Consider the following 144,179-nt stretch of genomic DNA (forward strand, 5'->3'; position numbering starts at 1 on the left):
AGATAACCACCCAGCAGTCACATAGCTAGATAACCACCCAGTAGTAACATAGCTAGATAACCACCCAGCAGTAACATAGCTAGATAACCACCCAGCAGTCACATAGCTAGATAACCACCCAGCAGTAACATAGCTAGATAACCACCCAGTAGTAACATAGCTAGATAACCACCCAGTAGTAACATAGCTAGATAACCACCCAGCAGTAACATAGCTAGATAACCACCCAGTAGTAACATACCTAGATAACCACCCAGTAGTAACATACCTAGATAACCACCCAGCAGTAACATAGCTAGATAACCACCCAGCAGTAACATACCTAGATAACCACCCAGTAGTAACATACCTAGATAACCACCCAGTAGTAACATACCTAGATAACCACCCAGTAGTAACATAGCTAGATAACCACCCAGTAGTAACATAGCTAGATAACCACCCAGTAGTAACATAGCTAGATAACCACCCAGTAGTAACATACCTAGATAACCACCCAGTAGTAACATACCTAGATAACCACCCAGCAGTAACATAGCTAGATAACCACCCAGCAGTAACATACCTAGATAACCACCCAGTAGTAACATAGCTAGATAACCACCCAGTAGTAACATACCTAGATAACCACCCAGTAGTAACATACCTAGATAACCACCCAGCAGTAACATAGCTAGATAACCACCCAGTAGTAACATACCTAGATAACCACCCAGTAGTAACATACCTAGATAACCACCCAGTAGTAACATAGCTAGATAACCACCCAGTAGTAACATAGCTAGATAACCACCCAGCAGTAACATAGCTAGCATACCTCTGCTCTGTAATAGCAGACAACACCTGTTTCTCTGACTCAGTCTCTGGCAGTGGACTGCTCTGTCACACCACTATATATTGCTCCACAATCCAGCCTCAGCGCCAGCCTGGACAGGCTGTCAGAGGCTATTCTGTATGTTTAACCATTTGTGTGTGCAAGAGTGTGTGTGTGTGTGTTTGTGTTTGTGTGTTTGTGTGTGTGAGAGTTCCTCTTCCCATCCCACTGCTCTAGTGGTCTCTGACAGTTCTCTACAGTGGCGAATCCCCCTCAACTCGCACACCCCTTCCGACACACACACAGCCATTGTTAGTCCATTGAGTTAAAACAGTGCTGGGGGGTTCACATACTGTGGGAAGTGATCTGTCTCAATCCTGTCACGTTTCCAATCAGACCGTACTACTAACTACAGCCTGATGCATTAATAATATATTTAATAATGTATTATTCCTCATTAATGATTAAAGTGCTAGCATTTAGCAGGTCCTACATGAACCATCCCAGTACTGAGAACCAGAGAATACTGCACAGGGCAGATGGTAGGATATGTTTGCTGGAGTACATAACTGTTGGTGAAGGTGTGACTGTTTCTGTAGAGAGTGTGTGTAGCTTCTGCAGCTGTTTGAATTCCCGTAGACAGAGAGACCGTCAGCTCTGATCCTCTCCTACACAGAGGCTTCAGGGCTTAGGAGGAACAGACACCTGTCCATCAACCCCATCCCACTGAGAGTGACAGAGACACTGGTTCTCTAGTCCTAACACACTGACTTGAGGAATCACCCGCTGCCACCTGCAATTCATTCCTGCTCTGCTCTCTGACCCTACACATTCAATTAGATTAAAAGGCAATCCTACCTGCTGCTACTGTTCCATACTGACCATACCATACATACCACAAGCCTATAAGGACATACCACAGGCAGTGACCCCTGTCCGCGACCTGTGTGTGTGTCTGTGTGTGTGTGTTGGTCAGCCAGCTGTGGGGTCATACACTCCCCACACTGTGATCCGGCCAACAGAGAGTGTAATCTTTCTGAGGAGAGAGGGATGAGAATATACAGGGGTAATATCCTTTATCACTCTGATCCTTCTCTCTCCTCAGAGTTCCTCTGAGGCCTGACAGGGTGCCTAACTGTAGCCTTAAGAAGTAACTCACACTAATTGACAGCTAATTCCTTACTCCCCTGGGCTAGTCTTTGTCCTCCTTACCCAGGAAAGTCCCTCTGAGGGAAGCTTGTCTTGGCCCTCTGAGGTCTACCCACTGGAGCCTGTCACTGAAGCCTCAACCTGGAGTTTGGAGCCCCCCCTCCCCTCACAGCAGACACCCTGCTGGGCACGTCTCTGCCAGAGCGGCCCCGAATCAGCCAGCCTGGCCCCCCTGTCACATAACCTTCCACTCTACTCACTCACACACACTCTACAAACATATAAATTCGCGCACTAATATATTCTCGACAAACACACACACACTCTAAAAAAAAATACTCTACACACATACTACACATACGCAAGCTCTCTATAAAGAGAGAGGCTGCCTCCTCTGGATGTCTCAATCCTGCCTCTCAGCGTCCATGCAGGCAGAAAGACAGGGAAAGAGAGGAATCTGGAGGGACAGAAGAGGGTGAGAAGAGTGGTTAGATGGGAGGAAGTGGTGTGTATTCTGTGTGAGGGGCAGTGTGTGTGTGGAATGTGTGTGTGATAAAGGGCCTTGGCAGCTCTCATCTGCTCGTCTGATGCTACAATGGTGTCATTGACAGGCAGGAGAACGGGCTATTGTGGGGTGCGGGTAGTGACACCACAAAGTGTTGTGAATGTTTGGCATAGCTGGCATTCTCCCTCTCGTGCCCTCCACAGGGCTTCAGGCTTATCACACATTCTTCTCCCCTTTCTCTGCCCCTCAACCTTTGTGTGGTTGTGTGTGTGTTCACTGTGCTGGCAGCCAAGGCTAATGCAAATGAGTAAAACGCTCTAATGTTGATCAATCTTATTCATTTCTTTATTGAGGAAGCACAGCATTTACGGTGTAGACATGGTTGGACATGACAACATAATACAACATAGCATAACCAGTGAAAGACAAAACAGAACAGGTATGCAGTGGGAATTCAAACAAGCATAACACAAGCATAACATCTCTCTGAGCTCTGAGGGTTGTTCTGCTATCAGAGTTGATTCTGAGATGGTAAGTTAAAAGACCTGTATGATAGATGATAGGTTAAAATACTAAATTAATCATCATCATGCTGTGTCCTGGCTTGACCCTGCTTGTACAGAGACAGAGAGAGGTTGAGATGGATAAGGGGATGGGGAGGAGGCACAGAGAGAGGTTGAGATGGATAAGGGGATGGGGAGGAGGCACAGAGAGAGGTTGAGATGGATAAGGGGATGGGGAGGAGGTACAGAGAGAGGTTGAGATGGATAAGGGGATGGGGAGGAGGTACAGAGAGAGGTTGAGATGGATAAGGGGATGGGGAGGAGGTACAGAGAGAGGTTGAGATGGATAAGGGGATGGGGAGGAGGTACAGAGAGAGGTTGAGATGGATAAGGAGATGGGGAGGAGGTACAGAGAGAGGTTGAGATGGATAAGGGGATGGGGAGGAGGCACAGAGAGAGGTTGAGATGGATAAGGGGATGGGGAGGAGGCACAGAGAGAGGTTGAGATGGATAAGGGGATGGGGAGGAGGTACAGAGAGAGAGAGGGAGAGGTTCTGTTACCGAAGCGTTCTGTAGAGTATTATATGCCCCGTTGTGTAGACAAAGAGCAATATGGTGCAGAGCTGTTATTGTGGGCAGATGATCCAGTCCTGGGGACAGGGGAGAATCGGCCTGGATCTGTTTCCTGCTACTTTTACTTTCCCTCACCCTTTACCCCTCCTCACCATCCTCACCCTTTACCCCTGCTTACCCCTCCTCACCATCCCACAGAAAACTACAGATTTTAGGAAGAGAAAACATCCATGCCTTCCCTGCCTCCCAACCCATAGCTCCCCCTTCTCTCCCCCTACCCTCCTTCACTTCTCTCAGGCAAACAACCCAGCCTGGTATGGTGCCCACATGTGGGCCATCACACACATACATACACAATTTTTTTATTTTTTTTTAAATTTCACCTTTATTTAACCAGGTAGGCTAGTTGAGAACAAGTTCTCATTTGCAACTGTGACCTGGCCAAGATAAAGCATAGCAGTGTGAACAGACAACAACACAGAGTTACATGCTTGAGAGCGCACCCACGTATACACACACACACAGTTGTTGCTTCACTAGTCCAGTGCCAGGGTTTTGTAAGTCAGTGTTTGATTTCCTGGCGTTGCAGCTGTAATATGACTCTGCTGTTGTTCAGAGAGAGAGTGTGTGTGTGTGCGCGTGTGTGTGCGTGTGCATGGTGCTCTTGTTTATCATGTTTACATCTCCTTACGCTCTCTTTCTTTCACATAGCAACAAGGGCACACACACTCACTACAAAGACTACAGTATCAAAATGGATGATGATTTTAATTAACAGTCATTTTGATCCGAATGTGGAAATTGTCCAAACAGATCCGCAAGGTAGATGGATGATTTTAAATGTGTTATTGGACCATACACAGATATGGCTCATTAACCTTTATAGACCAAATTATGATGATCCACATTTCTTTAAAAAATACACAGTATAAACTGGATGGAATATGGGATAAAATGCACCAAATTATTTTTTAACATTAAATCTAGAAATGCTACCAAAAATAATTCACTGAAACTTGTTACAAATGACAGAGTCACCCATGATTCACCAAATTATATTTTGAAAGAGGAAGCAAAGTACTTAAGCACATGTTTTTGTTTCAGTCTCCTCTATCTCCTCTAACCGAAGCTAATTGCATGGATTTTTAAAATATGAATAGTGTAAAATTAACAGCCGTACAAAAAGACTCATGAGAGGGCGCAATTATAGAGGAGGAACTTCTTGATGCAACTAAAGCCTTTAATTCCGGGAAAACTCCAGGGCTGGATGGAATATTAGTTGAGGTATACCAAACTTTATTTGATATACTCAGAGGACCGTTAATAGCATGTTTTAACCATATAAATGGTAGATTATCAGACACTCAACAAGAAGGTCTGATTTCATTATTACTAAAACAGATACAAGGAATAAATATAAAGATCCAGTCCATTTAAACAATTGGAGGCCCCTTACACTTCAGTGTTGTGATGCAAAAAATTATAGCAAAATGTATGGCGCATAAGATTAAAAAGGTATTGTCGGATGTTACTAATTCTAATTAGACAGGTTTTTTTTTACATGGACGGTACATTGGAGATAATAAAAGACAAGTACTGGAAACAATAGAACACTATGAAAAAGCTGTGGAAACCAGGCCTGCTATTCATAGCTGACTTTGAAAATGATTTTGATAAAGTATAACTGGAGTTTACATATAAATGCCTGGAACATTTACATTTTGGAGAATCTCTTATAAAATGGGTAAAAATCATGCATAGTAACCCTATGTGTACAATAGTAAATAATGGCTACTTCTCAGAAAGTTTTAAACTGTCAAGGGGAGTAAAACAAGGTTGTCCACTATCGGCATATCTATTTATTACCATCGAAATGTTAACTATTAAAATCAGATCCAACAGTAATATCAAGGGATTAGAAATCCAGGGTTTAAAAACAAAGGTGTCATTGTACGCTGATGATTCATGTTCTTTTTTAAATCCACAATGTTATCAGCCTCAGAGGATCTAGATACTTTTTCTAACCTCTCTGGATTACAACCAAATTATGATAAGTGTATGGTCCAATTTAAATTATTAGACCAATAGAATTTTATATATATGGGGGATACAACCTTCCCAACTCTGCAGATTTTGCTGTGAAGAGACAGAACCATTAGATCATTTGTTTTGCTACTGTCCATATGTAGCTTGTTTTTGGTCACAGTTCCAGGAATGGCTGGAACTGTTATCTATTTTGTGAAGTGCACCAGTCCTTCCTGCAGCAAAGCACCCCACAACATGATGCTGCCATCCCCCTTTTTCCTCCAAACATAACGATGGTCATTATGGCCGAACAGTTCTATTTTTGTTTCATCAGACAGAGGACATTTCTCCAAAATGTACGATCTTTGTCTACATGTGCAGTTGCAAACCATAGTCTGGCTTTTTTATGGCGGTTTTGGAGCAGTGGCTTCTTCCTTGCTGAGCGGCCTTTCAGGTTATGTCAATATTGGACTCGTTTTACTGTGGATATAGATACTTTTGTACCTGTTTCCTCCAGTAGCTTCACAAGGTCCTTTGCTGATGTACTGGGATTGATTTGCACTTTTTGCACCAAAGTACATTAATTTCTAGGTGACAGAACACGTCTTCTTCCTTGAGTAGTATGATGGCTGCGTGGTCCCATGGTGTTTATACTTGAGTACTATTGTTTGTACAGATGAACAAGACTGTTGGAAAAGCATGCCAGCATGCCAGCTGGTTGAGAGAATGCCAAGAGTGTACAAAGCTGTCATCAATGCAAAGGGTGGCTTCATTGTAAAATCTTAAATATAAAATATATTTCGATTTGTTTAACACTTTTTTGATTACTACATGATTCCATATGTGTTATTTTATAGTTTTGATGTCTTCACTATTATTCTACATGTAGAAAATCGTAAAAAAGAAGAGTAGGAGTGTCCAAAATTTTGACTGGTACTGTATGTACATATGTGTATGTATGTATGTATGTATGTATGTATGTATGTATGTATGTATGTATGTATGTATGTATGTATGTATGTATGTATGTATGTATGTATGTATGTATGTATGTATGTATGTATGTATGTATGTATGTATGTATGTATGTATGTATGTATATATATATATATATATATATATATATGGAGGATTTGAATTCATGCAGACAATTTAATTGAAGGACGCTACAATCTATCTGCAATATTAAAGCTGATCTACCTCCTAAAAAAGAATACAATAAAAAAGAATAAAGACAGTATTGCAGACTGTGTTGTACACTGTGAGACTTGGTGATTAGTTTCAGACTGCTGCATCAAAGCTCTGTTCTACAGCAAATCATCAGCAGCCCTGCATCTATTACATAGCCTTCATTGCCATACAAATAAAACAGTGGTATTCCCAGCAGTTGTCGTAAACACAGATACTTCTAAACTGCCGTATTGTGTCCTGAGTTCATAGTCTTTATGTCTTTCTGTTGTATCTGCTTTGGCCATAGAGGCTGGTGCAATCAAATATCCCTTTAGAGATTAATAAAGTTATTATATAGTATCTTATATCATGTTTCACACCTCCCAATTTTCCTCCATTACACTGCTACTCTATTCAGGATCAATAACAGCATCCATGGCCCATTATATATATATATACACACACACACACACACACACACACACACACACACACACACACACACACACACACACACACACACACACACACACACACACACACACACACACACACACACACACACACACACACACACACACACACACAGCCCATTAACTCCTAGGGTCTCCTGGGGTGTTCATAGAGCAGAATCAGAGCCATTCCATCAGTCTCATCAGCACCGCCCTGGGAATAACATTAACACAACAAATTAGCCCTCAACGATTCCTCACACACCTGGGAATACTGGATAATGGCCGTTGTGTGTGTGTGTGTCTGTCCGTGGCGTGTGTGTGTGTGTGTGTGTGTGTGTGTGTGTGTGTGTGTGTGTGTGTGTGTGTGTGTGTGTGTGTGTGTGTGTGTGTGTGTGTGTGTGTGTGTGTGTGTGTGTGTGTGTGTGTGTGTGTGTGTGTGTGTGTGTGTGCTTGTGTGTGTGCCCGCGGCACTTGTGTGTGTGTGTGTCTGTCCGTGGCGTGTGTGTGTGTGTGTGTGTGTGTGTGTGTGTGTGTGTGTGTGTGTGTGTGTGTGTGTGTGTGTGTGTGTGTGTGTGTGTGTGTGTGTGTGTGTGTGTGTGTGTGTGTGTGTGTGTGTGTGTGTGTGTGTGTGTGTGTGTGTGTGTGTGCGTGTGTGTGCTTGTGTGTGTGCCCGCGGCACTTGTGTGTGTGTGTTGTCTGTTTCTCCACTGCTGAGTTTTCACTTGCAGTAATGTGAGACTGTATATTAGCTGTTGTGAGTGATAAAGCAGAGAGATGGAGGAGATAAGAGGAAATAGTCCTGCTGTGAGTCCTGATACAGTCTTGTCTAACTCCTAATAAGTGCACATGAGATAATTAGTGTAAACTCTGTACAAGTGCACTGCAGTTGATTAGCACTAATTAAAATACACTCTCTTCATGTTCGGTTTTGGTACACACATTTAGGGCAGTGCCAAGCTACTAGGTACATCAGTAGCTGACCACACAATCTGTGAATGTAGTCTGTGGCCTTAGCAAGATACTGAGAGAAGAGTTTGGAAGGTTGCCCTCAGATCTAGTGTCAGCTTACCTTACACATTTCCCAACTTTAACTATTACATCTGCCCTTATATCAGTGTCTAGGGCAGGCAACTAGATTAGGGCAGGCCGGTTTTTGTCAGAGCAAATGGGGCCGGACCTAATTATAATAATTTGTACACTGCAAATTGACCATAACTAAGGCCAACTGAGCCCAAAAAGTGATTGTTTTTGAAAAGAACAATCATTTCATACCTTGATGACATTGAGACACGATCAAATGTCTATTTTCTTTGGGGGGGGGGAGCATGGACAGCCTATTGCGGATGGGTATTCTGCCTTGCAGTACCTGCAGTCTGCTGTGTGTCCCTGAGAACTCAGAGATGTAGCCTGGTTATTCCCAACCAGCCCTGGGCCCTCAGCCGACTCACATTCCATAACCTCCAAGCTTCCAGACAACTCTGACTTGATTTCTAGGGGAAAAGGCATCGAAGCACTCACATGACATTCCCAAAAAAGGCTGTTTAGCACGAAACTACCCAGCATGCTCTACATGACTTAACCAGACAGGAATTACAACTCTGAGACCGTCAGAGAGAGACCCAGAGTGACCAGAAACACGCAGGCGCATGCACACACATAGGCGCTTTCACACAGGCGGTTCTGTGAGTGTATTAGAGGTCTGGAGAGGGACAGAGCTTTGAACACACAGAGAGTGTGTAGTGTAGCCTAGTGTATGTAGCCTAGTGTGTTAATGTATTCTCCTCCTATAGAGGATAAGCAGTCTCTTTAACTGTAAAGACAGACAGAGACCAGTTGGCTATAAAGGGACTTTGACGCAAACTGAAATTACTTTTTCAAAGATGTTTGGATCCCTGTCATTTCCAGCCCTGACCATGGTCTCATATGGCTCACATCATCAGGGGTCAGAGTTGATATGAGCACTACACTACACAGCACACTACAGTATGGCTCTCTGTGCTACATGTGTCTGTCATCCAGCCTCTGGCTCTCTACTGCTGATATGGTGGGTGTTATGCAGGTGAATGAGGACCCAAAAGCGACTTGGCGAAAACAGAGTTTTTAATCCAGTAAAGTCACTTTACAAACAAAAGGCATAATACTACTCGTAATGACGAGAACAGACAGGAGACTTGATCAAGAACTGCAGGTTGCCTCGGGAAGGCACTTGAACCTAGCAGACTCAGACACCTGCTCACCACGCAGCATCTGAGGGAAACACGACACGACAGGGCAATACATAGACACAGCACGGTGAATATAGACAAGGATCCGACAGGGCAGGAACGGAAAACAAGGAGAGAAATAGGGACTCTAATCAGGGAAAAGGATCGGGAACAGGTGTGGGAAGACTAAATGATTGATTAGGGGAATAGGAACAGCTGGGAGCAGGAACGGAACGATAGAGAGAAGAGAGAGCGAGAGAGAGAGAGGGAGGGGGAGAGAGAGGGATAGAAAGAGGGAAAGAACCTAATAAGACCAGCAGAGGGAAACGAATAGAGGGAAAAAGCCAAAATGACAAGACAATCTAAGACAAAACATGACAGTACCCCCCCACTCACCGAGCGCCTCCTGGCGCACTCGAGGAGGAATCTTGGCAGCAACGGAGGAAATCATCAATGAGTGAACGGTCCAGCACGTCCCGAGACGGAACCCAACTCCTCTCCTCAGGACCGTAACCCTCCCAATCCACTAAGTATTGATGACCCCGTCCCCGAGAACGCATGTCCATGATCTTACGTACCTTGTAAATAGGTGCGCTCTCGACAAGGACGGGAGGGGGGGAGGGAAGACGAACGGGGGTGCGAAGAAAGGGCTTGACACAGGAGACATGGAAGACAGGATGGACGCGACGAAGATGTCGCGGAAGAAGCAGTCGCACAGCGACAGGATTGACGACCTGGGAGACACGGAACGGACCAATGAACCGCGGAGTCAACTTACGAGAAGCTGTCGTAAGAGGAAGGTTGCGAGTGGAAAGCCACACTCTCTGGCCGCAACAATACCTTGGACTCTTAATCCTGCGTTTATTGGCGGCTCTCACAGTCTGTGCCCTGTAACGGCAAAGTGCAGACCTCACCCTCCTCCAGGTGCGCTCACAACGTTGGACAAACGCTTGAGCGGAGGGAACGCTGGACTCGGCAAGCTGGGATGAGAACAGAGGAGGCTGGTAACCCAGACTACTCTGAAACGGAGATAACCCGGTAGCAGACGAAGGAAGCGAGTTGTGAGCGTATTCTGCCCAGGGGAGCTGTTCTGCCCAAGACGCGGGGGGAATGAAATGTTTAGCGAGGGGAATGAAATGTGCCGCCTTAGAGAACCTATCGACAACCGTAAGAATCACAGTCTTCCCCGCAGACAAAGGCAGACCGGTAATGAAGTCTAGGGCGATGTGAGACCATGGTCGAGAAGGAATGGGGAGCGGTCTGAGACGACCGGCAGGAGGAGAGTTACCCGACTTAGTCTGCGTGCAGTCCGAACAAGCAGCCACGAAACGGCGCGTGTCACGCTCCTGAGTCGGCCACCAAAAGCGCTGGCGAATAGACGCAAGAGTGCCTCGAACACCGGGATGACCAGCTAACTTGGCAGAGTGAGCCCACTGAAGAACAGCCAGACGAGTGGAAACAGGAACGAAAAGGAGGTTACTAGGACAAGCGCGCGGCGACGCAGTGTGCGTGAGTGCTTGCTTAACCTGTCTTTCAATTCCCCAGACTGTCAACCCGACAACACGCCCATAAGGAAGAATCCCCTCGGGATCAGTAGAAGCCACAGAAGAACTAAACAGACGGGATAAGGCATCAGGCTTGGTGTTCTTGCTACCCGGACGGTAAGAAATCACAAACTCGAAACGAGCGAAAAACAACGCCCAACGAGCTTGACGGGCATTAAGTCGTTTGGCAGAACGGATGTACTCAAGGTTCTTATGGTCTGTCCAAACGACAAAAGGAACGGTCGCCCCCTCCAACCACTGTCGCCATTCGCCTAGGGCTAAGCGGATGGCGAGCAGTTCACGGTTACCCACATCATAGTTGCGCTCAGATGGCGACAGGCGATGAGAAAAATAAGCGCAAGGATGAACCTTATCGTCAGACTGGAAGCGCTGGGATAGAATGGCTCCCACGCCTACCTCTGAAGCGTCAACCTCGACAATGAATTGTCTAGTGACGTCAGGAGTAACGAGGATAGGAGCGGACGTAAAACGTTCCTTTAGAAGATCAAAAGCTCCCTGGGCGGAACCGGACCACTTAAAACACGTCTTGACAGAAGTAAGAGCTGTGAGAGGGGCAGCAACTTGACCGAAATTACGAATGAAACGCCGATAGAAATTAGCGAAACCTAAAAAGCGCTGCAACTCGACACGTGACCTTGGAACGGGCCAATCACTGACAGCTTGGACCTTAGCGGAATCCATCTGAATGCCTTCAGCGGAAATAACGGAACCGAGAAAAGTAACGGAGGAGACATGAAAAGAGCACTTCTCAGCCTTTACGTAGAGACAATTCTCTAAAAGGCGCTGTAGAACACGTCGAACGTGCTGAACATGAATCTCGAGTGACGGTGAAAAAATCAGGATATCGTCAAGATAGACAAAAACAAAGATGTTCAGCATGTCTCTCAGAACATCATTAACTAATGCCTGAAAAACAGCTGGCGCATTGGCGAGACCAAACGGCAGAACCCGGTACTCAAAATGCCCTAACGGAGTGTTAAACGCCGTGTTCCACTCGTCCCCCTCTCTGATGCGCACGAGATGGTAAGCGTTACGAAGGTCCAACTTAGTAAAGCACCTGGCTCCCTGCAGAATCTCGAAGGCTGATGACATAAGGGGAAGCGGATAACGATTCTTAACCGTTATGTCATTCAGCCCTCGATAATCCACGCAGGGGCGCAGAGTACCGTCCTTCTTCTTAACAAAAAAGAACCCCGCCCCGGCCGGAGAGGAAGAAGGCACTATGGTACCGGCGTCAAGAGACACAGATAAATAATCCTCGAGAGCCTTACGTTCGGGAGCCGACAGAGAGTATAGTCTACCCCGAGGAGGAGTGGTCCCCGGAAGGAGATCAATACTACAATCATACGACCGGTGAGGAGGAAGGGAGTTGGCTCGGGACCGACTGAAGACCGTGCGCAGATCATGATATTCCTCCGGCACTCCTGTCAAATCGCCAGGTTCCTCCTGAGAAGTGGGGATAGAAGAAATGGGAGGGATGGCAGACATTAAACACTTCACATGACAAGAAACGTTCCAGGATAGGATAGAATTACTAGACCAATTAATAGAAGGATTATGACATACTAGCCAGGGATGACCCAAAACAACAGGTGTAAAAGGTGAACGAAAAATCAAAAAAGAAATAGTCTCACTGTGGTTACCAGATACTGTGAGAGTTAAAGGTAGTGTCTCAAATCTGATACTGGGAAGATGACTACCATCTAAGGCAAACATGGGCGTAGGCTTGTCTAACTGTCTGAAAGGAATGTCATGTTTCCGAGCCCATGCTTCGTCCATGAAACAACCCTCAGCCCCAGAGTCAATCAAGGCACTGCATGTAGCACCCGAACCGGTCCAGCGTAGATGGACCGACATAGTAGTACAGGATCTAGATGAAGAGACCTGAGTAGTAGCGCTCACCAGTAGCCCTCCGCTTACTGATGAGCTCTGGCCTTTACTGGACATGAATTGACAAAATGTCCATCAAATCCGCAATAGAGGCACAGGCGGTTGGTGATCCTCCGTTCCCTCTCCTTGGTCGAGATGCGAATACCTCCCAGCTGCATGGGCTCAGTCTCTGAGCCAGAGGAGGGAGATGGTTGCGATGCGGAGCAGGGAAACACTGTTGACGCGAGCTCTCTTCCACGAGCTTGGTGACGAAGATCTACCCGTCGTTCTATGCGGATGGCGAGAGCAATCAAAGAGTCCACACTGGAAGGAACCTCCCGAGAGAGAATCTCATCCTTGACCACTGCGTGGAGTCCCTCCAGAAAACGAGCGAGCAGCGCCGGCTCGTTCCAGTCACTAGAGGCAGCAAGAGTGCGAAACTCTATAGAGTAATCCGTTATGGATCGATCACCTTGGCATAGGGAAGCCAGGGCCCTAGAAGCCTCCCTACCAAAAACTGAACGGTCAAAAACCCGAATCATCTCCTCTTTAAAGTTCTGGTAATTGTTAGAACAATCAGCCCTTGCCTCCCAGATAGCTGTGCCCCACTCTCGAGCCCGGCCAGTAAGGAGTGAAATGACGTAAGCAACCCGAGCTCTCTCGCTAGAGTATGTGTTGGGTTGGAGAGAGAACACAATATCACACTGGGTGAGAAAGGAGCGGCACTCCGTGGGCTGCCCGGAGTAGCAAGGTGGGTTATTAACCCTAGGTTCCGGAGGCTCGGCAGGCCAGGAAGTAACAGGTGGCACGAGACGAAGATTCTGGAACTGTCCAGAGAGGTCGGAAACCTGAGCGGCCAGGTTCTCCACGGCATGGCGAGCAGCAGACAATTCCTGCTCGTGTCTGCCGAGCATGGCTCCTTGGATCTCGACGGCAGTGTTACGAGCCTCTGTAGTCGCTGGGTCCATTCCTTGGTCGGATCCTTCTGTTATGCAGGTGAATGAGGACCCAAAAGCGACTTGGCGAAAACAGAGTTTTTAATCCAGTAAAGTCACTTTACAAACAAAAGGCATAATACTACTCGTAATGACGAGAACAGACAGGAGACTTGATCAAGAACTGCAGGTTGCCTCGGGAAGGCACTTGAACCTAGCAGACTCAGACACCTGCTCACCACGCAGCATCTGAGGGAAACACGACACGACAGGGCAATACATAGACACAGCACGGTGAATATAGACAAGGATCCGACAGGGCAGGAACGGAAAACAAGGAGAGAAATAGGGACTCTAATCAGGGAAAAGGATCGGGAACAGGTGTGGGAAGACTAAATGATTGATTAGGGGAATAGGAACAGCTGGGAGCAGGAACGGAACGATAGAGAGAAGAGAGAGCGAGAGAGAGAGAGGGAGGGGGAGAGAGAGGGATAGAAAGAGGGAAAGAACCTAATAAGACCAGCAGAGGGAAACGAATAGAGGGAAAAAGCCAAAATGACAAGACAATCTAAGACAAAACATGACAGTGGGAGGACACTGGACAGTCCCTCACCATACCACACTACACATATCCTAACCTCAACCATCAGGAGGAGGAGGAAAGAGAAAGAGAGAGAGCTCAAACAATGGATCATTCTGAAGGCCATTGCTCTCTCTTTCTGCCAGTTGAACAGAAAATGACTCCTCATTAATTCTCACTGACAACTTTGTGAAAACAATGACAGAACAGACCTGTTGGCCAAACTAATCCAGGAGAGTGTGTGATTCCTATAGCAGAGGGATGGCAGGAAAATCTCCAGCAGAAGAAATAAAGTTCAGTTTTATAAGAATGAAATAAGTTCCAGACCTGTTAGTTTGATTTATGTTGATTACATAATGGATCCTAAATATCCAAAGGGAATACCATGTGGTGATTAGGCTAACATATCAAATGATACACGGAGGGTAAACACATTGGGATCACCTTCTTAATATTGAGTTGCACCCCCCTTTGCCCTCAGAACAGCCTCAATTTGTCGGGACACGGTCTCCAAGGTGTGGAAAGCGTTCCACAGGGATGCTGGCCCATGTTGACTCCAATGCTTCCCACAGTTTGTCAAGCTGGCTGGATGTCCATTGGGTGGTAGACCATTCTTGATACACATGGGAAACTGTTGAGCGTGAAAAACCCAGCAGCATTGTAGTTCTTGACACAAACCGGTGCGCCTGGCACCTACTACCACACCCTGTTCAAAGACACTTGAATCTTTTGTCTTTCCCTTTCACCCTCTGAATGGCACAAATGTCTCAATGCTTAAAAATCCTTCTTTAACCCGTCTCCTCCCCTTCTTCTTTAACCCGTCTCCTCCCCTTCATCTTTAACCTGTCTCCTCCCCTTCATCTACACTAATTGAAGTGGATTTAACAGGTGACATCAAGAAGGGATCATAGCTTTCACCTGGATTCACCTGGTCAGTCTGTCATGGAAAAAAACATGTGTTCCTAATATTTTGTACACTTAGTGCGTGCGTACCCTGTACAACCCCCCTATCATTGTCACGAGGATAAGTATAATGTGATATTAAACGGCTAATCTAAAAGTCTGAATAGAAATTGGGGTCATTCAATAATTCAGATATTTTCATAAATGTTTGCACGAACAGAGTTTAAAGGGTTTAAAACATTGATCAGGTTGACTCTACCATACTGATCCTGTATCTGTCCCTGGACGCTGCTACACTACAGTACAGCGGGTTAGAGGTAAACATTTAAATATTCATGCATCAATTAAACTTGATTAAATTAGTCTCATAAATATCACCCGACAAAGCTATTCTAACTGCTTTAACACCATTAATAAGCTATTACAATCATTACAACTCCAACTTTATGAGGATAAATCCTTTCCTGTGCTGCATGTGGTCTGTACTGTCTGTGATACTCAACATCACAATTTACCACAGCCAGTTGGATGTAAAACAAGGCCCTTCTAGTAGCATCCTCTAAGCCATAGGTTAGCTAAGGGGAGTTACAACCCCTGTCAGTCTCTCAGGAGGAACAGGCTGGAGGTGAGGGGCTGGCTGTGTGTGTTGGGGGTGGGGTACTGGGGCCATCCCTCCTCTTGGCCTTGGTCTGAACAGTGTAATTGCTTAGAGTCTCTCTGAACCTCTGCTCCCCCTTACATCTGTATTAGCATATTTAGCACCTCTCCCAGGACTCACTACCCTAAAAGCAATCATTTTCACAGCAGAACACTGGCATCACAGATTTAATTGTGTGTGTGTGTGTGTATGTGTGTGTATGTGTGTGTGTGCGTGCCTGCGTGCGTGTGTGTGTTGCTTTCTGGAGATAATTGCCTGAGCGGTAGTACGTGTTAAGATGTTGGTAATTCAGTGATTTGATTGCTTTTGTATGGTTATTTCCTCAGGCTGGCTGTGTGTCAGAAAACATACGGTAGACACACACACGCACAGCTCCAGAATCAATTGAGCAGTAGATCAGCTGAGAGGGCTAAGCAGAGCCACTCAGGGGATTCTGCACGGCCAAGCTATATTAAAAAGGGAATATGACATTACAGTCTGCTAACAGTCCTGGTGTTTAGTGATAATCACATTCCACCCCTCCAATGAATTTATGTGGCTTTCTCACATCCATACTCATACTCACAGCAGTGAAGTAGTAGGCCACACAAGCTCACAGAAAGGGACAGCTGAGTGCTGAATTGCGTAGCATGTAAAAATCGCCTGTCCTCGGTTGCAAAACTCACTACCGAGTTCCAAATTGCCTCTGGAAGCAACGTCAGCACAAGAACTGTACGTCGGGAGAAGGACGCAATGCCAAGTATGGTCAAGAGTGGTGTAAAGTTCGCCGCCATTGGACTCTGAAGCAGTGGAAATGTGGAAACGTGTTCTCTGGAGTGATGAATCACGCTTCACCATCTGGCAGTCCGACGGACAAAGAACTTGTTGAAGAACTTGACTGGCATGCACAGAACCGTGACCTCAACCCCATTGAACACCTTTGGGACGAATTGGAACGCCGACTGCGAGTCAGGCCTAATCGCCCAACATCAGTGCCTGACCTCACTAACGCTCTTGTGGCTGAATGGAAGCAAGTCCCTGCAGCAATGTTCCAACATCTAGTTGATAGCCTTCCCAAAAGAGTGAAGGCCATTATCGCAGCAAATGGGGGACCGACTCGATATTAATGCCCATGATTTTGGAATGAGATGTTTGATGAGCAGATGTCCACACACTTTTGGTCATGCAGTGTATAAGATGGCATGACTGGTCTTGGGGTGGTCAACTACCGCCCCCTTCTGGAAAAAATCTAACTTTACAGTCAAAGCTGTTAGGAAGAAGAGAATGGCATACATTTAGTCTCCTTTGTCTGATGAAAGAAAACATACTAATTTCACAGACTCAATTAATTGAGTCTTAATATTGCAATTTGAGTGATAAACTAGATGGGGATGGGGTTGGCTGAAAATGGTTCTAATGATGACTGCCTACTAATTACCCTAATCAAACTATCATTGTTTGCAGTCTCCACTATGTGGTTATGGTGCCCAGTATAGTTGCTTTGCATTCATTACTGCCCCTTGGACACCCAGGTCAGGTTCTGGGTCACCCTCTGTCTGCTATATTTATTTAGCTAAATGGCTAATGTATTTGTTTGAAAATGCCAGCTTTTTTGTTTCACCTGGCTGACAAATCCTGATATTCTGAGAACATAATTTGAGGAGTCGCCTGAAGCGTGAGAGGAATGGGAGCTGGAGGAATACAGCCCTGCTGAGGCAGAGGGCTCATTGTGAGGACAACTGGCTACTATTCTGAATTTTGTGTGGTGCCCCTTTCTGGCGCCCAGAGATGCTGAGACATCACCCAGGTGGTGTTACACAGAGCAGAAGAGGAGAAGTCCCATGGCTATAAGACTTAGGCTGGTTCCCAGACTTGCCCTCTACACTCCTAGAAAATGTAGAACTATATAGGGTTTTTCGGTTTGTCCCCATAGGGGAACCCTTTTTGGTGCTGGAAATCTATACTGAACAAAAATATAAACACAACATATAAAGTGTTGTCCAATGCTTCATGACCTGAAATAAAATATCCCAGGAATGTTCCATATGCACCAAACAACTTACTTCTCTCAAATTTTGTGCACAAATTTGTTTACATCCCTCTTAGTTTGCATTTCTTCTTTGCCAAGATAATCCATCCATCTGACAGGTGTGGCATATCAAGAAGCTGAATAAAAAGCATGATCATTACACAGGTGGAAAACAAAAAGGAAAACACCACACACTGCTGCTCATGCTCCCAGGTGATTTTATTATAGTAATTATTATGTTATATTATATATAGGTGCAGTACACAGTGACATCACTTCCTGAAACAGGAGATAAAAATATATAACATACAGTACCAGTCAAGAATTTGGACACACCTACTCATAAAAGGTTTATTTTTAATTTTTACTTATATTCCACATTGTAGAATAATAGTGAAGCCATCAAAACTATGAAATAACACATATGGAATCAGGTAGTAACCAAAACAGTGTTAAACAAATCATAATATATTCTATATTTGAGTTTCTTCAAACTAGCAACCCCTTGCCTTGATGACAGCTTTGCACACACTTGGCATTCTCTCAACCAGCTTCATGGGGTAGTCATCTCGAATGCATTTCAATTAACAGGTGTTCCTTGTTAAAAGTTAATTTGTGGAATTTCTTTCCTCCTAATTGCATTTAAGCTAATAAGTTGTGTTGTGACAAGATAGGGGTGGTATACAGAAGTTAGCCCTATTTGATAAAAGACCATGTTCGTAATTATGGCAAGAACAACTCAAATAAGCAAAGAGAAATTACAGTCCATCAGTCAATCTGTAAAACTTCAATAACTGAACGGTTTTTCAAGTGCAGTCGCAAAAAACATCAAACCTAAGATGAAACTGGCTCTCATAAGGACCGCCACAGGAAAGGAAGACCCAGAGATACCTCTGCTGCAGAGGATAAGCTCATTAGAGTTACCATGCTTCACAAGTAAGTTCGAGTAACAGAGTTCAAGTAACAGACACATCTCAACACATTCAAGTAACAGAGTTCAAGTAACAGACACATCTCAACATCAACTGTTCAGAGGAGACTGTGTGAATCAGTCCTTCATGTTTGAATTGCTGCAAAGAAACCACTACTAAAAGGACACCAATAATAATAAGAGACTTGCTTGGGCCAAGAAACACGAGCAATGGATATTAGACCGGTAGAAATCTGTCCTTTAGTCTGATAAGTCCAAATGTGAGATTTTTGGTTCCAACCGCCGTGTCTTTGTGAGATGCAGAGTAGGTGAACGGATGATCTTCGCATTTGTGTGGGGGTGCTTTGATGGTGACACTGCATTTGTGTGGGGGTGCTTTGATGGTGACACTGTTCGTGATTTATTTACAATTCAAGGCACACTTAACAAGCATGGCTACAGTACCACAGCATTCTGCAGTGATACGCCATCCCACCTGGTTTGCGCTTAGTGGGATTATTATTTGTTTTGGAGAGCTGCATCAGATGACCTGTCCTCCACAATCACCCAACCTCAACCCAATTTGAGATGGTTTGGGATGAGTTGGACCGCAAAGTGAAGGAAAAGCAGCCAACAAGTGCTCAGTATATGTGGGAACTCCTTCAATACTGTTGGGAAAGCATTCCAGGTGAAGCTGGTTGAGAGAATGCCAGGAGCGTGCAAAGGCGAAGGGTGGCTACTTTGAAGAATCTAAAATCTAAAATATATTGTTTAACACTTTTTGGGTTACTACATGATTCCATATATGTTATTTCCTAGTTTTGATGTCTTCACTATTATTCTACAATGTAGAAAATAGTAAAAATAAAGAAAATCCCTTGAATGAGTAGGTGTGTCCAAACCTTTGACTGGTACTTTAGGTTCACAATATTACCATTCAATGTATCGCTGTTGGAACTAAACGCTAGATCCACACCTCCTGGTACAGAATCTGACTCAGGCGGATATTTCCATTCCTCAGCACACTCAGCTTGGAACATTGATTGATTACTCCTTCCATGATTTTGAACTTATTGTTCCCGTGATTGGGCCTCTTCCATCCTCCCTAGACCTATGTGGCAAGGAAGGTAGGCTGTTTACTTGTCCGTCAAAAGCAATCACAATAACTCTTGAATTGCCACTTGACCACACATCGATGTTCAGGCAGGATGTCGATTCCGACAACGACCTGTTAATATACTCCATCGTCACGGAGGACAATACCGCATCTCCTCCTGCATGAGAGATACACTCTTGTGAAGTAACAGCCTATGAATCTCCCACCATTGAATTGCCTTCACCACCCGATGAAGATCTGTAAAATGTCGCCGAACCATATTCTGGTTTCCAGGTAGTACAGCTACTGTCAGAGGCTGACGCACTTGTCAATGACACTGAATGACATCAGTTGAGGGAATTGTTTAACAAACACAGTGAGATCTGGTCAGGAAACTGGCAGGTTTGCGGTGTTACGGGCATTCATGTGGTGCATATTCCTACGTCACACAGAGCTGCTCCTACGTTTGCGAGACAATACAAAATTCCGCTTGCAGCATACGCAGAGGAACAATAGGTTATCAACTCCCTATTAGATAAACAGATAATCAGGAAATGTAACAGTACGTACAGCGCTCCCGTGTGGCCTGATCTGAAAATAACGGGTAAATGGTGTCTTACCATTGACTATAGACAACTCAACAAACTGGTTCCGTTGTATCGTTGGCCAATGACACAGCTCGCCCAAGAGTTGCCAAAGGTGGCAAACGCCAAGTACTTCTCCACCGTCGATGTGGCGAATCGTTTCTGTTCCTTGGCAGTTGACCCTCGTGACCAACACAAGTTGGCTTTCTCTTTCACGAACGAGCTCTTCACGTTCAATCGTTGCCCGTATGGGTATGAAAACTCCCCCTCAGAGTTCAACATCTTCCTGCACAAGGCAATGCCAGACGCAGCCTCCAGGGGGACGATAATCTACATAGACAATGTTCTCATGAGAAGTGAGACGGTCACATCACCTCAATGAGATGGACCACGTTCCTACCCAACTCGGGGAGGCAGGTGCTAAGTTGGCCATCATGAAAGGACAATGGCGCAGGACCAAGGTAAACTACGTTGGGCTTCTGGTGGGTGCCGAGGGTATCCTGCCACAGTCTAACAGAATCCAAGAAGTCTGTAACTTCAAATCACCTACAACCCTTCATGAGGTACGCAGTTTCTTGGGAGTATGTAATTACTCACGTCAATTCATCGAAAACTACGCCGACTTGTCAAAGCCTTTGACCCGTATTTTTCAGAAAGACACCCCATTCATTTTGGATGTTACTCATGACGAAGCTCTGACTTCCTTGAAAACCTTGTTTTGCGAGTCACCCTGTTTGATACACCCCAACAAAGACAGCATGTCATTTTTGGAAGTCAGTTTCTCAGAGTACTGCCTTAGTGCTGGGTTGTACCAAAAACACAACCAAGACAAACGTGTGGTTGCTTATGCAAACGAAACACTCAACCCTGCTGAACACAAGTGCTCAGACTGCGAAAATAAACTCTGCTGTTGACAGTCTGGGCGGTCAAACACTTTACCAGTTATGTCGGCGGACAAAAGGGGATCATAGAAACATGTCACCAGCCTGTGACTCTTCTGAAAAGCCAGCAAATCCATGAGGGCTTGGCGCAGACAGTGATGGACGTCTCGCTTAGCGTTCTTAGGAAACTATGCAGTATTTAGTTTTTTTACATATTATTTCTTACACTGTTACCCCAGGAAATCTTAAGTGTTATTACATACAGCTAGGAGGAACTATTGGATATAAGAGCAACGTCAACTTACCAACATTACGACCAGGAATACGACTTTCCGGTAGCGGATCATCTGTTTGGACCACCACCCAGGACAATGGATCGGATCCCAGAAGGCGACCTAAAACAACGGCGCCACAGAAGGGGCAGATGGAGCAGTTTTCTGATCAGGCTCCGTAGACGGGCACACAGCCCACCGCTCCCGAGTTCTCTGTTTCACGGAAACATGGCTCACTCGGGATACGTTATCAGAGTCGGTACAGCCACCCGGTTTCTTCACGCATGGCGCTGACAGAAACAAACATCTCTCTGGTAAGAAGAAGGGTGGGGGTGTATGCCTTCTGATTAAGGAGTCACGGTGTGATCATAACAACATACAGGAACTCAAGTGCTTTTGTTCACCTGACCTAGAATTCCTTACGATCAAATGCCGACCGCATTATCTACCAAGAGACTTCTCTTTGATTTTAATCACAGCCGTGTATATCCCATCCCAAGCAGACACCTCGACAGCCCCGAAAGAACTTCATTGGATTCTATGTAAACTGAAAACCACATATCCTGAGGCTGCATTCATTGTAGCTGAGGATTTTATCAAGGCTAATCTGAAAACAAGGCTCCCTAAATTTGATCAGCATATCGAATGCACGACCTGGGCTGGCAACACCCTGGATCATTGCTACTCTAATTTCCACGATGTATACGAAGAGCCCTTCCTCGCCCTCCTTTCGGCAAATCTGACCACGACTCCATTTTGTTGCTCCCAGCCTATAGACAGAAACTAAAACAGGAAACACCCGTGCTTAGGTCTGGTCAATGCTAGTCCGACCAATCTGATTCCACGCTTCGAGATTGCTTCGATCATGTAGACTGGGATATGTTCCGGATAGTATTGGACAATAACCTTGATGTATACGCTGATGCGGTGAGCGAGTTTACTAGCAAGTGCATCGGTGATGTGATACCCACAGTGACCATTAAATCGTTCCCCAACCAGAAACCGTGGATTGATGGCATCATTTGCGCAAAACTGAATGCGCGAACCACTGCTTTTAATCATGGCAAGGCGACCGGAAACATGATCGAATACAAACAGTGTAGCTATGCCCTCCGCAAGGCAATCAAACAAGCTAAGCGTCAGTATAGAGACAAAGTAGAGTCCCAAATCAACGGCTCAGACACGAGACGTATGTTGCATGGTCGACAGTCAATCACAGACTACAAAAAGAAAACCAGCCTCGTCGACTACAGCTCAGCATTTAACACCATAGTACCCTCCAAACTCATCATTAAGCTCGAGACCCTGGGTCTCGACCCCACCCTGTGCAACTGGGTTCTGGACTTTCCGCCCCCAGGTGGTGAAGGTAGGAAACAACATCTCCACCCCATTGATCCTCAATACTGGGGCCCCACAAGGATGTGTTCTCAGCCCTCTGCTGTACTCTCTGTTCACCCATGACTCTGTGGTCATGCACGCCTCCAACATAATCATTATGTTTGCAGACGACACTACAGTGATAACCACCAACGAACCTACAGGGTGAGGGCCCTCGGAGTGTGGTGTCAGGAAAATAACCTCACACTCAACTTCAACAAAACAAAGGAGATGAGCTTGGACTTCAGGAAACAGCAGCGGGAGCACCCCCCTATCCACATCGATGGGACAGTAGTGGAGAAGGTGGAAAGTTTTAAGTTCCTTGGCATACACATCACGAACAAACTGAATTGGTCCACCCACACAGAAAGCGTGGTGAAGAAGGCGCAATAGCGCCTCTTCAACCTAAGGAGGCTGAAGAAATTTGGCTTGTTACCAAAAACACTCAAACTTCTACAGATGCACAATCAACAGCATCCTGTCTAACTGTATCACCGCCTGGTATGGTAACTGCTCTGCCCACAAATATAAGGCTCTCCAGAGGGTAGTGAGGTCTGCACAACGCATAATCAGGGGAAAACTACCTGCCCTCAAGGACAACTACACCATCTGATGTCACAGGAAGGCCAAAAAGATCATCAAGGACAACAACCTCCCGAGCCACTGCCTGTTCACCCCACTATCATCCAGAAGGCGAGGTCAGTACAGGTGCATCAAAGCTGCAACCGACTATTAAGACTATTAAAACAGCCATCACTAACATTAACTGGCTTCTGCCAACATACAGACTCAATCTCTAGCCACATTAATAATAAATCACTTGATGTACAATGCCACTTTATATAATGTTTACATACCCTACATTACTCTTCTCATATGTATATACTGTGCTCTATACCATCTACTGCATCTTACCTATGCCGTTCGGCCATCGCTCATCCATATATTTATATGAACATATTCTTAATCATTCCTTTACACTTGGTTGTTGTAGTTGGTAGTTGGTAGTTGTTGTGAAATTGTTAGATTACCTGTTAGATATTACTGCACGGTCAGCACCAAAAGCACAAGCATTTCGCTACATTCGCATTAACATCTGCTAACCATGTGTATGCGACCAATAACATTTGATTTGATTTGAGTGTGCTGTACACAACAGTAGAAGAGTGGCTTGGCTTATGACACTGCAGAGCCATTATGTAGTATTCCACTACGCAAAAGTGAAAAACCTGCCTTTGGGTGGGGCTTCAACACTGTGGTGACGATGAAACCAACTTCGCACCACCCCCACGTGACGTAGCTCTGCCATTGCCTTCTAACCATCACTACTTCGAAGAGAACGTATGCCTGTGCATGCCGATGGCATTTGTGGATGGCTGTTCTTACTGCCATCTAGACTACTTGAAAGCTGGTGTGGGATTGGTATGGCACAATGACATTCCGTGCAAACCGCTTCAGTTTCAGCTAGGCAACAGAATCAGCTAGTTCACAGAAGTTGCTTATCACACTGGAAACGGCGGTGAAACACAACATGTCAGAACTGGCAATCTGCACCGACTCAAACTACGCCAGACTCACCTTCTTATGCCACTTACCGTTTTGGAAACAAAAGCACATGACCACCTCAAGTGGCAAAGAAGTGAAAAACAAAGAGCTTATTCTAGCCTGCAGTGACCTCGTCACCAAACACAGCATACAGGTTTATTGGAAGACACTTCAAATTAGCTGGTCGTGACAAACTTGGCAACAACCATGCCAACATCATGGTGGAATCTGGTGCAATTACCAGCACCCCTTGGGTGTTCGATGCTCGAGATGCAATAATCACTGAGGCGGCCATGGTGTCTGTGGCAACGCGTATCCATGTAGCACTGCGGGAAACGTCTTAACACGAACATAATATGTTGCTAACTCATTCCTGAATGGAGACCTAGTAGCTATGCAACACCAAGATGAGTCCCTCACCACTTTGATGGCTTTCCTGCCTGATCCTGTCAACCACCCATTGTCCGAACTGGCTTTGGGAGGATCACACGACTAAACAGCACCCCACACTTTTAGATTACCTACTGGTTTATGTTTCAGAAACCGATGCCACACGAAGGTGGGTGGTTCCTAAAACACAGAGGGGGATAATGATAGCTCATGTCCACGACAAGCCATGTAGAGGCCATAGGGGGTCAAGGCTACATTTGAAACATTGCTAATGGCCTCACATGGAACAAGACGGGGCACAATACATGAGGGGGTGTCTAGTTTGCTGCCAGTTTCAGCCTTCCAAGCCACTTCACAGAGCACCCCTGCAACGCAAGGGTGTGTCTTACCTCAATCCAGATCGACTGAGTCGGCCCAGTTGCCAGGTCGGCCATAGGCAACAAGTATCTCCTCACAGTAACTTGCGCATTCACAAAGTGGGTGGAGTGCCTGCCCGCGAACAATGACGGCAAGATGGTGCTGATAGAGATGGCTGCTTTGCTTCTAGTCCTAAGGAAACTGTGCAGTATTTTGTTTTTTTAATGTATTATTTCTTACATTGTTAGCCCAGAAAACCTTAAGTGTTATCACATACAGCTGGGAAAAACTATTGGATATCAGAGAGACGTCAACTTACCCGCACTACGACCAGTAATACAACTTTCCCAAAGCGGATCCTTTGTCTGCACCTCCTGAGGCATTTTCACTGATTCCAGAGGGCGACCCAAAACAACGCCGTCGGAGTGGGTGCCGGAGCGGTCTTCTAGTGAGGCTTCGTATGCGCGCACACCACCCACCGCTTCCGGGTATATTACTCACTAATGTCCAGTCCCTAGTTAACAAAGTCGATGAAATTAGGGAAAGAGTTGCTTTCCAAAGAGATATCCGGGATTGTAGCATATTCTGTTTCACGGAGACATGGCTAGCTGGGGACATGCTGTCGGAGTCCATACAGCCAATGGGATTTTCAGTGCATCGTGCTGGCATGAACAAACATCTCTCTGGTAAGAAGAAGGGATGGGGTGTATGTTTCATGATTAACGACTCATGGTGTATTTGTAACAACATACAAGAACTCAAGTCCTTTTGTTCACCTGACCTAGAATTCCTCACAATCAAATGCCGACCGCATTATCTCCCAAGAGAACTCACCTCAGTTATCATCACAGCCATGTATATCCCCCCGCAAGCAAATACTAAGACGGCCATCAAGGAACTTTACTGGACTTTATGCAAACTGGAAACCATATATCCCGAGGTTACATTTATTGTGCTTGGGATTTTAACAAAGATAATCTGAGAGCAAGGCTACCTAAATTCTATCAACATATCGATTGCAGTACACGAGCAAGTAACACACTCGACCACTGCTACTCTAACTTCCTCAATGCATACAAGGCATTTCCACTTTGCTGATCCTCAATACTGGGGCCCCACAAGGGTGTGTTCTCAGCCCTCTCCTGTACTTCCTGTTCACCCACAACAATGTGGCCATGCACGCCTCCAACTCAATCATTATGTTTGCAGACGACATTACAGTGGTAGGCTTGATTACCAACAACGATGAGAAAGCCTACAGGGAGGAGGTGAGGGCCCTCGGAGTGTGGTGTCAGGAAAATAACCTCAACCTCAACGTCAACAAAACAAAGGAGATGAGAGTGGACTTCAGGAAACAGCAGCGGGAACACACCCCTATCCACATCGATGGGACAGTAGTAGAGAAGGTGGAAAGTGTTAGGTTCCTTGGTGTACATATCACCGACCAACTGAAATGGTCCACGCACACAGACTGTGTGGTGAAGAAGGCACAACAGTGCCTTCTTGTCACCCAAAACCCTCACTAACTTTTACAGGTGCAAAATTGAGAGCGTCCTGTATCACTGCCCGGTACAGCAACTGCACCGCCCACAACCACAGGGCTCTCCAGAGGGTGGTGCAATCTGCACAACGCAACACCGGGAACAAACTACCTGCCGTCCAGGACACCTACAACACTCGATGTCACATGAAGGCAAAAAAGATCATCAAGGACAATAATCACCACTTCTATCCAGAAGATGAGGTCAGTACAAGTGCATCAGAGCTGGGACAGAGAGATTGAAAAACATCTATCTCAAGGCCATCAGATTGTTAAACAGCCACCACTAGCACAGAGAGGAGGCTTCCTACCTACAGACTTGATAGCTTTGGCGACTTCAATAAATGGAACACTGCCACTTTAAGAATGTTTATATATTTTGCATTACTCATCTTATATGTATGTAATGTATACTGTATACTTCACTATCTATTCTTTACTATCTATTGCATCGTATCCACTCTGTCACTGCTCATCCATATATTTTATACTTATGTATTCTCATACCATTCCTTTACTAGATTGTGTGCATTAGGTTTGTTGTGGAATTTGTTAGATATCATATTACCTGTTAGATACTGTTGCACTGTCGGATCTAGAAGCATAAGCATTTCACTACACTCGCAATAACATCTGCTAACCATGTGTATGTGACCATTAACATTTGATTTGATTTGACACAGCCATTCTTTTGCTCAGCCAGGTTTTCAATCATTTTGGCATGGCAGGATAAACCGTGGACAGCAACAGAGGAACCCACTTATCGGCAGCTACAATGACCGAACTGTGGCGGCTCCTAGGAGTCAAAGCTAAACTCCACATCGCGTACGACTCTAGGAGCTCTGGCAGGGTAGAAAGGAGCAACAAAACAATCATCAGAATCCTGAGGAAGTATGTGGCAGCCAACCACAAAGATTGGGACCTCAAACTCCCATTGGTACTGATGGCGATCAGAGCCACACGCAACAGGTCTACGGGAATAACACCCTTCGAGATGATGACGGGCCGGCAAATGACGCTTCCACTGCATCTCCTGTACCAACCGGGAGATGTCGCCGCAGCCATGTGACAGACTTGCAAACCCACCTCCAGACTACCTTTGCATACGCTGAAGGAAAGAATTGCAGAAGGTGACAAGACCTATTACGACAAAAAGGCCTCACACCAGGTGTTCGAGGCCACGAGATTGTGGTGAAACTGTCACCTGTAGCTTATCAAATCAGAATCAACAAATTTAGACTAAATGCCACGTTAAAGTGGGTTCACAGGAACCAAATCAAGTTGTACAAGGGGTGCAAGCCAGCACCGAATAGATAGAAACCTAGCAAGTCAGAAGTATCCTCAGCTCATCCCTTCCTGAACATCAATACATCAATACATTGCACCTAACATATTTTCTTATCTTCCCAGCTACAATATATACATTTGTTGTCACTATTGATATTGTCCTGCGCTGTGCTGTCCAAAATAGGAAAATCTGAAAAATTGTTGTCAAAATATTTTTCTTTACAAAGCAATTAACTTAAATAATCAAACAATATCTCTGATCATGGAGGTCAGATGGAGTTCCTTTGGTTGATCCTGAAACTCTGCACCCTGGTCAAAACCAACGAAGCAGATGTAATCATGAGCAGACCCCCGACGGCAATCGTTCTCAGCGATGATCCATGACTCCTTATAACTAACTGCAGAGTACACACACCTAGATGCAGAGAACGTGTACCGCCAACACATTCCACCTGCAGCACATTTGAGTTGGGCCGGGGCTGACTGGACCAGCCAGGCAGTTAAGCACACCCAGCTAGACACTGCCCATATGTTGGCCCAACTCCAAAGGTTCACAGTCACACAGTCAGAACTAGCAGAGTCCAGGTGAGAAAAACGATTAGTTGGGGCGCTACTCTCGAACTAGAAGCACAAGCGGTCAGAACTAGAAGCACAAGCATTTCGCTACACTCGTATTAACATTTGCTAACCATGTGTATGTGACCAATAAAATTGGACTTGATTTAGCTGCAGCCGTAGGGTTGCTATTTGCCCTAGGTACCATTGCCGTCAACGCAGTCAGTCTAGCCACAGTCAAGAGAAATGTTAAGGAGATTACTGAAGAGATGCCACTTATCCAGCAACAGATGAAAGCACAGGCACTCAGGTTGCAAAATGTGAGAAGGTCTCTCCAGAACACTATTCTGGTGGTAAACACACACTCTACTCTTCGGAACAAAATCCTCCTGACTATAGGAAAGCTAGTGGAGCTCATGAACCATGACTATGCCAATGTCCAATTGGTTCAATTGTTATTGGAGGACTTTCTCCGTGAAGTTAGCTCTTATATGGATCACTTGGCCATGAATAGAATCCCCTCATATCTAGTGCCCCTCTCAAAAGTACACAACATATTGACCTCAGCTACTACAACCACGATAAGGCCGTTACAATCACATTTGGCCTATAGTCTGGGGTCGGCAAATCCCAATAAACAAATCCCAATAAACAAATCCCAATAAACATTGATCTTGAATGTAATGAAGTGGGATTTTTACTGACGCTGCCGGTTGTTGAACTGGAGAATATCTATATTGAAAACGGTTCTAAATGTAGGATTTTGGCGCAACAAGACCCACGTGAAAATTGCCACACCCCTAGTCGTAGCTTATCAGGAAAGCAATCCAGATTTCTAACCTGATAATGTGTCCTCTAACCAAAGACGTGCACTACCTCTGTCCTAGCAAACCGTTCGTCAGGGATAACACTGAGCGTTTTTGTGGTCTTAAGCCTATCACCAGCGAAGAACACTGTAGAGCCAAACTAACAGCAAGGGATGGTGCCACCACCACACAAGTGGAGGTTGATGGGAATCGATGGTTGGCTAACACCCCGTTCGTGTCCGCCACTATGAATTACGAACACCATGACTCAACCACTCAATTGAACCTCCCCAACCAGACTGTTTTTGTTAAGGTACCAGAGGGGGCGATTATCATAGATGACCTCGCTCTATACCAACTTCCCAACGACAGGATAGACATAGAGATTGTAATGTCTGGTGCTTTTGCTAAGCGTTCCCTTGAGTTATCACAAGCCATTCAAAACCAAATCCAGTACTAGGGACCCATGACTGTTGATCTTTGCGTACTGGATAGGGCACTTTTAGTTGACCCGACTGACTGACCCGCTCTTAGACGGTGCCGGACAGTATCCTGACGGTTATCATGATCCTTGGTCTTATTTCCCTTGGCGTGTGCACCTACTACGAACACAGGCGCACACGTGCAATGGAAGACCTAATGAGGTCTTATACTTCGATCTCCTGTGGGACGGAAGCAATTTTCAGAAAGTTGGCAATAGATCCTGAAACCCCATCAGAGGATCCATCCCCAGCCTCCTCTCCCAAATTCGCTTGGTCAGCCCTGTAATGTCACCAATGTAAGCTTTGTCATTTAGGGTGCCATTTTTCAAAGTGCCTTAACTACCCACCTTTAAGTAGGATTGCCCTATATATGACATTAGAGACAATGCCATGATAGAGTCATTTAGCCAAGACCTTAGATGTATATAGAACATAGTCCAAGTTAGATGATTAAGTTGTGGTAACTATATTTTGTATATATTTTATTTATGTTTTTATTAATTTAGTTTAATTTCCTTAGGAAGCGATAGAGCCATGAACAAGTTCCCCGAATAACCACCAGTTAGTGCCACAATGCCGCTCATTTGGGGAAGAAATGTAGTGATGTATTGCCTGAGTGTTGTGTGTTATTAACGTCTGCCTACGTTACTGTACTGCCTAGATCCACTAGCCGGGACAACCGGACGATGGGCCTGAACGCAGAGTCACCGCCAGACCTCCCATGCCCATTCTGGTGGTGATCTGCAGCTTTCAGAGAGCCTACCAGGGTACTGCTACGATGATCCACAAACCAGAACCCCCGATGGTCATTCTTATGGTGGGTTGCAACATGAAGAATCCTTCCAAGTTGAACCCACCGGAGGGGGACTGTGTTGACTGGCCTGTTCGGGCCAGGTTACCGTGGACCACAATCCTACAGAGACAAGTCTTACACCCACCAGAGGGGGACTGTGTTGACTGGCCTGTTCGGGCCAGGTTACCGTGGACCACAATCCTACAGAGACAAGTCTTACACCCACCGGAGGGGGACTGTGTTGACTGGCCTGTTCGGGCCAGCTTACCGTGGACCACAATCCTACAGAGACAAGTCTTACACCCACCAGAGGGGGACTGTGTTGACTGGCCTGTTCGGGCCAGGTTACCGTGGACCACAATCCTACAGAGACAAGTCTTACACCCACCAGCGAGGAGAGATCGAGAGGTATAGAGGTGGGGGTTTTAAGACACCTTACACCCACCAGCGGGGAGAGATCGAGAGGTATAGAGGTGGGGGTTTTATGACACCTTACAACCACCAGAGGGGAGAGATCGAGAGGTATAGAGGTGGGGGTTTTATGACACCTTACACCCACCAGCGGGGAGAGATCGAGAGGTATAGAGGTGGGGGTTTTATGACATCTTACACCCACCAGAGGGGAGAGATCGAGAGGTATAGAGGTGGGGGTTTTATGACACATTACACCCACCAGCGGGGAGAGATCGAGAGGTATAGAGGTGGGGGTTTTATGACACATTACACCCACCAGCGGGGAGAGATCGAGAGGTATAGAGGTGGGGGTTTTATGACACATTACACCCACCAGCGGGGAGAGATCGAGAGGTATAGAGGTGGGGGTTTTATGACACCTTACACCCACTAGCGGGGAGAGATCGAGAGGTATAGAGGTGGGGGTTTTATGACACCTTACACCCACCAGCGGGGAGAGATCGAGAGGTATAGAGGTGGGGGTTTTATGACACCTTACACCCACCAGAGGGGAGAGATCGAGAGGTATAGAGGTGGGGGTTTTATGACACATTACACCCACCAGCGGGGAGAGATCGAGAGGTATAGAGGTGGGGGTTTTATGACACCTTACACCCACTAGCGGGGAGAGATCGAGAGGTATAGAGGTGGGGGTTTTATGACACCTTACACCCACCAGCGGGGAGAGATCGAGAGGTATAGAGGTGGGGGTTTTATGACACCTTACACCCACCAGCGGGGAGAGATCGAGAGGTATAGAGGTGGGGGTTTTTATGACACCTTACACCCATTGTAAATCTTAAGGCAGCAGACAAAATCCTTTGTCCCCTCAGTGTGGAGGAATGGAATGTATGATGTGCCTATGGAGAACCTACCTCAGAACAGTAACATGCAATAAATGGACTTTGGAACAATATATTTTGCCAGACAAAATGGTGGTACTGATGATAGATGGAATATGAAGATGAATGTCATTTTTGTTTTTTGTTATTAAAAAGTTAAATGACAACGTTATAACAAAAACATTCAAACTTGAAGAGTTTTCTTAATACTGTATGTACTTTACTGATCTTCCACAGAATTGCTGCAGCGTGACTACAAGAGCGTCCTGGCCCCGCAATACATGAGCAACCCGCTGTCTGTATGACATCTGTCGTTGATGCTAGTACCCACGCCTTGTAATGAGATGCGTGCAGGCTCTGACTCGGCTCTGTGTCTGTTTTTAGATAGACAAGGTCGTCTACAACATCCTTCAATAACACCCGACTGACTTTGTGACTGTGTAGGTATTGGTACGCCTCCAAACTTTTAAAGTTGCTCATCGCCTTACCATCGCAAGGTAAGTAAGTAAATATGCTACCGTACGTGATACGAGGCCACTTCTTCACGTCATCTTCCCAACCATCAATTATGGAGGGTAAAGGTTGGCTAATATTACCCTTTTGTTCCCTGTCAGGTTGTGTTCCCACATCATTATTAGTTTGGCAAGCTCTTCCGTTAGTTTACTTTGAACCAGAAATAACACCCATAATTCGCGCAAGGCATCATGGGACATGGGAAACTTGTGGATAGTCATATCTAACAACTGTGACATCATAAGCCACTGTATGGCAGTACCACGACAACCTAATTCCAACAGTCCAATCAAACATTCCAAACACTAGAACTCACCTATTTCTTTGGAGGCTGCTTTTCAATTCGCTCTGATTTGACTCTTCGTTATTGAGAAATTACTTTGAAGTGTGCTACTATTGTTATCTGGGTGTGTATTTTGGCATTACACATTGGAATCCCAGATGGTGAGGGTCTTTGTGAGACCCTGATGCCCCCCATGATCCCGAAACAGTGGGCCAGTGCAACACCTTTCAACATTGACACACAGTTCTAAGCAATATCTACCATCACTGGACAACAAATCAGGCCACTATTGGACACACTTCTCACAAGACCACCAGAGATTATATGCCCAGCTTTGTAGCCATGTTTGGAGGACCTCTTACCCAGGAAACTGAGCTTAAGAGTGAGGAGAGAGAAGGAACAGCAGAGCCTGTCTTGAGGAGGAAGGATGGAGAGGTCCATGGGTCCATAGCCAGCAGCCTACCACCCTGCATACCACTGCTGGCTTGCTTCTGAAGCTAAGCAAGGTTGGTCCTGGATGGGAGACCAGATGCTGCTGGAAGTGGTGTTGGAGGGCCAGTAGGAGGCACTCTTTCCTCTGGTCTAAAAAATATCCCAATGCCCCAGAGCAGTAATTGGGGACACTGCCCTGTGTAGGGTGCTATCTTTTGTTAAACGGGTGTCCTGACTCTCTGAAGTCATTGAAAATTCCATGGCACCGGGTGTTAACCCCGGTGTCCTGGCTAAATCCCAATCTGGCCCTCAAACCATCACGGTCACCTAATAATCCCCAGTTTACAATTGGCTCATTCATCCCCCTCCTCTCCCCTGTAACTATTCCCCAGGTCGTTGCTGCAAATGAGAATGTGTTCTCAGTCAACTTACCTGGTAAAATAACAGATAAATAAAATAAAAAAGGGAGAGCTGACAGAAGGATGCAATCTGCAGGATGTGTGCTTTGGGTCCTCTCTGCTCACATCTCTTGTTTGTTGAACGGTATTGGCCTGATCAGTTTCCAGTGGCTTCTACAAGTACAGTGATGTGAAGGGGCACTGGGGATAGAATGGGACCATCTGAGAAAGCCTATAGAAGAACATCACAATGTTATTAATTGGAAACAAGGCAAAAAGATTCATGAAAAACAACACTTTATATATTAGTTTCTTCTTTATGTCCTTGTATTCCTTAGATAGTGGACGTGTCAGAGGTAGGAGGTGGCCAGGAGAAGAGGGGTGTTAAGTGGGAAACTGAGAACTGGAAAACAAACAAAGCTCATCCAGTGTCAACCTCCCAAAGCTTCCCCAAGAAGCTAGCTGAAGAGGCCCATCATCCACTCCTGGGCTACAATACCCGGACCCCTTCTACTGCCGGTACGGGGCTCGGAACCCCGTCGATCCTTCACGACTGGACTACCGACATAATCTGCTCGAGGGGGTACTCAACTGGCTCCTACGTCACGACGTCCCCCTGAATGCTCATCTGCTAGCCTGCTAGCCACGGCCCGCTAGCTGTCTAGAGCATATCAGACTGCTAGCTAATAGGCCAATCGGCCAATTTCTCGGGCCACTACACCTATTTTGCCAATTGGCCTGGGCCCCTTTTACTCAACGAAGCCCTGCTTATCCATCATGACTGGACTACCGACGTAATCTGCCCGAGGTCTTTTTTTCTCCAACAGGCCCTTCCATCGCGACGTCCCCCTGAATTCTCATCTGCTAGCCTACTAGCCGCGGCCCGCTAGCTGTCTAGAGCATATTGGACTGTTAGCTGAATAGATCCATCAGCCAATTTCTTGGGCTACTTGTCATGTTTGTCATTTATTATCTTGTCTTGTCCCTGTGCTTCCCATGCTATTCGTTTCCCTCTGCTGGTCTTATTAGGTTCTTTCCCTCCTTCTAGCCCTCTCTCTCCCCCTCCCTCTCTCACTCTCTCGCTCTCTCTTCTCTCTATCGTTCCGTTCCTGCTCCCAGCTGTTCCTATTCCCCTAATCATCATTTAGTCTTCCCACACCTGTTCCCGATCCTTTCCCCTGATTAGAGTCCCTATTTATTCCTTTGTGTTCCGTTCCTGTCCCGTCGGTTCCTTGTATTGTATTCACCATGCTGTGATTGCGTTTCGCCCTGTCCTGTCGTGTTTTTGCTATGATTGTGTATCGCCCTGTCCTGTCGTGTTTTTTGCCTTCATCAGATGCTGCGTGTGAGCAGGTGTCTCTGTCGACTACGGCCTGCGCCTACCCGGAGCGACCTGCAGTCTGTGGCCGCTTCTCCAGTTGTTTCCCCTCTACAAGTCTAGAGGATTTCTGTTATCCCGTTTTGGACTTAAATAAACTCTGTTTCTGTTAAGTCGCTTTTGGGTCCTCTTTCACCTGCATGACAGAAGGAACCGACCAAGGAATGGACCCAGCGACTTCAGACGCTCGTTACACTACCGTCAAGATCCAAGGAGCCATGCTCGGCAGACACGAGCAGGAATTGTCTGCTGCTCGCCATGCCGTGGAGAACCTGGCCGCTCAGGTTTCCGACCTCTCTGGACAGTTCCAGAGTCTACGTCTCGTGCCACCTGTTACTTCCTGGCCTGCCGAGCCTCCAGAACCTAGGGTTAATAACCCACCTTGCTACTCCGGGCAGCCCACTGAGTGCCGCTCCTTTCTCACGCAGTGTGAGATTGTGTTCTCTCTCCAACCCAACACATACTCTAGAGAGAGAGCTCGGGTTGCTTACGTCATTTCACTCCTTACTGGCCGGGCTCGAGAATGGGGCACAGCTATCTGGGAGGCAAGGGCTGATTGCTCTAACAAATTCCAGAACTTTAAAGAGGAGATGATTCGGGTTTTTGACCGTTCAGTTTTTGGTGGGGAGGCTTCTAGGGCCCTGGCTTCCTTATGCCAAGGTGAACGGTCCATAACGGATTATTCCATTGAGTTTCGCACTCTTGCTGCCTCTAGTGAGTGGAACGAGCCGGCGCTGCTCGCTCGTTTTCTGGAGGGACTCCACGCAGTGGTTAAGGATGAGATTCTCTCCCGGGAGGTTCCTTCAGATGTGGACTCTTTGATTGCTCTCGCCATCCGCATAGAACGACGGGTAGATCTTCGTCACCGGGCTCGTGGAAGAGAGCTCGCATCAACGGTGTTTCCCTGCTCCGCATCGCAACCATCTCCCTCCTCTGGCTTTGAGACTGAGCCCATGCAGCTGGGAGGGATTCGCATCTCGAATAAGGAGAGGGAACGGAGGATCACCAACCGCCTGTGCCTCTATTGCGGAGTTGCTGGACATTTTGTTAATTCATGTCCAGTAAGAGGCCAGAGCCCATCAGTAAGCGGAGGGCTACTGGTGAGCGCTACTACTCAGTCCTCTTCATCTAGATCTTGTACTACTATGTCGGTCCATCTCGCTGGACCGGTTCGGGTGCTACATGCAGTGCCTTGATTGACTCTGGGGCTGAGGGTTGTTTCATGGACGAAGCATGGGTTCGGAAACATAACATTCCTTTCAGACCGTTAGACAAGCCTACGCCCATGTTTGCCTTAGATGGTAGTCATCTTCCCAGTATCAAATTTGAGACACTACCTTTAACTCTCACAGTATCTGGTAACCACAGTGAGACTATTTCTTTTTGATTTTCCGTTCACCGTTTACACCTGTTGTTTTGGGTCATCCCTGGCTAGTATGTCATAATCCTTCTATTAATTGGTCTAGTAATTCTATCCTATCCTGGAACGTTTCTTGTCATGTGAAGTGTTTAATGTCTGCCATCCCTCCCGTTTCTTCTCCCCTACTTCTCAGGAGGAACCTGGCGATTTGACAGGAGTGCCGGAGGAATATCATGATCTGCGCACGGTCTTCAGTCGGTCCCGAGCCAACTCCCTTCCTCCTCACCGGTCGTATGATTGTAGTATTGATCTCCTTCCAGGGACCACGCCTCCTCGAGGTAGACTATACTCTCTGTCGGCTCCCGAACGTAAGGCTCTCGAGGATTATTTGTCTGTGTCTCTTGACGCCGGTACCATAGTGCCTTCATCTTCTCCGGCCGGGGCGGGGTTCTTTTTTGTTAAGAAGAAGGACGGTACTCTGCGCCCCTGCGTGGATTATCGAGGGCTGAATGACATAACGGTTAAGAATCGTTATCCGCTCCCCTTATGTCATCAGCCTTCGAGATTCTGCAGGGAGCCAGGTGCTTTACTAAGTTGGACCTTCGTAACGCTTACCATCTCGTGCGCATCAGAGAGGGGGACGAGTGGAAAACGGCGTTTAACACTCCGTTAGGGCATTTTGAGTACCGGGTTCTGCCGTTCGGTCTCGCCAATGCGCCAGCTGTTTTTCAGGCATTAGTTAATGATGTTCTGAGAGACATGCTGAACATTTTTGTTTTTGTCTATCTTGACGATATCCTGATTTTTTCTCCGTCACTCGAGATTCATGTTCAGCACGTTCGACGTGTTCTACAGCGCCTTTTAGAGAATTGTCTCTACGTAAAGGCTGAGAAGTGCTCTTTTCATGTCTCCTCCGTTACTTTTCTCGGTTCCGTTATTTCCGCTGAAGGCATTCAGATGGATTCCGCTAAGGTCCAAGCTGTCAGTGATTGGCCCGTTCCAAGGTCACGTGTCGAGTTGCAGCGCTTTTTAGGTTTCGCTAATTTCTATCGGCGTTTCATTCGTAATTTCGGTCAAGTTGCTGCCCCTCTCACAGCTCTTACTTCTGTCAAGACGTGTTTTAAGTGGTCCGGTTCCGCCCAGGGAGCTTTTGATCTTCTAAAAGAACGTTTTACGTCCGCTCCTATCCTCGTTACTCCTGACGTCACTAGACAATTTATTGTCGAGGTTGACGCTTCAGAGGTAGGCGTGGGAGCCATTCTATCCCAGCGCTTCCAGTCTGACGATAAGGTTCATCCTTGCGCTTATTTTTCTCATCGCCTGTCGCCATCTGAGCGCAACTATGATGTGGGTAACCGTGAACTGCTCGCCATCCGCTTAGCCCTAGGCGAATGGCGACAGTGGTTGGAGGGGGCGACCGTTCCTTTTGTCGTTTGGACAGACCATAAGAACCTTGAGTACATCCGTTCTGCCAAACGACTTAATGCCCGTCAAGCTCGTTGGGCGTTGTTTTTCGCTCGTTTCGAGTTTGTGATTTCTTACCGTCCGGGTAGCAAGAACACCAAGCCTGATGCCTTATCCCGTCTGTTTAGTTCTTCTGTGGCTTCTACTGATCTCGAGGGGATTCTTCCTTATGGGCGTGTTGTCGGGTTAACAGTCTGGGGAATTGAAAGACAGGTTAAGCAAGCACTCACGCACACTGCGTCGCCGCGCGCTTGTCCTAGTAACCTCCTTTTCGTTCCTGTTTCCACTCGTCTGGCTGTTCTTCAGTGGGCTCACTCTGCCAAGTTAGCTGGTCATCCCGGTGTTCGAGGCACTCTTGCGTCTATTCGCCAGCGCTTTTGGTGGCCGACTCAGGAGCGTGACACGCGCCGTTTCGTGGCTGCGTGTTCAGACTGCGCGCAGAAGAAGTCTGGTAATTTTTTTCTGCTTCTGCTCCTGGTCTTGCTGGGTCTCAGTCTGTTCCCTGCCATCGCATCTCTCCTGTTCTTGTCCCTGCCCTTGCTGTGTCTCAGTCTGTCCCTAGTTCTCATTTTTTTTTTAGAGTAGTACCCTAGTTTCCCTTTTTATCGTTTTTCGTTACGGTCCTGAGGAGAGGAGTTGGGTTCTTTCTCGGGACGTGCTGGACCGTTTGATCTATGATTTCCTCCGTTGCCGCCAGTGTTCCTCCTCGAGAGCGCCAGGAGGCGCTCGGTGAGTGGGGGGGTACTGTCATGTTTGTCATTTATTATCTTGTCTTGTCCCTGTGCTTCCCATGCTATTCGTTTCCCTCTGCTGGTCTTATTAGGTTCTTTCCCTCCTTCTAGCCCTCTCTCTCCCCCTCCCTCTCTCACTCTCTCGCTCTCTCTTCTCTCTATCGTTCCGTTCCTGCTCCCAGCTGTTCCTATTCCCCTAATCATCATTTAGTCTTCCCACACCTGTTCCCGATCCTTTCCCCTGATTAGAGTCCCTATTTATTCCTTTGTGTTCCGTTCCTGTCCCGTCGGTTCCTTGTATTGTATTCACCATGCTGTGATTGCGTTTCGCCCTGTCCTGTCGTGTTTTTGCTATGATTGTGTATCGCCCTGTCCTGTCGTGTTTTTTGCCTTCATCAGATGCTGCGTGTGAGCAGGTGTCTCTGTCGACTACGGCCTGCGCCTACCCGAAGCGACCTGCAGTCTGTGGCCGCTTCTCCAGTTGTTTCCCCTCTACAAGTCTAGAGGATTTCTGTTATCCCGTTTTGGACTTAAATAAACTCTGTTTCTGTTAAGTCGCTTTTGGGTCCTCTTTCACCTGCATGACACTACTATACCTATTTTGCCAATTGGACTTCTGCTACTCGGAACCCTACTAATCCAATCCATCTATCGACGACACCACACGAAGAGGCTAAGACAGACTTTCCTCCATCGCAACATCTCTCTAAGGCCCTTCTGATAGCTTGCTAGCCCCGGCCTGCTAGCTGTCTGAATCGCCGTGTCTCCAGCCAGCCCAACCACTCACTGGACCCCTATGATCACTCGGCTATGCATGCCTGTCCCTAATATCAATATGCCTTGTCCATTACTGTCCTGATTAGTGATTATTGTCTTATTTCACTGTAGAGCCTCAATATGCCTTAACCAACCATTTAGTTCCAACCCCCCCACATATGCAGTGACATCACCTGGTTTAAACGTCTCTAGAGACAATATCTCTCTCATCATTACTCAATGCCTAGGTTCACCTCCAATGTACTCACATCCTATCATATCTTTGTCTGTACATTATGCCTTGAATCTATTCTATTGCACCCAGAAATCTGCTCCTTTTACTCTCTGTTCCGAACGTACTAGACGACCAGTTCTTATAGCCTTTAGCCGTACCCTTATCCTACTCCTCCTCTGTTCCTCTGGTGATGTAGTGGTTAATACAGGCCCTGCAGTGCCTAGCTCCACTCCTATTCCCCAGGCACTCTCATTTGTTGACTTCTGTAACCGTAAAAGCCTTGGTTTCATGCATGTTAACATTAGAAGCCTCCTCCCTAAGTTTTTTAAATATATACTGCTTTAGCACACTCTACCAACCCGGATGTCCTAGCCATGTCTGAATCCTGGCTTAGGAAGACCACCAAAACCCCTGAAATTTTCATCCATAACTACAACATTTTCTGACAAGATAGAACTGCCAACGTTGGCGGTGTTGCAATCTACTGCAGAGATAGCCTGCAGAGTTCTGTCTTTACTATCCAGGTCTGTACCCAAACAGTTTGAGCTTCTACTTTTAAAAATCCACCTTTCCAGAAACAAGTCTCTCACCGTTGCCACTTGCTATAGACCACCCTCTGCCCCCAGCTGTGCCCTGGACACCATCAGTGAATTGATTGCCCCCCCATCTAACTTCAGAGCTCTTCCTGCTTGGTGGCCTAAACTGGGACATGATTAACACCACCAGGTACAACCACAAATCCGTAAACACGGGCACCCTCATCAATATCATCCTAACCAACTTGCCCTCCAAATACACCTCTGCTCTTTTCAACCAAGATCTCTGTGATCACTGCCTCATTGCCCATCTATAATTAGCCCATCCAAATACCTCATCCCCATACAGTATTTATTTATCTTGCTCCTTTGCACCCCAGTATCTCTACTTGCACATTCATCTTCTGCACTTCTACCATTCCAGTGTTTAATTGCTATATTATAATTACTTTGCCACCATGGCCTATTTATTGCCTTACCTCCCTTATCCTACCTCATTTGCACACTGTATATAGACTTTTTCTACTGTATTGACTATTCCATGTGTAACTCTGTGTTGTTGTATGTGTCAAACTACTTAGCTTTATCTTTGCCAGGTCGCAGTTGTAAATGAGAACTTGTTCTCAACTAGCCTACCTGGTTAAATAAAGGTGAAATTTAAAATTTAAAATTTAAAAAGAAGAGAGGCTGTCGCTCTAAGAAGAGGCACTAAACCTGATGATGAACCATTGAAGCTAAGAGTGTTCTGCAGATTTTACAGTTATTTCAGACATTTTGATTTAAATCATTTATTTTTCTTAGGAACTTGGATTCCTGGTGCTACTACTCTGCCCTACCAAGCAAAATGGCAAACTGCTCATTTGGCCTAAAAATGTTTAATGTCATTTTTACTACATTAAATACATGCTTAATCATGTGGACAAGTATCCTGCCTCTATTGTCTTGTGTTTTGGAGAAAATGGCAGTCATGTTAGCAGTAACTGCATAAAATTACAGTGAAACCAAGGTAAATAAAAAACTGTTTCTTAGTTCCTGTCACGATCGCTGTCGTCGTGGAAATGACCGGACCAAGGTGCAGCATAGTGAGCGTACATTTCTTTTATTGATAAATGTCGCCAACAAACCACAGAACAAGGCCACGACCATGATGCTTACTTAGGCTATAATGCCACTAACAAAGGCAACTACCCACAAACACAAAAGGTAAAAAGGCTGCCTAAGTATGATTCCCAATCAGAGACAACGATAGACAGCTGTCTCTGATTGAGAACCATAACCGGCCAAAACATAGAAACAAAGAACATAGAGTTTCCCACCTGACCACCCTGACCAACCAAATATAGAGAATAAAAAGATCTCTACGGTCAGGGCGTGACAGTTCCACTCTATGAACAGTTACTGCCTTTTTGCTTGGTAGGGCATTATTGTCCTTCCAATCTAGCTCAAAAACCAAAACTCTAGTGGCATTCTGCCTTCTCCCCACAGTTTTCAGCAGTTAGCTTCACCCACGACTGGTTCTACAATCCTGATGCTGTGTTTTCATTTTTAGAAAGGTCAATAATCATCACTTGCAATACAGCTTTCTAAACACATGGCCCTAATCGTTCATCAGCAGGAAAGAATTCCTCAAATAAAAAAAGATACACTTACTGTAGCAGGTTTTTACAGATCCATACAGCTATGGGTGCCTCCATCCCACTGAACTACACTAAGTTCCGCTAGACTTCCCGAGTTACCAGAGGTGGGACCAAGTCACTATTAGGCTATTAAGCAAGTCTCAAGTCACAAGGTTTGAGTCTCAAGTAGAGTCCCAAGTAGAATGAATGGGTCAAGTCTTTAGTCAAGTGCAAGTCATACATTCTAAGAGCAAGTCAAGTCCAGTCACATTTTTTCAAGTCAAGTCTCAAGTCCAAATTACGAATTACAAATCTGTGCCTATTTATTGAGGCTATCAGACAGCCCTTTTCACTATTTTATTTATAACACATTTTGATGACGTAATTGTAAAATAGGGACCTTATAGCAGTCTTAATTAAGAGAAATCAGCAGAAGGCAAGGCAGGTTATCCTGATCAGTGTACATTTACAGGTCTTGGTAATCCATGGTGAAAGAGCTATATCATACATCACGGGAAATATGAACAAAGGAAACCATACACATAAATGGAACTTATACCTCATGCATCTTGCTGAATGTTCATGTGGACAATAAACATACCGACCCTGTCAGAGAGAAATGGTAGGCCTAAATGAAAATGTATAATTTCAAACACGAAACAGACATGTCTAAGTGTTGCAATACGCCATGCTGAGATGGAATGATGAAATGCTAGCAATTATTGTAGGATAAGATGGAATATAGATTTACCATATATCCATTTAATCAGTGGTGGAAAAAGTACCCTGTCATACTTGAGTACAAGTAAGATACCTTGATAGGAAATGACTCAAGTAAAAGTGAAAGTCACCCAGTAAAATAATACTTGAGTAAAAGTCTAAAAGTATTTGCTTTGAAAAATACTTAAGTATCAAACGTAAATGTCATTTCAAAAATGTACTTAAGTATCAAAAGTTAAAGTATAAATCATTTCAAATTCCTTATATTAAGCAAACCAGTTGGCACAATTGTTTGTGTTTTTGAAATGTATGGGTAGCCAGGGGCACACTCCAACACTCAGACATCATTCAGAAACGCCAGATCAGAGGCAGTAGAGTTGTCAGATCAGATGCAGTAGAGTTGCCAGATCAGAGGCAGTAGAGTTTCTAGATCAGAGAGAGTAGGGTCGCCAGATCAGAAGCAGTAGCGATGACAAGAGACGTTCTCTTGATAAGTGTGTGAATTGGACCATTTCTGTCCTGCTAATTGTAACGAGTACATTTGGTTGTCAGGGAAATATATGGAGTAAAAAGTACATAATTTTCTTTAGGAATGTAGTGAAGTAAAAGTTGTCCAAATATAAATAGTAAAGTACAAACACCCCCAAAAACTACTTAATCAAGTAGTATTTTAAAGTATGTTTACGTACGTTATTTTCACCACTGCATTTAATTAAAATTGAGAAAGCAACAGCAAACATTTCGAAAAGAGAAGCGCTCTCCACCGGCCCAGCAGGAGTTTGGAGAGTGCAAGTGGAGAGACGCGTCTATGGTGCTTCTTTGCCACAGTAATAATACATTTTAAAAACACATTTAAAATGCAAGCTTCATACGTAAATTATAAATTTCAAGCAATTTTGACATAGGCATTCCAAAAGACCACTAGGCCTTTGCTAGTAGACTAATTATTGCGTGATGCCCCCTTGCTGGTTCGCTTCTAAATTGAGCTGCATATTTATTTATATGCATCCTCTCCCTACAATTTGATGTTTGCAGTGCACCGGATCCTGTAACTCTACAGCATCGACAGTTTGCTGGTCCATTCAGAGGTTGCGTTTCGCTAGCCAATCTGTTACATTTTTAACGCTGCGGAGACTGTGCTACAAAGCCTGGCCAAATAATTTAAAGTAAAGTAATTTTATTGTCTAAGTTGAGTCTCAAATCATCAAATATATAAAGTCCAAGTCGTGTGACTGTGATTTACGCGTACACACAGGTCAGGTGTTTGGAACACACTACATAGCTAATTAGTACAGGCGGTCGCCTTTGTCTTCTGTCACTTTTCCATAAACGAACGCTGTAACATGGAGATATGGCCATTGGGAAACACGCGATGCCTGTTAATGTTCACAGCAAGCATCGGGGCTCTTAACACCCCCTTGTCAGAAGATCGGCCTACTGTCAAAAGGCGCTAAAGCATTTAGCCTCTATGAATGGGGTAGTCTACTTCCAATTTAGTGCTGAAGACACCCAGGCCTCACAAACAATCTGTACTTGATGTAGGCCATTTTATTTGACTGGAATTTTGCTTGGCATGGCATCTTTTCTTAGATATGACATCACGCAATCGACTACTCTGTGCTTCTCCATCGCCGAGGGAAAGCAGAGCTCAGAGAGTGATTACTACTGCCTGAATCAGTCTTGTTTTCATGGAATGAACTGTCAGTCAGTGGAATATCATCCCGCTTCTAGTCCAACACTTGCTAAATGGTGAGAATAACAGGAGTGGGAGGTTGAAAGACCATATTTGTGGTGAATTGACGATAAATGATTGTATAGTCATTATTTAATGACTTGAGAGGACAATTGTTTTGTATATGTTCACACCAGCTAGCTAGCATAATGACAGTGCAGTGGAACAATGTCCGTTGCTAACTAGCTACAATGTTTGACAGTTAGCCTAGCTAGCTAACTAGTCAAAACCCTTACGCTAGCTTGTTGACACTTGGCTAGTTAGCTAAGATAGGTGATTGATTTGCACAGAGTATACTAAACCAACATGTTACGCCACTGCTATAGTGGGATGTCACAGGTAATGGGACTATCAAATAATAATTTCCATTTCCTCTGTGAAAATGCGACACTGGCCTTAAATTATGGCCTGCCATAACATTAAACGTGTTTGCAGTTACCTAGCAAGCTATATAGCTACAGTTTTTCCTGAACGAGAAGTTAGAAAGTTGTTTACTAGTAAAACTTAACTGGAGCGAATTCTAACGTTAGTTCGTTGCTTGATCAGCTGGCTTGCATGTTTGTTGTGGTCAACCACACAGACGGTTTCATAGCGCATAAGGTAGCTAACGTTAGTGTATAATATAGATGCGAAACAGGCCTGTCACCACCTACAATGGCAATCTATTACCCCCCCCCCCCCCCCCCCCCAAGTAGCGAGCTAATGTGAAAGATTGATAGCAAAAGTAGCTAGCTACCACTCCCCCTATTTTCAGTAGGCTATAGAACGCAGTTCCTAGTATCAGCCCAGCAGATGATGATGTAGCTACACCAACAACAACGGCGGGCCTTGTCAGATCTTTTATTGTTTGTTTTTGTGTTGTGTATTACCTAGTTGTAAAGATGTATGGTTTACTAAAAAAAGGTTATCTGAATTTTCAGCTGTAGTTTCAATCCTGTGTGCTACTGCATTTCTTCCCCCTGTTTACCCATCTGCCCACATAGTCACACATTCATGCTGCAACGCCTCAAAGGCTGACCTATTTTGAGCCCTTACACAATTCATGCCAAGCTGCTTACAGAGACCATAAGAACCTATAGTATAGGTCATTTCTATTTTGCCATATCCCCATAGTTTGACATTCTCTGCATTAGCTTCTTGTGCAAAGTCTATGATTTGAGTATGATTATAAGCCTAAATGTAAAAAATAAATAAATGTGTTACTAAAATGCCATGGTATAAGACACATGAACTGAGCATCATCAAAACCATCAAGAGAAAATACAACTTGCAGTAGTAGAGACAGAGGCCTGTCAGTTTGCTGCTGTGTAGCAGTCACGCAAAACTATAGTTCGAGCTGCATTTCTATGGTCATAGCATTGGGGTCAGTACATAGCTGAGGTTAGCTGGTAACAGCTTGCGTTGTTGTTTCTGAAAACCCCACCAAAGCAGCCAAGAGACCAGGAGGTCCTGGGACAGCGGAGGAAGAGAAAGAGAGTATTCATTATTTCCCCTGGTTGGTTCCCATAGAGGACAGGCATCCTATCAAAGACTGGCCGTCTAGACTCAACCAGCTGCTTTGGACAGCACCTCAAAGAACAGCTCACATTTCTTGGGAAACTTTCTTCCTCGCTCACTGTAAATATTTTTGCTGTCTTTAGCTGCTCTTTCATGCTTACCAAGTGTGTTTCTCCTGCCCTGGGTTAGTGTTCAGACTCCGGGTCCACACCCCTGTTCTCTCTACGGCCGTTTGATCGTCCGTGCTGGCTTGGAGCCTGAAGGAAGACATCAGACAGAGTAACTAGGCCAACATCTAAGGCTGCTGGAAACCTGATTGAAGAATATCTGCTTTTATGATTTCTGAATTTATTGAACTTAATCTGAGTGTTTGCTTGAGTGCATCAGTTCAGTTCATCTCCACCAGTGTTTGTCTTTCTGAGGTGACTGGGGTTGTGTTGTTGTGCAGTGGTACATCTAACCTCTTGACCTCTTCAGCTGACTTCCTGTTATGATTAGGGTTTGTGTTGAGAGTGGATGAAGACTGAGTCTTATCAAAGAGGGTTTGGTATAAAGACATTAGGAACAAAACATTAAGAACACCTGCTCTTTCCATGACAGACTGACCAGGTGAATCCAGGTGAAAGCTATGATCCCTTATTGATGTAATTTGTTAAACCCACCTCAATCATTCTAGATGAAGGGGATGAGACCGGTTAAAGACAGATTTTTAAGCCTTGAGACAATTTAGACATGGATTGTGTGTGTGCTGTTCAGAGGGTGAATGGGCAAGACAAAAGAACGCAGCTGGATTTTTCACGCTCAACAATTACCCGTGTGTATCAAGAATGGTTCATCACCCAAAGGACATCCAGCCAACTTGACACAACTGTGGAATGCATTGGAGTCAACATGGGCCAGTATCACTGTAGAATGATTTCGACACCGTGTAGAGTCCATGCCGTGATGAATTGAGGCTGTGTTCCTAGGAAGGTGTTTCTAATGTTTGGTATACTCGTGTAGATTCTACATGTGCTAAGGCCACAGGGGGCTGGAGATTATTACAGATACCTCTGATATTCTTGTGATAGATTACATAAAATCCTTGAAAGATAGCAAAATTCTGTTAGTTTACTGGTGAACTTGTAAAGTTTCCAATAATATACCCTCCCTTTGCAGCTGTACTTGCAAGAGACTAGGATCGTTGTTTTTCATTCTATTCTTTGAGAATTGTCAGTAAATCAGAATTGAATGATCTAACATTTTTAAATATAACATCTCTCCCTCTTTCCCACCTCTCTCCTTCCCCTCTTTCTCCTTCACAGGTGAGTGGCTAGTCCGCCACACCCAGCCTGCGTTGCCATGGACGCCTGTGCCCGTATCCGAGGAGTTCCTCTCAGGACCAGAGCCTCCATCAGGAAAGAGGTTAGTGTCAGACTGCCATATTCTGATTCATTAATTGACTGATCGATTTATTTCATTTAAATGTTGATAACCTGGTACTGTGTGTGAGGTTGTGCATGTGTGAAACCAAAGCACCCTCTAATTGTGTGTATGGTGTAGACGGTGCGTGACAGTGGGCCTCAGTGTGTGAAGAGCCTTCTGAGGAGCAGGAAGGAGCTGTGCAGCATGGGACTGGAGCTACAGACCAGAGACACACCACGCCTGACTGAGGTGTATATCACAACACACACACGCTTTGATTATGACTTCATGATTTTGAGGATTTCCCTGACTTGTCCTTTTCTTCCCTCAGATCAATTTTGTGTGTTTGCCTGGCCTCTCTGAAGGGGAGGATCTAACTCTACAGGTGAGACGTACTGCACCAGCTCTGACTCTTTTGTAGTTCAATGAATGCGGCACTCAGCAGTGGAAACTATAACAAAGCGTTTCTGTAAAAAGTTTAGAGTTGGGGCTGGAGAAATGTAACCATTCTCACATTCATCTGTGGATGCAAGGACTGACCATCCATGATATGAAAATGATAGTTTGAACCATGTTTTGAAGCTATAATGTTTGTTTACATTTACTTTGTTTACAAATGTTAGAGTAAAACAAGTTTATATTTTGGGTTCTGATAGGGTATGACAGTTGAACTAAACTCATGAGGCATGGGGCGGCAGGGTAGCCTAGTGGTTAGAGTATTGGACTAGTAACCGAAGTAACTGTGTTGGACTAGTAACCGAAAGATTGCAAGTTCAAATCCCCGAGCTGACAAGGTACAAATCTGTCGTTCTGCCCCTGAACAGGCAGTTGACCCACTGTTCCTAGGCCGTCATTGAAAATAAGAATTTGTTCTTAACTGACTTGCCTAGTTAAATAAAGGTAAAATTTAAAAAATAAAAATAAAATATTCTTCAAGAATCAATGGGTACATATAATTAATGAATTAAGTCCAAAAATGGATGTAGCAACTGCTGATTGCTCCTTTAAGTGATTCATTATTAACGTATTATTTGTGTGATGTTCTGTCCTCGTTCCCAGGCCCTGTCCTCTCTCCCAGGGGACCTGGCGGAGCTCCTGAGGTCTCCCCACGTTACCAGCCTGAGGAATGAAGAGGTTCTGCTGCTGAAGGACAGCAGGAAACCAGCCGACAGGAGGGACTCTACTACACAGGTAGACATGAGAGGAGGAAGTGTCTAATAGGGGAAAGACTGTGTGTTTCTCAGGTCTATAGACTGCTTCAGAGGAAATACAGTATTTCACAGGTAAATAAGAGTTCAATATAGGTTTGAAGCTGATTCATAGGACCTTACTCAGGCTGCTTGTAAAGGCCTGAGAGATTCTGTGTTTTCACCCTGTTGAACCTAGCCAGGTATACAGATCTCTGGGATAGTGTGGTTGCTTGTTTTCTCACCAGTGATTGCCACATTGTCCTGCCTGGTCCCATGTGTCTGTGCTAGTGTTCAGTCTGCCTCTGCAGCATTGTGGTTACAGTGTGTGTGACATACAGATATGCAGACAGGCAGTGCAACTAAAACTGAGCCTCTACCCATGGTGGCCAAGACAGAAGTGACGCTGAGTGTTCTATTCTGCATATACAACAACACATCAGACCACAATCAGACATGTAGACATAACAAGACTGTCCCAGTAGAGCCCCTCTCTCTGTAAGACACAGACCGAAGGAAAGAGAACTCTTGCGTGAATTCCTGTGAGTTTCCAAAGCCAAAGACTCTCCGATGATTACCGTGTCTTGGCAGGCACTGACAGTCTGCAGACCTAGTTTTTTATTCCTCAAAGAGCTAATTGTCCCTTGGCAGTAAGATAAACTACTGTACCAGGCAGCCAGCAAACTCTGACTGTTTCTTCTCTATCCTCTGCAGCAGTGCTCGATAAAGGCGGTGTGTGTTGTAAGGCACAGCTCCAGCCCGAGTCAGGCCATTGTTGGTGTGTTGGTGGGCCTGCTGGGGCGTTATGCTGCGGGGGTCCGTTATGCCCTGGAGCTCCAGGCCCTCCACAGGGGCACGGCAGAACCCTGCCAGCCCGAGGACGATGACACCAACCAGTCTGTGTCTTCTATCGAAGATGACTTTGTCACTGCTCTGGAACACCTAGAAGAGGAGGCCACTGGAGAGAATAACAACGGTAGATTCATCACAGCTCTATGTAGATGAACGTTCAATAGAGCATGATGTGTTCACTTGTTATTGCGTAACCTTAAGTGTTAAGTAAATTTAGACTGAAACATTTACCTCTCCACTCTCTATCTCCCTCTCTCCCTAGCCGATGACTCTTATCTCCATGGAAACCACCGTGATGTGGCCTCCCAGACAGTCCCTGCCCACAAGAGAGACAAGGACCTATCAGGCTCCAGGATCATAATCAGCTCTTCCCACAGGATGTCCTCAACCAATCGTAGGCCTCCTCCAGAGGTGTCCATTACCGTACAGTGCTCCAGAAGGGCAGATTCCCAGTGGACCCTCTGCAGCCCTAGAGCCCGGCTCCCCTCCCCCACACGTCCTGTCAGCGAATCAGAGGAGTCGGACGGGTCCAGCCCTAGTCCAATCATCTTCCTAGATGAGGTTGGCTACCAGAAAAGTCTCAAAGCGACACTGGACATCCCTCAGATCCCCGGGGGGCCGACGGACAGGGTGGAGGACTCTGACTCTGAGGTCAGCGAGTTCTTCGACAGCTTTGACCAGTTTGACGAGCTGAGCTCAGAGAGCTGTACACTCACCTTGCCTTTAGACCCGACTTCCTCTGTTATCATTACCGGCCCAGACCAGAAGAAGAAGTACTCTGGTACTGGCAAGTCAGGGTCCAAGAATGTGTCCCGAAGCTGTTCCACCATGAACCCTCACCGGTTTGACCAGCGCACCCTCCCTGCAAATGTGAAGAAGCCCACCCCACTCAGAAGTCCCCTCCCCCTTGGCTCTCCGTATGGATCCCCTGACTCCCCCCGGCCGGCCCGGACCTCCTGTGAGGAAGGTGGAGGTCCTCTGTTTAGCCCCGTTAGCTCCTCAGCCTTCAGCCCACTCGGAGATGGAGCTCTCGATTACTTCTGGAAGACAGAGGGAGATGGCGGAGATGAATCAGAGCTAAAGAAACCCCAGGACCTGTGTTCTCTCTACAAGACTTACTCAGACTTTGCCAGCAGTCTGTCCAAGGAGATCCTGGGCTCCGTGTGTGGATACCAGTCTCCCGTGGACCTCAACGACAACAAGAACCTGAGCTGTGTCTGTCACAAGGAGTTCCAGAACCAGTCTGGACACGTCATGAAGCTGTCTGAGATCCAGGAGACGGTGACTGTCTCCAAGCTGCAGCAGAAGCACCAGTCTCTGAAGGACGGCATACAGAGGTTCGCTACAGACTTGGTAGAGATGAGTCTGGGCAGCGCTCTGAGAGACCTGCAGAAGGGAGTGTCCTCTTGCACCACCACCCTCTGCCACCTGGCTGCCAGACTCACCTCGTCTGTCTTCCAGATGGCCTTCCAGGAGATCGGCATGCGCCGCGCCTACGTCCTGAAGGAACGGGCCATCAACGGGCTGGCTGGGTTCCTGGTGGGAGAGGCAGTGTCGGGCGCTCTGAAGGACTTCCTGACCGTGAAGAAGCAGATGTTCAACAGCACCGTGACTCAGTTTGCCACCGACCTGGCGGAGGAACTAGTATATGAGGGGATGATGGAAGTGTGTCAGTTCTCCCACCCCTCCACCCCCCTCACCCCCAGTGACTGGTCCTTCAGCGTGGGGGAGGAGGACGATGAGGAGGTGGTGTCCTCCTATGCCTCGGACCTCTCTGAGTCTGTCCTCCAGGAGGCTTTCATCGAACTATCCCAGGCTGATGTGGCCTTCACCACCCAAGCAGCCATCAGTGTCTCTCTGGACAACATATTCAACGTCAGCACTGACGAAACACACACTACCTGCAGTACTGCTGCTGACCACCAGCCTAACCCTGCCAAGGAAGGCCCAGGTCCATCAGGGGAGGATGGCTGTACTGTGAAGAAGGCTCTGTTCTGTGTGTCTGGGATGGCCAGCTGTGTACCTGTCCCCCAGGCAGGCCAGGCCCTCTTCCACGACTCAGAAGAGATCTGCCAGTGTAAGATCAGCCTGGCCCACACCTCCCAAACCAGCCCCAAGAGGAGCTGCAGCTCAGAGAGCAGAATGGTGACCACAGCCGCCTCTGATGCTGCTGCTGCCACACAGACTGACCTGCTGCCAAAGACCCCCTTTCACAACTTCTCTGGCAACATGGTGGATATGATAGTGAGTGAAGCGTGTGAGCTGATGACTGCCACAAAGATGAAGAAGAAGGTGGAGGACTGTGCTGACTTCCTTTCTAAAGCCATTGTTGGTCAGGGACCTCCATCCAGACAGGAGGGTACTGTCACTGACCAGACCTCCCACTCCTCTCTCCACCCTCATTCTCAGAACCCAGGGAGAGTGACCTGTGAGTCAGGCTCCAGGACCAGCAGAGCTGTCTCAGAGACCCGGCCTGTGATGATGAAGGACACTCTAGAGATTCCAGGGTTGGAGATGGACAGCCGGGAAGGCAGGAAGATGGCCTCCGGTGAGGAGATGGTTCCCGGCACTGGTTGCAAGTCCAGCGGGACCCCTGGTACGCCCCCCTCCACCCCCCAGCATCCCAACAAGGTGTCCCAGGAGAAGCAGATCAAGCAGTTCTCCAAGAAGCTGAAGGGCAAACTGGCCAAGGAGTTCTCTCCCGCCACCCCTCCTCCCACCCCACACTACCAGCCAGGGCCTGAGCCCAAAGAGTCTCCCTCTGAGATGGACAAGGCTGACTTCATGCTCAAACTGATGAGGTCTCTGTCTGAGGAGGCAGACGGGAATGAGGAAGAGGAGGGTGGAGTAGAAGGGCTTAACTCTGGAACCGAGACAGGAAACTGTCCGCAGCCAGAACTCAACCTATTGGTTGGAGGACACAAGATGGCCGACAAGGGAGCCCTCCATTATGCAGAGCGCCTGGCGTGCCACATCGTCTCCATGGCGACAGAGATGGACACTCTGGGAGGAGTGGAGGATAGAGGTAGGAGGAAGGTGGAGGAGAGAAGAGAAAGCGTGGCCCAGTTCTCGGAGCAGACCCTGAACACGCTGTGGATCTACGCTGGCGAGGTCGCGGGAGAGGTGATCAGTGACGTGAAGAGGATAATGGGGTCAGGACAGTGTCGTCAAATATCAGTCAAACGAGCCAGCCAGGACTGGTCAGGGGAATGCCCTCACCACCACAACCAACTCCAGCCCAGTGAACACAGCAGGGGCTGCAGAGTGGGTCATCTGGCTGAACAGTGGTCTGGTGACCTCCTCTCCTCTGTCCTCCACCCGTCAATTTCCACATCTACTGCCAGCTCTGGCCTGTCCTCTGACTACCCCAGCTGTGAAAGTGTGACAGATGAGTATGCTGGCTACCTCATCAGGCTGCTGAAGAAAGAGGGAGGCAGCAGGGAGCTGGTCCTGGATCAGTATGCCAGCCGCCTGGCCTATCGCTCCATCAAGCTGGGCCTGGCCCATGCTGCCCGCAACATGAAGAAGAGACCCTCCTCCTCCAGGCACCACTCCTCCAGGAGGCTCCACCAGGATGGCTGCAGGGGGCCCAACGCTGAGCTGTCTGTACCCAGGGATGAAGCAGGGAGAGTGGGATCTCCTTCCAGCGACTCTGATGATGGGAGCCAGAGGGAGTACATGGAGCTGGTGAACTTCGCAGAGTCGTTGGCGTACAACATCACCTGTGACGTCACACGCAAACTCTGTGTGTCGTCAGACCGACTACCCAAGTCCCTGACTGACTCGTGTCTGTATCAGAAATTCAAGCTGGAGGACATGGCAGAGAACCTGATCAGGAATTCCTTTTCATGCCCCCTGCTGACCAACGAGGGAAAGAGCAGGCAGTACCACAGCACAGGCTGCCTGGACGACGGAGGCTACAGCAGTGGAGTCATGCAGGTAAGTTTGGTTTAGTTCATAATTTTATTTGAGTAGGGAAAGATACTGTTAAAACATGTACACATTGATTTAACAGCAGTCTGATTCATGTTATCATCATTGCATTGTAGCATTAGACTTCAGCTTTCTCTAATTCCCAGCATTTGTCTCTGCAGGTCATGGAGCACTATGCCAGGAAGATAGTGGACGACACGCTGGAGATGGGCCTGGCCTCGGCCGGACACCCAGCCCAACAGGGTCCAGACAGACACGCCCACTCTGAGAGACCGTCTGAGGGGGGAGCAGTGGGCTCTGTGCTGGGGGAGACAACCTGCCGATACTGCCAGGTCAAGAAGTGTCAGCCATTTCTTTTCTGATGGATTACTTATGGTCTATCACCCACTCATTTTTTATATACAGTTCTTGAGTATTCATGTTTGTTATTACAGGTCATCGAGTGTCCGTTCTGCTCGTGGCCTAGCAGGCAGTACATCCTTGGGGCAGGAGCAGGCCAGAGGAGGAGGCCAGACGGGGAGGTGGGGGTGTGTGGCCTTGAGATCCCTGAGATCCACATCGATCTGGACCGCAGGACAGTGTTCGCAGAGGAGATCGTCACTACGGCAATGGAGGGGGCGAAACGAGAGCTGAGCAACACCAGCCTGAATGCTGACAGCGGGATCGGACACGACGGGCCAAGCTTTGCCGAGACTCTGACCGCAGAAATCATGACGTCCGCGCTGTCCAACGCATGCCAGACTGCCAACCTCAGGTACAAATACATTGTGGCAAAGTCTGTGTAAGACACAACACCACCAATCTGTGATGAGCCCTAATGTTCTAGAGAGGAACCACATGGTGAGTCAAGACCCATTAGATTCCATGACTGTTCACATGGATGTCCTTATGGTTAACCATGATGCTTAGTAATATGTAAGGGTTTGATTCATTCTTGTGACGCACCATCTTGGGCAATTAATTGAAGAGTCCATAATTTTCGCAATTTTGTACTTGACCAGATTACACAACAATAGTAAAGGAGCCAAGAAGAGGTCCACCATCTTGATTACTAACTGGTTCTCTCAGTCCCTAATGTTGATAGGATTATGAACTCTATGTCTCTGTATAAAGATTCTGTATCTTTATTCTTGTGTCTGGTTCCCTTTCTCTATGTCCTGTGGTAGCTCTCCAGGCAGGGAGGCCACAGAGTCCACGGTGTCCCAGCAGCTCAGTCTGAGTGTGGGAGATGACAGTCTGGGCAGCTGGTCCAACCTTAGCTTTGAGGACGAGCACCCCGACGAGACCAGCAGCTTCCTGCACCTCAGCGACAGGTAGGGAACACACAGAACATCATGTAGTCTCAAACTAATCTGCTCTGTTCTTTTAGTTTCTCTGAAGTAGAGATTGACCGATTTATGATATTTTTCAACGCCGATACCAATACCGATTTTATTGGAGGACCAAAAAAGGCAGATACCGATTTAATCAGCCCAATTTTATTTATGTATTTGTAATAATGACAATTACAACAATACTGAATGAACACTTATTTTAACTTAATATAATACATCAATAAAATCAATTTAGCCGGCCATTCCGATTAATCGGTTGACCTCTACTCTGAAGGCTACATTAGAGAGATCTAATCTAGATTAGTTGATTAATGATTCACCTCTTGAAACACTACTTTCATGTCTTTGAGTACTGTTTTCTGTCTCACTCTGTCACACCAGCGAAGGACTAACCCATGTCCAATGTCCACAGATGGATTGATATGTAAGTGAGTAGAGCTTTAGACCAGGGTTGTGGCATTCAGCCTAGACTTCAATTAATGCTGAAACTAATAAAGGCAAGTCAGTCATCACCGCTTTGGCTGCACTGCCAAAGAGAAATAAATGTATATTTCAATCAAGATGTCAAATGGCATTTCCCATGGCATTTTAAGGTGACTGTTGTGATTGGGGATTAGCTGGTTTGATGCTGTGAGAGTTGAGATCAGTACAAGACTGGTTTCTCCATGCTGTCTGTCGGATGGCTGCTGGATGATGTGAGGTCATCAGCAGAATGTATAGTTTGGGAACCTGTAGGCCCTTCTGCTGCCGAGAAACGATTATCTCTGATTTGAGCAAATATTACATTACATATATTCTCTCAAATGTTATATAATTTAAATAGCTGATTGATGCCAAGTTCTGCTGAGATTGTTTGAGTTAATGCATCATAAGGACAATATATCACTTTTAAGTGCTAAATGGCTTTTCCTTTATGATAGAAACACACACACACACATACTGGTCTGTTAGTGAATCTGATGTAATGCTCTGAGAGTGACGTGGTCTCAGCCAGTCTCACGGTTGGAGGAGAGTTATTGACGTTCCCTGGCTCAGTCTGATATCTCTATGGAAGCAGACCCAGTCAACATGTATCTCCCCAGATACTGAATGGGAGAATGTGTGAGGAGAACAGATAGTTATTTTGAAGGTATGATAATATACATATAAACTAGATGACTCAGGAAGGGAAAGGCTCCATTGTAAAGCTTTTCAAACCCTAGAAGAACTGATTGACTTAACAATCTCTCAGCATACCACTTTCATAAACCACAGCTACAGAGACAGTATTTTAGCTCAGGTCATCATTTAACTAGTTGGTGGAGCTATTTTTAGGTCTCCACATCATTCTTTACATACCAGAGTGCAGGTTCCAGCCAGCCTGATAATCAGGGCTAATTTAACTAAACAAAAAAATACATATTGTTGGCTAGGTACCTCGACTAACCAGTGCACATTAATTCTATACCAATGCCTCCTGTATATAGTCTCACTATTGTTATTTTACTGCTGCTCTTTAATGACTTGTTACTTTTATTTCTTCTTTTTTTTAACTGCATTTTTTAAAAATGCATTGTTGGTTAATTAAGGGCTTGTAAGTAAGCATTTCACCCCCAAATTTTTTGGGGACCTTTTATTTAACTAGGCAAGTCATTTACGAACAAATTATTTTCAATGACGGCCTAGGAACAGTTGGTTAACTGCCTTGTTCAGGGGCAGAACGACAGATTTTTACCTTGTCAGCTCTGGGATTTGAACTTACAACCTTTGGGTTACTAGTCCAACGCTCTAACCACTAGGCTACGCTGGTCTACACCTGTTGTATTCAGCACATGTGACTAATACAATTTGGTTTGATAAGTGCAGTGAAAAGTGTTGTTTTACAGGGTCAGCCATAGTAGTACTGTGCCCCTGGAGCAAATGAGGGTTAAGTGCCTAGCTCAAGGGCCTTGTCGGATCGACAGTGTGTTGTGATGCTCCAGCTGCCAGCTGGATGTCCCAGTGGAATTCACAAGTGAAGACTTGTATGCAGTGATCTCATCTAACATAATTGGGCTGCCATCAGTTATCAAAACTATTGTATGAGCCTCACATTGAGATGGATCATGTGATGCTTTAAAGCAGTTGTTGCTGTCAGGTAAGAAAGATCAACCAGGTCTCTTATGAACCTGCTTGACCGAAGTGGTTTCCATGCCTAAGACTGTGTGTGTGCCCATTGTTGAACGTTTGTCTCCCCAGCAGCAATGGGAACAGCAGTAGTTGGAGCAGGTTAGGTTTAGTTGGAGCAGGTTAGGTTTAGTTGGAGCAGGTTAGTTAACCAACCTGCATTGTTTGCTGTTTGGGGTTTTAGGCTGGGTTTCTGTACAGCACTTTGAGATATCAGCTGATGTACGAAGGGCTATATAAATAAATTTGATTTGATTTGATTTGTTAGGTTTAGTTGGAGCAGGTTAGGTTTAGTTGGAGCAGGTTAGGTTTAGTTGGAGCAGGTTAGGTTTAGTTGGAGCAGGTTAGGGTTAGTTGGAGCAGGTTAGGGTTAGTTGGAGCAGGTTAGGGTTAGTTGGAGCAGGTTAGGGTTAGTTGGAGCTGGTTAGGGTTAGTTGGAGCTGGTTAGGGTTAGTTGGAGCTGGTTAGGGTTAGTTGTAGCTGGTTAGGGTTAGCTGGAGCTGGTTAGGGTTAGCTGGAGCAGGTTAGGGTTAGCTGGAGCAGGTTAGGGTTAGTTGGAGCAGGTTTGGTTTAGTTGGAGCAGGTTAGGGTTAGTTGGAGCAGGTTAGGGTTAGTTGGAGCAGGTTAGGGTTAGTTGGAGCTGGTTAGGGTTAGTTGGAGCTGGTTAGGGTTAGTTGGAGCTGGTTAGGGTTAGTTGGAGCTGGTTAGGGTTAGTTGGAGCTGGTTAGGGTTAGTTGGAGCTGGTTAGGGTTAGTTGGAGCAGGTTAGGGTTAGTTGGAGCAGGTTAGGGTTAGTTGGAGCAGGTTAGGGTTTGTCGGTTCAGGGTTAGTGTCATTGCTAGGATTAGGGTAATGGACAGGGTTGTGATCAGTGTGTGTATGTTACCAGTGTTGAGCAATGGTCTTGTCTCTTGCAGCAATGGGAACAGCAGTAGTTGGAGCAGCCTGGGGTTAGAGGGAGAGATGTATGAGGAGCACCTGTCCTTCTCTCCTTCCGACAGGTCGGTCCACACACACACACACACACACACACACACACACACACACACACACACACACACACACACACACACACACACACACACACACACACACACACACACACACACACACACACACACTGCTATAATGCTGACTGCTAACTCCCACATAGGTGCAAGTTGAAGTTGCCCTCAACCACAGATGTAAGATCAGATCCTATCCCCCAATCCTAACCTTTACCATTAGAAAACCATTACATAATGTGATCCTGTGTCAGTGGTTAGGGCCAACTTCTACCTACGCCCCCTAATCATTGCATGATGTCAGAGCTGTGATCAGCAACACTGTAGAATGTGACTGTGTATGAGACAACAGCTTCTACCCTCTACAGATCCCTCTTGATAACCATTGAGGACAGAGAATGTCTTTGTCAGTGTGTTCTTCGCCACTATGTCGGCACACAAGTGGAATTAGCCTAGTCAATGGAATCAGTGTGTGTGTGAACCTGCAGCATGTCCTGAAGTGAGTGTGGGAAGGCTTGAAGCAGGTTTCTCTGTCTGCCTGTCTGCCTGTCTGGCTGTCTGCCTGTCTGCCTGTCTGGCTGTCTGCCTGTCTGGCTGTCTGCCTGTCTGGCTGTCTGCTTGTCTGCCTGTCTGCCTGTCTGCCTGTCTGCCTGTCTGCCTGTCTGGCTGTCTGCTTGTCTGCCTGCATGAATGAGTGTGATGACAAAAGATCTGTGTTAATCGTCTACAAATATAGGGAATAAAATATTAGTCAAACACCTATTTTCACTGGCAATTGACGAGACTATAACTGACTGAATAGATCCAGATAAACTACCACTAAACGTAAATTATTTATTATTTGAGTAGATTAAAATGAGACAACATTATCTCTGAGTAAAATCTGAATACTACGTGGACTGGACAAGAGTGTTTTGTAGAGCACGTAGTTCTCGACAAAACAGTGGGAAGGATACGGCACACATCCTAGCCTATATCAGCTGGTGAGCTGCAGGGGAGCAAGCAATGAGTGTGGGCAGACAGGCTCCGCCTTCCAATTATACACATCGCGCAGGCGACTGTCTTGCTTCCCCGTAGCGAACCAGTCACCACCAACGTTCTAGTTAGATACCCTTTGCCTGGTTTAAGAAACACAAGCTGATTTAAGAAGTTAAAAACAATAGCAACCTTTAGTTTAAATTAACATGCCAGCTATATTTTTCTCTCCCTTCAGTATAGAAAAGTCTCACTCAACCCGCAATATTTCATAGCCAGGTTCTGTAGACAACGTACTTGCCAAGTCTCCCTCTTTTCCTCAGAGAAAACAGCTTGATTCTAGCCATTACTCTTCAAATGATATTCCCTGTAATACAGACACAATGTTTTTTTCTTTCTATCATCCATTGGCGGTCTTATATTCATGAAGCATATCTCGGGCTGTTTTAAAACGTAGCTACTTGCGGACCGGACCGTGAACCATTGTTTTAGGCTACCCCTTGTTCAGTCAAGTTACCTTATTAGCTAGCTATATCGAACAACCTCGGGCACGTTCAGCAGGATGCAATGTTTTGGAAAGTTCAGATAGCATATTTCTATGTAGAACAAACATGCTTCTGACATGTTGAATAAGGAATAACATCGGCTCTAGTCATTGAATTTCTATCTGCAATGTTCAAGAACGTTTTGCAACTGAACGTGGCCCTGGTAACATTACCAGTAGCCTATATGCAAATATTTGGTGGTATAGAAAGAAAGAAAATGGATAGCAAACATTTGATTGACTAAATCACTACACTTTAGCTGACTGCTTAACTTCATCTTGAGTTGATGTGGACCCAGTGACTCGGACTTGGGGACTCGGACTTGGGGACTCGGACTTGGGGACTCGGACTTGGGGACTCGGACTTGGGGACTCGGACTTGGGGACTCGGACTTGGGGACTCGGACTTGGGGACTCGGACTTGGGGACTCGGACTTGGGGACTCGGGACTCGATTCAGACTTGAGATTTAGTGACTCGACTACATCACTGAGCGAAACAGTCATTAGCTCCCCCGTTCAAAGTCTGTAGCCCCAATTCTCCTTTTAGGCAACATAGTGGCTGCAGCGTCGGTTGAACGTTGATATCGATGTCAATGATGGGATGAGTGATGGAGGTGCAACCCATACGACTTCTCCAATACTTTCCTGCACCATCGGGTGATTGTGCCTCTCTCTCTGTCTCCTCTCAATTCAATTCAAGGGCTTTATTGGCATGGGAAACATGTGTTAACATTGCCAAAGCAAGTGAGGTAGATGATATATAAAGGAAATATATGAAGTGAAATAAACAATAAAAATTAACAGTAAACATTACACATACAGAAGTTTCAAAACAATTAAGACATTACAAATGTCATATTATATATATACAGTGTTTTAACAATGTACAAATGGTAAAGGACACAAAATAAATATGGGTTGTATTTACAATGGTGTTTGTTCTTCACTGGTTGCCCTTTTCTCGTGGTAACAGGTCACAAATCTTGCTGCTGTGATGGCACACTGTGGAATTTCAAAATTGGATTTGTTTTCGAATTCTTTGTGGATCTGTGTAATCCGAGGGAAAAATGTCTCTCTAATATGGTCATACATTGGGCAGGAGGTTAGGAAGTGCAGCTCAGTTTCCACCTCATTTTGTGGTTTTCTATCTCTCGCTCTGTCTCCTCTCTCTCTCTCTCTCTCTGTCTCCTCTCTCTCTGTCTCCTCTCTCTCTCTCTCTGTCTCCTCTCTCTCTCTGTCTCCTCTCTCTCTCTGTCTCCTCTCTCTCTCTGTCTCCTCTCTCTCTCTGTCTCCTCTCTCTCTCTGTCTCCTCTGTCTTCTCTCTGTCTCCTCTGTCTCCTCTCTGTCTCCTCTGTCTCCTCTCTCTCTGTCTTCTCTGTCTCCTCGCTCTCTGTCTCCTCGCTCTCTGTCTCCTCTCTCTCGCTCTCTGTCTCCTCTCTCTCGCTCTCTGTCTCCTCTCTCTCGCTCTCTGTCTCCTCTCTCTCGCTCTCTGTCTCCTCTCTCTCGCTCTCTGTCTCCTCTCTCTCGCTCTCTGTCTCCTCTCTCTCGCTCTCTGTCTCCTCTCTCTCGCTCTCTGTCTCCTCTCTCTCGCTCTCTGTCTCCTCTCTCTCGCTCTCTGTCTCCTCTCTCTCGCTCTCTGTCTCCTCTCTCTGTCTCCTCTCTCTGTCTCCTCTCTCTGTCTCCTCTCTCTGTCTCCTCTGTCTCCTCGCTCTCTGTCTCCTCGCTCTCTGTCTCCTCTCTCTCGCTCTCTGTCTCCTCTCTCTCGCTCTCTGTCTCCTCTCTCTCGCTCTCTGTCTCCTCTCTGTCTCCTCTTTGTCTCCTCTCTGTCTCCTCTTTGTCTCCTCTCTGTCTCCTCTGTCTCCTCGCTCTCTGTCTCCTCGCTCTCTGTCTCCTCGCTCTCTGTCTCCTCGCTCTCTGTCTCCTCGCTCTCTGTCTCCTCGCTCTCTGTCTCCTCGCTCTCTGTCTCCTCGCTCTCTGTCTCCTCGCTCTCTGTCTCCTCGCTCTCTGTCTCCTCTGTCTCCTCTGTCTCCTCGCTCTCTGTCTCCTCGCTCTCTGTCTCCTCGCTCTCTGTCTCCTCGCTCTCTGTCTCCTCTGTCTCCTCGCTCTCTGTCTCCTCTCTCTGTCTCCTCTGTCTCCTCTCTCTCTGTCTTCTCTGTCTCCTCGCTCTCTGTCTCCTCGCTCTCTGTCTCCTCTCTCTCGCTCTCTGTCTCCTCTCTCTCGCTCTCTGTCTCCTCTCTGTCTCCTCTCTGTCTCCTCTTTGTCTCCTCTTTGTCTCCTCTCTGTCTCCTCTGTCTCCTCTGTCTCTCTCTGTCTCCTCGCTCTCTGTCTCCTCGCTCTCTGTCTCCTCGCTCTCTGTCTCCTCTGTCTCCTCGCTCTCTGTCTCCTCGCTCTCTGTCTCCTCGCTCTCTGTCTCCTCGCTCTCTGTCTGCTCGCTCTCTGTCTGCTCGCTCTCTGTCTGCTCGCTCTCTGTCTGCTCGCTCTCTGTCTCCGCTCTCTGTCTCCGCTCTCTGTCTCCTCTCTGTCTCCTCTCTGTCTCCTCTCTGTCTCCTCTGTCTCCTCGCTCTCTGTCTCCTCTCTCTCGCTCTCTGTCTCCTCTCTCTCGCTCTCTGTCTCCTCGCTCTCGCTCTCTGTCTCCTCTCTCTCGCTCTCTGTCTCCTCTGTCTCCTCTCTCTCGCTCTCTGTCTCCTCTGTCTCCTCTCTCTCGCTCTCTGTCTCCTCTGTCTCCTCTCTCTCGCTCTCTGTCTCCTCTCTCTCGCTCGCTGTCTCCTCTGTCTCCTCGCTCGCTGTCTCCTCTGTCTCCTCTCTCTCGCTCTCTGTCTCCTCTGTCTCCTCTCTCTCGCTCTCTGTCTCCTCTCTGTCTCCTCTCTGTCTCCTCTCTGTCTGCTCTCTGTCTCCTCTCTGTCTCCTCTCTGTCTCCTCTGTCTCCTCTCTGTCTCCTCTGTCTCCTCGCTCTCTGTCTCCTCTCTCTCTCGCTCTCTGTCTCCTCGCTCTCGCTCTCTGTCTCCTCGCTCTCTGTCTCCTCTCTCTCGCTCTCTGTCTCCTCTCTCTCGCTCTCTGTCTCCTCTCTCTCGCTCTCTGTCTCCTCTCTCTCGCTCTCTGTCTCCTCTCTCTCGCTCTCTGTCTCCTCTGTCTCCTCTCTCTCGCTCTCTGTCTCCTCTGTCTCCTCTCTCTCGCTCTCTGTCTCCTCTGTCTCCTCTCTCTCGCTCTCTGTCTCCTCTGTCTCCTCGCTCTCTGTCTCCTCTGTCTCCTCTCTCTCGCTCTCTGTCTCCTCTCTCTCGCTCTCTGTCTCCTCTGTCTCCTCTCTCTCGCTCTCTGTCTCCTCTCTGTCTCCTCTCTGTCTGCTCTCTGTCTCCTCTCTGTCTCCTCTCTGTCTCCTCTGTCTCCTCTCTGTCTCCTCTGTCTCCTCTCTGTCTCCTCTGTCTCCTCGCTCTCTGTCTCCTCTCTCTCTCGCTCTCTGTCTCCTCGCTCTCGCTCTCTGTCTCCTCGCTCTCTGTCTCCTCGCTCTCGCTCTCTGTCTCCTCGCTCTCCTCGCTCTCGCTCTCTGTCTCCTCGCTCTCTGTCTCCTCGCTCTCTGTCTCCTCGCTCTCCTCGCTCTCGCTCTCTGTCTCCTCGCTCTCGCTCTCTGTCTCCTCGCTCTCGCTCTCTGTCTCCTCGCTCTCGCTCTCTGTCTCCTCGCTCTCGCTCTCTGTCTCCTCGCTCTCGCTCTCTGTCTCCTCGCTCTCGCTCTCTGTCTCCTCGCTCTCGCTCTCTGTCTCCTCGCTCTCGCTCTCTGTCTCCTCTGCTCTCGCTCTCTGTCTCCTCTCCTCTCGCTCTCTGTCTCCTCTCCTCTCGCTCTCTGTCTCCTCTCCTCTCTCTTCTGTCTCCTCTCCTCTCTCTTCTGTCTCCTCTCCTCTCTCTTCTGTCTCCTCTCTCAATTCAAGGGGCTTTATTGGCATGGGAAACATGTGTTAACATTGCCAAAGCAAGTGATGTAGGTAATATACAAAAGTGAAATAAACAATAAAAATGAACTGTAAACATTACACATACAGAAGTTTCAAAACAAAAAAGACATTACAAATGTCATATTATGTATATATACAGTGTTGCAACAATGTACAAATGGTTAAAGTACACAAGGGAAAATAAACAAGCATAAATCTCTCTCTCTCCTTTCACTCTGTATCTCTCTTGCTCTCTGTATCTCTCTCGCTCTCTCCTTTCACTCTGTATCTCTCTCTCCTTTCACTCTCTCTCTCTCTCTCTCTCTCTCTCTCTCTCTCTCTCTCCTTTCACTCTGTCTCTCTCTTGCTCTCTGTATCTCTCTCGCTCTCTCTCCTTTCACTCTGTCTCTCTCTTGCTCTCTGTATCTCTCTCGCTCTCTCCTTTCACTCTGTATCTCTCTCTCCTTTCACTCTCTCTCTCTCTCTCTCTCTCTCTCTTTCACTCTGTCTCTCTCTTGCTCTCTGTATCTCTCTCTCTCCTTTCACTCTGTCTCTCTCTTGCTCTCTGTATCTCTCTCTCCCATTTCACTCTGTCTCTCTCTTGCTCTCTGTATCTCTCTCTCTCTCTCCTTTCACTCTGTCTCTCTCTTGCTCTCTGTATCTCTCTCTCTCTCCTTTCACTCTGTCTCTCTCTTGCTCTCTGTATCTCTCTCTCTCTCTCTCTCTCCTTTCACTCTGTCTCTCTCTTGCTCTATGTATCTCTCTCTCTCTCTCCTTTCACTCTGTCTGTCTCTCTCTTGCTCTCTGTATCTCTCTCTCTCTCCCCTTTCACTCCGTATCTCTCTCTCTCTCCTTTCACTCTGTCTCTCTCTTGCTCTCTGTATCTCTCTCTCTCTCTCTCCTTTCACTCTGTCTCTCTCTTGCTCTCTGTATCTCTCTCTCTGTCTCTCTCTTGCTCTATGTATCTCTCTCTCTCTCCTTTCACTCTGTCTGTCTCTCTCTTGCTCTCTGTATCTCTCTCTCTGTCTCTCTCTTGCTCTCTGTATCTCTCTCTCTGTCTCTCTCTTGCTCTATGTATCTCTCTCTCTCTCCTTTCACTCTGTCTCTCTCTTGCTCTCTGTATTTCTCTCTCTCTCTCCTTTCACTCTGTCTCTCTCTCTTGCTCTCTGTATCTCTCTCTCTCTCTCCTTTCACTCTGTCTCTCTCTCTCTCTCCTTTCACTCTGTCTCTCTCTTGCTCTCTGTATCTCTCTCTCGCTCTCCTTGCTCTCTGTATCTCTCTCTCTCTCCTTTCACTCTGTCTCTCTCTTGCTCTCTGTATCTCTCTCTCCTTTCACTCTGTCTCTCTCTTGCTCTCTGTATCTCTCTCTCTCTCTCTCTCCTTTCACTCTGTCTCTCTCTTGCTCTATGTATCTCTCTCTCTCTCCTTTCACTCTGTCTCTCTCTCTTGCTCTCTGTATCTCTCTCTCTCTCTCCTTTCACTCTGTCTCTCTCTTGCTCTTTGTATCTCTCTCTCTCTCCCCTTTCACTCTGTATCTCTCTCTCTCTCCTTTCACTCTGTCTCTCTCTTGCTCTCTGTCTCTCTCTCTCTCTCTCCTTTCACTCTGTCTCTCTCTTGCTCTCTGTATCTCTCTCTCTCTCCTTTCACTCTGTCTCTCTCTTGCTCTCTGTATCTCTCTCTCTCTCTCTCTCCTTTCACTCTGTCTGTCTCTCTCTTGCTCTCTGTATTTCTCTCTCTCTCTCCTTTCACTCTGTCTCTCTCTCTTGCTCTCTGTATCTCTCTCTCTCTCTCCTTTCACTCTGTCTCTCTCTCTCTCTCCTTTCACTCTGTCTCTCTCTTGCTCTCTGTATCTCTCTCTCGCTCTCCTTGCTCTCTGTATCTCTCTCTCTCTCTCCTTTCACTCTGTCTCTCTCTTGCTCTCTGTATTTCTCTGTCTCGCTCCTTTCACTCTGTCTCTCTCTTGCTCTCTGTATCTCTCTCTCTCTCTCCTTTCACTCTGTCTCTCTCTTGCTCTCTGTATCTCTCGCTCTCTCTCCTTTCACTCTGTCTCTCTCTTGCTCTCTGTATCTCTCTCTCTCTCTCTCTCCTTTCACTCTGTCTCTCTCTTGCTCTATGTATCTCTCTCTCTCTCCTTTCACTCTGTCTGTCTCTCTCTTGCTCTCTGTATCTCTCTCTCTCTCTCCTTTCACTCTGTCTCTCTCTTGCTCTCTGTATCTCTCTCTCTCCTTTCACTCTGTCTCTCTCTTGCTCTCTGTATCTCTCTCTCTCTCCTTTCACTCTGTCTCTCTCTTGCTCTATGTATCTCTCTCTCTCTCCTTTCACTCTGTCTGTCTCTCTCTTGCTCTCTGTATCTCTCTCTCTCTCTCCTTTCACTCTGTATCTCTCTCTCTCTCCTTTCACTTTGTCTCTCTCTTGCTCTATGTATCTCTCTCTCTCTCCTTTCACTCTGTCTCTCTCTCTTGCTCTCTGTATCTCTCTCTCTCTCTCCTTTCACTCTGTCTCTCTCTTGCTCTCTGTATCTCTCTCTCTCTCCCCTTTCACTCTGTATCTCTCTCTCTCTCCTTTCACTCTGTCTCTCTCTTGCTCTCTGTATCTCTCTCTCTCTCTCTCTCCTTTCACTCTGTCTCTCTCTTGCTCTCTGTATCTCTCTCTCTCTCCTTTCACTCTGTCTCTCTCTTGCTCTCTGTATCTCTCTCTCTCTCTCTCCTTTCACTCTGTCTGTCTCTCTCTTGCTCTCTGTATTTCTCTCTCTCTCTCCTTTCACTCTGTCTCTCTCTCTTGCTCTCTGTATCTCTCTCTCTCTCTCCTTTCACTCTGTCTCTCTCTCTCTCTCCTTTCACTCTGTCTCTCTCTTGCTCTCTGTATCTCTCTCTCGCTCTCCTTGCTCTCTGTATCTCTCTCTCTCTCCCCTTTCACTCTGTCTCTCTCTTGCTCTCTGTATCTCTCGCTCTCTCTCCTTTCACTCTGTCTCTCTCTTGCTCTCTGTATCTCTCTCTCTCTCTCTCTCTCCTTTCACTCTGTCTCTCTCTTGCTCTATGTATCTCTCTCTCTCTCCTTTCACTCTGTCTGTCTCTCTCTTGCTCTCTGTATCTCTCTCTCTCTCTCCTTTCACTCTGTCTCTCTCTTGCTCTCTGTATCTCTCTCTCTCTCTCCTTTCACTCTGTCTCTCTCTTGCTCTCTGTATCTCTCTCTCTCTCCTTTCACTCTGTCTGTCTCTCTCTTGCTCTATGTATCTCTCTCTCTCTCCTTTCACTCTGTCTGTCTCTCTCTTGCTCTCTGTATCTCTTTCTCTCTGTCTCCTTTCACTCTGTATCTCTCTCTCTCCTTTCACTCTGTCTGTCTCTCTTGCTCTCTGTATCTCTCTCTCTCTCTCCTTTCACTCTGTCTCTCTCTTATCTTTCTTTGTCTCTCTCTTGCTCTATGTATCTCTCTCTCTCCTTTCACTCTGTCTCTCTCTTGCTCTCTGTATCTCTCTCTCTCTCCCCTTTCACTCTGTATCTCTCTCTCTCCCCTTTCACTCTGTATCTCTCTCTCTCTCCTTTCACTCTGTCTCTCTCTTGCTCTCTGTATCTCTCTCTCTCTCTCTCTCCTTTCACTCTGTCTCTCTCTTGCTCTCTGTATCTCTCTCTCTCTCCTTTCACTCTGTCTCTCTCTTGCTCTCTGTATCTCTCTCTCTCTCTCTCCTTTCACTCTGTCTGTCTCTCTCTTGCTCTCTGTATTTCTCTCTCTCTCTCCTTTCACTCTGTCTCTCTCTCTTGCTCTCTGTATCTCTCTCTCTCTCTCCTTTCACTCTGTCTCTCTCTCTCTCTCCTTTCACTCTGTCTCTCTCTTGCTCTCTGTATCTCTCTCTCGCTCTCCTTGCTCTCTGTATCTCTCTCTCTCTCCCCTTTCACTCTGTCTCTCTCTTGCTCTCTGTATTTCTCTGTCTCGCTCCTTTCACTCTGTCTCTCTCTTGCTCTCTGTATCTCTCTCTCTCTCTTTCCTTTCACTCTGTCTCTCTCTTGCTCTCTGTATCTCTCTCTCTCTCCTTTCACTCTGTCTCTCTCTTGCTCTCTGTATCTCTCTCTCTCTCCTTTCACTCTGTCTCTCTCTTGCTCTATGTATCTCTCTCTCTCTCCTTTCACTCTGTCTCTCTCTTGCTCTCTGTATCTCTCTCTCTCTCCTTTCACTGTCTGTCTCTCTCTCTCTTTTCTCTGTCTCTCTCTTGCTCTCTGTTTCACTCTGTCTCTCCTTGCTCTCTGTATCTCTCTCTCTCTCTCCTTTCACTCTGTCTCTCTCTTGCTCTCTGTATTTCTCTGTCTCTCCTTTCACTCTGTCTCTCTCTTTGCTCTCTGTATCTCTCTCTCTCTCTCCTTTCACTCTGTCTGTCTCTCTTGCTCTCTGTATCTCTCGCTCTCTCTCCTTTCACTCTGTCTCTCTCTTGCTCTCTGTATCTCTCTCTCTCTCTCTCCTTTCACTCTGTCTGTCTCTCTCTTGCTCTCTGTATCTCTCTCTCTCTCTCCTTTCACTCTGTCTGTCTCTCTCTTGCTCTCTGTATCTCTCTCTCTCTCTCCTTTCACTCTGTCTGTCTCTCTCTTTCACTCTGTATCTCTCTCTCTCCTTTCACTCTGCTCTCTGTATCTCTCTCTCTCTCTCCTTTCACTCTGTCTCTCTCTTGCTCTATGTATCTCTCTCTCTCTCCTTTCACTCTGTCTGTCTCTCTCTTGCTCTCTGTATCTCTCTCTCTCTCTCCTTTCACTCTGTCTCTCTCTTGCTCTCTGTATCTCTCTCTCTCTCTCTCCTTTCACTCTGTCTCTCTCTGTCTCTCTCTTGCTCTCTCTTTCATTGTCTCTCTCTCTCTCCTTTCACTCTGTCTCTCTCTTGCTCTCTGTATTTCTCTGTCTCTCTCTTGCTCTCTGTATCTCTCTCTCTCTCCCTTTCACTCTGTCTCTCTCTTGCTCTCTGTATTTCTCTGTCTCTCTTTCACTCTGCTCTCTATCTCTCTCTCTCTCTCCTTTCACTCTGTCTCTCTCTTGCTCTCTGTATTTCTCGCTCTCTCTCCTTTCACTCTGTCTCTCTCTTGCTCTCTGTATTTCTCTCTCTCTCTCCTTTCACTCTGTCTGTCTCTGTCTCTCTCTGTTCTCTCTGTCTCTCTCTTTCACTCTGTCTGTCTCTCTCCTTTCACTCTGTCTCTCTCTTCTCTCTTTCATTTCTGTCTCTCTCTTGCTCTTTATCTGTCTGTCTCTCTCCTTTCACTCTGTCTCTCTCTTGCTCTATGTATCTCTCTCTCTCTCCTTTCACTCTGTCTGTCTCTCTCTTGCTCTCTGTATCTCGCTCTCTCTCTCCTTTCACTCTGTATCTCTCTTGCTCTCTGTATCTCTCTGTCTCTCTCCTTTCACTCTGTCTCTCTCTTGCTCTCTGTATTTCTCGCTCTCTCTCCTTTCACTCTGTCTCTCTCTTGCTCTCTGTATTTCTCTGTCTCTCTCTTGCTCTCTGTATTTCTCGCTCTCTCTCCTTTCACTCTGTCTCTCTCTTGCTCTCTGTATTTCTCTGTCTCTCTCTTGCTCTCTGTATCTCTCTCTCTCTCCTTTCACTCTGTCTCTCTCTTGCTCTCTGTATTTCTCTCTCTCTCTCCTTTCACTCTGTCTCTCTCTTGCTCTCTGTATTTCTCGCTCTCTCTCCTTTCACTCTGTCTCTCTCTGTCTCTCTCCTTTCACTCTGTCTCTCTCTTGCTCTCTGTATTTCTCTCTCTCCTTTCACTCTGTCTCTCTCTTGCTCTCTGTATTTCTCGCTCTCTCTCCTTTCACTCTGTCTGTCTCTCTCTTGCTCTCTGTATCTCGCTCTCTCTCCTTTCACTCTGTCTCTCTCTTGCTCTCTGTATCTCGCTCTCTCTCCTTTCACTCTGTCTCTCTCTTGCTCTCTGTATTTCTCTGTCTCTCTCCTTTCACTCTGTCTCTCTCTTGCTCTCTGTATTTCTCGCTCTCTCTCCTTTCACTCTGTCTCTCTCTTGCTCTCTGTATTTCTCTGTCTCTCTCTTGCTCTCTGTATTTCTCGCTCTCTCTCCTTTCACTCTGTCTCTCTCTTGCTCTCTGTATTTCTCTGTCTCTCTCTTGCTCTCTGTATTTCTCTGTCTCTCTCTTGCTCTCTGTATTTCTCTGTCTCTCTCCTTTCACTCTGTCTCTCTCTTGCTCTCTGTATCTCTCTCTCTCTCTCCTTTCACTCTGTCTCTCTCTTGCTCTCTGTATCTCTCTCTCTCTCTCCTTTCACTCTGTCTCTCTCTTGCTCTCTGTATTTCTCGTTTCTCCTTTCACTCTGTCTCTCTCTTGCTCTCTGTATTTCTGCTCTTAGGAATTTCACTCTGTCTCTAATCTTGCTCTCTGTATTTCTCTGTCTCTGTTTGTAATGTATTTCTGCTGTTGGGAGGAGGACTCTGTCTTATCTTGCTCTCTGTATTTTGGTCTCTCTCTTGCTCTTGTATCTGTCTGTCTCTGTATTTTACTCTGTTCTCTCTTGCTCTCTGTATCTCTCTTTTACTCAAATGAAAGGATCTTTTGTTGACTAAAATTGCCCACTGATTTAGTCATTTTGCTCTCTGTAATCATTATTCAAATGACAAGTATCTCTCTTGCTCTTAATAATATTTGAGTCAAAATGACTTTCAAAAATGTCTCTCAAAATGCTCACTGCAACAGTCATTTCTCCTCCTCTCCTTTCACTCTGATCTCTATCTATCTCTGTGTGTCTGTTTTGTATGTAATGTGTAATATCTATATTGGCTGAATTAGGAATTTACATGGCCAGATAATTGTTATATATTCTTCTATGTTTGTAATATTTCTGCTGTTGGGAGGAGGAGATGATGTTATGCAGAAAAGTATGTTGGTATGACAAGGCTTTGTATGTGTGTGTCAGTGATGTATGTTTACTATCGGTTAATAAGGCAATACAAATGTGATTTTACTCAAATGAAAGGATATTTAGTTGACTAAAATTGCCCACTGATTTAGTCATTTTGACAATAACTAAACGAAATCATTATTCAAATGACAAGAATGTGACGAAGACTTAATAATATTTGAGTCAAAATGACAAAAAAAATGAGTGTCAAAATGAGCACTGCAACAGTCATTTCGACCTCCCACCCTAGTCCTAGGATAAGGGATATCTATCTCTGTAGCCTGTACAGTACAATGTAACCACCCTAGTCCTAGGATAAGGGATATCTATCTCTGTAGCCTGTACAGTACAATGTAACCACCCTAGTCCTAGGATAAGGGATATCTATCTCTGTAGCCTGTACAGTACAATGTAACCACCCTAGTCCTAGGATAAGGGATATCTATCTCTGTAGCCTGTACAGTACAATGTAACCACCCTAGTCCTAGGATAAGGGATATCTATCTCTGTAGCCTGTACAGTACAATGTAACCACCCTAGTCCTAGGATAAGGGATATCTATCTCTGTAGCCTGTACAGTACAATGTAACCACCCTAGTCCTAGGATAAGGGATATGTATCTCTGTAGCCTGTACAGTACAATGTAACCACCCTAGTCCTAGGATAAGGGATATGTATCTCTGTAGCCTGTACAGTACAATGTAACCACCCTAGTCCTAGGATAAGGGATATCTATCTCTGTAGCCTGTACAGTACAATGTAACCACCCTAGTCCTAGGATAAGGGATATCTATCTCTGTAGCCTGTACAGTACAATGTAACCACCCTAGTCCTAGGATAAGGGATATCTATCTCTGTAGCCTGTACAGTACAATGTAACCACCCTAGTCCTAGGATAAGGGATATCTATCTCTGTAGCCTGTACAGTACAATGTAACCACCCTAGTCCAGGAGTATCTACACTGCATTCTGAAAGGATTCAGACCCCTTGACCATTTCCACATTTTGTTACGTTACAGCTTTATTCCAAAATGGATTACATTGTAGTTTTTTCCTCATCAATCTACACACAATACCTCATAATGACAAACTTTAAAATGGTTTTTAGAACATTTTGCAAATGTATAAAAACATTTAAACAGAAATAATATTTAAGTAAGTAATCAGACCCTTTACACAGTACTTTGGCAGTGATTACAGCCTCAAGTCTTCTTGGGTATGACGCTACAAGCTTGGCACAGCTGTATTTATGGAGTTTCTCCCATTCTTCTCTCCAGATCCTCTCGAGCTCTGTCAGGTTGGATGTTTAGCGTTGCTGCACAGCTATTTCCAGGTCTCTCCAGAGATGCTTGATCGCGTTCAGGTCTGGGCTCTGGCTGAGCCACTCGAGGACATTCAGAGACTTGTCCCGAAGACTTGTCTGCTCTCTCTCTCTCTCTCTCTCTCTCTCTCTCTGTCTCTGTCTCTGTCTCTGTCTCTCTCTCTGTGCGCTCTCAATTCAATTTAGGGTCTTTATTGGCATGGGAAACACATGTTAACATTGCCAAAGCAAGTGAAGTAGATAATAAACAACAACAATTAACTGTAAACATTACACTCACAAAAAGCTTCAAAGAATAAAGACATTTCAAATGTCATATTGTGCTCTCTTCTTTCCCTCTGCTCTCTCTCTTTCCCTCTGCTCTCTTCTTTCCCTCTGCTCTCTTCTTTCCCTCTGCTCTCTTCTTTCCCTCTGCTCTCTTCTTTCCCTCTGCTCTCTTCTTTCCCTCTGCTCTCTTCTTTCCCTCTGCTCTCTTCTTTCCCTCTGCTCTCTTCTTTCCCTCTGCTCTCTTCTTTCCCTCTGCTCTCTTCTTTCCCTCTGCTCTCTTCTTTCCCTCTGCTCTCTTCTTTCCCTCTGCTCTCTTCTTTCCCTCTGCTCTCTTCTTTCCCTCTGCTCTCTTCTTTCCCTCTGCTCTCTTCTTTCCCTCTGCTCTCTTCTTTCCCTCTGCTCTCTTCTTTCCCTCTGCTCTCTTCTTTCCCTCTGCTCTCTCTCTTTCCCTCTGCTCTCTCTCTTTCCCTCTGCTCTCTTCTTTCCCTCTGCTCTCTTCTTTCCCTCTGCTCTCTTCTTTCCCTCTGCTCTCTTCTTTCCCTCTGCTCTCTTCTTTCCCTCTGCTCTCTCTCTTTCCCTCTGCTCTCTTCTTTCCCTCTGCTCTCTTCTTTCCCTCTGCTCTCTTCTTTCCCTCTGCTCTCTCTCTTTCCCTCTGCTCTCTCTCTTTCCCTCTGCTCTCTCTCGCTCCCTCTGCCCTCTTTCTCTTCTCCATCTCTCTCGCTCCCTCTGCCCTCTTTCTCTTCTCCATCTCTCTCTCTCGCTCTGCCCTCTTTCTCTTCTACATCTCTCTCTCTCTCCCCCCTCTGCTCTCTCTCGCTCCCTCTGCCCTCTTTCTCTTCTCCATCTCTCTCGCTCCCTCTGCCCTCTTTCTCTTCTCCATCTCTCTCTCTCGCTCTGCCCTCTTTCTCTTCTCCATCTCTCTCTCTCGCTCTGCCCTCTTTCTCTTCTACATCTCTCTCTCTCTCCCCCCTCTGCTCTCTCTCGCTCTCTCTCGCTCTTTCTCTTCTCCATCTCTCTCTCGCTCTTTCTCTTCTCCATCTCTCTCTCGCTCTTTCTCTTCTCCATCTCTCTCTCGCTCTCTTTCTCTTCTCTTTCTCTTCTCCATCTCTCTCTCTCTCCCTCTGCCCTCTCTCTCTCTCCCTCTGCCCTCTCTCTCTCTCTCTCCCTCTGCCCTCTCTCTCTCTCTCTCCCTCTGCCCTCTCTCTCTCCCTCTGCCCTCTCTCTCTCTCTCTCCCTCTGCCCTCTCTCTCCCTCTGCCCTCTCTCTCTCCCTCTCTCTCTCTCTCTCTCCTTCTGGCCCCTCTCTCTCTCTCTCTCTCCCTCTGCCCCCTCTCTCTCTCCCTCTCTCGCTCTCTCGCTCTGCTCTGCTCTCTCACACAATCTTAGTCTGTTCATCTTATCTCCTCTCTGTTCTATTTGCTCTCTGTCACTTTCTTCCTCTTTACACGAGCTGCTCTCTCTGTGCTCCCTCTCTTCTCTCTCTGTGCTCCCTCTCTTCTCTCTCTGTGCTCCCTCTCTTCTCTCTCTGTGCTCCCTCTCTTCTCTCTCTGTGCTCCCTCTCTTCTCTCTCTGTGCTCCCTCTCTTCTCTCTCTGTGCTCCCTCTCTTCTCTCTCTGTCTCTACTATGGCCTTGTGCAGGTCAGTTCTCTAACCAATGTAATGTTTATACCCCACAGCGACTGCACTGAGGACAAGGAGCTTGAGACCAAGGATGAATCCTGCGGTATGATATAGTTACTTATATCAATAACTGCACCGGATATCCATGGAAAATGGGCTGCTTTATATTCTCTTATTTTTTACATGAAGCATTTGATAGTTTTGATGGTTAAACTTGGTCTCTATCAGCAGCAACAGTACATACCATACCATGTTGTCATGTTACACAACCACACTACAAACAGAACCACCTCAGCATGAAAATGTTAACCTTCTAATCCTGAGTTCCCTGCTATAGATTAAGAGTGGTTAGACTAGGAGACTTGGCGCTGTGTGTGTCTGTGCTGTTAGGAGGGGAATTCACCCACCGCCCACACATTCAGCCACACTGCCACTCATTCATTCATCTATTCCCCCTGAGTCTCCCTGCTTATCTGTCAGACCAGAGCCCCCCGTGGGCTGTTCTCTAAAGGGCTGAGGCTCCAGGCTGTGTCAGGCCCAGACGCAGGCACAGTGTGGGTGGGAGCATGGGAAACAGGCCTGGCCCACCACCAGTTTATAGCAGAAGAAACAAGGGAAGCCGGGTTGAGATGGGATATTACTGTACTGAAGAGAGGACTGTCACACAGAGAGACAACGGGGGGATACATTGGGGGAGTCAAAGAAAGAGACACAGGAGGTGTTTGAAAGATATAAAGAGGAGGATGATGATGATATCTCTTCTCTCCCCCTCCAGGTTCTGTGCGTGTGGACCGGGGCCAGGCTCAGGCTCATAGGCTCCTCCTGGTGGTCAACTCGGAGCTCAGGGAGATTACCTCTGACCCACAGCACATGACCTTTGACCCCCAGCTCAGGAGCATGCTGCAGTGGGTGGCGGCCTCCATTGCAGACCTGCCAATGGTCCAGCTGGGTCATAGTGGCAGCTGGGACCTGCAGCAGGTGAGTGGCTTTAACCTTAACCCACAACCAAAGGATTATGCACACACAAGCACGCACGGACGGACGGGCGGCTGCCTCTGTCATTACTGAGGTGTGTACTGGTTCCTGCCTGCTGAGCTGTGTTCTGTCTGCCCTTCTAGCTGCCTGCGGTGGTCCAGAGGCTGAAGGAGAGGGAGTGGAGGGTGGGAGAGCTGCTCCAAGCCCTGCTGCGCTACTGTGAGGAAACCTTCACCCCACCCCAGTCTGAATCCAGAGAGGAGACACCCCAGGCGGGGAGAGCACTCCACCACACTCCCCTCTTCCAGTGGCTCCTGGAGCACGCCTAGGCTGACTGCACTTACCCTCACCTCTCGTTCCTCTCTCCTCTCTCCTCCCTCCTCACCTCTCCCTCATTTCGTCTTCTCTCTCCTCACCCCCACGTGACTTACTGTACAGTATCTGTGAAGCCTGCCACATAATGAGCACTACCTGGCCATGTTAAACTAAACCCTATGAAGATTCCCATCACTCTTCAGTAATGTGCAGCGTACCTGCCAAACCCCAAATCTAGCCACCTCCTCGTACTGTGGATCCTGTCTCTTATAGGGCTGTACACCCATTCATTACCCAAAGGGTGCTATAAAAACAGCTTTTCTTAATATTATCTATTGTGTTGAGTGAGTGAGTGAGTGAGTGAGTGAGTGAGTGAGTGAGTGAGTGAGTGAGTGATTGAGTGGGTGAGTGAGTGAGTGATTGGTTGGGTGGGTGAGTGGGTGTGGGCATATATTGCATGCCGTGACTGAAAGTAATTGTGTCTTTTCTTCTCTTTGGTTTTGTTGTGGTTCTTTTGTGTTTAATATTAGGCTGCATATCACATGCGTTGATTAATGTGCCTTTCTGCTAAAGCCCTCTGGCCCTTTGACACCGTCATCGCACACAGCCACTCTTTCTCACATCATCTAGTGTGGGCCGAGGGAATCTGACCCCCGCAACTTCCCTCTCCTACCCCAACACAGAAACACTCCTGCTGTGAATTCACTTTAAGGGTGGTGAGGTGAGGCTGGGCATTTCCACCAGCTGCCCCAGGCCTCTGCCTCCTTGTAGATGATACTACAACATGATGAAATGTTTGAGTGAGTGGCCCCATATCCTGTTAGGGTTAACAGTAGAGTTAGAGTCAGTCAGTCAACCACAGCAGCGAACATTCACACAGGCCCAAAATACGTCTCTGGTGTTATTGTGACACTGTGATTGCTTGTATTATTAAGGGAATTTCAGACAATGTGAAATGATGTGGATATTGGCCATCCTGTGGCTTCTCTACACTGTAATATACATGCCTGCCTGCGCGTGTTGAACTGTTGAGTTTGCATGGCTGTTCTGCTTCTAACATCCCTGGACAAATGGAGTGAGAACTTAACACTCACTATTGTGTTATGGAACTTCCCAGGACTGCATTAGCAGGCCTTTGTGCTGTGGTCGATTACAATCACTTACAATGTTATAAACAACGTATGCCTGTACGTGCTCCTCAAATGGTTCCATGCTATAGTTCTGCACTGTACTATAGCTGTACCATCAGCAGAGCCTATTTCAGTGTTTACCATGGCCTGATCCTCATGCTCTTCATCACTTGAATATTGTTGTATTGAGATGCCTGTCAGTGAATGAGCCCTAATGACACTTCAGCTGTGCAATAGCCCCAGTTAGAACTGCCTGACAGCATAACTGTAGACTCCACGTTGTCAAACTGCTTGACAGCACAGCTGTAGACTCCACATTGTCAAACTGCTTGACAGCATAACTGTAGACTCCACGTTGTCAAACTGCTTGACAGCATAACTGTAGACTCCACGTTGCCAAACTGCTTGACAGCATAGCTATAGACTCCACGTTGTCAAACTGCTTGACAGCACAGCTATAGACTCCACGTTGCCAAACTGCTTGACAGCATAGCTATAGACTCCACGTTGTCAAACTGCTTGACAGCATAGCTATAGACTCCACGTTGTCAAACTGCTTGACAGCATAGCTATAGACTCCACGTTGTCAAACTGCTTGACAGCATAGCTATTCTACTCCACGTTGTCAAACTGCTTGACAGCATAGCTATAGACTCCACGTTGTCAAACTGTTTGACAGCATAGCTATAGACTCCACGTTGTCAAACTGCTTGACAGCATAGCTATAGACTCCACGTTGTCAAACTGCTTGACAGCATAGCTATAGACTCCACATTGTCAAACTGCTTGACAGCATAGCTATAGACTCCACATTGTCAAACTGCTTGACAGCATAGCTGTAGACTCCACGTTGTCAAACTGCTTGACAGCATAGCTATAGGCTCCGCGTTGTCAAACTGCTTGACAGCATAGCTATAGACTCCACGTTGTCAAACTGCTTGACAGCATAGCTGTAGACTCCACGTTGTCAAACAGCTTGACAGCATAGCTGTAGACTCCACGTTGTCAAACTGCTTGACAGCATAGCTATAGACTCCACGTTGTCAAACTGCTTGACAGCATAGCTATAGACTCCACGTTGTCAAACTGCTTGACAGCATACAGTACAGTAGGCCACTGCTGATGCCTTGTGTATTAATGCTGATTCTCTGTGCTGCCAAATGTTTCTGATCCATGTGAAATCTGAAAAATGTTTCACACACATTGTGTTTATAACCTTAATGTATTGGGACACTGTTAAGAACTTTAAAACCTGTATTAGAAAACACATTCTTGAAATGTCTAGGAGAAAATGTATTAAATGGGGGAAAATGTATGTAATTAAAGAGGAATGTATAGCGATATATGGGAGATGGGGAGAGAGTGTATATAGAGCCTATAAGAGTTTGCCAACTATGTCACAGTACAATAACACGGTATCCATATATTATTTTCAGAGGAAGATTGTAATATGTCTATTTGTTGAGTTGTGATTGTAAACATATAGACAGCTGGTCGCTGTTGGGCCCTCCTGTATCTATCAATGTATTTAGTGTTACTGTACATTCCAATGAGCTCCTTCACAGGCCGCCTGGCTGCCTGCCGCTATAATGTGTTATTTAAAGCTGAATGTGCATCCGCAGAGAGAACTCCATAGTATGAGATGTACTATCAGATAAGTCTATTTTGTTACTGTCGTTGTTGCAGTTCTACTAGCGTCTTGTCCTGCACCGCGGAAGGCAAACTGTGTTTACTGGATCCTGTATTTTTCCTACTTCTTTGTATAATTTAGCCAAATAAGATATTTCATGATGTTTGAAGTTGTAACAGTGAGTACACTACTATTTGTCCCCTTCTAGTGACATCGCTAAATATTTCACACATTCTAAGCTTGATGGCAAAGCACTGTATTTGTCATTGTTTAAGCTGTGTATCAATAAAGCTCTTTCATGTGATTCTGCCTAACTACCTACCTAGTACTACCCTTTCTTAGGTGTTTGATGTAGCGAATGTTGTATCACAAATCAAGTTTACTCTCTGTAAGACTTGCCTTAGGTCTTGCGGACACCTGGCCGAGGTGTTTTGGGGTTCTTTTGGAGAGGGCTTTTTATCTGAACCGCCATTCAAGCGAGCAGTCACTTGTTTCATCGTGTCTACAGTCAACAGTAGTATCGCATTAAACGGATCATCTCCAATTCTGAGAGGAAACCGTGTGATCACTTAACCAAGCCCTTCTGTTCCTAACGACTGCTACAGCGTGTGGTTATTCCTCCGTGCTGCCACACAGACAGCCTTGGTACTGTATGTAATTACAGAGGGTTTTCCTCCCATCAATACATCTGTAATTAGGCGTTAGTGTTACAGCACAATGCTGAGGGCCTGTCAGCTTACTGTACTGCCCCAGAGGCCTGGGATGAATGGTAGCTAGTGTCTGTCTTTCTAATTGCAGGCTTATCGCTGTGATACAGGAGCTGTGGAATGTGACAGGCACATATCTGATCTCTGCCAGTCCGAGGAGCATGAACTGTGACAGACCACACTGCAGTGAAGAGGATAGGGTTTGATTTGCTGACTTCTCTATCTTTATCCATTTCTGTCAGCACCTCATGTTTTAGAGTGTGAACTCTTGTTTGGGCATCTGACCCAGGGCCTCAGCGGTGCATGTGGGGCGTCAGGCAGTCTAGTGGTTAGAGTGTTGGGCCAGTAACCCAAAGGTTGCTAGATTAAATCCCAGCGCGGACAAGGTAAAAATCTGTCGCTCTGCCCCTGAACAAGGCAGTAAACCCACTGTTCCCAGGATGTCATTGTAAATAAGAATTTGTTCTTAACTGACTTTCACCTTAAATAAAGCTTCAAACAAAAAAGTGGAACCGCAAAGTTCAGATCCCCCCCCCCTCGACCACCCGCTCAAGAAAAAGGTAATGATCCCTGTTCTAAGGTGTGTGCTTAGTATTCCATTATTTATATAACTGACATCCGACTTGTTATCAGGGTGTGACTGGTGTGGTCTGACAGATCCGCTTGGCCCCAGCCTGGAATCTCCCCCTGGGTCGGACATGATTCAACAGCCCATTGACATCACTTCCCTCCCTACACCAACAAACGGCTGGGTTGTTGGGAGACACCACTGGAGAGGAGAAGGAGGGGTGTTTGAGTCAGGCCTGTGGAATCCATGACAGGCTCAGGGCTTTGTGTCTGAGGGGAACTCCAGCTACATCATCTATTCTACACCAAGCCTCTGTTTACCCTCGCCCTGTTCAACAAAATACTGTTTTTCTACTGTCCTTTTCTTGTGTGGGTAGACTTTTTGTCTTGATAATTATGTGTGGGTGTTTTGTTAATTGGGGGACTCGGAGGCACATCTGGGGAGTTTGTGGATGACCTGAAGGAATAACGTGGCAGACCACATTGGATGCATTTTCTGCCAGTCAAATAGATTCATATCCTTGCTGTGTTTAATAAATCTACCCTATGAAAGACTTCTGAAGGTTTTATGGTAAACGGACCACTTCTCTTGTGTAACAGCTTCATAGCCTTGATCAGCTGGGGCCACGTTTGAGGAACTTCTCTATTGTTTTTACAGTGTCATCATCTAGTTTCTATGAAAAACAAGTTTATTGATGGCGTCATACATAGTGACATGAGTATCCTGGTGCTGGAAGTCTTTAATCCTGATGGAGCAGAGATGAAACCCCCCACTGAGAGATCTCTTAGTCATCACTCATCTGTCCACACATGAAGAGAATAGTGCTCACCGTTTCTCACTGTTAGTATGTCTATCAGTGAGAGCATATGTTTATCCAGGAGGAGTGATCGCAGGGCACTGTTTAGTAGCCTACAGAGTGGCTAGGAGTCGTCAGAGTTCAGAGGGCATCCACGCTCGTGACGGCAGTGAGTGTGTGTGTTGTGTTTGTGGACCGGGCAGTTCGTCAGAATTCAGAGGGCATCCATGCTCGTGACGGCAGTGAGTGTGTGTGTGTGTTGTGTTTGTGGACCGGGCAGTTGTGCATAGAAATGGGCAGCGGAAACCTCGACGGACATGACCTGACCCTGGTTACAATGGAAACCAAACAGCCAGCACCGAGGGGGAAGGAGGGAGAGAGATGAGAGAAAGGAAGCAGAGAGGGAGATAAGAAGTCTGGTCAGAGGAGCAGCTGACTCATTTTATGTGAGAAGGTGGGAATGACAAGAGAAGAAGTGTTTATCCCAATATGAAGGGATGAGAAGAGGAAGAGAAGACAATTGGCAGAGGAGAAATGTCTAAGTCAAGTGGGCCTGCTCGTGTTTTCCCCTGACCATGAAGCCCATGTTTTGACTAGGGTGATTGAAAACAGCAGATCGGTCATGGTGGTCATGGTAACTCGTGGTATATGGATCCATCTTAGAAGAGGGATAATAATTCAGATTGACTCAGAGCCGTTGCACAACATCTCCCAGCTGACGTCCACTCAGGTTGTTTTCCACAGTATGAAACTAAACGTAGAGACGGTTGAGATTTGGGTCAACACTGAACACTCACTACTGATGAATAGAGAGTGTTGCTTAATAACCTAATAACAAACGGTATGTTACTTCCCTCTGATCTACCTATACAGTATGCCCATATGACACAATGTCTGACTCTGTGTGTGTTTGTGCGTGCTAAATTTGTGTTTTTGTTTCAAAAAGGGAAACACCTCAACACCTCACCTTTTTCCATGACTTCAAGGCACCCTGACATTCCCTGCACATCCCACACACAAACCTGGTGCATTAACACACACGTCACGGTCGTCTCATATCTCCGGGGCTGTGGTGTTTCAATCGACCACAGAGAGGAAAGAGAGGTTAGGTTTGGGAGGGAGATCCTCAGATGACTGGAGACGTCCAACATTGATGTCATTGTTGATCTTGCCTTTAGTGCTGTTCCTCCCAGCTCTGTCAGGCAGCCTGCTCCAGTGGAGCTGGGACTTCAACTGGCCTGGCACCAGACATCCTATTGTAGGAATGCATGTTTCACCACAGAGATGTGGTTTGGAGATGAACGGCAAACAGGAGGTCATCCAAAAATCTACAAACATGCAGAACATGCCTCCTCACATCCCTCCAGTCAGTTACAACCTCTCACATGTCTTTCCCGGTCTGTTTCTCTCTCGCAGTTCACACAGAGCAACAGGAGTTCTGTCATAGGCTTTTGTAATATGTCAGGTAATGACAATTGACGGAACACATGATGACAGGCAGTAGTTTAGATTGATGTTTGCTGTAGCTGCTGTAGCTAATGGGTTCACTATTGTTAGCGTTACAGTTGAAGTCCAGTGTGACCATCAATCCGCCCAGGCAGGAAACCAGAGGGTAGAGAGGGATGAAACAGGGAGATAGAGCACGATGAAACAGGGAGATAGAGAGTGATGAAACAGGGGAGATAGAGCACGATGAAACAGGGAGATAGAGAGTGATGAAACAGGGAGATAGAGAGGGATTAAGTAGGGAGATGGAGAGGGGTGAAACATGGCGATTGAGAGGGATGAAACAGGGGAGATAGAGCACGATGAAACAGGGAGATAGAGAGTGATGAAACAGGGAGATAGAGAGGGATTAAGTAGGGAGATGGAGAGGGGTGAAACATGGCGATTGAGAGGGATGAAACAGAGATGGAGAGGGATGAAACAGGGAGATAGAGAGGGATGAAACAGGGAGATAGAGGGGTGAAACAGGAAGATGAAGAGAGATGAAACGGAGATAGAGAGGGGTGAAACAGGGAGATGGAGAGGGGTGAAACAGGGAGACGGAGAGGGGTGAAACAGGGAGATGAAGAGGGATGAAACGGAGATAGAAAGGGGTGAAACAGGGAGATGGAGAGGGATGAAACAGGGAGATAGAGAGGGATGAAACAGGGAGATGGAGAGGGATGAAACAGGAAGATGAAGAGGGATGAAACGGAGATAATGAGGGGTGAAACAGGGAGATGGAGAGGGATGAAACAGGGAGATAGAGAGGGATTAAGCAGGGAGATGGAGAGGGATGAAACAGGGAGATAGAGAGGGATTAAGCAGGGAGATGGAGAGGGGTGAAACATGGCGATTGAGAGGGATGAAACAGAGATGGAGAGGGATGAAACAGGGAGATAGAGAGGGATGAAACAGGGAGATAGAGAGGGATGAAACAGGAAGATGAAGAGGGATGAAACAGGGAGATAGAGAGGGATGAAACAGGAAGATGAAGAGGGATGAAACAGGGAGATGGAGAGGGATGAAACAGAGAGATGGAGATGGATGAAACAGGGAGATAGAGAGGGATGAAACAGGAAGATGAAGAGGGATGAAACAGGGAGATAGAGAGGGATGAAACAGGGAGATAGAGAGGGATGAAACGGAGATGTAGATAGGTGTGAAACAGAGAGATGGAGAGAGGGATTAAGTAGGGAGATAGAGGGGTGAAATATGGCAATTGAGAGGGATGAAACAGAGAGATGGAGAGGGATGAAACAGGGAGATGGAGAGGGATGAAACAGGGACATAGAGGGATGAAACAGAGAGATGGAGAGGGATGAAACAGGGAGATAGAGAGGGATGAAACAGGGAGATAGAGAGGGATGAAACAGGGAGATGGAGAGGGATGAACTGGGGAGATAGAGAGGGATGAAACAGGGAGATAGAGAGGGATGAAACGGAGATGGAGAGAGGGGTGAAACAGGGCGATAGAGAGAGGGGTGAAACAGGGCGATAGAGAGAGGGATGAAACAGAGAGATGGAGAGAGGGGTGAAACAGGGTGATAGAGAGAGGGGTGAAACAGGGCGATAGAGAGAGGGGTGAAACAGAGAGATGGAGAGAGGGGTGAAACAGGGCGATAGAGAGAGGGGTGAAACAGAGAGATGGAGAGAGGGGTGAAACAGGGCGATAGAGAGAGGAGTGAAACAGGGCGATAGAGAGAGGGGTGAAACAGAGAGATGGAGAGAGGGGTGAAACAGGGCGATAAAGAGAGGGGTGAAACAGGGCGATAGAGAGAGGGGTGAAACAGAGAGATGGAGAGAGGGGTGAAACAGGGCGATAGAGAGAGGGGTGAAACAGAGAGATGGAGAGAGGGGTGAAACAGGGCGATAGAGAGAGGGGTGAAACAGGGCGATAGAGGGGTGAAATAGGGCGATAGAGAGAAGGGTGAAACAGGGAGATGGAGAGAGGGATTAAGTAGGGAGATGGAGAGAGGGGTGAAACAGGGCGATAGAGAGATGGGTGAAACAGAGAGATGGAGAGAGGGGTGAAACAGGGCGATAGAGAGAGGGGTGAAACAGGGCGATAGAGAGAGGGGTGAAACAGGGAGATGGAGAGAGGGATTAAGTAGGGAGATGAGAGAGGGGTGAAACAGGGCGATAGAGAGAGGGGTGAAACAGGGCGATAGAGAGAGGGGTGAAACAGGCCGATAGAGAGAGGGGTGAAACAGGGAGATGGAGAGAGGGATTAAGTAGGGAGATGGAGAGAGGGGTGAAACAGGGTGATAGAGAGAAGGGTGAAACAGGGATATGGGGTGAGGGAATAGTAAATTGGAGAGATGAAGAGGCAGATGAAAGAAGTGATGTAATGCAGGGGTCCTGGTGAAGCAGAGGCAGACTGTGTGTTTAGGTCCTGCTGGGATCACAGAGGAGATTATGTTTACCACACACATGGACAGCACTATGTCAGTGGGATAATTAGAGGCTGGGCAGCCCTCAGACCCACAGCATGCTTCAGCTGAGATGCATTTCTCTTGGTGTGTTTGTGCAGGCGCGTGCATGTGTGTGGTACTAAAAACTCAGTTTTCCAAACCAGAGGTCGTTCAGAGGGCACACACACTTGCTCCACACACCCACACCCTAATGGGAGTCATAATCATGGTGTGGCACTGCCCTGTGCGTGTTGACACAATGTGTCCCACGGTAGGAACTTTAGCAGCAACATTAATACTGGGAACCATCATTAGTAAATAAACAGTGAATGTGATTCTGCTGCCATGTTTGTATCTCCCACCAGTTGACTGTGTTTACCCCCACAACCCATTACTGTCTGCTCTAATAATGTGCTGTGCTCACCCCAACTCACCCAATCATAAACCCGCCCAAAAACTGAGTCTTTATTGGCCTAAAAAAACAGGAATATCCTTACTTAGATTTATATTTCTCCAATCTCGTTTTCAAATGTTTAGTTTTGATTAAACCACTGACCAATGTGAACTGAGATGTGGACGGAGAGTGTGAGTGTGTTGAAGGAGTGGGGGTTCACTGTATATTTCTAGTTGCTAAGGAGGTTGCTATGTAATAAGCCAGGAGACAGGAGAATGAGACCTTTGGTGGGGTCCGTCTACGTGTGTGTGCCCTCTGCAAAGTGTGTGTGTGTGTGCCCTCTGCAAAGTGTGTGTGTGTGTGTGTGTGCGTGCGTGTGCGTGTAATGGCAGACTAGGGATGAACTTGTTTCCACAGAGGATGTGGGAGACAGGGGAGAGACAGACAATACACAACTCTGCATGTCGTGACACTTCATTCTACAAGGCAATTGTAATTCTGTCTATAATTTAGACTCAGAATAAATCAACTGAGGACTCACATCTATTATACCTTGGGTACACTTAACTGTTTGCAAGCAAAGAACCTGGTTAGCATGAAACCCTTAAATGACACATCAATTTTATACTTCTCAATCAAATCACAGGCAAACTACTGCATTAGCAATTGAAGGGAATGTTGCACACTGGGGAAGAGGTTACAAATATCACAGACCAAAACTCCCAAACTGAAAATACACAGCCACTTCCTTATTACACAGGATTTGACCATTCTAATTTCAAATCTTTGCGTTTTAAAATAACAAAAAAATCTTTGAGTTTTAAAATAACCTGAATCCAGTGAAATCATGCTGGTTGTTTTGAAACAGAAATAGCTATGAGAAGTCCAGACTTGCTGGAACCTTCTCTTCTCACTGTGACTTCACAGTCTGACACACACTAGGCACCAGTTCTGAACTCTAACCTCGTACCACTTACTTCAGACGGTGCCCTGGGGAGGGCTAATAATCAGATAGCCACTATATTGCCATGGTAGAAAGGACAGTGGTGATATTGTCAGAACTGATGAGCTAAGGTGAGGACAAGGGTTAATGGCTGCTGGTGAGCTGTTAAAATTGTATTAGTGGTTATAGAGGTAGGGGTTCATATGTCCACTCAAAACAATCTCCCTAATAGACCATACAAGAACACTAGTGGGTCTATTTAACACAGATTTTTAAAATCTCGTTCTCTCTCCCTCTTTCTCTTTCCAGCTTCAGGCGCTTGTCTCCATGTGAAAGAGCGTTGGGTTCGGTCCGCCCCACTCCCCTCTGGTAGAGACCAGAACAGCTCATGGCAAAACACAGAGGAGTACCACACATACACACACACCATACCTGAATAGCACCCAAACCTTTGCTTTGCCGCCGGCCACTGGTCCAGGTTGCTGGGCTAGAGGAAATAGCTGAGGGTACAGCAGGAAAGCCACAGCTAAACACAGGTTCTCACAGTGTATTATCAAGCACCCCTGACCAGGAGAGGAGCTAACAGGACCACAGCTAGAGGCAGAGCCAGGGGTAGAGTCACAGAGAGAGGCAGAGCGAGGGGTAAAGTCACAGAGCCAGGGGTAGAGTCACAGAGAGAGGCAGAGCGAGGAGTAGAGTCACAGAGCCAGGGGTAGAGTCACAGAGAGAGGCAGAACCAGGGGTAGAGTCACAGAGCCAGGGGTAGAGTCACAGAGAGAGGCAGAGCCAGGGGTAGAGTCACAGAGCCAGGGGTAGAGTCACAGAGAGAGGCAGAGCCAGGGGTAGAGTCACAGAGCCAGGGGTAGAGTCACAGAGAGAGGCAGAGCCAGGGGTAGAGTCACAGAGAGAGGCAGAGCCAGGGGTAGAGTCACAGAGCCAAGGGTAGAGTCAAAGAGAGAGGCAGAGCCAGGGGTAGAGTCACAGAGCCAGGGGTAGAGTCACAGAGCCAGGAGTAGAGTTACAGAGAGAGGCAGAGCCAGGGGTAGAGTTACAGAGAGAGGCAGAGCCAGGGGTAGAGTCACAGAGCCAAGGGTAGAGTCAAAGAGAGAGGCAGAGCCAGGGGTAGAGTCACAGAGAGAGGCAGAGCCAGGGGTAGAGTCACAGAGAGAGGCAGAGCCAGGGGTAGAGTCACAAAGAGAGGCAGAGCCAGGGGTAGAGCCAGAGAGAGAGGCAGAGCCAGGGGTAGAGTCACAGAGAGAGGCAGAGCCAGAGGTAGAGTCACAGAGAGAGGCAGAGCCAGGGGTAGAGTCACAGAGAGAGGCAGAGCCAGGGGTAGAGCCACAGAGAGATGCAGAGCCAGGGGTAGAGTCACAGAGAGAGGCAGAGCCAGGGGTAGAGTCACAGAGAAATGCAGAGCCAGGGGTAGAGTCACAGAGAGACAGTTATGAGAGAGGTAGAGCCAGGGATAGTGTCACAGAGAGAGGTAGAGTTATGAGAGAGGCAGAACCAGAGGTCAAGTCACAGAACGAGAGAGAGACAGCGATAGAGGCAGAGCCAGGGGTAGAGCCAGAGAGAGAGGCAGAGCCAGGGGTAGAGTCACAGAGAGAGTCAGAGCCATGGGTAGAGCCACAGAGAGAGGCAGAGCCAGGGGTAGAATCACAGAGAGAGGCAGAGCCAGGGGTAGAGTCACAGAGAGAGGCAGAGCCAGAGAGAGAGGCAGAGCCAGGGGTAGAGTCACAGAGAGAGGCAGAGCCAGGGGTAGAGCCAGAGAGAGAGAGGCAGAGCCAGGGGTAGAGCCACAGAGAGAGGCAGAGCCAGGGGTAGAGTCACAGAGAGAGGCAGAGCCAGGGGTAGAGTCACAAAGAGAGGCAGAGCCAGGGGTAGAGCCAGAGAGAGAGGCAGAGCCAGGGGTAGAGTCACAGAGAGAGGCAGAGCCAGAGGTAGAGTCACAGAGAGAGGCAGAGCCAGGGGTAGAGTCACAGAGAGAGGCAGAGCCAGGGGTAGAGCCACAGAGAGATGCAGAGCCAGGGGTAGAGTCACAGAGAGAGGCAGAGCCAGGGGTAGAGTCACAGAGAAATGCAGAGCCAGGGGTAGAGTCACAGAGAGACAGTTATGAGAGAGGTAGAGCCAGGGATAGTGTCACAGAGAGAGGTAGAGTTATGAGAGAGGCAGAACCAGAGGTCAAGTCACAGAACGAGAGAGAGACAGCGATAGAGGCAGAGCCAGGGGTAGAGCCAGAGAGAGAGGCAGAGCCAGGGGTAGAGTCACAGAGAGAGTCAGAGCCATGGGTAGAGCCACAGAGAGAGGCAGAGCCAGGGGTAGAATCACAGAGAGAGGCAGAGCCAGGGGTAGAGTCACAGAGAGAGGCAGAGCCAGAGAGAGAGGCAGAGCCAGGGGTAGAGTTACAGAGAGAGGCAGAGCCAGGGGTAGAGCCAGAGAGAGAGAGGCAGAGCCAGGGGTAGAGCCACAGAGAGAGGCAGAGCCAGGGGTAGAGTCACAGAGAGAGGCAGAGCCAGGGGTAGAGCCACAGAGAGAGGCAGAGCCAGGGGTAGAGTCACAGAGAGAGGCAGAGCCAGGGGTAGAGCCACAGAGAGAGGCAGAGCCAGGGGTAGAGTCACAGAGAGAGGCAGAGCCAGGGGTAGAGTCACAGAGAGAGGCAGAGCCAGAGGTAGAGTCACAGAGAGAGGCAGAGCCAGGGGTAGAGTCACAGAGAGAGGCAGAGCCAGGGGTAGAGCCACAGAGAGAGGCAGAGCCAGGGGTAGAGTCACAGAGAAATGCAGAGCCAGGGGTAGAGTCACAGAGAGACAGTTATGAGAGAGGTAGAGCCAGGGATAGTGTCACAGAGAGAGGTAGAGTTATGAGAGAGGCAGAACCAGAGGTCAAGTCACAGAACGAGAGAGAGACAGCGATAGAGGCAGAGCCAGGGGTAGAGCCAGAGAGAGAGGCAGAGCCAGGGGTAGAGTCACAGAGAGAGTCAGAGCCATGGGTAGAGCCACAGAGAGAGGCAGAGCCAGGGGTAGAATCACAGAGAGAGGCAGAGCCAGGGGTAGATTCACAGAGAGAGGCAGAGCCAGAGAGAGAGGCAGAGCCAGGGGTAGAGTCACAGAGAGAGGCAGAGCCAGGGGTAGAGCCAGAGAGAGAGAGGCAGAGCCAGGGGTAGAGCCACAGAGAGAGGCAGAGCCAGGGGTAGAGTCACAGAGAGAGGCAGAGCCAGGGGTAGAGTCACAAAGAGAGGCAGAGCCAGGGGTAGAGCCAGAGAGAGAGGCAGAGCCAGGGGTAGAGTCACAGAGAGAGGCAGAGCCAGAGGTAGAGTCACAGAGAGAGGCAGAGCCAGGGGTAGAGTCACAGAGAGAGGCAGAGCCAGGGGTAGAGCCACAGAGAGATGCAGAGCCAGGGGTAGAGTCACAGAGAGAGGCAGAGCCAGGGGTAGAGTCACAGAGAAATGCAGAGCCAGGGGTAGAGTCACAGAGAGACAGTTATGAGAGAGGTAGAGCCAGGGATAGTGTCACAGAGAGAGGTAGAGTTATGAGAGAGGCAGAACCAGAGGTCAAGTCACAGAACGAGAGAGAGACAGCGATAGAGGCAGAGCCAGGGGTAGAGCCAGAGAGAGAGGCAGAGCCAGGGGTAGAGTCACAGAGAGAGTCAGAGCCATGGGTAGAGCCACAGAGAGAGGCAGAGCCAGGGGTAGAATCACAGAGAGAGGCAGAGCCAGGGGTAGAGTCACAGAGAGAGGCAGAGCCAGAGAGAGAGGCAGAGCCAGGGGTAGAGTCACAGAGAGAGGCAGAGCCAGGGGTAGAGCCAGAGAGAGAGAGGCAGAGCCAGGGGTAGAGCCACAGAGAGAGGCAGAGCCAGGGGTAGAGTCACAGAGAGAGGCAGAGCCAGGGGTAGAGCCACAGAGAGAGGCAGAGCCAGGGGTAGAGTCACAGAGAGAGGCAGAGCCAGGGGTAGAGTCACAGAGAGAGGCAGAGCCATGGGTAGAGTCACAGAGAGAGGCAGAGCCAGGGGTAGAGCCACAGAGAGAGGCAGAGCCAGGGGTAGAGTCACAGAGAGAGGCAGAGCCAGGGGTAGAGTCACAGAGAAATGCAGAGCCAGGGGTAGAGCCACAGAGAGAGGCAGATTCAGGGGTAGAGTCACAGAGAGAGGCAGAGCCAGGGGTAGAGCCACAGAGAGAGGCAGAGCCAGGGGTAGAGTCACAGAGAGAGGCAGAGCCAGGGGTAGAGTCACAGAGAGAGGCAGAGCCATGGGTAGAGTCACAGAGAGAGGCAGAGCCAGGGGTAGAGTCACAGAGAGAGGCAGAGCCAGGGGTAGAGCCAGAGAGAGAGGCAGAGCCAGGGGTAGAGTCACAGAGCCAGGGGTAGAGTCACAGAGAGAGGTAGAGCCAGGGGTAGAGTCACAGAGAGAGGCAGAGCCAGGGGTAGAGCCACAGAGAGAGGCAGAGCCAGGGGTAGAGTCACAGAGAGAGGCACAGCCAGGGGTAGAGCCACAGAGAGAGGCAGAGCCAGGGGTAGAGCCACAGAGAGAGGCAGAGCCAGGGGTAGAGTCACAGAGAGAGGCAGAGCCAGGGGTAGAGTCACAGAGAGAGGCAGAGCCATGGGTAGAGTCACAGAGAGAGGCAGAGCCAGGGGTAGAGTCACAGAGAGAGGCAGAGCCAGGGGTAGAGGCACAGAGAGAGGCAGAGCCAGGGGTAGAGTCACAGAGAGAGGCAGAGCCAGGGGTAGAGTCACAGAGAGAGGCAGAGCCAGGGGTAGAGTCACAGAGAGAGGCAGAGCCAGGGGTAGAGCCAGAGAGAGAGGCAGAGCCAGGGGTAGAGTCACAGAGCCAGGGGTAGAGTCACAGAGAGAGGTAGAGCCAGGGGTAGAGTCACAGAGAGAGGCAGAGCCAGGGGTAGAGCCACAGAGAGAGGCAGAGCCAGGGGTAGAGTCACAGAGAGAGGCACAGCCAGGGGTAGAGCCACAGAGAGAGGCAGAGCCAGGGGTAGAGCCACAGAGAGAGGCAGAGCCAGGGGTAGAGTCACAGAGAGAGGCAGAGCCAGGGGTAGAGTCACAGAGAGAGGCAGAGCCATGGGTAGAGTCACAGAGAGAGGCAGAGCCAGGGGTAGAGGCACAGAGAGAGGCAGAGCCAGGGGTAGAGTCACAGAGAGAGGCAGAGCCAGGGGTAGAGTCACAGAGAGAGGCAGAGCCAGGGGTATAGTCACAGAGAGAGGCAGAGCCAGGGGTAGAGTCACAGAGAGAGGCAGAGCCATGGGTAGAGTCACAGAGAGAGGCAGAGCCAGGGGTAGAGTCACAGAGAAATGCAGAGCCAGGGGTAGAGCCACAGAGAGAGGCAGAGCCAGGGGTAGAGTCACAGAGAGAGGCAGAGCCAGGGGTAGAGTCACAGAGAGAGGCAGAGCCAGGGGTAGAGTCACAGAGAGAGGCAGAGCCAGGGGTAGAGTCACAGAGAGAGGCAGAGCCATGGGTAGAGTCACAGAGAGAGGCAGAGCCAGGGGTAGAGTCACAGAGAGAGGCAGAGCCAGGGGTAGAGCCAGAGAGAGAGGCAGAGCCAGGGGTAGAGTCACAGAGCCAGGGGTAGAGTCACAGAGAGAGGTAGAGCCAGGGGTAGAGTCACAGAGAGAGGCAGAGCCAGGGGTAGAGTCACAGAGAGAGGCAGAGCCAGGGGTAGAGTCACAGAGAGAGGCAGAGCCAGGGGTAGAGTCACAGAGAGAGGCAGAGCCAGGGGTAGAGTCACAGAGAGAGGCAGAGCCAGGGGTAGAGTCACAGAGCGAGGCAGATTCAGGGGTATAGTCACAGAGAGAGGCAGAGCCAGAGGTAGAGTCACAGAGAGAGGCAGAGCCAGAAGCACATGGCCAGGGCACAGGCAGCCAAGTTCAAGAGGTCATGAGAAAGGGAAGAGAGGAGGTTGTTGGCTGAACTCTGATCCTGACCCCATGTTTTCCTCTCCTATCAAATGAGTGTAAGTAAATATCTTCCAATGAGAGGCAAGTTTGCAAACCATGTTAAAAGAGGTCAGGGAGGTCCTTGAAGTATGACGTCTTTCGCTCACCTCCAATGGTAGTGACCTTGGTGTCTGTCAGGAGATGGAGGTAGGTTTGTTAAGCATGGCCAGCGAGACATCCATTGCATACAAATGAAATATAGTGCTAATGGACATAACTGAAATCATGTGTGTGGTTTTGTGCAGTCAAAAAGTCCATAATGACGGACTATTAAATGTTTCTAGCGCCAGGAGGTTTGCTGGTTTAGGGCTGAAGACCTAAGCCACGTTTCTCCCATGAACTCCACTGGCACCCAGAGATTCGCATGGATTTCGCAAACTCACCGACCTACCCCCTCTCCATCCCCCCTTTCTATTGTCACAGTGTCTGCCTAAAATAACATTTGTTTCAAAGAACGTTTTTTTTCTGCTGGGTTTTCAAATACTACGCTGTTGTTTCTTTTGCTGTCATCAGAAAACAGAGTAAAGTAGGAACGTAATTCCAGTGTAATTCTCCTGGCCTGAGTTGGATCACTGGGATGTTGATATTATATACAGTTTAGAGATCCTGTATTACTCACACTGAAAAAGCTGAGGCAGCAGAGAGGAACCAATTGCCCTAAAGGGACAGATTAAGATTTTATTTTATTGAATTGGACTGGTTTGTAAAGTTTATTGGGTTTGGTAGTGACTTCAACAGCCCAATAGCATGCATGCTGCAAGTTCATACTCGTCATTAAATCCAGTCACAATTTTTTTTTGATTATGCTCAGGGTTAGATTAGTTTAGGAGAATTTGGCAAATCTGACCATAACTCTATCCTCATGATTCCTTACGAGCAAAAACTCAAACAGGAAGTGGTCAGATGAAGCGGATGCTAAGCTACAGGACTGTTTCGCTAGCACAGACTGGAATATGTTACTGGATTCATCCGATAACATTGAGGAGTTTACCACATCAGTCACCGGCTTCAATAATAACTGCATCGTCAACGAGAAACCATGGAGCTGCCGCTTTAAAGGAGCGGGACACTAATCCGACCTCCGACGAGCCACCAAACAGTCAAAATGCCAATACGGGACTGAGATGAAATTATACTACGCTGGCTCTGACAGGTACAAAGGGAAACCCAGCCGTGAGCTACCCAGTGACGCAAGTCTACTAGAAGAGCTAAATGCCTTCTATGCTCGCTTCGAGGCGAGCAACACTGAACCATGCATTAGAACACCAGCTGTTCCGGATGACTGTGTGATCTTGCTCTCCGTAGCCAATGTTTATTTCATTTATTTAACTAGGCCTAGGAACTGTGGGTTAACTGCCTTGTTCAAGAGCAGAACGACGGATGTTTTTTCTTGTCAGCTCGGGGATTCAATCTTACAATGTTTCGGTTACTGGCCTGTTTTAATCACTAGACTACCTGTCGCCCCAGATGTGATTAAGATCTTTAAACAAGTTAACATTCACCATAACAGGTACTCAGAGCATGCGCTGACCAGCTGGCAAATGTCTTCACTGACATTTTCAACCTCTTCCTGACCCAGTCTGTAATACCTACATGTTTCAAGCAGACCAACATAGAGCCTGTGCCCGAGAACGCTAGGGTAACGTCCGTAAATGACTAACGCTCAGTAGCACTCACATCTGTAGCCATTAAATTCTTTGAAAGGCTGGTTATGGCTCACATCAACACCATTATCCCAGACACACTAGACCCACTCCAATTTGCATACTGCCCCAGCAGATCCACAGATGATGCAATCTCTATTACACGGAACCCAAACTGTGAACCAATTACATTAATTTGGGGACAGGTCGAAAAGCATTAAACATTTATGGCAATTTAGCTAGCTTGCTGTTGCTAGCTAATGTGTCCAATTTAGCTAGCTTGCTGTTGCTAGCTAGCTAATTTGTCCTGGGATATAAACATTGAGTTGTTATTTTACCTGAAATGCACAAGGTTCTCTACTCCGACAATTAATCCACACATAAAAGAGTCAACCGAATCGTTTCTAGTCACCTCTCCTCCTTCCAGGCTTCTTTTTCTCTGGACTTTATATTGCGATTGGCAACTTCATAAATTCGGTGCATTACCTCCACCGACCTCATTCGTTTTTCAGTCACCCACGTGGGTATAACCAATGAGGAGATGGCACGTGGGTACCTGCTTCTATAAACCAATAAGGAGATGGGAGAGGCAGTAGTGGGTGTAGTGTTCACCCACTACTGCGTCCAACACCATCATTAAGTTTGCTGACGACATGACAGTGGTTGGCCTGATCAAGCCACAGGACTGCTAAATAGTTACCTTGACTATCTGCATTGAGCCTTTTTGCACAGACTCTTTAGACTCATCAAATACTACTGCTACTGTTTATTATCTATCCTGTTGCCTAGTCACTTTATCCCTACCTATACAGTATGTACATATCTACCTCAATTACCTCGTACCCTTGCACACCGACTCGGTACTGGTACCCCATATATAGCTACAGTAAGTTATCATTAGTCATTGTGTATTTATTTGTTATGTTATTATTTATTTCAAAATGTTTCTCTCTGCATTGTTGGAAAGAGCCCGTAAGTAAGCATATCACTGTTAATCTACAAGGCATGTGACTAATACAATTTGATTTGATTTGGTTTGGCTTGGCTTAAAGGCATTGATGGTCAGATTAAATACACAGATCACTTTCCTCTACACAGATGAGAAGTTGCTACTTTATAAAATCCCCGCAATTCAACAAGAGAGACCTTTATGAATGATAATCCACAGGCCCTTATTGGCGTTACCAAATGTACAGTAACATTACCTTCAGGAATGCTATGTAGGGTGTTGGTCTTTAGGAGACACCACTCATATGACTGATATATCATGTCACCCACCTCTAGGCATGGCCATGTGCCTGGGAAGCCTATCTGTCTTGTCAGATCAGAGGGCTGGGAAGATCAGTCTGTCTGTCGTTGTATACATGCTATGATACAGTGACAGATCCAATGTGGGTCAGTGTTATCATCCGATGAGGGGAAGACAATATGTGGGTGTTGAGGTTGAGGAGTTGCACGCACAGGTACACACACAAACAAACAGAGGAAGACACTCGTATCCTGAGTTACAGAAAGAGGGTGAATCACAGAGATATTAGGGAATGACTTCTCTAATGACCTTGTAATGTCATGACAGGTTTCTTTCTGGGTCAAAAGGAGGCTGAGGTGGTGGGCGTGGGTGTGGTCGCTGGTGCAGTCGTCAAACATACAGTATTCATACCCCTTGACTTACTCCACATTTTTTTCTCACCCATATACTCACAATAGTCAATAATGAAACATTTTAGAAACATTTTGCAAATGTATTGAAAATGAAATACAGACAAATCTAATTTACATAAGTATTACCACCAGTCAATACATGTTAGAATCACCTTTAGCAGTGATCACAGCTGTGAGTCTTTATGGGTAAATCTATAAGACCTGTGAGTCTTTCTGGGTAAGTCTATAAGAGCTGTGAGTCTTTCTGGGTAAGTCTATAAGAGCTGTGAGTCTTTCTGGGTAAGTCTATAAGAGCTGTGAGTCTTTCTGGGAAGTCTATAAGAGCTGTGAGTCTTTATGAGTAAGTCTATAAGACCTGTGAGTCTTTCAGGGTAAGTCTATATGAGCTGTGAGTCTTTCTGGGTAAGTCTATAAGAGCTGTGAGTCTTTCTGGGTAAGTCTATAAGAGCTGTGAGTCTTTCTGGGAAGTCTATAAGAGCTGTGAGTCTTTCTGGGAAGTCTATAAGAGCTGTGAGTCTTTATGAGTAAGTCTATAAGACCTGTGAGTCTTTCTGGGTAAGTCTATATGAGCTGTGAGTCTTTCTGGGTAAGTCTATAAGAGCTGTGAGTCTTTCTGCGTAAGTCTATAAGAGCTGTGAGTCTTTCTGGGTAAGTCTATAAGACCTGTGAGTCTTTCTGGGTAAGTCTATATGAGCTGTGAGTCTTTCTGGGTAAGTCTATAAGAGCTGTGAGTCTTTCTGGGTAAGTCTATAAGAGCTGTGAGTCTTTCTGGGTAAGTCTATAAGAGCTGTGAGTCTTTCTGGGTAAGTCTATAAGAGCTGTGAGTCTTTCTGGGTAAGTCTATATGAGCTGTGCGTCTTTCTGGGTAAGTCTATAAGAGCTGTGAGTCTTTCTGGGTAAGTCTATATGAGCTGTGAGTCTTTCTGGGTAAGTCTATATGAGCTGTGCGTCTTTCTGGGTAAGTCTATAAGAGCTGTGAGTCTTTCTGGGTAAGTCTATATGAGCTGTGAGTCTTTCTGGATAAGTCTATAAGAGCGGTGAGTCTTTCTGGGTAAGTCTATAAGAGCTGTGAGTGTTTCTGGGTAAGTCTATAAGAGCTGTGAGTCTTTCTGGGTAAGTCTATAAGAGCTGTGAGTCTTTCTGGGTAAGTCTATAAGAGCTGTGAGTCTTTCTGGGTAAGTCTATAAGAGCTTTGCTCATCTGTTTTGTACAATATTTGCACATTCTTATTTAACATTTTCTTCAAGCTCTGTCAAGTTAGTTGTTGATCATTGCTTGACAGACAGTGTTGGCAGGGTAGCCTAGTGGTTAGAGCATTGGACTAGTAACCAGAAGGTTGCAAGTTCAAATCCCCGAGCTGACAAGGTGCAAATCTGTTCTTCTGCCCCTGAACAGGCAGTTATCCCACTGTTGTAAGGCTGGCATTGAAAATAAGAATTTGTTCTTAACTGACTTGCCTAGTAAAATAAATTGTCAAGTCTTGCCATAGAATTTCAAGCCAATTTAGGTCAAAACTGTAACTAGACCACTCAGGAACATTCAATTTTGTCTTGGTAAGCAACTCACATATATATTTGACCTTGCGTTTCAGGTTATTGTCCTGCTGAAAAGTGAATTTGTCTCCCTCCCAGTATTTGTTGGAAATCATGACTGAGCCAGGTTTTCTTCTAGGATTTTGCGGGTGCTTAGATCTACTCCGTTCCTTTTTAACCCCCAAAAATCTCCCAAGTCCTTTCCAATGACAAGCATACCCATAACATGATGCAGATACCACCATGTTTCAAAATATGTAGAGTGGTACTCAATGATGTGTTGTGTTGAATTTGCCCCAAACATTGCACTTTGACATAACGGGGTACAAAATCAGGCACTGTACATTTTAGAGCCACCCCCCCCCCCTGTTGGCCGCAGAGACAACAAAAAAACAAATTTCCTGCAATTCTACACACTTTGCCATGTGGCTGAGAGAAATGCTTACAGTATTAAAGTTATTTTCCTGCTATTCTACACATTTTGCTATGGGCTCAGAGAAAAATGTGCAGTTTTAAAGCTAATTTCCTTAAATTCTACACATTTTTCCATGCCAGTCTCCCTGACTATATATCTTTATTTAGGTGATTATTGGTTCTCAAAGTATAAGCTATAAGTCCATCATCTACATTTACTCTTCAAGGGAAATCTTTAGCATAAAAATGACTTTCCTGGACTCTTATCATTATAAAACCTCCATAAAGTGGTTATAACTGCCATATCTCTTTTTTAATCTAGCAAATGTAACCTTGCCAATCATTCCATCACCGTCGGAGGGGGAGATGATCTCGTTTGGCTGGAGGGGGGTTGACGCGTCACAACTGCTGTGTGTTATAAAGAGCCCGGTCTAGATGAACCTGTCCTGTACCACAGTCATGGTTCTGTGTATGTTTGTGTGTATGCACGACGTTGTCTTTAACGGTGGCACACACACACACACACACACTAGACTAAAGATATCTTTCGTCTGATTGGCTGTCTCTCTACAGAGGGAGCCGCTAGTCTTCTGCCCACCCACTGTTTATAGCTCTCCTCTGTCAGAAACTCAGAACTTCCTTCCTTCCAGTAAGAGTAGTCTATTCATCCAGAGCACCAGGACTCACCATGGCAGCTAATGATTACCGAGGCTACCTGAGGAACCACGCCGACATGGAGGGCGCTCAGTCCCGCTACCACCCGTCCCATGGCTCGGAACCCAAATATAGACCGTTTATATTCGTGACTCTGGCTGTTATGGGATTGCTGCAGATTGCATCGAGTGTGGCGATCTTGTTACACTTGACAGGTTATCTCCAAGAGGTAAGAAACACTTCCAAGACGCACAACGGGTGATAACATAACTATGCGACACACTTGCGAGTTGCGACATGTGCAGAGGTGCGCGTCAGCATTATATCTTGAACTTGCGGGTGGTTATATTAAATTCGACTTTAAACAATAAGCCTGACAATAGGATAAACAATCTGCAAAAATTGTTGCACAGTTTTGAAATTGTAATTGACACATATTAAGTTTAAACTTGAGAGTGAAAAGTGGGCTACATTAAACTGTTGGAATACCCAAACCTATAGCCTTTTGCTGTTTCAAGCGCACATGGTTGAATATCATTCAAGCTTGCAGGTTTGCGGATACAGTTTGGGCTCGCAACTTCTTGAGGAACTTGCGGCTGAAGTGCGCGAGCACTTTCCTTTTGAACAATCTCTGCTCTCGAAAGCCAGTGGTGGTAATTCTGTGAATTTGTCCCCAATAGTAAAACCAGCTGTCAGCACTCTGAAATAGCACATCTCTCTACTGATGAGATTGTCTGCACAGATTATAAAGAGTTAAATTATATCAGCGAGACAGTATTTTCCATGTCACAGACCTTATCAAAGCAATCTCCCGTTTTCACAAAGATAAATCTCAATGAGATTTATGAGTGTTGCCAGATGGGGATAGTGTTGTCTAAATAAAGATGTCATTCAGCTATAATCTTGTTTGTAAAATGCATCTGTTTTTACTGAAGCAGGAATGTTTACACTGTTATTAACAGTTTTCTTTCAGAAATGAGAATAAACAAATGTTTCTCAAAGTGTATGATGTAGTTGGGGTAGCTGGTTGTAGAAACCATCCAATAATCTCTACGGAAGATGTTTTCAAATTCAAACATGACATTATTGGCATGACATGATTACACATTGGTATTGCCAAAGTAACAAAATACAATAGAAATATTTAGCAGTTGTTCTATTTTAGCTCCAGGTCTTCTCCAGTCAAGCCAGTGAGCCCTCAGCACAGAGAGAGACAGAATGACATGTCAGTGATCTTGATGTGCCTCAGTGCCAGTCAGGTAGCTAACCTGTCATGTACCACTATCACCCTGCACAATCAGTCGTGTATAAGACACAGCATTAACATGATTTCTGGGTTGTTATCATTACTTTCTGGTGGTTTCTACAGTTGAATGATGGTCATGTTTCAACAAGCCAAACAACAAGAAAACATTTCAGTTCCATCATGATGCTCCATCAGTCTTCACACACAGGCCTAATGAAGCCCAGAATGGTGTGTGTGTGTGTGTGTGTGTGTGTGTGTGTGTGTGTGTGTGTGTGTGTGTGTGTGTGTGTGTGTGTGTGTGTGTGTGTGTGTGTGTGTGTGTGTGTGTGTGTGTGTGTGTGTGTGTGTGTGTGTGTGTGTGTGTGTGTGGAGAGAGCCTGCTGTAGAATGATGTCAATGTTGGTTGACCAATCTTTGGCATAAACACAGTGGTGTGTGTCGGGAGCTTGTTAACTCCTGGAGAAGAGCCCAAGTAGGAAAGAGAGAGAGGGGTGTTGGGTGAGAGAAAGGGAGGAGAGTGATGAGAATGACATATAGCTAGATAGAGAGAGGATGGATAGAGAAAGAGAACACGAGACGGGCATAAAAAGAGGGGAAGAGAGATGGTACTAAAACGTTATACATTTACATATCGGGATATTATTTTTGACGATGTATCCTTTTGACAGTATCGCATTTTTATTTTTGTGCTGGTTGGCTGTACCTGCACAAAAACTCCAGGTTTTTTTGTTCATAGCTTGTTCTCCATCTTCTTTTAAAATAGGGAGCCAATTTGTTTTCACCAACTGTTATTTCCATGACTGAATTAAACTTGTTTTCTCATGGCTCTCTTGTCTCTCTGCAGCAGACAATATGTGAGCGATATGTTTGGAACATCGAATCGCAATAAAATCACAGTATTGAATCACAATACATTCACGCTTCGAACACACTGACAGTGTCATGCATTTTGGTACACCAGAATGACATTCATTTCCAATGGAACGCTGTGTTTGCCTTGCAGCAATGAGTTGCAGAGGCAGTTGCAGTGCGTTCGGTGTGGTACATACATTGGACTTATCGAACGTATGCATCAAACTGTGTGCACAGACTGCTTGACAGAAATGGTAGCAGAAGGATGAATGTTGACCTTTTGTTGCACACACATCCAGATGATGATGCATACTATTTTGAGCAATGAAGCTGTCGGTTGTTTGAAGTGTTAGAGTTGTAATACATATCCTATCGGCACCTAAGTATCGTGATAATATCATTATGGTGATGTCCCTGGTTCAGGTGGTAGAGCATGGTGCTTGCAACGCCAGGGTTGTGGGTTTGATTCCCACGGGGGACCTGTACGAAAAAGTATGAACATTTATGCACTCACTACTGTACTATAAGTCATTCTGGTTTAAGAGCTTTTGCTAAATTACTTAAATGTAAAATGTAAAAATGAGAGATGGCTATTAGAGTTGTATTTGGCACAAGGACCAGATGCACTGATCCCCCTGTCTGAACATCTGTAGGAGTTACTGTATCTGATGGGGGAGTAGGAGGCAGCACAGCACCGTGCCTCAGGATCTGAGAGACCAGGATGTACAGGACATCTGGTTCTAGATGGGGGTATAGGGATGGGAATTGGTATGGCTATGGGTATGGGGAATGGTTGAAGAGTCCTGGTGCAGACCTAAACAGAACTGGCACCTCTAACCTATGGATACACTGCCTGCCAAGCAGTCACTAAAAGTCAGAGTAGGTCTTCCAGGTTTCAGTCAGTGAATTGTGACACGCTTCAGACTACCTGTCAACAAACTGTGTCTGTTTTGCTCTGATAAATTGGGGGGATTGTTAGGTAATATGTGTCTTCCTAACGCCCGTGTTTCTGTTTCCAGGTCGATCTCTCCTCTGCAACGCAGCAGCCAATGGAGGTGAGTCGAACCCTGTCTGATCATAATAACCAACCCTCTCATCCACATTAGAGGGTTTTTACTGTAATGTTGTCCGGGACTTCCTGGTAAGGTACAATTAATAGGCTATGTTTGTCATTAAATCTCAGAGATTGTTGGTTTACAATTTATTTTGCAATCTTATTTCAGATGTTATTTTGTTACACTATTTGGTATGTAATCAAAAAGATAATTGCCATTTCAAAAGTAAATCAGATTACAGTATTTTATCAGATTACAGTATCTACAGGATATAAATTCCGAAGCTGTTTTCTTTTTGGCTCCATTCACTGATTCTTTGACACGAAACAGCCTTGTCCTGTGTGGGAGTTAGCCTATGGCAATCCTATTTGGCCAAACCAGAATATCAATAGCCGGGGGAAACTACTGGGAAACCACCACGGTGTGTATGTTCAGCAAGTGAACAAGGGGTTACTATAACAGATTACACCTGGTAAGCATTTCCTCCTCCTATAACATGCACGCATGAGTGAACAGTATGATCAGCACGGGGTGTACAGTAGGTAAATGGTGAGACATTTATATTATAACCAAAAAAGGTTACCCATTCTCAAATTTGCGCTTAGTCTTGCTGTTCCCATGGTTCTGTTTTTGTGCCTACCACAGCAAATGTACACCCTAAGCCAAACCCAGCTTCAAACCCTAACCCCAGTGTGGTCAGGAGCCTGTAGAGAGGTCAAGCCATCCTCATAGTCCCTACCCACTGATCAGGGGTCAGACATGTTTCATCTCCCCAATAAAGCGAGGATTGGGGGGTGGGCCTAGAGTCAGATTTGCCTGTAGTTTACTGTATTGTCCATGGGGCACCAATTAAATGATGTCATGGTTTGGCGGCGGTGATTGCTAAGTGTCCTGCATAACCTTCACTCATTAATGACAGTGGCATAACGTATGTATGTGTTCAGAGTAATCTTCGCTCATCAGTAACAGTGGCGTAGAACGGTGGTCGCGGCGGAATGCACCATTGTTGAGGTCTGACATGGGTTTTCTGTAAATCATTTTTGGAACATTCCATCATCTTGCTGGCACAGGTTTCCCCCGGCAACAGCAGAATCTTTTCAGGAATTAAAACAACACAGAGAGAAAGGAATCCGCTCTGCTTTGCTTAGCTGTGTTTAGTTTCCCATAATGTATTTTGAATTTGCCCTTGTTGCCCAGAGGAGTGCTTAGACAAACCACCCACTCTGCTCTGCTGTCTCTGCTTTGCCTTGGACTGAGGAGGCCTCTGTGTCATCAGGCTGACATCTCAGACTGGGATGGTTCCCATGTTGTAGTCTCAGCTCTGCTCCATCCTCCAGGCTGCAGAGTGAACCCTGCTCTAGGCTTTATGAGGTGTGAGGCTGAAAGGTCTATTTGGCTCCCTGTGTGTGATCATAGAGTCTGCCCTGGGATGTGTGTGTATGTGTGTGGGTGCGTGCGTTGTGTTAGTCTTCCCAGGGACCAGTGTTACTTCGCTGACAAATGAGTGGGTTTGTTAAAGAGCAGGTATTATTGAGAGCTGCCACATCTCATGTTTGCCTTTGTTAAGTGCTCTTTGATCCAGACATATTTCACCTGTGGATTGGACCAGGAGGGTCAGAGAGCACAGGGTACTCAGAGCTCAATGGGTTGGAACTGATGACCCATGGCTGTAGTCTATTGCACAGTGGACAGTGGACTGAACTGGGTGAAAGGTGATACAATAGAATAATACAGTGCATCACTGGAGTGGATAACTACAGTCCTGTAGTAAACAGTTACTACCCCAGCCTGAGCCTGTGCTCTGTAGCTCTCCAGCGAAAGTCATCTTCTCTTCCTGGTAAGGAGGCATGAGTTGGTCGAGTGTCTCACCACAAATCAAAGCTAAATGCCAAATTGTTGGGCCAGGGGGGAGTTAGTTTGTGATTTCTCCATAGCCTTGGCCAGACTTGTTTACCCTGTCTAATTCTAAACCACGTTTCTAGAAACATGTTTACACAGCAAATTGTTTTTGGAAGAGAGACTGTACTGATCTTGGACTGGACATCACACAAGTCTGTCTGCTCCTGTTTTGTGAGTAAATATACAAGACTTAATATTAGTATTATGCAGGTGCACTAATGTTGCTGCAAACCACCGTGATGATCATTCCAGAGCAGTAGTCTTGTTTTATTTGAAATGTTCTGTGCCATTCCTATTCAGAGGTGTTGTGTGTCCATTTGTGGTTTTCAGGTCATTTAAGAACAATCTTCAACAGTGTTCAAGTCAACACTTCGCTTTTGTTTCTGGTATTTAATTGTATTTATTGGCTCAAGGTAGAGTGGAAATGAGATTTCTGGCACACCAGGGCTGATCATAATGTGGGACATTATAACTGAAATGATAAAACAAGTTGAAACATTTACAGGATGTGTCTGTTCTGGAAGTAAGTATCTCTAGCAGACAGAAAGTAGATCTTCATATGGAACCTGTTCAGTGAGGCTGGCTGTTTACTTGCATAGAGACGGTGTTTTTCTCTATGTGCTGCGTCTTGTCTCCAGTCTGTGTACTGTAGCTCTGACTGGGGATACACATGTCATCGCACCACTCCCGGGGTGAATCTAATCAGATTTAGAAGTTGTGCCAGAACTTTGAAAGGAACATCCATCTGAAAGGTGACATTACCCAGCAGCCCTAAGGTCCCAGAACCAGACCACAATTTCTGGTGCTGCTCACAACTCAGAGCTCCGGGCTTAGAGGTTCACTAGGCAGAACTAATGGGAGAAGTGTGTGGGAAACACACACATGCACGCCTGTACACACACAGCATAAGCTATAATTAAAATAGACAATGAAATAAGCATTGGTTGAAATATGTGGCGCTAGCAACTGCTAAGAAAGTATTATGATTGGGCTAACGATAAATCACTTCTAGATAGAGGTTTGCGGTCACTAGAGCCCTCATTCTCAGCTCGAACCTGACAGCCGGCCAGGCCTCAAATTCTGTGAATTGGTTCGGACTGGGCTGGGCGGGTTTTGGGCTTGCCGTGCTGTATTAAGAAAAGAAAAAACTGTGTCTTGAGTACCTTTTAGCCTACTACAGCTCTCTCTCAGCTGCAGACACTAGCGGTGCCAGGATTCCAATATTGGCTGAGCCAGAGAAATTTGTGGCCATGATGAAACTTATTTTTCTGATGATTTAAATATTTCAATTTAGCGATACGAATAGGCTGGAGTGCACTCGGGAGAATGATGATCTATGAGACCACGACAGGCAGCGCATCTCAGTACCAGGAGAAGCCCATTCATCTGTTAACGCCGATTCAGTGCCTTCAGAATGTATTGACACACTTATTCCACATTTTGTGTTACAGCCTGAATTTAAAATGTATTAAACTGATATTTTGTGTCACTGGCCTTCACACAATACCCCATCATTTAAAAGTGGAATTATGTTTTTAGAAAAAAAAAAGAAATTTATTCAAAATGAAACACTGAAATGTCTTGCGTCAATAAGTATTCAACCCGTTTGTTATTGCAATACTAAATACGTTCAGGAGTAAGTCACTTAATAAGTTGCATGTACTCACTCTGTGTGCAATAATAGTGTTAAACATGATTTTTTAATGACTACCTCATCTCTGTACCCCACAAATACAATTAAGACCAGGAGGGTTTTCCAATGCCTCGCAAAGAAGGGCACCTATTGGTAGATGTGTAAAAAAGCAAAAAAAAGCAGACATTAAATATCTCTTTGAGAATTGTGAAGTTATTAATTACACTTTGGATGGTGTATCAATACACCCAGTCACTACAAAGATACAGGCGTCCTTCCTAACTCAGTAGCCGGAGAGGAAGGAACCCGCTCAGGGATTTCACCATGAGGCCAATTGTGACTTTAAAATAGTTACATTGTTCTTTAAGATGTGTTTAAAACTATCTGACCTTAATGGCCATGTACTCTTATAATCTCCACCCGGCACAGCCAGAAGAAGACTGACCCCCCCCCCCCCCCCACCGAGCCTGGTTCCTCTCAAGGTTTCTTCCTACTGTAGATTCCTGCCTTACTAGGGAGTTTTTCCTAGCCACCGTGCTTCTACATCTGCATTGCATGCTGTTTGGGGTTTTAGGCTGGGTTTCTGTATAGCACTTTGTAGCATCTGCTGATTTAAAAAGGGCTTCATAAATACATTTGATTGAGTTTCATTGATTAATGGCTGTGATGGGAGAAAACTGAGGATGGATCAACAACATTGTAGTTGCTCTACATTACTAACCTAAATGACAGATTCTAACATGTTAACTCAGGGGGGTGTCAATACTTATGTAAATGAGATATTTCTGTATTTCGTTTTCAATACATTTGGCAAAAAATATTTTCACTTTGTCATTACGGGTTATTGTGTGTAGATGGTTGGGCTAAAAATCTATTTAATGCATTTTGTATTCAGGTTGTAACACAACAAAATGTGCAATAAGTCAAGGGGTGCACCCTAGACCTCCCTCCTAATGTGCCTTGCTGGACCTAGTAAACTATCACAAGTAGACCCATAACTGATCCAAATGTTTTCTTAATAAAACATGCATTCAAAACACAGGGTGTTTAAAAGTTTATTTTTGGCAGAACATCTTATTAATTTATTGTTTCATTATTCAAGACTCTCTTTGTTATTTTATTTCAAAATAAAATGCTTTATTTTATTGAAAGGCATGAATGACTTGTATGCTGTGTAATGACAAAAAGTAAATACATAATAATGTGTTATATTGAATATATATATAGGCTGTTACAGATAAAACAGGATGTACTCTCATAGCTTGATTGTGGATAAATTATATAAGGCTACTACGTGAGTCAAGAGGAAACAACACACTTGATTTAGGCTACATTATGGCATGCTATGTGTTTCTGATCAGTGCTAGATGGGCAAATGAGCTAGCACCTCCAGATCAAATATCTAAAAATACTGTGGCGTTTACAGGTTCCCCAATCTTATGACTTTACTAGCTTAAATAACAAATGGACAGAGAGGGAAATGTGGTTAATGCCAATAGACATTTGAATGTTACACTGCACGGAGTAACGGGGAACTGCACAAAACAACAAAACTAGCATGTACTAGCAAGCCATAAATCACAGTCCAGGGGCAGGGGTTGCCCACCCTACCTCCTGAGAGTCGCTAAAATACAGAAAGAGATTCACTGAAAAAAAATCACATTGATTGATTATCAGACAAGTCGAGGCTTTTGGTCGGGAGTCGGACAGGGTGAAGAGCAAATTCCACCTGTTAAGCTTCATAACATGCTAGTATTTTTTGGGGGGTCAGCTAATATATGAGCAAACTAAACGTTAACGTTAACATTTTCCCAGCCTAATTGTTATTGATTGATTAATCATGATGAGTGTCTCAAAGCAGCGAGTTGGCGCTGTCCCAATCAAATCGGTGCTGAAATGTGTATTTGTAATTATTAAGGATCCCTATTAGCTGCTGCCAAGGCACCAGCTACTCTTCCTGGGGTCCAACAACATTAAGGCAGTTATATATAATTTAAAACATTACATGACCGGCCTCCCGGGTGGCGCAGTGGTTAACGCCCAGGCTCTGGGTTCACGCCCAGGCTCTGTCGTAACCGTGCGGGAGGTCCGTGGGGCGACTCACAATTGGCCTAGCGTTGTCCGGGTTTGGCCGGTAGGGAAATCCTTGTCTCATCGTGCACCAGCGACTCCCGTGGCAGGCTGGGCGCAGTGCGCGCTAACCAAGGTTGCCAGGTGCAGTGTTTCCTCCGACACATTGGTGCAGCTGGCTTCCAGGTTGGATGCGCGCTGCGTTAAGAAGCAGTGCGGCTTGGTTGGGTTGTGTATCGGAGGACACATGACTTTCAACCTTCGTCTCTTCTGAGCCCGTATGGGAGTTGTAGCGATGAGACAAGATAGTAGCTACTAAACAATTGGATACCACGAAATTGGGGAGAAAAAGGGGTAAAATTACATTTTAAAAAGACATTACATTTCATAACACTTTACCCTAAACATTTAGTGTGTTCCTTCAGGTCACTACTCCACTATCATATATTTACAATACAACATCTATGTGTACGTGTGTAGAGTGCGTGTCTTATCATGTGTATGTGTGTCTGTGCCTGTGGGTGTCTCTTCACAGTTCCCGCTGTTCCATAAGTTGTATTTTTATCTACCCCCCCCCTCAAGTCTGTTCTTAATTCTGGGATTGTGAAGAGACCTTTGGTGTCATGACTTGTGGGGTGTGCATGGGTGTCTGAGCTGTGTGCTACTAGTTTAAACAGACACCTCGGTGCATTCAGCATGTCAACACTTCTTACAAAAACAAGTAGTGATGAAGTCAATCTCTTCCATTTTGAGCCATGAGATTTACATGCATATTATTAATTTTAGCTCTCTGTGTACATTTAAGGGCCAGCCGTGCTGCCCATTTCTGAGACAATTGTAATTTCCCGAAGTCCCTCTTTGTTGCACCTGACCACATGACTGAAGAGTTGTCCAGGTTCGACAAAACTAGGGCCTGTAGGACCTTCCTTGTTGATAGTGTTAAAAAGGAAGAGCAGCACTTTATTATGGACAGACTTCTCCCCATCTTAGCTACTATTGTATCAACATGTTTTGACCATGACAGTTTACAATCCAGGTTTACTCCAAGCAGTTTAGTCACCTCAACTTGCTCAAGTTCTACATTATTTATTACAAGTTTTAGTCGAAGTTTAGGGTTTAGTGTATGATTTGTCCCAAATACAATGCTTTTAGTTTTTGAAATATTTAGTACTAACTTATTCCTTGCCACCCATTCGGAAACTAACTGCAGTTCTTTATTGTAGTGTTGCAGTGATTTCACTTGCTGTAGTAGCTGACGTGTATAGTGTTGAGTTATCCCAAACACAGACACACTGGCTTCACTCAGGCCAGTGGCATGTCATTACTAAAGATTCAAAAAAGTAAGGGGCCTAGACAGCTGCCCTGGGGAATTCCTGAATCTACCTGTATTATGTTAGAGAGGCTTCCATTACTCTCTGTGTTCTGTTAGACAGGTAACTCTATCCACAATATAGCAGGGGGTGTAAAGCCATAACACAAGTTTTTCCATCTACAGACTATCATCAATAATGTCAATAGCCACACTGAAGTCTAACAAAACAGCCTCCACAATATTTTTATCATACATTTCTCTCAGCCAATCATCAGTCATTTGTGGAAGTGCCATGGTTGTTGAATGTCCTTTCCTATAAGTGTGTTGAAAGTCTGTTGTCAATTAGTTTACAGTAAAATAGCATGGGTCAAACAGCATTGGTCATCAAATTTTTCCCAAAAGTTTACTAAGGGTTGGTAATAATTTTGATTTGATTTGAATGGTTGGCTATTTTAGCCAGTTACGGGAGCTTTACTATTCTTGGGTAGCGGAAATACTTTTGCTTCCCTCCAGGCCTGAGGGAACACACTTTCTAGTAGGCTTAGATTGAAGATATGGCAATAATAGTGTCAATAATGATAATCTAGGTCAGGATTTCCCAAACTCTTTCTTTTAAATTAGTATAGGCTAATTGTTGGATATGACTTTGGGAGTTTCAGTATGAGCAAGAATTTGATACATTCATTCAATTGCATTAGCCTACTTTATTCCAATATTTTCATCATTCAGTTCATTAAGGTGAGTTTTCCTCTCAAAATGTTGGATTATTGTGTGCTTATTGACATTTACTGCATTGATTGATAGGACTAGGAAAATAAGCATTTTACTGCACCTGCCATAACACCTGCTTAACTTTGTACCCAACCAATACAATTGTATTTTATTGATGGCTGTTTTCTCATCTCCTCACTCCGCTGCCGCCCTCTCACAGTTCCACTCTGCTCTGACATGCATTGTAGCGTCCCGTTGATGACCCTTTCTATTTCCGCAGGAAGTGCAGATGGAACCCATCATGTTCGACGCCCTGAAGGACCCGAGGAAAGGCAGACAACGCTGCAAGAACCAGGGGAGGGAGGGGCTTCCATCAGCTCATCTACCAATCAGAGCAACTATAGACTATGTGAAGAGTAAGTCCATAGCAATAGCCAACAGTAAGCCACAGCTTACAGCTAGAACTAGCCTACTGCAACCAATACTAGTATACAGTACAATGGTGGAAATATAATTCTGACAACCTCTGTCAAACAGACAGATTCGACTAATAACATAATCATTGTTTTGACTGACTTATTGATTGATTGACTGATTGTATTACTGATTAGTTGATCAACTGACTGATTGATTCATTAATTTATTGATTAGCTGTTGTATTTGTATTGTTCCAGAAGGAGAGCTGAGAGCAGCTATGATCCATTGGGACGAGGCGCAGGGCCACCTGAAGAAGATGCGTTACCATGACGGCCGTCTCCTGGTGGATGAGCCAGGCCTGTACTCCGTCTACGCCAAGACCTGTTTCCGCTACTACGACCTGGGACCTGACACAGAGCCTGGCGATGCTACGCCCCAGGCCGTGGACGTGAACAACGCCCAGCTCATCCAGTACATCTCCCACGAGAAACACACGTCCCTGCCCAGCAAGTCTGTGGTGCTGATGAAGACAGGCAGCACCATGCGCTGGAATAACTCTCAGTATAACATGTACTGTGCCCAGCAGGGCAGGGGTGTGATGCTACAGCAAGGGGATGGACTGTTTGTTAATGTGTCCAATGCCTGGATGCTGGATCCTGAACCAGAGGGGACGTACTTTGGGGCGATCAAGATCGGGAACTGAAACCGCGTACAGAGGAGGAGGAGGATGTGCTACTGAACGTTCTATAGACGTAACTGCCAAAGAACCACTGAGAGAGAGACAGAGCACTTGTTATATGTAACATTACTGAATTTGTATTTGATTTGTTCGAGTTTTTTATTGAAAGGAATGGGCTATGTTGCTCTTAACCAGATAGAGAATTAGGATATGCAGTCATTTAAGTGAGGTGATATGGATAAGAGCGTCTGCTAAATGACTTAAATGTAATGATAAATGATATGGATACCTCCGTTCACTCACTAGGCCTCAACAAAACCCATATGCCGTTCACACATAGACTTAACCTGTTCCTTATGGTTCAAAACTGCACAGGATGCTTTTCAGTTCAACATTTTATAAAGTTGATAGTTATCAACCATTTTATATTGTTGATATTTCCCATTCCAGGGAGCACTTTTGAAAACTGTTATTACAATGTGTTTTCAAAGTATAGCAGTGTGGATCCTATCTTCTGTTTATCAGCCGACACAAAGTCATTCCTCATCGCTAGTCTGGCCCCTCATAGTTTACAAAACATTGTCATCGTCCTGAACAGAAGCACAGCTGGGGTATGTAGTTTCCACCAGTGAACACTTTGGTACATTCTAGAAAAAAGGGTTCCAAAGGGGTTCTTCGTCTGTCCCCATAGGAGACCACTTTTTGGTTCCAGGTAGAACCCTTTTTGGTTCCAGGTAAGGGTTCTACATGGAACTCAAAAGGGTTCTACCTGAAACCAACAGTGTTCTACCTTGAATCAAAAGGGGTTCTTCAAAGGGTTCTCCAATGGGGACAGCCGAAGAACCCTTTTTAGGTTTTAGATAGCACCTTTTATTTTTGGAGAAAAAAAAATATCCCCAATTTTGTGATATCCAACTGATAGTTACGATCTTTTCTCATCGCTGCAACTCCCCAACAGGCTCGGAAGAGGTAAAGATCGAGTCATACGTCCTCTGAAACATGACCTGTCAAGCCATGCTTTTGCTTAACACCTGCTCGCTTAACCCAGAAGCCAGCTGCACCAATATGTTGGAGGAAACACTGTTCAACTGACGACTGAAGTCAGCTTGCAGGCGCCCAACCTGCCACAAGGAGTCGCTAGAGCAAAATGAGCGAAGGAAAGCCCCCCGGCCTAACCCGGACGATGCTGGGCTAATTGTCAGTTGCCCTATGGGACTCCCGGTCATGGCCGGCTGTGACACAGCCTGGAATCGAACTCCAGGCTGTAGTGATGCCTCAGCACTGCGATGCAGTGCCTTAGACCACAGCAGCACCTTTTTTTTTCTAAGAGTGTACCATAAGTATAGTGTAGCCATTAGCCAATGATGCTCCTCTGTCTCTCTTGGGTAAGGATGAATTAAAGTTTAGAGGGTGAGGAGGTTATTCAGTAGTTAACACAGTATTACTGTCCATTCAGGCCCAGGCAACATTTAATATTACATAGACATTATTTAAAGGAATAACAACAGCTGTGTAAGAACAATGATAAATACTGTATCAATCACTATTGATTTTTGTTTTCCAAGGAAATACAGAAAAGTGAGTATAGAAGTACTCCATAACTGCATGTACTTAGTGTAACCAGGAGAGACCTGCTGCAATCATCCCATTAACTGAGGGGAACATGGTTGTGGTTTGGGTCAAAAGTAGTTTTTTTATTTTGATTCGTTTTCCCCCAAATTACACAGTATTGAACTATTTTGTCCAGTTTTTGGTGGTTTCTACAAGTAATGATTATCAAAATGCATAAACAACTTATGTGAAGATGCATACTGAAGATAGCTGGCCTGTCTTACCGTAGGGGAGGAGAGCAGAGATTCCTGTCTTTATGAAACTAACGGATCCAGATTGACTTTGGTCCACCTTTTAACTTATAGTTCCTTTTTTCATTTGACTCTTTGAGGTAAATGAGAATATGCACTAAATGTATTTATTTATTAGCTATAACAATGCAGATTGGGACCATTGCTTAAATGACCTGTCTGCTGTAAAATCTTGTGTATTTGATGTCTGTATTACAGTAGGCAGTACTTTGTTTATTAGTAGATGCGCTTTTATTGTCCAAACACAGGGGCTCAATGTTAAATTCTGTATTTGTATTTTTTTATTATGACAATTCTGTGTGCACTTGCCTAGCCGAAGCAGAATATACTGTCCATCATAAGACCGTAGCAAACTTAAGTTTAAAAATCTTGTACATTCTTTTTTTTATTTGATGTTTATTTATGTCAATTTAACTAATAAAATCATTACTTTTATATATAGGTTTAACGTTTGTTAAACATTATTTTTATCATGAATGCAAAACGCATACTATGAATTGTGGATAATGTGTTTCATCATCCTTTACAGACTTGAACAGAAAGTTTTTAAAATGAGTTAACCAAAGCTCCAGCACCAGCACCACGTTTTTACCCTACAGCTATTGTCATATGGTCTAACCCCCATCTTTACCCTACAGCTATTGTCATATGGTCTTAACCCCCATCTTCACCCTACAGCTATTGTCATATGGTCTAACCCCCATCTTCACCCTACAGCTATTGTCATATGGTCTAACCCCCATCTTTACCCTACACCTATTGTCATATGGTCTAACCCCCATCTTCACCCTACAGCTATTGTCATATGGTCTAACCCCCATCTTTACCCTACACCTATTGTCATATGGTCTAACCCCCATCTTTAAATAAATTATCACCATATCTATATATTTTTTCATTCGATAACGATAATTATCACAGTATTAATCAAATAATGTTTAAAAGGTGCATATCTGCTTCAGACTCAAGAATGCCTAATGCCTGAACATACCACTAGGCAGACAGCCTAGTGGTTAGAGCGTTGGGCCAGTAACCAGCAGGTAGCCTAGTGGTTAGAGCTTTGGGCCAGTAACCAGCAGGTAGCCTAGTGGGGTCAGTAACCAGCAGGTAGACTAGTGGTTAGATCGTTGGGCCAGTAACCAGCGAGTAGCCTAGTGGGGCCAGTAACCAGCAGGTAGCCTAGTGGTTAGATCGTTGGGCCAGTAACCAGCAGGTAGCCTAGTGGTCAGAGCATTGGGCCAGTAACCAGCAGGTAGCCTAGTGGTTAGAGCGTTGGGCCAGTAACCGAAAGGTTGCTAGATCAAATCTCTGAGCTGACAAGGTAAAAATCTGTCGTTCTCCCCCTGAACAAGGCAGTTAACCCACTGTTCCCCAATAGGCCGTCATTGTAAATAAGAAGTAGTTCTTAACTGACTTGCCTAGTTAAAGAAAGGTTCCATTTTTTTTAAATTATGTGAGCTACACATAAAATTATAATTTAAGGAAAACTGTTTCATGTTTGCGACCAGGGAGCACGTACCTGGGGTCAATTACATTGATAAGCCTCTTGAAACCTTCCTTGTCGACTGTACTAATTGGTAGCATGTCCTTAGTAATGCAATGCATAATAGCATTTGTGATGTCTTTGTCTTTTCGATGTTTGCTTGTAGGGCATAAACGCTGACGGTGTTGACTGCTTCGGGCAAACGTCCCTAGATTGGCTGGTGCTTGAGGGGCATTTATCAATACCATGGCACAAACTCAAACTTCCTGTATGTTCCAAAGAGTGATTTTGCTTCAGATGTTGAATTACCAGACTTGGTAGCCACCTGTCTACGTCACAATTTGCACCGAACATTGCTCTGCTCTTTATCGGACTTCAAAAAGCCAAACCACTTCCAAATTACTGAAACAGTTTAACCCTTTTTATCAAACTTTCTTTGTTGGAAGCTGCTCCTTCTCCATGGCTATCACTACCACTGTTTTCACCTACATCACTACCACTGTTTTCACCTACATCACTACCACTGTTTTCACCTACATCACTACCACTGTTTTCACCTACATCACTACCACTGTTTTCACCTACATCACTATCACTGTTTTCACCTACATCACTATCACTGTTTTCACCTACATCACTACCACTGTTTTCACCTACATCACTACCACTGTTTTCACCTACATCACTACCACTGTTTTCACCTACATCACTACCACTGTTTTCACCTACATCACTACCACTGTTTTCACCTACATCACTACCACTGTTTTCACCTACATCACTAACACTGTTTTCACCTACATCACTGCCACTGTTTTCGCCTACATCACTACCACTGTTTTCGCCTACATCACTACCACTGTTTTCACCTACATCACTACCACTGTTTTCACCTACATCACTACCACTGTTTTCACCTACATCACTACCACTGTTTTCACCTACATCACTATTACTGTCTTCACCTACATCACTACCACTGTTTTCACCTACATCACTATCACTGTTTTCACCTACATCACTACCACTGTTTTCACCTACATCACTGCCACTGTTTTCGCCTACATCACTACCACTGTTTTCGCCTACATCACTACCACTGTTTTCGCCTACATCACTACCACTGTTTTCACCTACATCACTACCACTGTTTTCACCTACATCACTACCACTGTTTTCACCTACATCACTATTACTGTCTTCACCTACATCACTACCACTGTTTTCGCCTACATCACTACCACTGTTTTCACCTACATCACTACCACTGTTTTCACCTACATCACTACCACTGTTTTCACCTACATCACTATTACTGTCTTCACCTACATCACTACCACTGTTTTCACCTACATCACTACCACTGTTTTCACCTACATCACTACCACTGTTTTCACCTACATCACTGCCACTGTTTTCGCCTACATCACTACCACTGTTTTCGCCTACATCATTACCACTGTTTTCGCCTACATCACTACCACTGTTTTCGCCTACATCACTATCACTGTTTTCACCTACATCACTATCACTGTTTTCACCTACATCACTACCACTGTTTTCACCTACATCACTACCACTGTTTTCACCTACATCACTACCACTGTTTTCACCTACATCACTACCACTGTTTTCACCTACATCACTACCACTGTTTTCACCTACATCACTGCCACTGTTTTCGCCTACATCACTAATTTTTCGTGGTTAATAGTGGCGACTCCATCACTCGAGGTGCTAAGTGGTTTTTAGTGGGCGTATACCTCTCCACGTGCATATTGTCACTTCTCCGCACGTTCCTGCTGAGGTGAAAATGACTGCTGTACCTTATTACTCTATATCGACATTATCGAAAATGAATCTAAAAGGTTTTTATATCGTTATTGAGGGAAGTAATTACTTCGATAATTATTGACAATGATTTATCACCCAGCCCTACTAGTATGGAGTTTCCAACAGGCCACATAGTTTATCGTATGAAACATGACAATGAAATGACCATAATCCATTGCACAACTATTTATATATTTCTTGAACCTTTATTTTAGTAGGCATGTCGGCTAAGAACACATTGTTATTTACAATGACGGCCTAACCCTAAAGACACTGGGCTAATTGTGCACCACCCTATGGGATTCCCAATCACTGCCGGTTATGATACAGCCTGGAATCAAACCAGGGTCTGTAGTGACACCTCTAGCACTGAGACACAGTGCCTTAGACTGCTGCGCCACTCTGGTCTATGTTTCTTTTACACCTGATACGTAAGAGACAGAAGAATGTGCGATCAAGAGGCGGTACATAGTGAGCTGTTGCTTCGCAAGGTATTCTTATTTACATTGAAGAACTACTAAAAAGGTGATTTTTGTCATATAGCAGCTCTATCGAGATCAGATAATTGTTTTATTTAACTAGGTAAGTCAGTTAAGTATAAACTCTTATTTACAGTAACAGCCTACCCCAGACCATTGCTGGGCAAATTGTGCACCACACTATGGAACTCCTAAACACAGTTAGATGTGATGCAGCCTGGATTTGAACCAGGGACTGCATTGACGCACACCTCTTGCACTGAGATGCAGTGCCACTCAGGAGCTCTGATGTCTTGGAGTTGTCCTGACACTACAGTTATTTTCATATGGTGTAACCCTCGTCTTTACCCTACAGTTATTGTCATATGGTGTAACCCTCGTCTGTATCCTACAGTTATTGTCATATGGTGTAACCCTCGTCTTTATCCTACAGTTATTGTCATATGGTGTAACCCTCGTCTGTATCCTACAGTTATTGTCATATGGTGTAACCCTCGTCTTTATCCTACAGTTATTGTCATATGGTGTAACCCTCGTCTTTACCCTACAGTTATTGTCATATGGTGAAACCCTCGTCTTTACCCTACAGTTATTGTCATATGGTCTAACCCTCGTCTTTACCCTACAGTTATTGTCATATGGTCTAACCCTCGTCTTTACCCTACAGTTATTGTCATATGGTCTAACCCTCGTCTTTACCCTACAGTTATTGTCATATGGTCTAACCCTCGTCTTTACCCTACAGTTATTGTCATATGGTCTAACCCTCGTCTTTACCCTACAGTTATTGTCATATGGTCTAACCCTCGTCTTTACCCTACAGTTATTGTCATATGGTCTAACCCTCGTCTTTACCCTACAGTTATTGTCATATGGTCTAACCCTCGTCTTTACCCTACAGTTATTGTCATATGGTCTAACCCTCGTCTTTACCCTACAGTTATTGTCATATGGTCTAACCCTCATCTTTACCCTACAGTTATTGTCATATGGTCTAACCCTCGTCTTTACCATACAGTTATTGTCATATGGTCTAACCCTCGTCTTTACCCTACAGTTATTGTCATATGGTCTAACCCTCGTCTTTACCCTACAGTTATTGTCATATGGTGTAACCCTTGTCTTTACCCTACAGTTATTGTCAGATGGTCTAACCCTCGTCTTTACCCTACAGTTATTGTCATATGGTCTAACCCTCGTCTTTACCCTACAGTTATTGTCATGTGGTGTAACCCTCGTCTTTACCCTACAGTTATTGTCATATGGTGTAACCCTCGTCTTTACCCTACAGTTATTGTCATATGGTCTAACCCTCGTCTTTACCCTACAGTTATTGTCATATGGTGTAACCCTCGTCTTTGCCCTACAGTTATTGTCATATGGTGTAACCCTCGTCTTTATCCTACAGTTATTGTCATATGGTGTAACCCTCGTCTTTACCCTACAGTTATTGTCATATGGTGTAACCCTCGTCTTTACCCTACAGTTATTGTCATATGGTCTAACCCTCGTCTTTACCCTACAGTTATTGTTATATGGTGTAACACTCGTCTTTATCCTACAGTTATTGTCATATGGTGTAACACTCGTCTTTATTCTACAGTTATTGTCATATGGTGTAACCCTCGTCTTTATCCTACAGTTATTGTCATATGGTGTAACCCTCGTCTTTATCCTACAGTTATTGTCATATGGTGTAACCCTCGTCTTTATCCTACAGTTATTGTCATATGGTGTAACCCTCGTCTTTATCTTACAGTTATTGTCATATGGTCGAACCCTCGTCTTTATCCTACAGTTATTGTCATATGGTCGAACCCTCGTCTTTATCCTACAGTTATTGTCATATGGTGTAACCCTCGTCTTTATCCTACAGTTATTGTCATATGGTCTAACCCTCGTCTTTACCCTACAGTTATTGTCATATGGTCTAACCCTCGTCTTTACCCTACAGTTATTGTCATATGGTCTAACCCTCGTCTTTACCCTACAGTTATTGTCATATGGTCTAACCCTCGTCTTTACCCTACAGTTATTGTCATATGGTCTAACCCTCGTCTTTACCCTACAGTTATTGTCATATGGTCTAACCCTCGTCTTTACCCTACAGTTATTGTCATATGGTCTAACCCTCGTCTTTACCCTACAGTTATTGTCATATGGTCTAACCCTCGTCTTTACCCTACAGTTATTGTCATATGGTCTAACCCTCGTCTTTACCCTACAGTTATTGTCATATGGTGTAACCCTTGTCTTTACCCTACAGTTATTGTCAGATGGTCTAACCCTCGTTGAAAGATTAGTGGAATCTGTGTGGGTGCTGGACAGGTAGGATGACTGACAGTGAAGGTGAACAGGTGGTCACGTGTCAGGTGACAGAGGAATGTATGAGACTGAGGCAGGAATTCCTTTAACCATAAAGTGGTATATTTACTGGTAGTCTGTGCTGCATCACAAAGGAAACAAATAACATGTATACAATCAAATTCATAATCAAAGATCAAATCATAGCAGTCATTAACAATTCACATTACACAATATGTTTGAAGCGTGCGCTCCAAGCCGCACTCCGCGGTGATAACTATAAACAATAACTGAATGGCCCACTCTCCCGATCACCACAGATCATTCAGATGAAAGGTAAGAGTCGGTGGACTTACGTGGATTCATGGACGCACAGAACTTCTGGAGCAGATGGATTTAGGGAAGAGAAAGCAGCGAGATCAGGCAATGGCAATTTCCTCCTTTTATGGAGTTGAGATCTGTTGGACATTTCCACCTGACCTAATTAAAGCGCCCCTGGCCCAGCTGAGTAAATGGCAATTAATTAAAGGAGTATTCCACCAACTCCATGGGCCTTTTCTACAGCCACCCCGGAAATTTGTTAATTTCCACATTCCTCAAAAAGGCTCATTGCTCCCCATCCTCTGTCATCTCAGGGAGAGGAATCAGTCGGGCAACTGGCCGGATATATGTCCGGTTCTTCACCTGGATTTCCACTGACCTAACACGACCATCGGTCCCAGGCATGGTCTTAGTTATACGGCCCACCGGCCAGGAGGCTCGAGGCAGCTGAGGGTCCACCATCATTACTACTTGGCCAGTTTCCAGGCTGGCCATTTCTCTCCGCCATTTCCCTCTGTGCTGTAGACTTGGTAGGTAATCCCGAATGAATCGGGCCCAAAAATGGTCAGCTAAGATTTGGCTGTGTCGCCACCGGCGTCTGCCTACGAGGTTGGTATCAGCATACATGGCTTGAGGAAGTGACGCATCTCGACGTCCCATCAAGAGCATATTCGGTGTAACCGGATCGGGGTCAGCGATGTCTGCAGAGAGATATCCCAAGGGTTTGGAGTTCAGAATCCCTTCCACCTCTATCAGGACAGTCCTCAAGACCGTTTCAGTGACAGTTTGGTCCCCTAGTACGACTCGTAAGGCCGTCTTTACAGATTTGATCTCTCGCTCCCATGTTCCTCCAAAATGAGGAGCGCCTGGAGGGTTAAATTTGACTGAGATTTGTTGGTCCATCAGCTGATCCTGGAGGCTGGGTTCCATGGCTTGGAAGGCTTCCTCCAACCTGGCTTCTCCTGCCTTGAAGTTCGTACCTCTGTCAGCCAGGATCTCGTAGGGTTTCCCCCGTCGGGAGATAAACCGCCGTAGGGCCATGAGGAAGGCTTCCGTATCCAAACTCTCCAGTAGGTCCAGGTGGACACATCTGGTTGTCATACACTTGAATAGACTGCCCCAGCGCTTTTCCACACGACGACCTAACTTGATCATCAAGGAGCCGAAGCAATCTACTCCTGTTGACCAGAAGGGTGGTTTAAGGAGGCGCAAGCGAGCAGGGGGTAAATCTGCCATTTTGGGCACCGTAGCTCCGGCCCGCCATCTCTGACATTCTACGCAGGCGTATTGGTGCTTACGAATGGCTCCTCGTCCTCCAATTATCCAGTACTTCCGCCTCATCTCCCCATAGACCCTCTCTGGCCCTGGGTGGAGTAGCCGCTCATCATAACTCTTGATGAGGAGCCTGGTAAGAGGGTGTCTGGAGTCAAGGATAATTGGGTGGATAGCATCTGGGTCCAAAACCTCCGCTTGGCGCAGCCTCCCTCCGACTCTGATCACTCCAAGGATTGGATCATATTCTGGGGCAAGAGAGAGAAGACGGCTGTCCTTAGCCACTTCCCTACCGGCTTTCAGAGCTTTTAACTCCTCAGGGAAGCTAACTGCTTGTGCTTGCTGGAGGAGTAGTGTCTCTGCCGCGAGGGAGGTAGGTATAGAAGCCACCCCATCTGAGGTCTGGTTTGTGGCGGTGATCAGATCCGGCAGTGTTTGGGATTGTGTTAGGTCAGGGAGAGCAGTTGTTGGTTCCGTAGAAATGCTGTAGCATTGGGCAGACTTCCTTAACTCATGAGCTTCAGTCGGTCGCGGAGGGGCCGCACGCCTGGGGGCTGTCGGCCACTCGTTCTCTGGTTGGGACAAGAATGGTGGTCCCAAGCTCCAGCGATGGGGTTTAGCCAATTCCTTAAGGGTTTTACCTCTAGTAATGTCATCAGCAGGATTGTTTATGCTATCAACATACCTCCAGTCCTGGACTTCTGTTAGGTCTTGGATTTCCGCAATGCGAGTCCTGACAAACACCTTATACCTGCAGGACTCCGACTTGAGCCATGTCAATACAGTGGTCGAATCACTCCAGTAGATGATCCTTTGGATTGGCAAGGTGAGCTCGGCTCGCAAGGTAGAGGCCAACTGGGCTCCGGAAAGGGCAGCACTGAGTTCCAGCCTAGGCATTGACAACTGCTTCTTGGGTGCGACCCTGGACATGGCCATGACAAAGGAGACATGGGTGTAGCCTGCCTCCATAAGGTTATGAATCTCTCGGTTATGAACTTCTGCAAGCTCAGGATTCTTCACCAGGCGTCGCTCTGTTCCACGCAGTAGTGGGAGTACAGCCCGTGTCGTGGTTGCCAGAGGAGGATGGTTGGGCACCCGTAGCAGTGGGGTTGCATACCTGCGAACGCCATCCATTTCAGTGGTGGTGGTGCTCTTCTCCAGGAGGTCTAATGCATAGGAGTCATTTTTCGAGTGAGTGACCTCCTGTAGCTTCCGGTTGGAGAAGGTGTCCATCTTCCTTAGCATCTCAACATTCCGAAGGAGGTCAGTGGCTGCATCTGGATTGCTTCTGGTGAAGAGGACTTGCTGTGACTGTACAGCTTGGGTGGAGAGAAGTAGATGGGATGGACCTTGCACAGCCCAACCCAAGGATGTATGGACAGCAATGGGTCCTCCTTCTGGTCCAGCTCGTATAGGCTCAGTCGGGGTGACGAGATGTGGGTGATCTGACCCAATTAGGATAAGTGGTGCTACTCTGGCCAGGTTAGGAAGAGGCAATCCTCGTAGATGAGGATATTGTTTCTGTAGAACACTTACCGGGCAGGAGTGCTCTGCGAGATTCAAGCCATCTGCCGTGAAGGCATTGGTGATGTTATAGGCCACGTCCCTGTTTCCTAAAGGTGAAATGCTAAAGGTTACAGCAGAGCCTTTCATTTGGATAACATCATGTCGCACCGTTCTGAGATTAAGGGTCTCGGGCGTCCCTTCCAGGTTAAGCTGACGGGTGGCCGCTGTGAGAATGATTGTTCTTTCTGACCCATCATCTAGAACGGCGAATGTATCAATGCTTCTCCCTTCACTTTGCAGAGTGACCTTGACCACCTTCAACATGACCCTTGGAGACCGGTTCTGCTGCTCGAGATACAGCTCCTTTGCAGCTCCTACCATGAGCATACTCTGCTCCTTCTTTGCTTGGGGAAATAGATCATGCAACACGGTGAGATGGATTTCTTCACAGCGGTTGCAGGGTTTCCTCAATGTGCAGGTCTCCACCTTATGGCTACGGGCACACTTGTAGCATCGCTCGCCTGAAGTGATCCAGGCCTTCAATTGAGTTTGAGTGAGCTTTTTTACTCTGGGGCATGAGCCAAGGAAGTGCCCCTTACTACTGCAATATGGGCAGTAAGGCTGGAATTTGATGTTCTTGCTCTTGAGAGGGGTCTTCTTCCCGGGTTCCTCCCTGGCCTCACTATTTAAGTACATGGTAGTGGGATTTGGTCTTTTCTGTCCCTGCTGGCGTTCAAACTCCTTCCTTCCCCCTGTGGCTATGGCGGAGATTGTGGCCTGGTAAGCGATGCTCTTCGCCTTTGCCTTCACCTCCAACCATGTGGCCAGGTCTCTGAGAGCATAGGTGCTTCTCGAGCCCTCTTTCAGGATGCCCTTATTCAAACAATGTTCAATGAAACTGTCTCTGAGGTACACTGGAAGTTTGCTGAGAAGCCTGTCCACGTGGGAGCCACATTTAAGCTCGTTCCCGTCTTCTCCTTCAACGGATTGGAGCATCGAGGTCAGGGATTGGACAGCCAGGGAGAATTCTTGGAAGGCAGCATGGTCTCCCATTTTAATTGGAGACGTGTTCAGGATGTTGTTTAGTTCATTCTGGACTAGCTGACGTGGCTCACCATATCTCGCCTTCAGGGCCTGGAGAGCTGTCGTGTATGGTGTTGCGGAGTGCATAAAGGATTGGGCCAGCCTGTATGCACTTGGAAACCGCAAATGATCCATTAGTACTTGGTATTTGTAGCGTTCTGACAGATGACCGTGAATACCCAGTAGACTCTCCAATGCCATTTCCAAAAGGACAAATTCACTCTCCTTTCCGTTTTCAAAGTATGGCAGTTTGGGTCTGGGAATTCCATAGGCTGAGGCTACTAGAAGTTTCATAATGTTGGCTCCCTCTTCTGTTTGCGTGAAGGATAAACCCGGGACTTCTGATGAGCCCACTGTGGCCTCATTGGGCCGATCACCTACTGTCCCAGACCCACCATTTGTGGCAGCCGGAATTGGGCGAGAGCCCTCCGACCTGTAGTTTGAGGACTGGCCTGGCCCTGGATGAAAGGAACGATTTGCCTTGGTTCGTAATTGGCGGAAAGGCGAAGGAGTGATGCTTTGTCCAGATGGAGGAATGCTAACTTGTGTCACTGGCATAGAGGGCGTTGGCGGAGCGGCCCGTCTCCCGTGCTCCGTGTTGGCTGTTGACCCCGGAGCCTCCGAGGACTGTGTGCCATGCTGTACCAGAGGGGCAGATTGGGAAAGAAAGGCAGACAGTTCAGGTCCATGTGGAGGGGTGGTCAGGTCAACTCCCTGTTCGTTCCTCTCCAGGAAGGATGAGACCATCCGTGCCTCTTCTAATTCCCTTCTGGCTTGACGGTGCCGTCGCTGCTGTGCCAGGTCCTTGGCAATGGATTCCCTTTCCTGTAGAGCTCTACGGGCCTGCACATCCAATTGGTGACATCGTTCGTCAGCCTGTCGTTCCTCCTCAATCTGACGCTCAATTTCCTCCAAAGCTAATAGTTTCATCCTCTCTTGTAGGACAGCGGTCTGTGAATTGCTGAGGGCTAGTGAATGGCGGCTGCCATGGCCACTTCCAAAGGGGTATCCACTGGTTGAACTCCCACTCCGTCTAGAGTGCTTCGACAATTTCCCATTAGTTAAGGGGTGAGCGGAGCCTGCCTCTGGAAGCTGGTCGACCTGTGCAGTGGGAGTTACCTCTTCCATAGGTTCCTCACATAGACCACTTTCCTGCTCCAAAGCAGTTTCCGGTCCTTGGCTCAGAGGGGATGATTGATGGCTGAAACATATAGTTGATCCATCAACTCTTTGAGCTCTGGTGGGCTTGCCCTTTGATGTCGGAACCTCGACCACATAGTCCTTAAGATAACCAGGTGCTTGCCTGGTTCTTCTGGTGCTGCTGGTGGTTGAGGATGAAGCCTTTGTTACTTTAGGCTTAGCTCCTGGATATTTCCTTTGTTCCAAGACCTTTCTCTCAGCTGCTCTCTCCTCCTCTCTTCTTCCTTCCAGTGGAGACAATTCTTCCCTCTCCGCCTCCATTTCCTTTTCACCTGTCTTTGGTTCAGTCATCATCCGGCTCAAAGGACCATTGAAAGATTAGTGGAATCTGTGTGGGTGCTGGACAGGTAGGATGACTGACAGTGAAGGTGAACAGGTGGTCACGTGTCAGGTGACAGAGGAATGTATGAGACTGAGGCAGGAATTCCTTTAACCATAAAGTGGTATATTTACTGGTAGTCTGTGCTGCATCACAAAGGAAACAAATAACATGTATACAATCAAATTCATAATCAAAGATCAAATCATAGCAGTCATTAACAATTCACATTACACAATATGTTTGAAGCGTGCGCTCCAAGCCGCACTCCGCGGTGATAACTATAAACAATAACTGAATGGCCCACTCTCCCGATCACCACAGATCATTCAGATGAAAGGTAAGAGTCGGTGGACTTACGTGGATTCATGGACGCACAGAACTTCTGGAGCAGATGGATTTAGGGAAGAGAAAGCAGCGAGATCAGGCAATGGCAATTTCCTCCTTTTATGGAGTTGAGATCTGTTGGACATTTCCACCTGACCTAATTAAAGCGCCCCTGGCCCAGCTGAGTAAATGGCAATTAATTAAAGGAGTATTCCACCAACTCCATGGGCCTTTTCTACACTCGTCTTTACCCTACAGTTATTGTCATATGGTCTAACCCTCGTCTTTACCCTACAGTTATTGTCATGTGGTGTAACCCTCGTCTTTACCCTACAGTTATTGTCATATGGTGTAACCCTCGTCTTTACCCTACAGTTATTGTCATATGGTCTAACCCTCGTCTTTACCCTACAGTTATTGTCATATGGTGTAACCCTCGTCTTTGCCCTACAGTTATTGTCATATGGTGTAACCCTCGTCTTTATCCTACAGTTATTGTCATATGGTGTAACCCTCGTCTTTACCCTACAGTTATTGTCATATGGTGTAACCCTCGTCTTTACCCTACAGTTATTGTCATATGGTCTAACCCTCGTCTTTACCCTACAGTTATTGTTATATGGTGTAACACTCGTCTTTATCCTACAGTTATTGTCATATGGTGTAACACTCGTCTTTATTCTACAGTTATTGTCATATGGTGTAACCCTCATCTTTATCCTACAGTTATTGTCATATGGTGTAACCCTCGTCTTTATCCTACAGTTATTGTCATATGGTGTAACCCTCGTCTTTATCCTACAGTTATTGTCATATGGTGTAACCCTCGTCTTTGCCATACAGTTATTGTCATATGGTGTAACCCTCGTCTTTATCCTACAGTTATTGTCATATGGTGTAACCCTCGTCTTTACCCTACAGTTATTGTCATATGGTGTAACCCTCGTCTTTACCCTACAGTTATTGTCATATGGTCTAACCCTCGTCTTTACCCTACAGTTATTGTTATATGATGTAACACTCGTCTTTATCCTACAGTTATTGTCATATGGTGTAACACTCGTCTTTATTCTACAGTTATTGTCATATGGTGTAACCCTCGTCTTTATCCTACAGTTATTGTCATATGGTGTAACCCTCGTCTTTATCCTACAGTTATTGTCATATGGTGTAACCCTCGTCTTTATCCTACAGTTATTGTCATATGGTGTAACCCTCGTCTTTATCTTACAGTTATTGTCATATGGTCGAACCCTCGTCTTTATCCTACAGTTATTGTCATATGGTCGAACCCTCGTCTTTATCTTACAGTTATTGTCATATGGTCGAACCCTCGTCTTTATCCTACAGTTATTGTCATATGGTCTAACCCTCGTCTTTATCCTACAGTTATTGTCATATGGTCGAACCCTCGTCTTTATCCTACAGTTATTGTCATATGGTCTAACCCTCGTCTTTATCCTACAGTTATTGTCATATGGTCGAACCCTCGTCTTTATCTTACAGTTATTGTCATATGGTCGAACCCTCGTCTTTATCCTACAGTTATTGTCATATGGTCTAACCCTCGTCTTTATCCTACAGTTATTGTCATATGGTCGAACCCTCGTCTTTATCTTACAGTTATTGTCATATGGTCGAACCCTCGTCTTTATCCTACAGTTATTGTCATATGGTCTAACCCTCGTCTTTATCCTACAGTTATTGTCATATGGTCTAACCCTCGTCTTTATCCTACAGTTATTGTCATATGGTCGAACCCTCGTCTTTATCCTACAGTTATTGTCATATGGTCGAACCCTCGTCTTTATCCTACAGTTATTGTCATATGGTCGAACCCTCGTCTTTATCCTACAGTTATTGTCATATGGTCTAACCCTCGTCTTTATCCTACAGTTATTGTCATATGGTCTAACCCTCGTCTTTATCCTACAGTTATTGTCATATGGTCTAACCCTCGTCTTTATCCTACAGTTATTGTCATATGGTCGAACCCTCGTCTTTATCCTACAGTTATTGTCATATGGTCGAACCCTCGTCTTTATCCTACAGTTATTGTCATATGGTCGAACCCTCGTCTTTATCCTACAGTTATTGTCATATGGTCGAACCCTCGTCTTTATCCTACAGTTATTGTCATATGGTCGAACCCTCGTCTTTATCCTACAGTTATTGTCATATGGTCTAACCCTCGTCTTTATCCTACAGTTATTGTCATATGGTCGAACCCTCGTCTTTATTCTACAGTTATTGTCATATGGTCTAACCCTCGTCTTTACCCTACAGTTATTGTCATATGGTCGAACCCTCGTCTGTATCCTACAGTTATTGTCATATGGTCTAACCCTCGTCTTTATCCTACAGTTATTGTCATATGGTCTAACCCTCGTCTGTATCCTACAGTTATTGTCATATGGTCTAACCCTCGTCTGTATCCTACAGTTATTGTCATATGGTGTAACCCTCGTCTTTATCCTACAGTTATTGTCATATGGTGTAACCCTCGTCTTTACCCTACAGTTATTGTCATATGGTCGAACCCTCGTCTGTATCCTACAGTTATTGTCATATGGTCTAACCCTCGTCTTTATCCTACAGTTATTGTCATATGGTCTAACCCTCGTCTGTATCCTACAGTTATTGTCATATGGTCTAACCCTCGTCTGTATCCTACAGTTATTGTCATATGGTCTAACCCTCGTCTTTACCCTACAGTTATTGTCATATGGTGTAACCCTCGTCTTTACCCTACAGTTATTGTCATATGGTGTAACCCTCGTCTTTATCCTACGTGATCATATTATGTGATCATGTTTCTTTTCAAATACAATATATTTTTGGTCAATTTGCAGTGTACAAATTATTATTATTATTTTCCACCCCCCGACCATTTGCTCCGACACAAATTGGCCAACGGCTGAATCTAGTTGCCTATCCCTGCCTTACAGCTATTGTCATATGGTGAAACCCACTCTCCCAATAACTCTGTGCAGATACCTGAACCACAGGGGACCTGGGGAGTAAATAGTACCAGACTGGAGGCAATGAAAAATAATGACATTCATTATGTTTATTACATGGGTGTGTTTGGGAAAAGTGTGTGTATGGCATAAATAGGTGATGTGTGTATAGGAAATGTGGGTGGTTGTAGTGTGTTCCTGGAGTATGTGACCAGAACACAGTGAAGCTGGTTCTCCGCTCTGAGAGATGTTTAAAAACCCCTAAGGTTGATGTCTACGCCCCCGAGGAAGTCGAATTAGCATAATACAAAAATCCCCATAAAAACCTGTCAGTTTAAGCTAGGGATATTTGTTTTGTTTTGTTGCATGGGCTGCGTCTCAATTTACCGCATCCATCTATGTCGCACTTCCGCATCTGTGGTGAAAGGTGACAGAGCTATAGCGGTGTTTGTCAGTATCACGTTCTGACCTCTATTTCCTTTGTTTTGTCATTATTTAGTATGGTCAGGGCGTGCGTTGGGTGGGCAGTCTATGTTTGTTTTTCTATGTTTTGGGGTATTTCTATGTTTCAGCCTAGTATGGTTCTCAATCAGTGGCAGGTGTCACTAGTTGTCTCTGATTGAGAATCATACTTAGGTAGCCTGGGTTTCACTGTGTGTTTTGTGGGTGATTGTTCCTGTCTCTGTGTTTTGCACCAGATAGGGCTGTTTTTGGTTTTCCACATTTATTGTTTTGTGGTGTTTGTGTTTATCTGTTTTTATTAAACATGAATCAATATAACCACGTTGCGTTTTGGTCCTCCTCTACTTCACCACAGGAAAACCCTTACAGAATCACCCACCACAACAGGACCAAGCGGCATGGTAAACAGCAGCTGCAGCAAAAGCAGCAGCAGGAGAAGGAACAGCAACAGCGAGGTCAGGATTTCGGGACATGCGAGCAGAATCTGGACTACACAACTTGGGAGGAGATAGACAGGTGGGCGGTCGACCCAGGGAGAGTGCCGGAGCCCGCCTGGGTTTCGATGGAGCAGTGCAAGGAAGGCTACAGGAGAATGAGGTTGGCGAAGCCAGCACGGCAGTGCGACAGGTACGAGAGGCAGCCCCCCCATTTTGTTTGGGGGGGCAGATGAGGTGTGGTACTAAGCCAGGTAGCAGACCTGAGCTCACTCCTCGTGCTTATTATAAGCAACGCATTACTGGTCAGGCACCGTGTTATGCGGTTAAGCGCACGGTGTCGCCAGTACATGCCCATAGCCCGGTGCGCTATAGGGCAGCCCCCCGAAAGTGCCATGCGAGTGTGGGCATCGAGCCAGGGCGAATGGTGCCTGCTCAGCGTGTCTGGTTGCCGGTGCGCAGTTTTGGTCCAGGGTATCCTGCACCGGCTCTGCGTACTGTGTCTCCGGGGCGCTGGGAGGGTGCAGTGCATCCTCTGCCTGCGCTCCGCTCGTGCCGGGCAAATGTGGGAGTGGAGCCTAAGGGAGAGGTGCGTCTAGTAAGCACCAGATCTCCCGTGCTTACCCACAGCGCGGTTCAACCTGTGCCTGCACTCTGGAGGGTCCGGGCGAGAGTAGTTGTCCAGCCTGGGGAAGTGGTGCCAAGGTTGCGCACCAGAGCTCCAGTGCTCCCCCACAGCCCGGTCCTTCAGGTGCCTCCTAACACCAAGCCTCCTGAAGGTCTCCCCAGCCTGGTGGTTCCTGTGGCAGCCCCACGCACCAGGCTGTCTCTCTGTCCGGCGCTGCTGCCGGAGTCTCCCGCCTGTCCGGCGCTGCTGCCGGAGTCTCCCGCCTGTCCGGCGCTGCTGCCGGAGTGTCCCGCCTGTCCGGGGCTGCTGCCGGAGTGTCCCGCCTGTCCGGGGCTGCTGCCGGAGTGTCCCGGCTGTCCGGCGCTGCTGCCGGAGTGTCCCGCCTGTCCGGCGCTGCTGCCGGAGTGTCCCGCCTGTCCGGCGCTGCTGCCGGAGTGTCCCGCCTGTCCGGCGCTGCTGCCGGAGTGTCCCGCCTGTCCGGCGCTGCTGCCGGAGTGTCCCGCCTGTCCGGCGCTGCTGCCGGAGTCTCCCGCCTGTCCGGCGCTGCTGCCGGAGTCTGAGGCGCCAGAGCCCCTCAGCCCAGAGGCGCCAGAGCCCCTGCCCCTCTGTCCAGAGCTTCTGCCCCTCTGTCCCGAGCTGCCCCTCTGTCCAGTGGGGTCATTGAGAGGGGTGGCCATGGTTAGAAAGCCACGGAGGCGGACAATAAAGCGGACTAAGAAAATGGTGAAGTGGGGTCCGCGTCCCGCGCCAGAGCCGCCACCGCGGACAGACGCTCACCCAGACCCTCCCCTATAGGTTAAGATTTTGCGGCTGGAGTCCGCACCTTTGGGGGGGGGGGGTACTGTCACGTTCTGACCTTTATTTCCTTTGTTTTGTCATTATTTAGTATGGTCAGGGCGTGAGTTGGGTGGGCAGTCTATGTTTGTTCTATGTTTTGGGGTATTTCTATGTTTCGGCCAGGTATGGTTCTCAATCAGAGGCAGGTGTCATTAGTTGTCTCTGATTGAGAATCACACTTAGGTAGCCTGGGTTTCACTGTGTGTTTGTGGGTGATTGTTCCTGTCTCTGTTTTGCACCAGATAGGGCTGTTTTTGGTTTTCCACGTTTATTGTTTTGTAGTGTTCATGTATCTGTTTTTATTAAACATGAATCAATATAACCACGCTGCGTTTTGGTCCTCTACTTCACCACAGGAAAACCCTTACAGTCAGACCATGAGACATCCCGAAAAATCTGTCTTCTCACAAAATTGTCTGTAGTGTCCAAAATTGTCTGTGGTGGTTATTATGAAAAGATGAGACTCTCGCGAACACGATGGCGTTCTCCGTTTTGCTCTACGACCCACAAGCGTCTTGGGACTTGTCTGAAGTTGGTACAGCCATTCTGCCAACTTCTGTCTGTAGCGTCTGAACAGTTTGGCCTACACACTAATATGACCCCTCTGTGGAAAGGTGAAACTCTCACGAACATGTTTTGCTCTAGGGTGCCCACAGGCCTCACAAGACTCACCTGAAGGTCCCCTGGTACCAGTTGTAAAAATGAATGGAAGTTTATGGAAACAGTTTAGTGCCAAAAATAAGCGGTTAAATACATGTAAAAAAAAATCCTGATCTTTCTTATAGCGCTCAGAAATTCATAGGACAGACACTTCAGAACGAACTTCTTTTAGTTTGTTTGGGGGGGACTATCTGTTCAATGTAGTGAATCTGTTATCCAATGTGTTTGTATGGGCTAATAGCACTAAGATCAAATAAAATGTTTCATTAAATTGTTTTGTTTGTTTTTGATACTTCAGGTGGTCTTAAAATTCTAAATAAAAATATCAAAATGATCCTTGGTATGACCTTCTTAAAATAATTCCATATAACTTAGTAGAACCCCCTTCCCCCCGGGCTTGAGGCAGGGTTTAGACTGTCAAGTGCCAAAACAAATGGGGTAAAGACACTGAAAAAAAATCTTAAATCTGTCAGATATAGGTCAGATATAGGTCAGACACTTCAGAACAAACTTCATTTAGATTTTCTATCTATCTGTTGTTCCATGTAGTGAATCTGTTATTCAATGCATACATTTTGTATGGGCTAATAGCAGTGAGGCCCAAAATATTTTTTTAATGTTTTTTTTTCTACTACAATTTCAATTTTATACTAATATCTAATTCAAATATAAAAATGAGTCTTGCTATGAACCCCCCCTCAGAGGAGGAGAGCACAGCAGCCCCCTGGATAGACCTCCTATCCCTTGGATTTAACAAGCATTATGGTCTGGAGATAGCTCTCCATCCTTCACATGTCCATTTGGAGGGCCCTCAGATGGCTTGCAGCACGTTTCTCAACAATGCTCTCACTGGGTTGGAAATGGAGTGATTTATGGAAAATGTGACTGAGGTGCATATGGAGTTGATCAGGTTGAATTTCAACATTTCTCTCAGAGAGAGATCTGAGTTCTAGGATTACGTATACAGCTCCAAAATGGACCCTTACTGTTCTTATTTTCATCTGTCTGATAACAATTGCACATTTTTAAGAGAGGTTGGTTCCTAAACATGAGATGTATTGCAGTCAGAAAAGGTTCTTAGGCACAATTGGTCTGTTATTCAGAAATGTTTGAACCCTTTTAGAACAATGTTTCACAATATTTGGCAGTTATCGTACATTCAGCCCTCTACACATTTTAAATATGCATTTCACAACGGTATTCCATTTGAAGTATGCAGGATAGACTTCCGCAGTGACTCGTTCTCTTCTGAAGTCACTTAATTTCACAATGCCTGGCGCTGACAAAAAAACTTTAAAATGTGTTGTGTCAGTAAACATTTAGCCAGGCTTGCCCAGGGGAACGTGCACACACACACACACACACACACACACACACACACACACACACACACACACACACACACACACACACACACACACACACACACACACACACACACACACACACACACACACACACACAGATAGTCATAGTCCCCGCTGTACATAAAAAAGCCACATTTGGCAAAGCAGAGGAATTTATCAGCTCACTTTATTGTTCACATATGTAAAAACACAAAGTGCTACAGCAATGAAGTATAATTGGCAAATCAAGGCATGACAATGTTAATATGGAATTGAACCTGCACTACAGGACATAAAACCTTTTACAGTTCCTCAAAAGACCCATTACTGCTGACTGGTATTTTCTCTATGTCTCCAGTGTGAGGAAGTTGACTGTTACATGACGATCTACTAAATACAGTCCTAAGACATATTGAACTTGACTCATGACTCTTTCAGGCCACAGACATGATTTCAGTGTCTTGTCTATTGATGAGAATAATGTCTCAGCTGAGGGGTGGAGTGGGATTAAAACACCCAGTGGTGTTTTGTTTCTACGGGGTTGTTTTCCTTAATAAATTTCAGAGGCATTGATACAGCTTCTTATACCATTAGTGAACCATGGGTGCTTGACTTTATGAGGTTCTGTGGTTTTGGGGGAAATAACTGCGAGGTCCGATTTACGAAGCAGCTGGGTGCTTTGTTATTCACGGTCAGGTTGCTTAGCAGTTCGCATGCTCACACACACCGACACACACACACACACTCCATTCAGCGCTGAGTCAGCGTGGCCATCTATTTTCACAAGCTATATACTCTCGCCCTTCTCCTTTACTCCAGTAGAGCCCAGACATAGTCGGCTGTTTGAAGCTGACGTTTTTACCACTGGGACAATACTAACATTAGTACCATTAAAACACTAACAGTGGGAGATTTACAGGACGTTGTGTAGACGTTTGGGCGTGAGAATATGAGAGGACTATTAAGGGCCCTTGTCAGAGCCCGGTTGAGTTGATAACGTCTCAGTGTGTGTATCTCTTAGGACCATGGATCTCCAGTTGGATGACTCCTTACTGGCCGACTCCCTAGATGCCTATCGAATTGTCCCTATGGGATTAATAAAGTCGTATTGAATTGAAGTTACTCATGACATGGCCAGACTAGAACAGACAAATGGGTCAATATCATCAGAGCTAATCCAGTTTTTATATTTATTATGGGGCCCCATTAGCTGCTGCCTTGGCTCCCTTGGGTCCAATAACATTTTTTGTTTAAAACATTACAATACATTCACAAAATATTTCACAACATATTAAGTGTGTGCCCTCAATCCCATACTCTACTACCACATGTCCACAACACAAAATCCATGTGTACATGTGTGTATAGTACGTTTGTTATCGTGTGTTTGTATGCATGTGTCTGTGCCTATGGTTGTGTTGCTTCACAGTCCCCGCTGGTCCATAAGGTCTATTTTTATCTGTTTTTTAAATAAAATGTTACTGATTGCATAAGTTAATTGATGTGGAATAGAGTTCCATGTAGTCATGTCTCTATGTAGTACTGTGCACCTCCCATAGTCTGTTCTGGACTTGGAACTGTGAAGAGGCCTCTGATGACATGTCTTGTGGAGTAAATCAGTACAAGATATGGAAAAGGGGTATATGATGTGTGTGTCCTTAGTACCTGGGTTGAGCACGAGCCTGTGTGGCTATAAGTCAGCCTGGTGAGATGGTGACATGCATCTGTCCTCATCATCTCTGTTCCTGTAAAGATTACAGTCATGTCAGTAGCATTAGTTAGATATCAGCTGATGTACGAAGGGCTATATAAATAAATTTGATTTGATTTGATTTGATTTGATTAGTTATGGTACCACACTGCTAAGCATCAGGACTATATGGCATGTTTCCATAACAATCTATTTAGCTTGGATTGAAGTAGTTACTCTTTGTTTTGTTTACATTTATCACCAAACATTGGTTTGGGTTTGATACACACCCTAGATATTTGCTTATTTGTTTAAATTCCATTTTAATTGAACAAATTCCACAAACAAATCCCTTGTGTTACAGTTCTGGATCATTTGCCAGCCCACTGACACAAACATGCAACTGGAAACTATACCCAGAGGTCGAGGGAATGTTAATAATGTCAAAACAGAAAAGCTTGTGGTACACACACACACACATGCACACACACACACACGCACACACACACACAAAGCGAGAGAGAGAGGGAATTCCCCGTTGACTCACACACAAACATGTAGCGTTAATTTCACTGTAATCCTTGTATCAAGTGAGTACCACTCAGATTAGGTTATTCCTGTATTAAATAGCAACGGGTGACTAAGTCAATTACTCAGTCAGACAGTCATCTGCCTCTCAACCTAGGTCTGTGATCTCAGTGTTGTGTGGATGGTAGGATGGAGGCCGTAAAAGGTTGAACGTGTGTGATGGTGGGTCCGGATGGAATGGGGATGTACTTCCTTTTACTCTCAAACAGCTCAATGGTCATCTGACAAATGATAAGAGGAACACTTCCAGTAGATAGTGTGTTGGTGTAAACTCCTGAGGGCGTGATGCTGCTATGCTCTTCAGGATGCATTTACAGCAGTTACCCATAAAGTCTCAAACTCTAACTCTTATCTCAGGGGAGGCTTGTAATTTCAAACAGCAACATACTTACATTTCAGGAAACACATTAGCGCTTTGTTCTGGGAGGTAACAAATATCCTTTATATTCAGATCCTTCATTCACTCACTGAGATAAATCACACGGAGGGCAACACAAGTTTAGCAAAAAAAATCCTACAACTATTCCAACTGCTATCTCCATGCACAGTGCAGTGATCTTTTTACATAATGATGATGGTGATGGGATGCTAATGATGATGATAATGATGGTTGTAGTGGTAATAATGATGATATGAATAATGTTGACATATGGCTTGTCCACTATTTATATGAGTATGACTCAGTCCGCATTGTGTGGAGAGATAATAAGAATTTAAATAATAAAAATAATTACTTTTCAATACTTCAAAATGAGACAAATAATAATATATATAATATATGCCATTTAGCAGACGCTTTTATCCAAAGCGACTTACAGTCATGTGTGCATACATTCTACGTATGGGTGGTCCCGGGGATCGAACCCACTACCCTGGCGCTACAAGCGCCATGCTCTACCAACTGAGCTACAGAAGGACCAAATCTGAGACACATTTTTGCCAGTTGAAGTTGGAAGTTTACATACACTTAGGTTGGAGTCATTAAAACTTGTTTTTCAACCACTCCACAAATTTCTTGTTCACAAACTATAGATTTGGCAAGTCAGTTAGGACATCTACTTTGTGCATGACACAAGTAATTTTTCCAACAATTGTTTACAGACAGATTATTTCACTTATAATTCACTGTATCACAATTCCAGAGGGGCAGAAATGTATATACACTAAGTTGACTGTGCCTTTAAACAGCTTGGGAAATTCAAGAAAATGATGTCATGGCTTTGGAAGCTTCTGATAGGCTAATTGACATAATTGGAGTCAAATGGAGGTGTACCTGTGGATGTATTTCAAGTCCTACCTTCAAACTCAGTGTATCTTTGCTTGACAACATGGGAAAATAAAAAAAATCAGCCAAAAAGTCAGAAAAAAATTGTAAACCTCCACAAGTCTGCTTCATTCTTGGGAGCAATTTCCAAACGCCTGAGAAGGTAAAACGTTAATCTGTATAAACAATAGTACGCAAGTATAAACACCATGGGACCATGCAGCCTTCATACCGCCCAGGAAGGAGACGCATTCTGTCTCCTAGAGATGAACATACTTTGGTGCAAAAAGTGCAAATCAATCCCAGAACAAAATCAAAGGACCTTGTGAAGATGCTGGAGAAAACAGGCACACAAGTATCTATATCCACAGTAAAACTTTTTATTTTATATTTTGTTTCATATAAGTTCTTATTTACAACTGCAACCTGGCAAAGATAAAGCAAAGCAGTGCGACACGAACAACAACACAGAATTACACATGGAATAAATAAACATACAGTCAATAACACAATAGAAACGTTTATATACACTGTGTGGAAATGAGGTAAGAGAAGGGAGGTAAGACAATAAATAGGCCATAGTTGCAACACTGGAGTGATAGATGTGCAGAAGATGAATGTGCAAGTAGAGATACTGGGGTGCAAAGGAGTAAAAAATAAAAGTAAATAACGGTATGGGGATGAGGTAGTTGGATGGGCTAATTACAGATGGGCAAATTACAGATGGGTTATGTACAGGTGCAGTGATCTGCGAGCTGCTCTGACAGCTGGTCTGACAGTTAGAGAGGGAGCTATGAGTCTCCATCTTCAGTGATTTTTGCAATTCATTCCAGTCTTTGGCAGCAGAGAACTGGAAGGAAAGGAGACCAAAGGAGGAATTGGCTTTGGGGATGACCAGTGAAATATACCTTCTGGAGCGCGTGCTATGGGTGGGTGCTGCTATGGTAACCAGTCAGCTGAGATAAGGCTGGGCTTTACCCAGCAAAGACTTACAGATGACCTGGAGCCAACGAGTCCTATATCGATATATCGAGCCCTATATCGACATAACCTGAAAGGCCGCTCAGCGAGGAAGAAGCCACTGCTCCAAAACCACCTTAAAAAAGCCAGACTATGGTTTGCAACTGCACATGGGGACAAAGATCAAACTTTTTGGACAAATATCCTCTGGTCTGAGAACTGTTTGGCCATAATGACCATCGTTATGTTTGGAGGAAAAAGGGGGACGCTTGCAAGCCGCAGAACCATCACATCCGTTAAGCACAGGGGTGGCAGCATCATGTTGTGGGGGTGCTTTGCTGCAGGAGGGACTGGTGCACTTCACAAAATAGATGGCATCATGAGGAAAGAAAATTATGTGGATATATTGAAGCAACATCTCAAGACATCCGTCAGGAAGTTAAAGCTTGGTCGCAAATGGGTCTTCCAAATGGACAATGACCCCAAGCATACCCCAAGCAACAAAGTCAATGTATTGGAGTGGCCATCACAAAGCCCTGACCTCCATCCCATAGAAAATATGTGGGCAGAACTGAAAAAGCGTGTGCAAGCAAGGAGGCGTACAAACCTGACTCAGTTACACCAGCTCTGTCAAGAGGAATGGGCCAAAATTCACACAACTTATTGTGGGAAGCTTGTGGCTACCCGAAACGTTTGACCCAAGTTAAACAATCTAAAGGCAATGCTACCAAATACTAATTTAGTGTATGTAAACTTCTGACCCACTGGGAATGTGATGAAAGGAATACAAGCTGAAATAAATCATTCTCTTTATTATTTTGCTGACATTTCACATAATTAAAATTGAAGTGGTGATCCTAACTGACCTAATACAGGGAATTTTTACAAGGATTAATTGTCAGGATTTGTGAAAAATTGAGTTTAAATGTACTTGGGTAAGGTGTATGTAAACTTCCGACTTCAACTGTATTCTTCTTAGGACCATTACTGAATGTACACGCTGGATGGAGACTATGGCCAACAGGCATTTCTATACTGGTGGATACTCTGGTGGGATTCTTTAGACTTGGCAATGTTTCCTTCTGCATGCATAATGTCACTGTAAGATCAAGACTAAATAGAGCCAATCCATCTTATAAGCATATCAAAAAAGTTAGTAGAGTAGTTACTAGGTGTCTTTGTGTTTGTTTGTGTGTGTCTCTCTGTGTCAGTAAGTGCAGTCATGTTTATGTGTGTGTGTGTGTGTGTGTGTGTGTGTGTGTGTGTGTGTGTGTGTGTGTGTGTGTGTGTGTGTGTGTGTGTGTGTGTGTGTGTGTGTGTGTGTGTGTGTGTGTGTGTGTGTGTGTGTGTGTGTGTGTGTGTGTGTGTGTGTGTGTGTGTGTGTGGAGTGACCTGTGTGACGTACTGTAGCGATGGCAGGGACTCAGTGAAGGGTTGTGCCAGGACAATGTCAACATCTGAGACCCAAACCAGGGACTTCCAGACTTCCCAAACCACCACCAACAAGCTACACGCCCAGCCAGAGGACCAGGAATTCAATTCATATGGTCCTGATTTCCCCCCCTCCCTCCCTCCCTCCCTCCCTCCCTCCCTCCCTCCCTCCCTCCCTCCCTCCCTCCCTCCCTCCCTCCCTCCCTCCCTCCCTCCATCCATACCTCCCCCTCCATCCCTACCTCCCTCCCTCCATCCCTACCTCCCTCCCTCCCTCCATCCCTACCTCCCTCCCTCCCTCCCTCCATCCCTACCTCCCTCCCTCCCTCCATCCCTCCCTCCCTCCATCCCTACCTCCCTCCCTCCCTCCCTCCATCACTACCTCCCCCCTCCCTCCATCCCTACCTCCCTCCCTCCCTCCATCCCTACCTCCCTCCCTCCCTCCCTCCATCCCTACCTCCCTCCCTCCCTCCCTCCATCCCTACCTCCCTCCCTCCCTCCCTCCATCCATCCCTCGCTCCCTCGCTCCCTCGCTCCCTCCCTCCCTCCCTCCCCTCTTTCCATACTATGCGAGGGAGCAGAGAGGTTGTTTGATCTAGAGTTGGGATGTCTCATCTTCAGCCTGGTATTTGCTTGTACAGACGGCTACAGTACCCCCCGACGCATGCATACATTGGCTTTATAAGTCTCCTAAACTATGTTTTCCCTTAATAACTATGGAGACTTTAAGACTGTTTGGAACACTCAGATACAATTTGGAGCCCTCAGTAGCTATGTGTTATATACGCAGAGAGGAAAACTATCATGATGTTTTTAATTGCTGCAAGCAAAAAACTCAAAATGAGAGCAGTGTTGTTGCCAAACATGTTCCTCTATAGCCAATGCACAACACGGTGTTTCATCTCAACATAAAGTTAAACATGAAAAATCCCAAGTGGAGATTGAATGGCCACAGGAAAGTTTCCATTGTGTGTTTTACCATAACTCATAATGAAACCTTTTTGCTGTAACTCTGAAAGGGAAATCCATATCACCACTGTTGATCTCTCTATGTGTCTGTCAAACCAGGCCAATGTCAGCCAACTGCAATGTTTATTGCTTGAGGTTTGATGCTTGTCTCCTTATCTCATTATCTGGAACACAGAGTCTAGTAGTTCAACAGTTTCCTCTCAGTGCAGCCCATGCAGCACGGCCTAGATATTGACCACACTGTGCATCCTGATCACTTCTCTCGGTTCTACTGCGTTTCTAATCTTATCTGTGGAATCTCCTGTCTCAGAGCAGCCTCGCTGGCATTCTCCGAGGATGCCGTCGTGAACCCGGGAGCTTTCATTACGCTGCTGGCGGGCCTTCTGGCGTTCTCAGATTACGCCACGTGTAATAAGAAGAACATGGTGCCGAAGATGTGTCTGAGGATCGCTAGACTAGCCTACACCAACCAACCAACATATTGTGATGTTTACTGCTCATATGAGAGGAAAAACTCAACTGAGTGGACTGTCTAATCTGGGTGTGGAGGATGTGAAAGGGGAAAGTTTGGGATGAATGTCAAAAGCTCCTGCATGAGATGGATGATTTTTTAAATAACTTGTTTTATAAAACGTTTATGAGCTGTCACCTTTGGCATAGAATTACACTTTTCAACAACGCTGAGAACAGGTTCGTCAGGTTTCTAAGAAAGTTGTGGTTTTGGAAATTGATTTGGACCGTGATCAGGAATGATGAACATTTAAAAACACAAGGGCACTACAACCTACAGGAGCCTTTATCTAGCTGAAGTTAGGGCTCTATTCAATCTGTATCGCTGGAGATTTACAGATGCGCGATAGAAATGTAAAGGTAATTTCCAATTGAGACGCCATGTGCAGCGTTTCCTCTGAATGCCGTCTCCTCTAATGTGGGAATATTGCTGAACTTCAGCGATACAGACTGAATAGAGGAGCCCTTAAACAAGTCAAAGTCCACTGAAATAACCTAGTTAAACTTGAACATTAGTGCAAAATGTTCATTTCCACCTAAATAGACATACCCAAAAGTAAGCATTTTTCATGAGATGGCCAAAAACAATAACTGGTGATGCTGCATAGTTTTAGAAAGGTCTGGAACTCACCTTTCTGGTCATTTGTAAAAAAAAAAAATTGCTAATAAATTGCTAAATTGTTCTCACTTTTGGAAACAGAAGTTCAAGTACAAAGAACAACAATTATAAAATACGAACAATTATATACAGTACCAGTCAAAAGTATGTTTTTCTTTATTTTTACTATTTTCTACACTGTGAAGATATCAAAATGATGAAATAACACATATGGAATCATGTAGCAACCAAAAAAGTGTTATATATATTTTATATTGTAGATTCTTCAAAGTAGCCACCTTTTGCCTTGATTACAGCTTTGCACACTCTTGGTATTCTCTCAACCAGCTTCACCTGGAATGCTTTTCCAACAGTCTTGAAGGAGTTCCCGCATATGCTGAGCACTTTCTGACTGCTTTTCCTTCACTCTGTGGTCCAACTCATCCCAAACCATCTCAATTGGGTTGAGGTCAGGTGATTGCGGAGGCCAGGTCATCTGATGCAGCACTCTTCTTCTTGGTCAAATAGCCCATACGCAGCCTTGAGGTGTGTTGGGTCATTGTCCTGATGAAAAACAAATTATAGTCCCACTAAGCCCAAACCAGATGGGATGGCGTATTACTGCAGAATGCTGTGGTAGCCATGCTGGTTAAGTGTGCCTTGATTTCTAAATAAATCACAGACAGTGTCACCAGCAAAGAACCCTACACTATCACACCTCATCCTCCATGCTTCATGGTGGGAACCACACAAGCGGAGATCATCCGTTCACCTACTCTGCGTCTCACAAAGACAAGGCGGTTGGAACCAAAAATCTTAAATTTGGACTCATCAGACCAAATTACAGATTTCCACCGGCCTTGTGTCCATTGCTCGTGTTTCTTGACCTAAGCAAGTATTTTCTTCTTATTGGTGTCCTTTAGTAGTGGTTTCTTTGCAGCAATTCACCCATGAAGGCCTGATTTATGCAGTCTCCTCTGTTACACTGAACTCTGTAAAGCATTTTTTTGGGTTACAATTTCTGAGACTGGTAACAATTTCTGAGGCTAATGAACTTATCCTCTGCAGCAGAGGTAACTCTGGGTCTTCCTTTCCTGTGGTGGTCCTCATGAGAGCCAGTTTCATCAGAGAGCTTGATGGTTTTTGCAACTGCACTTGAAGAAATGTTCAAATTTCTTGAAATATTCCGCATTGACTGACCTTCATGTTTTAAAGTAATGATAGACTGTCATTTCTCTTTGCTTAGTTGGGCTGCTCTTGCCATAATATGGACTTGGTATTTGACCAAATAGGGCTATCTTCTGTATACCAACCTTACATTTACATTACATTTAAGTCATTTAGCAGACGCTCTTATCCAGAGCGACTTACAAATTGGTGCATTCACCTTATGACATCGAGTGGAACAGTCACTTTACAATAGTGCATCTAAATCTTAAAGGGGGGGGTGAGAGGGATACTTATCCTATCCTAGGTATTCCTTAAAGAGGTGGGGTTTCAGGTGTCTCCGGAAGGTGGTGATTGACTCCGCTGTCCTGGCGTCGTGAGGGAGTTTGTTCCACCATTGGGGGGCCAGAGCAGCGAACAGTTTTGACTGGGCTGAGAGGGAGCTGTACTTCCTCAGTGGTAGGGAGGCGAGCAGGCCAGAGGTGGATGAACGCAGTGCCCTTGTTTGGGTGTAGGGCCTGATCAGAGCCTGGAGGTACTGAGGTGCCGTTCCCCTCACAGCTCCGTAGGCAAGCACCATGGTCTTGTAGCGGATGCGACAAGACCTTCCCTTGTCACAACACAACTGACTGGCTCAAACACATTAAGAACAAAATAAATTCCACAAATGAACTTTTAACAAGGCACACCTGTTAATTGAAATGCATTCCAGGTGACTACCTCATGAAGCTGTTTGAGAGAATTCCAAGAGTGTTCAAAACTGTTATCAAGGCAAAGGGTGGCTATTTTAAAGAATCTCACATTTAAAATACTCCATGGTTACTACATGATTCCAAATATAAAATATATTTAGCTTTGTTTAACACTTTTTTGATTCCATGTGTTATTTAATAGTTTTGATGTCTTCACTATTCTGTCTTCACTATTCTACAATGTAGAATATAGTAAAAATATAGAAAACCCACAGAATGAGTAGGTGTGTCCAAACTTTTAATTGGTAGTTAGGGCTTGAAGTGTAGGGTAGTGTAGGGCTTGAAATGACTGGAATTAAATTAGAAGCTATTTACAATAAGATTTTCCTTATGCAGTGCCTTGCAGAAGCATTCATCCCCCTTGGCGTTTTTCATATTTTGTTGCATTACAACCTATCATTTAAATAGATTTTTATTTCATGTAATGGACATACACAAAATACTACAAATTGGTGAAGTGAAATAAAAAAATATAAAAAAAGTAAAATGGAAAAGGGTTGTGTGCATATGTATTAACCCCTTTGTTATGAAGCCCCTAAATAAGATCTGAGGCAATCAATTACCTTCAGAATAATATAATTCACATAATTAGTTAAATAGTTAAATAGTCCACCTGTGTGCAATCTAAGTGTCACATGATCTGTCACATGATCTCAGAATATATACACCAGAATATATACACCTGAAAGGCCCCAGAGTCTGCAACACCACTAAGCAAGAGGCATCACCAAGCAAGCAGCATCATGAAGACAAAGGAGCTCTCCAAACAGGTCAGGGACAAAGTTGTGGAGAAGTACAGATCAGGGTTGGGTTGTAAAAAAATATCCAAAACTTTGAACATCCCACAAGCCCCATTAAATCCATTATTAAAAAATGGAAAGAATAAGGCACCACAACAAACCTGTCAAGAGAGGGCCGCCCACCAAAACTCACAGACTAGGCAAGGAGGGCATTAATTGGAGGCAACAAAGACACCAAATATAACCCTGAAGGAACTGCAAAGCTCCACACCGGAGATTGGAGAATCTGTCCATAGCACCACCTTAAGCTGTACACTCCACAAAGCTGGGCTTTACAGAAGAGTGGCCAGAAAAAAGGCATTGCTTAAAGAAATAATTAAGCAAACACTTTTGGTGTTTGCCAAAAGGCATGTGGGAGACTCCCCAAACATATGGAAGAAGGTACTCTGGTTACATGAGACTAAAATTGAGCTTTTTGGCCATCAAGGAAAACGCGATGTCTGGCGCAAACCCAACACCTCTCATCAACCCGAGAACACCATCTCCACAGTGAAGCATGGTGGTGGCAGCATCATGCTATGGGTATGTTTTTCATCAGCACGGACTGGGAAACTGGTCAGAATTAAAGGAATGATGGATGGCGCTAAATACAGGGAAATTCTTGAGGGAAACCAGTTTCAGTCTTCCAGAGATTTGAGACTGGGACGGAGGTTCACCTTCCAGCAGGACAATGACCATAAGCATAATGCTAAAGCAACACTCAAGTGGTTCAAGGGGAAACATTTAAATGTCTTGGAATGGCCTAGTCAAAGCCCAGACCTCAATCTAATTCAGAATCTGTCGTAAGACTTTAAGATTGCTGTACACCAGCGGAACCCATCCAACTTGAAGGAGCTGGAGCAGTTTTGCCTTGAAGGATAGGCAAAAATCCTAGTGGCTAGATGTGCCAAGCTTATAGAGACATACCCCAGGAGACTTGCAGCTTCAATTGCTGCAAAAGGTGGCTCTACAAAATATTCATCTGTGGGCGGGTGAATAGTTATGCACGCTCAAGTTCTGTTTTTTGTCATATTTCTTGTTTGTTTCACAAAAAATATTTTGCATCTTCAAAGTCTCCTTCACCCAAATCCAGAGAGCGGATGTCCCGAAAGAGCAGCAAAATCTGGACCCCTACAAATCAGCTGGTCTAGATCATCTGGACCCTCTCTTTCTAAAATTATACGCCACAATTGTTGCAGCCCCTATTACTAGCCTGTTCATCCTCTCCTTTGTATCGTCTGAGATCCCTAAAGATTGGAAAGCTGCCGCAGTCATCCCCCTCTAAAGGGGAGACACTCTAGACCCAAACTGTTACAGACCTATATCTATCCTACCCTGCAGGAGGGCCTTTTGTCCGGACCTCTGGCAGTCTCTAAGGGGGTGCCACAGGGTTCAATTCTCAGGCCGACTCTTTTCTCTGTATACATCAATGATGTCGCTCTTGCTGCTGGTGATTCTCTAATCCACCTCTACGCAGACGACACCATTCTGTATACTTCTGGCCCTTCTTTGGACACTGTGTTAACAAACCTTCAGACGAGCTTCAATGCCATACAACACTCCTTCTGCGGCCTCCAACTGCTCTTAAATGCAAGTCAAACTAAATGCATGCTCTTCAACCGATCACTGCCCTATATAGATCTATGACTAAACAATGTTTGCATTGGCAAAGCACTGCAAACCTGCAGTTGAGACATATCTAAACTACTAAACAGACAGGATCTTCTCTGACCATTACACATATTTCCCCTCCATGTGATGTATTGCTGTCCTTCTTACCTTTGTGCTGTTGTCTATGCCCAATAATGCTTGTACCATGTTTTGTCGCTACAATGCTGTATTGTCATGTGTTGCTGCCATGCTGTTGTTGTCTTAGGTCTCTCTTTATGTAGTGTTGTGTTGCCTCTCTTGTCATGATGTGTGTTTTGTCCTATTTTTAAAATTATTTTTAATCCCAGCCCCCGTCCCCGCAGGAGGCCTTTGCCTTTTGGTAGGCCGTCATTGTAAATAAGAATGAACTGACTTGCCTAGTTAAATAATGGTTAAATAAACATGAAATGCTTACAGTGTGAATACTTAACGATAAAGTAATAACATGTTTCCTTCTGGGGTCATATGAGGCAGGGCTTCCCAGTCTTTTTGAGGTCCATCTTCCCTCAAAGGTTTCTCTAATACTCCTGAGACCCATTTGATAAACCAAACCAATGATTCTTGTTAGAACCCATTCTGTAGCTACTGCCTTGAGGGAATCAGAGGAGACCCACCAGTAAGTCCTGTCCCATCTGGGAGACAGTGAGGTGGTGATGGAGGGTTGCTGTCTTGGGCTAAACATCCACGGTGAGGTAGCCATTTAGTGATGTGGTGCTTAAGATGACCTCATTGGCCCGGACGACCTCTCTCACTTCCTGTGAGGTGAGGTCACCAGAGACCAGACATCCAATCACCTACCGGCTGTCATCCATTTGCAGAAACCAACTCCTCAAAACCACACACGTCTCTCTACACTTGGCTGCACATCTGACTGACTGACTTCGGCAAATTGAGAAATTATGTGACTATACTCAACAAAAGAAGAAGACACTGTATTATGAAGCCAAGATCAATGATATAAAGAATGATACAAAACAATGGGAGTAATTTAAATGAAATTATGGGCAGAAAGACAAATTCAGCGAGCCATCGTATTCATGTACAAGAAAATAAATAATAAAAAAAAGCATTGTAAGTCTGAATTTTGTAAAGTTAGTGTGGGAGAGGTGGATTTTTTTTAAATTGATCAATTATGACAAACCTGCTGGCATTGACAACCAACTTAGATGGAAAGCTACTGAGAATCTGACTCTATAGCCACATCTTTCTGTCGTATATTTAATCTGACCCTAGAAGAATGTGTTTGTCCTCAGGCCTGGATGGAAGCCAAGAATTGTAAAATAGCTTTTACTGGTTCTAATAGCCGACTTATCAGTTTGCTGCCATCTCTTAGAAAACTTTTGGAAAAAATGTAAACAAATTAACAACAGACTTTCAGCATGCTGAGAGAGAAGGGCACTCAACATGTACTGCACTGACACAAATGACTGATGATTGGAATCAATCTTTAGGATGTTTTTAACATAAACCTTAAAGTTTCAACCGGATAATTCCTTTGTAATTATAAATGCAATGGAATGCAGCTACCTCTCAAAGGAGCGTGCCTGAATGAGCTCATGGCCTTCTGGCAGACCTCTTCCTCAATCAGCTCTCATTCTCTCCTCTTTCACAGTAGAAGCCTCAAACAAGGTTCTAAAGACTGTCGACATCTAGTGGAAGACTTGGGAAGTGCAATCGGACCAAATTTACACTGTATCTTGGATAGGCAAAGAGTTGAAAAACTACAAACCTCAGATTTCCCACTTCCTGGTTGGATTTTTTTTTGCATGCCATATAAGTTCTGTTATACTCACAGACATCATTCAAACATTTTTAGAAGTTTCAAAGTGTTATCTATCCACATCTACTAATATTATGCATATCTTAGCTTCTGGGCCTGAGTAGCAGGCAGTTTACTTATTCATCCAAGCTGCTCCATACTACCCCCAGCCATAAGAAGTTAATGTATTTGAGACAATCAGTTGTGCTGTGACAAGGTAGGGGGATATACAGAAGATAGCCCTATTTGGTAAAATATCAAGTCCATATTATGGCAAGAGCAGCTCAAATAAGCAAAGAGAAACGACAGTCCATTACTTTAAGACATCAAGGTCAGTCAATATGGACAATTTCAATAACTGAAAGTTTCTTCAAGTGTAATCTCAAAAACCATCAAGCGCTATGATGAAACTGGCTCTCATGAGGACCACCACAGGAATGTAAGATCCAGAGTTACCTCTGCTGCAGAGGATAAGTGAATTATTTACCAGCCTCAGAAATTGCAGCCCATAAAATTGCTTCACAGAGTTCAAGTAACAGACACCTCAACATCAACTG

The 144,179-nt window shown here is 45.8% G+C and overlaps 2 protein-coding genes across 3 annotated transcripts; both read left to right on the forward strand.

Moving 5' to 3' along the window:
* Window positions 1-43,698: 43,698 nt before the first annotated feature.
* Window positions 43,699-77,475, forward strand: LOC124046401 (A-kinase anchor protein 11-like). Of its 2 annotated transcripts, XM_046366736.1 has the most exons (14): window positions 43,701-44,257; window positions 47,042-47,141; window positions 47,280-47,390; window positions 47,473-47,526; window positions 48,201-48,332; window positions 49,043-49,304; window positions 49,443-53,119; window positions 53,275-53,445; window positions 53,548-53,867; window positions 54,280-54,426; window positions 57,509-57,592; window positions 73,178-73,224; window positions 73,897-74,099; window positions 74,240-77,475. In XM_046366736.1, exons 2-14 carry the CDS (start codon window positions 47,079-47,081, stop codon window positions 74,423-74,425), a joined length of 5,457 nt encoding a protein of 1,818 aa, XP_046222692.1. In that variant the 5' UTR covers window positions 43,701-44,257; window positions 47,042-47,078; the 3' UTR covers window positions 74,426-77,475. The 2 variants fall into 2 exon arrangements, with proteins under 2 accessions (XP_046222701.1, XP_046222692.1); XM_046366745.1 differs by lacking the exon at window positions 57,509-57,592 and having other exon boundaries at window positions 43,699-44,257.
* Window positions 77,476-96,202: 18,727 nt separating this feature from the next.
* Window positions 96,203-108,960, forward strand: LOC124046411 (tumor necrosis factor ligand superfamily member 11-like). Its single transcript, XM_046366759.1, has 4 exons — window positions 96,203-96,544; window positions 99,433-99,468; window positions 107,374-107,509; window positions 107,768-108,960. Exons 1-4 carry the CDS (start codon window positions 96,350-96,352, stop codon window positions 108,211-108,213), a joined length of 813 nt encoding a protein of 270 aa, XP_046222715.1. The 5' UTR covers window positions 96,203-96,349; the 3' UTR covers window positions 108,214-108,960.
* The last annotated feature ends 35,219 nt before the right edge of the window (window positions 108,961-144,179 follow it).

The sequence above is a fragment of the Oncorhynchus gorbuscha genome, linkage group LG01 (assembly GCF_021184085.1).
Source record: "Oncorhynchus gorbuscha isolate QuinsamMale2020 ecotype Even-year linkage group LG01, OgorEven_v1.0, whole genome shotgun sequence".
In the NCBI taxonomy this organism is placed as follows: Eukaryota; Metazoa; Chordata; class Actinopteri; order Salmoniformes; family Salmonidae; genus Oncorhynchus; species Oncorhynchus gorbuscha.

Coding starts and splice junctions, on each gene's coding strand:
- LOC124046401 (XM_046366736.1), top strand. CDS start 47,079: ATGGACGCCTGTGCCCGTATCCGAGGAGTTCCTCTCAGGACCAGAGCC. Junction 48,333..49,042: donor GGAGGGACTCTACTACACAG/GTAGACATGAGA, acceptor TATCCTCTGCAG/CAGTGCTCGATAAAGGCGGT. Junction 74,100..74,239: donor GCAGCTGGGACCTGCAGCAG/GTGAGTGGCTTT, acceptor CTGCCCTTCTAG/CTGCCTGCGGTGGTCCAGAG.
- LOC124046411 (XM_046366759.1), top strand. CDS start 96,350: ATGGCAGCTAATGATTACCGAGGCTACCTGAGGAACCACGCCGACATG. Junction 96,545..99,432: donor TGACAGGTTATCTCCAAGAG/GTAAGAAACACT, acceptor TTCTGTTTCCAG/GTCGATCTCTCCTCTGCAAC. Junction 107,510..107,767: donor AACTATAGACTATGTGAAGA/GTAAGTCCATAG, acceptor GTATTGTTCCAG/AAGGAGAGCTGAGAGCAGCT.